Below are 144,179 nucleotides of genomic sequence, written 5' to 3'. Positions count from 1 at the left end.
CAACACCCCAACCAACTCCGATGCATACTACTGAACACCCGCTACGCACGCAAACACGCCGTCGAGCTCTGGGACCTGCTCAACACAACATCCCCGGATGTCGCCTTCCCGACAGAGACCTGGCTGAACGACTCCTCCCCACCGACATCGCCATAGCCATCCCAGACGGCTACAAGATCACCCGCAGAGACCGCACCAACGGAGACGGAGGAGGAATCGCCATCATCCACAAGAACAGCATCAGGGTCTCGACTAGCACCGATGACGCGCTCAGCACGGCCGAACACATGCACTTCCAGATCCACACAGACCCTAACTCTACCCTCAGAGGCACCCTCGTCTACCGACCACCCGGACCCCGTCCACAGTTCAGCGACTCCATCGCCGATTACATCAGCACGCACACCCTGACCTCCACCGACTACATCCTCCTCGGAGACCTGAACTTTCACCTTGAGAACAACAACGACAACAACTCCACAACCCTGATCGATAACATTGCCAACCTCAGACTGAAGCAACTCGTCACAATGCTCACCCACTCCACCGGCCACACGTTCGACCCCATCTTCTCCACAAACCCGCACGTCTCCGTCAGCCACACCACCGATCTCCTCTGGACCGACCACCGCTGCATCCACTTCGCCTTCCAGAAACACACCACCGCACCCAACAGATCCCCCGCCGTGGCTGGAACAAAATCACCGAAGACCAACTACATGCAAACCTCGCTCTCAGCCCACCCACCGAACCCTCCAATGCCGACGACACTGCCCACAGCCTCAGACGCTGAAACGAGGACTGCGCCAACACCCTCGCCCCGTTGAAGAAACCCCCCCACAGAGACACCAGCAAGAAGGCCAGCTGGTTCACCCCAGAACTCCTTGCCTCCAAGCAAGCCTGCCAGAAACTAGAGAAGGAATGGCACAGTGAACAAACTCCGGACAGTCACACAGCACACAAGGGCACCATCCGCAACCACCACCACCTCATCAGGGCGGCCAAGAGGACCTCCTTCAAAGACCGCCTCGACAACAACGCACACAATAGCAAGGAGCTCTTCAACATCGTGAAGGAACTCTCCAACCCCAGCTCCAACACCAACGACATCCCGCCGTCGCAAGCCCTGTGCGACTCCCTCGCCACTTTCTTCCACCACAAGATAGCAGACATCCACGACAGCTTCAACACCCAGACAGCCCCAACAGACAGCAACGCAACAGACCCTCCGCACACCATCGACCACAAACCCCTGCTAGCCTGGGCCAGCGTGAGCGTCGATGACACCATCAAGACCATGAGCACAATGCACTCTGGCTCTCCGTCCGACCCATTCCCGCACCACGTCTTCAACAAAGCAAGCAGCTCCATCGCACCCCACCTGCGCAACGTCATCAACCTCTCCCTCAAGACCACGACCTTCCCAGAGAGCTGGAAATATGCCGAGATAAACGCCCTACTCAAAAAACCTAAGGCAGACCCAAGAGACCTCAAGAACTTCCGGCCCATCTCTCTGCTCCCCTTCCTGGCCACGGTCATCGAGGAAATCGTCAACAGAGAGCTAACCCGATACCTCGAAGAAAACAAAATCATGGACCCTTCCCAGTCAGGGTTCCGCAGCAACCACAGCATCGAGACTGCCCCCATCGCCGCCACCGACGACATCAGGACCATGCTGGACAACGGTGAGACCGCAGCACTCATAATCCTAGACCTCTCCACCGCCTTCGACACCGTCTGCCACCGCACACTACGCGCACGCCTCCACGCCGCAGGGATCCGAGACAAGGCTCTGGAATGGACCACCTCCTTCCTCTCTGGCAGAACCCAGGACGTCCACCTCCCCCCATTCTGTTCCAAAGCCTCCGAGATCATCTGCGGTGTACCCCAGGGATCCTCCCTCAGCCTGACACTGTTCAACATTTACATGGCCCCGCTCGCACACGTCGCCCGACAGCACGACCTCAACATAATCTCCTACACAGATGACACTCAACTGATCCTCTCCCTCCCCAAGGACCCCATCACCGCCAAAGCTAACCTCCATGAAGGAATGAAGGCCATCGCCGACTGGATGAAGATCAGCCGCCTGAAGCTGAACTCGGACAAGACGGAGGTCCTCATCCTCGGCTCCAACCCCTTAGCCTGGGACGACTCCTGGTGGCCGACGGCGCAGGGTGCAGCCCCGACACCCACCGACCACGCACGCAACCTGGGAATCATCCTCGACTCAACGCTCTTAATGACCGAGCAAGTCAATGCCGTCTCCTCCTCCTGCTTCAACACCCTCCGCATGCTCCACAAGATCTACAGATGGATCCCGACAGATACAAGAAAGACAGTCACCCAGGCCCTCGTCAGCAGCAGACTCGACTACGGAAACTCCCTCTACGCAGGAGCCCCGACCAAGCTCATCAAATGACTACAACGCATCCAAAACGCCTCGGTGCGACTGATCCGCGATGTACCACGACATGGCCACATCACCCCCTACTTGAGAAACCTGCACTGGCTCCCCGTCAACAAGAGGATATCCTTCAAGCTCCTCATCCATGCACACAAAGCACTCCACAAGACCGGCCCAGGCTACCTCAACAGACAGCTCTCCTTCTACATCCCCAACTGCCAGCTACGCTCCGCCGACCTCTCACTCGCCACCGACCCACGCATCCGAAGAACAACCACTGGCGGGAGATCCTTCTCCCACCTCGCCGCCAAGACATGGAACACCCTCCCACTGAGCCTACGACAGACCCAAGACCTGCTGACCTTCAGAAGGATACTCAAGACCTGGCTGTCCGATTAGTAGCACCCCCCCCCCCCCCAGCGCCTTGAGACCCTCGCGGGTATGCAGTGCGCTTTACAAATGATTGATTGATTGATTGAGAAGATTAAGGTGATCAAGTGAGGGAAGGAAAGGAAGGGGACAGCAGGGAAGGAGATCTGAAACGAGAAACAATACCTTGAGCATAGATAACAATCACTAATCATATAAAATACGGAAATTAGCGTTCTCTTATTACCTGTAAAGAAAACAACACAGTCCTGCACAAGAGCACACAAGGAATGTCCTATTCCTGTTTAGTCAAATGATGATAAAAAGTTAGCTGAAAATAAAGAACTAATCAATGAATATCTGCGCTATTGTTAGGCACTTATATATAAGTTCATAACATTATCAAGGGCACACACACACAATACCCACCAACATAATAACGAAACCAAGCGTCACAGGGGATGAATCCTAGTAAGACCACATAACCCCCTGTTAGGAAACAATAATAAACAATTATACACCAAGTGCTGCGAGTGTAAGAAATCATAGGTTGTACTCTTGCACTTGCAGTGACCGATAATGATTCTTATCCGGTCAATCATTTCATAACGACATCAAGGCATAAATGTTTTCTCCTCAAAAGTTAATAGTCGCTAGATAACAATAAGTTTTCTTAGGTGGCAGTCCGTGAAATCTTTTGTGGTTAAAGGCAGCAAAATTCTCCATGAATATTCTATGCCCAAACTCTGATTCTGATACTCAAGGTAAGTAGAGCCCAAGGTAACTTGCAGGATTTTCACATAATATTCCACCAAAGGTACCCTCCGCCACCTTACCGCACCAGAAGACGCTGTTCCTTCACAGCGTGTAACTCCGATCCAGAAGCAAAATAATCTACTTCGTTTTCAACCCGGAAGCCTCTTTTGAGTGCTTCCGGGTTGACGTCCTCACGCACGCTCCCTCTGCTGCACCGTGGAAGAGCGTAGGAGCCGCTCGCTTCCTGGACACTGCGCCACACGTCACAGAGCCTCTCTCCATGTCGCAGGTAAGAGCAGAGGGGAGCCCGAGCCACACAGATGGCAGCGTTACTCGCGGCACCCCCCGCGATTCCAAAGGGAGCCGTGACAGCACATCCCTCCTCTGAGGAACGCTGACATGGGCGCGGCCTTGACGGGTTTAGTCTATGAAACTTACAAATGCACTGAGGAGCATGGATGCCTGAGGCTGGTTCCCATGAGTTCTCCTCAGCTCCATTTCCTTTCCAGGAAACTAGATACCACATCTTCGTTCCCCTTTTTCTTGAGTCTAGGATACTTTTCACCTCATATTCCAGTTTGTCGTTTACCCACATGGGAGGAGGCCTTTTCTGAGGTGAGGTGTATGAAGGTTTGAGTTAGGAGACATGGAATACTGGGTGTATGCATAGTGTTTTAGGTAGGTCTAACAGCATGGTAACTGGATTGATGCATCTCTGGATTCTATACGGACCTATGTACTTAGGATTAAAAAATGCTATATTTCCGGAACCAGAGGTTTTGGGTGGATAGCCAGACAAAAGAACCTGGTCTAGAGTCAGGACAGGGTCTACGGTGTTTGTCAGCTTGAGTCTTATATTGTGTCTTGGCTACCTTAAGGTGTTTCCTAGTGACCTTGATAGTTCTCTGTATGTGTGTTACTCTCTGATGGACATCTGGAATCTTGGTGTTTACCCTGGGATGTAGAAAGGGGATTATTCTAGGGTGAAACCAGTAGTTACTGTAAAAGGGAGTCATAGAGGTGGATTGGTGTTGAGCACTATTATACGCCATCTCAGCTATCCATAGTAAGTCCACCCATGAGTTGGTGCTTTCTTCCACATAACACCTCAAGTATTTTTTTAGTGTTTTTTTGAGGCGCTCAGTTTGACCGCCTGTCTGAGGATGGAAGCTGGTAGACCTTGCAGAGGCCATATGTAATGCCTTACACTAGGTTGTCCAGAACTGAGCGGTGAATTGAGACTCCCTATCTGAGACTATAATCCTTGGTAGTCCATGTATACGCACAATATGTACCAAAAGTAGATGGGCCAATTGTCCTGCGCTAGGAACGTTTATACAGGCTATAAAATGCCCCATTTTTGTTAGGCTGTCAAATACCACTAGGATAGCTGAGAACCCTTTGTCCTTGGGTAGACCAACAATGAAATCCACTGAAATGGTTTCCCAGGGTTCTTCAGGAGTGGGCCGTGGTCTGTCTTGGCTTGAATACAAGTCGTGCAGCTGTGAACGGCTTGTTGTACATCTTTGTGGACCGAGGGCCACCAGAAGTTCCTTAATACTCGGTTTAATGTTTTTTCCACCCCGTTGTGTCCTGCACTGGGTATATGGTGACACCATTGAATTACCTCCTGCTGTCTAACCTTTGTGGGGACCAATAACTGGTTATGACACATAGGTAGTCATTGTATGACCTTCCATTGTTTGTGTTCCCTTAGCCAGTTCCTCCAATAGGGTCATTGTATAGTGTCTTTTATTTTTTGGAGGAACGCTTCGGTTTGGAGGACTCCGATGACCTGAACAGGTTTTAAAATGGGGTGTACTTCTCTTCCCTTTTCGTTTTGTGCTGAATCCTGTCGGGAGTGTGCGTCTGCCTTTTTATTCTCTACGCCCGGTCTATAGGTAACCACAAAGTTATATTTCTCAAAGAATAGCATCCATCTCAGTTGTTGCGGAGATAACATGTGCGCGGACCTCATAAACTGAAGGTTACGGTGATCAGAATACACTGTGACCATGTGTTGAGCACCTAGCAAATAGTGCCTCCATACTTCAAACGCCCTCTTAATCGCCAATAACTCTTTTTCAGCAACTGTGTAGTTGTATTCTGCTCCATTCAGATTATGAGACATATATGCTACAGGGAGCATTTGTCCGGTGGTTTGATTCCTTTGAGATAGGATAGCCCCTAGGGCTACGTCAGAGGCGTCAGCTTCTACTATGAAAGGCCTTTTTGGGTCAGGGTGAGCCAGAATGGGAGCAGATGTAAAGGCTTCTTTGAGGCGTTCAAAGGCATGTTCGGCTTCAACCGACCAGTGGAAGGCCGTGTTTTTCCTCAAGAGTTTGGTGATGGGAGACACTACCTTGGAGAACTGGTGTATAAATCGCCTATAAAAATTGGCAAAGCCAAGGAAACACTGTACTTCTCACACCGAGGAAGGGGAATTCCACTCTTTCACGGCCTGGACCTTATGTTTAGCCATCTCTTGTCCATTAGGTGTTAACATAACACCCAAGGACTCCACTTCCTGCACATGAAACACGCATTTGCTGATTTTACAGTACAATCCATTGTTGCGTAATGCTTGGAATACAGACTTGACATGTTGGCGATGAATGTCTTCATCAGCAGAGAAGATTAAAATGTCATCTATATATACCACAGCAAAAACATCCAGAAATTCTCAGAGGACATTAGTGATAAGGAATTGAAATGCCGCAGGGGCATTACAGAGCCCAAAGGGCATCACATTATACTCAAAGAGACCATACCTTGTACGGAAGGCCGTCTTCCACTTGTCGCCCTTTCTCATGCGGACTAAGTGGTATGCCCCCTTAAGGTTCAGTCGGGTAAAGATCTTGGCTTCTCTCACCTAGTCGAGAAGAACAGGGATCAAAGGCAGCGGGTATCGATTTTTTATCGTTATAGAGTTGAGAGCACGAAAGTCGATTAGCGTTCTGAGTTCGCCGTTTGCCTTGGGTGTAAAAAATAAAGGCGACGCTGCAGGGGACATGGAAGGTTGGATAAAACCCTTTAATAATTACCTATCCAGGTATTGCCTGAGATGTTGGCTTTCAGGCTCAGTGAGGGCATAAATCCGCCCACATGGTATTTTCGTCCCTGGAACCAGGTCGATTTGGCAGTCATATGGTCTGTGAGGTGGCAGTACTTTTGCCTGGTTTTCACAAAAGACATCCAGAAACTCATGGTAACAAAAAGGAAGTGTGACATTTTGTTCTGCAGCTGTGGCTATGGTGTGCTTATTGGCTAAGGCAGTGACCGACAATGGCAGAGCGATTCCGCAATTCTCCTTACACCAGGAGGAATCGAAGGTCAGGGTTCTAGAAACCCAATCCACTTTAGGTTTGTGTTTGACTAACCAAGGCAACCCCAATATGATTCCGTACTTGGGGGCCTTGATAATGTTGAATCTAATCTCTTCCTTATGTAAACCATCACACACTACTTCTAAACTTTGTGTACAAAAACAAATGGGACCAGACACTAAGACCCTACCGTCAACTGTACACACCTTCTCAGGTTTCTTTTTTCTTTCTAGCGTAACCTGTAACTTTTGTGAGGTACCCTCGTCCATGAAAGACCTGTAGCCCCAGAGTCAACCATAGCCTTTGATTCTTTCCACCCTGTGTTAGTACGTATGGAAAGTGATAGGAAGAAGTGTTCGTGAATGGCTGGTGTTAGGTCACTTATAGAAGGGATAGTGGTTTTGCCCAAGAACTCCCCTTTTCCTATTCTTTTTTTTTTTAAACCTTTATTACAAATTTCAAAAAATATACAGACACGGGCCTACAACCTCCAGGCCGGCCGCCAACAAATGACATAATCATAACCACACCAATACAAGCAACAACAATAAATAACCAAGTTGCAGAGTAGTGTCACTGGCGGCGTTGAGAGGTCGCAAACATCACATATAGCGGTTTCATTTTAAGTGATAAAGAACAAACAAACAACAAACAAACCCACAAGGCAGCAAAATTCGAAGTGGCAAAAGGTGCTCATCACAGCAGGGAGGGATCCATAGAAGGACAGTAACAGGAGGGGGGAAGGAGGGCAGGTGGCAGAGACAAAATTATCACAGTAGAACAGGATCGCAGGAATGTGCAGACTAAGGGGACAAGGCATCATCCTGGTCCCTCGTGAGGGGTGGGGTGCAAATTCCTCCGCGATAGGAGTTCCAGGGACCCCACACCGTTTTCCATTTCCCAGGCTTGCCTCTCGCCACATACACCGTCTTCTCTCGAAACATGCACCAGTCCATATTTTCTTTCCAGGCCAAGACCGTGGGTGGCCTCTGGGAGCCCCACAACCGTGCAATGTCACGCTTGGCCACCATATATCCCAGTGTCACCCACCACATTTGCGCCACCGTATAATCATTTGGTTCCCATACATTCAACAGACACCTCCTCGCCCCCGGGAGCAACGCAACATGCGTGACTGCCTGCAGCACAGCATGCACACCACGCCAGAACCGAGTCACCTCCGGACACTCCCACAGAACATGGAGAAAAGTCCCCGCCATACCACACCCACGCTTACACATCCCATCCACCGCATAACCCATACGCATCAGGCCAGGTCCCGTGACATACACTCTATGAACTATCTTAAGCTGGACGAAGCGAAGTCGGGCCGGTATGGCCACCTCTTTCGGGGAGGCCACCGCCGACACCCAATCCTCGTCATCCAGCTCCAGTCCATCAGCAACCCAAGCATCCCGAAGGGCGGTTAACATCCCCGATCGGTCGTTAATTAGCTTCTTGTAGATCAAGGAGATAGTGCTATCCGGCACGTACCCGTCAAGCACTCTATCTTCCAACGGGGAACACACCGGGATAGACGCAACCTCCGGGAATACGGAACGCAACGCGTGTCGAATCTGTACATATCGGAAGTACTCCCTATCGTGCAAGTGATACTCAGCTTTCAGCGCATCAAACGTTTTAAATCCCTCTTTCGTCCAGAGATCACCCACTCTACTGATGCCGATCATGTCCCACTTCTCGAAGCCTTTCGTCGACCACAAACCACCCAACCGCTCGGAGGCATATAATGGCGTCGGCCGGGTCAGCCGATCCCTCCACCCCATCGCCGCGCTCGCCGCATGCCACACCCGGACCGCAACCCGAGTCGGGCCTGTCAAGCGCGCGTCAATCGACCTGGAATAGAGCGCCCGATTATAGTCGCCGCCCGGCAATAACAGTTTGTCCATCTCAAAGGCCGGGTTGAGGGCCGGCCCGTAAAGCCCGTGATTTATCGCCGCCAACTGGGAGGCCCAATAATACCGTTTGATGTCAGGGAGGGCAACCCCCCCATCATACCACGGGAGCGTTAGCTTGGCGAGAGCAATTCGCGGCCTCCCATCCCAGAACAATCGGCGCTGGAGACCCTCAACCTCCCGAAAAAAACTAGCAGGCACGACATCCATCGTGTTTTGTAAGGCATATAAAAACCGCGGTCCTTTTCCTATTCTTGAGCACTTCAGTTTCCCGCCGTCTTCTCAGGTACTTCTAACATAGGTCTATTAAGACCTGCTCTGAACTTACCATGCAGTCTTTCAGGAAATGTCCCTTACGCCCACAATATAGACACAGGCAATTCCTTCTTCTCTGTTCTCTCGCTTCTGTGGATAGTGGGGCTCGTACTGTACCTATATCCATGGGTTCAGGTGGAGTGATATTGCTATCCCCTGGTACTCGGCCTTTTTCTGTTCTGAGATACGTTTTTTCTGATCTACGTTTATCCCCTCTTCGCTCGATTAAACGGTGATCCAGTCGCAACGTAAGATTAATTAAATCCATGCAAGTAGAAGGTTGGGGTTCTATTTGGGCCAGGACGTCCTTTAATTCGTCCTTAAGTCCTTGATAAAAAAGAGCTGCTCTTTTCTGTTCAGGCCACTGTGTTTCCGTGAGTAATCTCTGAAAGGAGTTAATGTACACCACTAGGTCTTGTGACTCTTGTTTTAGTTCTAACAGCTCCCTATCAGCCGATAGGGTAGTGGCTCTTCGGACGAATACCTTTTCGAATTCAACCCGGAACTCATCCCAATCGTATAGCAGCGGGTCGTCCATTTTTACCAATGGTACTACCAAGTATGATATCATAAACGCAACCCTGGCCTGGTTTGTAGGGATGGCCTTGGATCGGCAAGAGAAGTGTAACAACACCTGTGTTAAAAAGACCTACACCTTGTTAACGTCCCCATAATAACATTCGAGGAGGGCTAATGCAATGGGTGTCGGAATCTCCATAGATATAGGAGGGATCACCTGTATCCTCCTCTGTTGGGCCATAACCCTCCCACACTAGTCTGGGTAGTGGGGGCGTCAAAAGGATTTCTTTGAAACCAATTGCACTGTTATTGCAGGGCTGCCGTTTCGGCTCTAGAAGCTACTACCTCCTGTTGTACGAAGGCTAAGGTTGCTAACACGTCTTCTAAGGTGGCCATCTTTATCCCCGAATCGACCAAGAGGAGGATAGGTACTTGGGCAGATTATTCTGTCACCTATCGGTTCTCTCCTGTCGAATCCTCAGGGTCGATTCGTGGCTCAAGTGGGTCCACCCCTTGATAGCCTCAATTCTGACTGCTATAATAGCACAGAAGATGAAGGTGATCAAGTGAGGGAAGGAAAGGAAGGGGACAGCAGGGAAGGAGATCTGAAATGAGAAACAATACCTTGAGCATAGATAACAATCACTAATCATATAAAATACGGAAACTAGCGTTCTCTTATTACCTGTAAAGAAAACAACACAGTCCTGCACAAGAGCACAGAAGGAATGTCCTATTCCTGTTTAGTCAAATGATGGTAAAAAGGTAGCTGAAAATAAAGAACTAATCAATGAATATCTGCGCTATTGTTAGGCACCTATATCTAAGTCCATAACGTTATCAAGATCACACACACACACAATACCCACCAACATAATAACAAAACCAAGCATTACAGGGGATGAATCCTAGTAAGACCTCATAACCCCCTGTTAGGAAACAATAATAAACAATTATGCACCAAGTGCTGGGAGTGTAAGGAATCATAGGTTGTACGCTTGCACTGGCAGTGACCGATAATGATTCTTATCTGGTCAATCAATTCATAACGACATCAAGGCATAAATATTTTCTCCTCAAAAGTTAATAGGCGCTAGATAACAATAAGTTTTCGTAGGTGGCAGTCCGTGAAATCTTTTGTGGTTAAAGGCAGCAAAATTCTCCGTGAATATTCTATGCCCAAACTCTGATTCTGATACTCAAGGTAAGTAGAGCCCAAGGTAACTTGCAGGGTTTTCACATAATATTCCAGCAAAGGTACCCTCCGCCACCTTACCGCACCAGAAGACGCTGTTCCTTCACAGCGTGTTACTCCGATCCAGAAGCAAAATAATCTGCTTCGTTTTCAACCCGGAAGCCTCTTTTGAGTGCTTCCGGGTTGATGTCCTCATGCACGCTCCCTCTGCTGCACCGTGGAATAGCGTAGGAGTCGCTCGCCTCCTGAACGCTGCGCCACACGTCACAGAGCCTCTCTCCATGTCGCAGGTAAGAGTGGAGGGTAGCCCGAGCCACGCAGATGGCAGCGTTACTCGCGGCAACCCCCACGATTCCAAAGGGAGCCGTGACACATACCTCCTGGAAACTTTTAAATGCCTTGATGAGAGGACAGAAGATGCAGATGGACAGACATGAAGAAACAACATTAGAACAGCGGGGATCCCTAAAGGGTCAGGATGCCTGCACATGGAGCAATTCCTTACCACCTGGCTCAAGTCTTGGATCCCGCCAAATGAACTCTTACAGTGCTTTGTTATTGAAATGGCACACAGAGCGCTGAAGCCTCAATTCCAATGATATTGATGCTATAATGATAACAACCTGCATTGCTGGCTCTGTTATGTTTGACAGTTGAAAGATAATATTGTATGTAGACTACACACACGTCATACAGCAACAACACTGCTCCTTCACAGCCATATAAAAATCTAATGGACATACAATTGGATTACATATTCATGTCTCCAGCCAAGCTTTGAGTCGTCATCCATTGTCTTCTTTGTCACCTCCAAAGCTGCTTGCGACTGGATGGAAGACCGGAAGGTCCCTCAAAAAGAGCAAGCCAAAGCTGTGACTAGGTGAGAATGTCTTCCAAGAACGCAAAGGAAAAGACTACGGAAATGTCAAGAAAGAGGGAAAGACAATGTTATCTGACACAATGAATGACTTCACAGACAGAGAGTAGAGAGATAAGGTAGACATCAGAAAACAGTTGCAAAGCATTGAGGGACAACGCTCCTTGTCAAGCTCACCAGAGACAGAGATGATTTTAGGGAAAAAACTGTTGTCTTGGTAAAGAACTCTAAAAATGTAAGATTTTGCCTTGATACCAAAATTATTAGGGAATAAAAGGGACCATACATGTGAGAAATCCCGACACGTAAAGCAACAAGGGCAGCAATTCACATGGGCGGTGTGGAAGAACTAATCTACTATCATATTCTACGCTCCAAGGCCTAAAGCACTAGCAGTTATCTGCTTATTGGGGCACAGATGCTTTTTGGGAGGAAGTATAAGTTGGAGGAAGTTGGGGGGAAGTGGAAGGTGGTTCTTTTGTAGAAGGTTTACTTGTTAATTGTTTACTTAAAACAGTGCTTTATTACTAGGAATATACTGCCACATTTTCAAACTGTAGCTCACTTTATACAACTGCATCACCAAGAATTCCTCATAAAGCATTACACATGCCACAAAAAATCCAACTGGCTCTGTGGGACTCACACCATGGGCACTGTACCAACTCAAGCATTGGACACTGCTCCTCGTGTATATGGTGACCTTGCCCAGATACCCATGATATAACCATGGGCCACTACCATATCATATCTTGGAACATGACTGGGCTAAAAAATAAGGTCAAAAGAGGAGCAGTTATCTTCTTTGCTAAGAAGCACACCCCAGATGCTCCCTTCCTTCAAGCTACACACTTCATATGCTCTAGATATGATTTTCTGGGTTGCTATGGGTACACAAGGATATTCCACTTAGACTTATTCCAGGGATCCAGGGGAGTCACCATGCTACTGCGGAAGAACCTTCCCTTTTATTTCAATGTCAACCCAGTCACAGACTGACTAGACAGATTCATGCGGTTTGGGGATAGCTTAGGGTGCATCTTTGGACCCTTTTAATTGTATAGGTGCCACTGGGCTACAAGAGAGTACTCTTAAATGGATATTTAATTGAATGTTGGATTTCCTCCTTGGAATGATGGTTATTGGAGGAGACTTCAACACAGTTATCAATCCAGCGTTAGATGTACACAGCTCAGCACACACAACTAGAGCATTGATTCTATATTCTTCATTAAGTTTAGTTCACACATGGCATAGGTGACATGGATTAACTAAGCAGTATATACATTACTCAAATGGCCATCATTCTATTTTTGTTACAATGGCAGAAGTCATAGCCATCTCAAAGGTACACATTTTACCATTGGGTAGCTCTGACCACACCTCAGTTGAGATTAGTATTAAAGAATCTGATAGGGGCCAAAAGAAGTATGAAGTTTGGATGTATGATGGTGTCAAGACAATCAACTTGTAGACCTTTAACAAGACGATATTGTTGAACACTTTAAATACAAGCCAGCTTGGTTTTATACACAGTCAACCCTTTGTGAAGCCGTTAAAACAGTAATCAAAATTGTGGCATTGCAAATTGCAGGGGCAAGGAGAAAGACAGTGAATAGAATACTGCAGACTTAGATGAACATATTAGAATTGTGGAGCCCCAATTGGGTGATACACAAACAGAAACCACCCCAAGGCAACTTGAAGTAGTGAAAGCCATTCTAAGGAAAAATGCTAGACTCTGCTGAGTATGCATCGCTTATTATGCAGCACAGAGTATATGACTAAGGGAATAAGGCTGGCAATTTGCTGTACTGGTTGGCTAACAGAGAGACAGGTACACAAATTGACCCAATGCTACTAGGTTCAAATGTGCGGTTGGTCATAGATGCAGCAGGAATAGCAAAAACCTTAGCTAGGTAGAACCGGAAACTTTACTTTAAATAGCACCTACCACAAATAGAACAAGCCCGTCCAATTGTAATTGCCCTTATTAATAATACCCTGTCCATTGCTGATAGAATAGAAGTAGACCTCCCCATTACCAAAAGTAAGATCCAGACATGTCCCTCCTGTAAAACCCCTGGTCCAAAGGGATGAAGTTTTTGAAAAATATGCCTCAATGCCAACACCATACCTACATGCACTGTTGGATGAGGTGCTGACCACAGATTTGCTCTGAAATAACTTAAGGGGAGCCACCATATCAGTGATTCTGAAAACAGGCAGACCCCCATAGAATGTGCTTTCTACCGACCATTATTATTGATAAATGCTGGGATCAAACTCCTAGCTAAGGTGCTGGCAACACGACTCACAAAAGTTATACTCACCCCAGCACTTACTAACAAAAATGGCTTTATAACCGACATTGTCTGAGACCATCACAGGTCACACTGGCACAGTGGATACTTACAGGACCCTGTACCCCTACTGTCAGTGGACTCTGAAAAGGCCTTTGACACCATCCACTGGCCTTTCATGCAGCAAGTACTTCAAAGGATGACATTTGGCCAGTGCTTTCTCAAATATATTAAGGTAATCTATGCAGCCGTGAAGTCTAGACGGAATGAACCAGGTATTATCCAAACCCTTTCATATTCGAGGCACCAGACAGGGTTGCCTGCTCTCATCACTCCTGTTTGCGATTGTGATAGAACCTCTGGTAGAGTGGTTTTGGCAGGATGCTCAACTGAAGGGCTTTTAATGGAAGAATAAGTTCAAAGACTAAGTCTCGCTTTATGGAGATGATCAACCAGCTGCTCTTCATGCAGCAATCGGACAGTTCTCTACCTAGAAACTTTCTTTTGTTACGGATCTAGGCTGAACTCTGGTTCTTAAGGTAAATTGGGAAAAATAAGCACACATGATAATAGTATGAACAGTATCAACGGGCAAAGAAACTACATGCTTACAAATAGTTGACACCCACCATAAATGCCTTGGACTGATGATAGCCACAGACGCCAAACAAAGTTGGGAATTGAATATTGCCCTTTGCTCAGGAAAACTAAACAGGAGATGGAGGGTTGGGAAGTCTTGCCACTTTCCATAATGGGGACGCTTTTTTAAAATGGTTGTTACCATGAATTCTGCACATCAAGCAAAGCTATCTGTACCCCGTCCCATCGATATTTTTCCAATTTCTACATTGACAACTTTTCAATTTACTTTGGGTAGGTGGCGTCCCCAGAGCCTCATTTCCCAAATTTTCACAGACTCAATTTGACGGCTGCTTAGGGATACCTGATGTCCAACTATATTATTGGGCATCACAACTAATTCTGCTCAATGACTCAGGTTGACAGAAATGATGCAACTGTGAGTCTCCTAGTTAGACCTTATTGAGTCACTGGACGTATACACCCTATTATGGGGAGCTCCGCTCCACAATTCTTTAGCAGCAATTATGAGAACTGCTTAAAGTTTTCTGGAGGACTGTGCTAAGACACATCAAATGGTAGGGTAATTGATAGGAGATCCCTCCCTATGGCCACAAAACAATGATAAAACATGTGACGTAACTGCAGGGGTTTTGCGCATGGGATTTAATTGGCATCTCAAAGCTAGGAGATGTTGTGGCATCAAGTCACATTAGAACCGGTGAGCAACTGGCAACGTACTTTGCTCATGACAAAAACCAATTCTTTTAATACCTAGAAATTGGCCAGACTCCGGAGCATCTTAAAGGTAAGCTCTTCTGAGTTCAGCCCCCTAGAAGCAATATAACTATGAAACAGTTAGATAAGAAGGACATTTCGAGGATTTATAGATCACTAATTGTTAGAACACTGACCCCCTTTAAGAAATTGATGGAGAAGTGGGAGCATACCATCACGAATTTGAAGATGGTGACTCGACAGGTGCAAACATGGCTCCACACACGATAACCATCTCAGTGTGCCTCAGGCTAATACAATTCAAGTACCTTCACAGGATCTATTTCCAACAAGCTGGACTGTGGCAAAAAGGCAGAGTACAGTCACCCAATCGCATACACTGTGAATGAGTGAGGCAACCTGTGATATGATCGCTAATTCCCAAACCCAAAATAGCCTTGTTGGGCATAATGGAGGGGTGGGGGAACGCTAGTCAAGATTGGGCTCCTGACAGCTAAACAAGATATTGTGAGGAAATGGGAAGAGTGCCGACCCTCCCACGGTGAGAGAGTGGCAGAGAAGAATGGACTGTTGTGTCTTGGTAGAAGAATCAATATACAAAGCAAGGGGCTGTCAGAAGAACTGAAGTAACAAAATATCTGGCCCAGTGAAGGAGGGAAGGAGGCATAGACAACTTATGAAATGATTTTGGTGTTATTATATTATGGTTGTCAACTGATACTGTAAGGTAAATAAGAATGGTAAAAAGAATGTATTGGGAGGTGTGCATATAAGAAAAGTGCTGTATTGGCATCTTGGAACTGTTAAAATAACAATAAAAATTATTATTTACAAAAATGCAACGTTTCTTCTGGAGGCAGAAAAATTATCTGATTGAGTGACATGGCTATAATTATGGCTTTATTACCTTGTTTTGGAAGGTTGGCATTGTGTTCTTCTTGTGTGGAGCTGGCTTCAGTGGATGTCTTATCTGTGTTAGACTTGATTACCTTTTTCATCCCCAAGGCTATGTGGCTGATAGCAGCTAGCTGCTTCTGTATGAGGAGGTGTTGGGAGACAGCATGTGGGAAGGGGGTGTTGGAATGGCTGGTGCATCAGCGCTGGTGATTGCTTGTCCAGGAGTGGAAGCCAAATGGTTGATCTATCAAACTCCCTGTTTGATGTCTGCAGAAGTAGCATTGCATGTTGAAAAGACAGTGCTAATATTGGATTGGGATAAAGTGTTGACTCAAACGTTAATGGCCAGCGACCCTTCCAGAGTAGGTGTTGCTTCAGCATGCAGTGTTCTAAAGGTTACTGTCGCGCACTCACCTGGCCCTAGTCACGGAGATGACACTGGAGATGATGCTGAACTACCTATGCCTCTCAGATAAGCATGAGGGATGACACTCCTAAATCACACACTGTTCCGAGGGGAAGGTGGGTAGGGATAAAATAAGAAAAGAGAGACATGTGATATTGGATCTGCTCTGTGGTGATGCACATTGCTTAGCAGGATGTGTCACTCCTGAGACCTTCTGTGTTTGCAAAGGTAGGAAAGTATGGTTTTGTGAAGATGCAATACACTGGAAACAACAGCAAGTACCATCAGTACACTAGCAGGTCTTCTAATACATTGTTATAGTATTGACTTTTGTAACATTTGCTTACATGCTTCTCCTACAAATACGGAATAAAGGCAGGATACCAGGTTCACAGATAGGAAACTCTGGGACCCTCGAGGAAGAGCTTAAATTCTTGTTTAGAGTCTCTGACACTCTCAAGGTAAATCTTGAAACACAAGTTGGATGTTCTGGCACTCCCAAAGTTACACTTGAAAACATGGATTGGAGTTTCTGGCACTCCCAAAGTTACAATCAAAACATGGGTTGAGGTTTTCGGGTACTCCCAAGGTTACACTCGAAAACATGAATTGTAGTTTCTGGCACTTTCAAGGTTATACTCGAAACATGGGTTGGAGTTACTGACACTTCCAAGGTATACTGGGAACACAGACTTGAGTATTGCACTCCCAAGGTTTACTAGGAACACCGACTTGAGCATTACACTCCCAAGGTAAGACTAGACACACGTTGTAGTATGGCACTCCTACGGTATACTAGGAACACAGATTGGAGTATAGCACTACCAAGGTATACTAGGAACACAGATTTGAGTATGACACTTCCGAGGTATACTAGGTACATTGATCTAAGTAAAAGGATCACACATGAATCAAACTCTCAAAGGAGAATTCTCAAGGCACTGCTGTTCATCAGGGAAACACAGAGCAAAGCATCAAGACTTTTTATAAATACAGTTCAAAGGCCAACATTGCAGGAAGGGTCTGGAGCAAGAACACTCCAGGTGAACTGGAGGGAAGTCACTGAGAGGAAACTTGAAGGCAAGTCTGAGTCATGAGGATGCCGACACTCTGGTCTGCTTTCTACTATAAAAGGCTAGTGCTCACTAACCTGATATCTGGTACTTAGCCTAGTACTTCAACTAGTCCTAAGTTTGAAGAAGGTCTCGAGGTCTTGACTCAGGAAGTCACCAAGAAATTAGAGTAGCTGAGGCAGAGGCAGAGACGAAGGGTGCGTTGAGGGAGCTGGAGCCAAGGGAATCACCGGAGGAGCTTGACCTACAGCCGAGAAGATTGCTGCTTTCAGAACCCAACTGAATACAGGAGTGTCGCAGAGTTTAAGAGTAAGCCTTATTCAGCACAAAAATAAGAGACTGGCTAAGAAAGGGGTCAGTTGGTTTAACAGTTGGAATTCCCCGAATTCCAAAATGTCCGCCTGAATTTTACTCTTGAGTCAGCGCTCTAGTTTTCCTGAGCGCCACACTAAGAGAGTGTGATTTGCGCGCTTGCCCTTATCTACTCACACTTCACCTTAGGTGTTAACGATTGAACAGCATTTTTCCACAGCTGCATCACGTTAGTTAGTCAGGGTAGTGGCGGCGCTTTTGAAATTCGACGTATAGTTACCGTCGCGTACCTCATCTCGGAAATACTCCTGGGTGGTGACGAGTCCTGACAGGCAATCTTTCTCGGAAGTGAATTCAGGGCGGAGTCACTCACATGACTGAAAAGAAGAAAGCTAGAGTAGCGACTAAGTCTGAAAATTGTTGGTGGAGTCAGCACTAGTCAAAAATCAACGTGTAATTTTCCAGTGAAATACTCTGTGTTGTTTCAGAAGTGTTCTTGACCCAAGTCGAGCAGTAAGCAACAATTTAATTAAAAACTTCTATGGAGAGTTTGCGGTTGGCATTTTTGAAGGAATTTTGAAGTACCTTGACTCTTACCTGAACTCTCACCTGAACTCTCAAGTTGCCAACTGTTCCTCACCTTCCATGGGTCACGCAAGTACCTGTTTAAAGAATACATTTTAAGACTGTATTATAAGTTTAAAGGGTGATCTGAAAAAAATAATTTAAAGATTGAAAGCATAGTTAAAGATACATTCTACACCACAACAGAAAATTTTAAAAGAGAAAACTAGAGTGCAATATAGAAAGTAGAGGGGAGCTCAGCCGGAAATAGGTAAAGGTTAGACAGATAACATTATAAAAGTGTGTTAGAAGAGAGTTGAAGTTGTTGTTGTTAAATAACCAATAAACGTATTTTTGCAGAAAGAATAAATCTCCTGAAGAGGTCTTCTAAGACAGAGCCCATATTACTACTGAAGTAGACGAGGTGACAGGAGAATTCGTCTGTCTCTTTTCTTTCAATTCCATTCCCCTTTCCACCCTTGGACACAAGCGTCTACCAAGTGTAACATCTGGAGGCGTTTGCTCTGAGGGTGGCGTTGGGAAAATATCGACATTCTACTCCCACGCTGAACTAGAGGCTGATCTCCTGACAGCTGCCCTGTTTCGGTCGATTCTTCAGGTGAGTGCGTAGGGAGGAAGCTTTTTCTGCTGGGAGCGTAGTCCAAGCAAGAGGTTCCGTTTTGGGTGTGGCAGGGTCCAATGGATACAGTGGGATCACGTGTGGCACATGATGCACGTAGCAATCTGGAAGGTTCTCCAAGACTTCTGAAGGAAACACGTGTTAGTACACTGGCTTAACCTTAGAGGAAGAGCAGGTGCAAACTAACAGATTGAACCTTTTAACAGGGAACATATGTTTTATTTTCTCAAAAAGTGCACAAGGGGAAACACTCCAAGTCTCATGTAATTCTTTTACTCTCAGAAAGGGATCAAACAGGACAAATGAAGATTTATTGTTTGCCTACTGTCTGGGTACTGAGGGTTCCTGTATTGTTTCACTAGACTTCTGTTTTCTGATTTATTGTGGGTCGAGGACCTGCTTCATACTGGATTTCTGTTCTGTGCTATACGTGGGAGGACACTAGTAATTTCCCTATGACATTCCCACACACACCCACAGCCCTCAGAGCCCAAGTGTGGTCTGTCCGAAGACTTTCACCATCTTAAAAATGGCCTGACACATGGCATTTTGGGCCTGTTTGTAGTAAGGCAAACAGGAACAACTGAAAATATGGGTAGGGTTGTCCCGCGACCTTTTACCCCATCGGTTAGGGAGTGTCCAGAAGTCACCCCCATCCAATAGCTGGTGCCAGCCATAAATGTGTCACCCCAAGGCACCCTCATCAGATCAGTCTCTGAACCTGTAGAAGAATAGAAGAGGACTGGACATACTGTCTGTGACGAGAGAAGAGCCCTGAATGACTGGACCTGCTCCACCTTGTACCCAGGACAAGGAGGTGGATTCAAGGGTCATTTGGCTAACCTCCTTTGCTCAACAAGATTAAAAAGGCCTATTTTGTGCTATTTTTACTTAAAATGCATATCTCCTGTTCTCCTTATTTGGTTTTTGATATTTTGATGTCATTTTGTTTATTACATTTTACTATACTTTTCTACTTTGGTATGGGATTAATACTGCTTGGTGTTTTAACTTTATAACAAAATGCTTGATACATTGCCCTAAGTTACGCATGTCTGCATTGTGCCATAGCTACCGGGGGTTGAGCTCAGTTTACTTTAGTGACTTTGATGGGTTTGCCCTGACAAGAGTTCGGAGCATTACTTATGGTGGGCAGTCGCCCACCCAAAATAATAATTTCTTTTCTTACAATAACAAATTTGCTATTTTCCTTATTGCCCCTTTTGTGACAGAGGAAGTTATACAGGACAGCCCTTGAATTATGTATGAAATGTCCTATTTAGTAAATAAATGAAATGGTCCATAATTTCGCTGATCACTTTCTGTTCAGACTGAAGGAAATTATTCACGCACATCTGATCTACGAATCAATTGCCGCTACTTAATCATCAATAAATTTATTATTTCGCATTTCAGCATCCACATTTAGGGCCCTAATACTAAGCTTTAGGGTCTCAACTGAAACTGAGAGAGGTAGAGATGACTTATTTTAAATTTTACTTTCAATTTTTCCCCAAATTGATTCTGTAGCCTGCAGTTAGCGCAGCTGTACCAGATAATACAATTGGGGATATTTTTTGCTGAACTGCATCATTTTGATTTTGCCAACGTTAGTTGTCAGCTTGTTATTTGCACAAAACTACAAGCTGGTTTCAGAGGTCAAACGGCAAGGGGTCCATTAGGACTAAATTGTCAGCATATAATGAAACAATGGCTGTATGCCTATCAATCCTAGACAGATTTCCCTCAGCACTAATAAATATAGATGATATAGCTAAAGGTCGGATAATACAGTGCAAATAATAGTGGCGCTAACTCTTTTTTTAGACTGTTTCTTATTTCCATTGTATTGGTTGTATTTCCCATAAGATGCAGCTGCGCCTTAGCCTGTGCTTTATTGTGTATACATTTAATAGTTAGCAATAGCTGTTCTGTGATCCCAAGTCCACCCAGCTTTGCCGGCAACAATGTACAATAAACGCCATCAAATGCTGCACTAAAATCCACAAAGTATACAAAACATCTCCCTTAGCAGAACCTTTCCAAGCAATATAATTCAGTAGAAATAGCTGGTGGTATGTACCAAGACCAGGTCTTAAACTTGCTTGCTATCAAGGTATAAGATTTACTGATTGTATCCGTTCTTCCAGGATAGCCTTTCAAATACCTGGAATGAGCAATTAAGTGATGAAATTACCTGATAATAAGATGATCGACCACCCCCACGATTGCCCTTTTGCTTGCAAGATGTTTCCCCTATAATCACCACATGTAAAAATATAGGACGCAGTATACTTTCCTTAAGCATAGGATTTACATAAAAAATAAAGTTGTGTGTATCATCCATGCATAGGGCTTTGCTCCAACTAAATATAGATATATTTTCAGAATCTGTATTTAACGTTATATTAGATATACTCTCATTACATTCTACTATTTTTTTTCTCTTGTAATTTTTGGTACAGAATAGAAGAGGTCCGCATTAGAGATATAATCTTATCACTGTTGCTCAGAAATATTATTTGGAGTTTCAGAGCCATTATGCAATAAACCAGTAGTTACAAGTTTCCAAAACCTCACAGTATTCTTTTCTTTTCTATTATTATAGTATACGTAACCTGCCAATCTTTGGTTGTCCCCTCCTTCTTCTTCTGCCTTATCAAAAAATCACATTTTGTTTTAGTGTCTGACTATATTGAATAAATGTTAAGGTACTGGCGATATTAACATATTTCCTTAATAGTTGTTTCACCTCTTCTTAGCATATTAACATTCACTGCGGAACCATAAAATTCACCTTAGACACGTGTCTGTATATCATAATGGAATGGAAGAACTGTGTTCTGCTTGAGCAATCTTTGTATGTCCTTATCATAAGCTTTGTAGGTTGCCACTTTGACCAGTTGCTGAACACCAGCATTTGGATTATTTCACAAAGGTTATCTTTGCAATTACTGAATGAATTAATGAATGTCATTCTTTGGCTGTCTCAATTTGACCCAATGTGTTTATGTTCTTCTCATGAATAAACACGTTTACATATTAAGTAGATGTTATGTGCAAGGCATTAAGCCTGTTTGCAGGTGCGGTCAGCAAGGCATTTAAAGAAAGAAAAAAATGAGAGAGCATGGAATATTGACAAATGGATTGAGACTAAAGATAGCATAGAGGCCAAACCTCAACTTCTATGGAGGAAAATAAAAGCGCTGGTCTAGGATGATCATTTTCACGCAAATGTGCCATTTTGGGGTCGGGCAGGCATACTAACCTGCATAGTGCAAGAAAGCTTCTTGACTTGATGGCGAGCTGCCCTCATGGGAAACTATGCTTTATATCATTAATCAGGATGTAGTGCCGGTACTGAAGCCAAGCATCAGATCACAATGCTAATGGTCGCCTTGGCCAGGTCACCCAACACCACTTATTCTTTCAGGGCTACATGCCAACAGCAATGAGGGCTCACACAAGCAAACCCCAGGTAATATCAACAACACATTTGGAGTCATCTGTTCATAAACAATCCTGAATGATAGCACTCCCTTTAAGCGTGACCTGAGAGCCCTAATTCGTGATATTGCAACTAATGTGGAGCCCATGCCTGAGCATGCTGTTGTAATCTGGACCATATACAGTGCCCCGCTGTTAGATCTCTGCTGTTAAATCCCTGGGCTCAGCTGCTCTCTGTGAGGAGTTTGTTTGTATATAATGACACTTTAATAATATGACTGGCTCCTCCTTTTATGTACAAGACATTAATACCCTTATTCTCTATGATTGTTAATTATCCCATCATAAGTACAAATTAAGTTAATTATTGGTAGTTAAATCCTTATTGGTAGCTAAGGCCAGTGCATCTTTTTTCCTCATCCTGTTAGGCCTTGATGTATCACAGACTTCTTGATGGCCATGCTCAATAACTGTAAGTGACTTTATTTTTATGTTCTGTGCAAAATGAGTAAGATGGATTCTAGATTGTACAATATACTATTTATGATAAGGCCTCGAAAGACAACTCACATTATTAGAGTTTGAGATAATACACATTCTCTCCGTTATGGAAAGTCAAGACCGGTTTTCCCTTTGTTGTTAAAGCTAATTCTGTGTCGGGACCAAAGCCCCGGATTATGCTTTTCTAACTTTACTACTCACAAACACAGCGGCCAATAAAAATTCCCATGAATACTCACAACCTTTTCAAGGTCCCCAGACACCAATAAGAGCACCTTTAGTCCTCTAAGAACTGAAGACATCATAGCCTTTACTTTATTAATTTATTTCGGCCAATGGCCATAAAAGTAAAGCAATATTAAAAACACAATACAGAGTTTTCCATAAATGGTACAGATATCATGCATAAAATAGAAGTGTCCACTATTGGCATAGGAACATGATGTAGCAGAAATTGCATTTAATTTGTATGGGTGCATTTTAATTACACGCGTAGAGTGCACCCACATATACTCCTTTGTTGTATTAACATGAAGTATTAGAATTTGAAATGTATTAACCTGAACGTAATGTGCTTAGGGCATTTGAAAGTAACATGGAGAAATAACGTGGAAAGTAAATGTAACTAGAAGAAAACATTAACATGAAGAACTTGTATTGTGGAACTGACAATTATTCATGTACTAAACGTGTTTCTAAATTGTGTCGTTTTATATGTAGGTAAACACACTAACTGAAAGTGTTTTTATATTTTATGCAAATTCATAAAGCTCATATGCTGTTTTCTTATGTTAGCTAAACTTTGTAGGCCTGAAATGCAGTTGCCCGGAAACTCTTGCTGTAGAATTAACAGTTGAATTTCATATGCTGTGGAATTTGTTCTTTGTCACGATTTGTGTTGCAGATGACAGAAGCATTCTCGCTAGTTAGAATAATGTCTTTGTTTGACTAGTCAGGCAAGAAGAGAAGAAGTTGCCATACTGTGGATTTAGTCGATAAAGGAAGGTCATTGTGTTTCACACAGGAGTTGGCCTGGGAAGCAAGGACAAATAGTTGCAAGGAAAGAACACAGTTGTCCCGTGGAAAACCACCTTTAGGATTGTACACAGAGCAGATGGCTTGATCTGCAATGAATCTTGGGAAAGCTGTCTACTAATAACGTGATGATGGGAGTAGGGAAAGTGCCCGCTTCTTTTTCTTCTGCCATTGGAGAGAGAGCATCTGAGAATAAGCTCTGTCTCTGTACCTTTATGCTACATGACCCATTAACAGTGGAGAGACTTCTTAGGGAGACTCCACATGCTGAAACCGTTTCCCTTCTTTCCTGAAAATGCTTAGGTAGGGATGTCACTTTACTGTTAGTGTAGGGATAGATTAATGTAAAGATTTATCCAACACAGAAGCAAAGGTTGATAAACTTTATTTGCAGTACCAGAGAGAAATACCTCCAGCTTGCTCTCCCAGCTCACAATCTTCTTCTCTGCTTTAAACATCAACATTCCACCCTAGCAACAAGCCTTCCATTCTACTGAGCTCTTACATGTACATTGAGCTCTACACATCTTTCCCCTTACATATATTACATTATTTGGTTAAATGAGAATCAATATTAATCATGCACAATGTGGTCAGGAGCTCGACACTTGGAAACATTCCCAGTACTCCAAGCAGAACCATCCCTCAGAATGAGAATGTTTTTTTTTTACTGTCTTAACTTGTATAGGTTGAGAAAACTTGCTTTCTCCTTTAATGACATTTCCCCCACGTCTAACAGCAACCCAATCTCCAACTCTTATATCATGATCTTTTACACCTTTCCTAATATTATAATGCCAAGCCGCAGCCTTCTGTTGTCCAACAACATCGTTCTTAATTGCATTACGGTCAACCCATACACACTCTTTATTCTTCAAACCATCCTGGAACCTCCTTCATTCCTGGTTCACGGCCCTTAAGAGATATGAAAGGGGAAACACCAGTTATCGAGTGCGGGGTAACTCTATATGACCATGCCAATTTTGTTAGTTCATCTGACCACGACAAACCATTGGAAATGGAAAGCTGAATGTTGTCCATTATCAATCTATTAACTCTCTCCACTAGACCGTTGGCTTGCGGTCTGAACAACGCAACCCTTTCATGCTTGATTCCCATATTTGAGAGAAATTCCCTCATTTTACTAGAGACCAATTGAACCCTGTTGTCTGACACAACAGTTTTCGGTATCCCTTCATTTAAGAACACCCTTTCCATAAAACCAATCACCTTTACTGTCTCAATGCTATCCGTACTTTCCACCACAAACCACTTTGAGTGATAGTCCACTAGAACCATTAAAAATTTGCTTCGAGAACCAAGCTTCATAATTGGTCCTAAAAAATCTATCGCCAACCTTTCCCACGGGCGATTGGGAAAATCTGGACATGCAAGCGGTGGTTGCCTCACAACTTTTGTCTTATCACTACTAGCACAGGCATAGCAATCCTTAACCAACTCCTCAACCTCACTGTCCATACTTGGCCACCAAAACGACTGTCGCACACGTCTCTTGGTCATGTTCCTGCCCAAATGACCCTCATGAGCAATATTTATTATTTTGCGTCTGAGACCCTCCGGCGGCACCAACTTATTTCTCCGCCACAACTTTCCTTCATCTACACTCAACTCTGTCCCCACATTCCAATAACCTCTGAAGTTTACGTCTTGACCACAAGTCTCTTTCCATCCTGCTGATACATACACCATCACCTCTTGTAACACCTTATCTTGCAACATCGCTTCTTCCCATTGTCCTTTATCAAATGCTTGCTCTTCACTATGCTTAATTACATTTACGCCATCATCCAAGTCCCCATCACTTGCGTCAATAGGCAAGTGATGGGGACTTGGATTCCAAGTGTCGAGCTCCTGACCACATTGTGCATGATTAATATTGATTCTCATTTAACCAAATAATATAATATATGTAAGGGGAAAGATGTGTAGAGCTCAATGTACATGTAAGAGCTCAGTAGAATGGAAGGCTTGTTGCTGCCTGGTGATCGAGTTTGAAGCAAGTTCGCGAGCAGCACTACGTAAGTTAAAAAATGCTGTTTTTAACGTTGTCTCACTACGCGTCACTTGAATCACCCAAAATCGAGTATATGTTCCAAAAATCACCAGCAATCTCTACCAACGAATAGACAAGGCACAGGTTCAGTCAGCCACGATCCGTTTACTCCAGTGGCAATAATAGAGCATCGAACTGTGAAATCCAAGCACAGCTTCGCAGTAGAGCCCAAATCTAGCACCGATCCACTTCCTCAGCAAAGAACTCGGTATAATCAATGCCACCAAGGCGATGCAACCTCAGACACGATGCCGGGAAGCTAGCGTAGCTAGTCGTCTTGTAGAAGCGCTACAGGCACAACTACACCATTTATACGATCCTCAGCAGACCACGAGAGCTTTGTTTAGCATACTCCAAATTAGTCTCCAGTCAAACGAAACTTGAAATGTGTAGACCTTCACAAGTACAGTACATACCAATGATGTATTTGCCAAAATCTTTTGAGTAGGTTCTTTATGGAATGAAACTCTGATGGTTTATCCAGGGATGGAGGTACTTGAAGACTGCTCCCTGCGCAGCTTGAATCGCTCGTCGCCAATGTAAAGATTTATCCAACACAGTAGCAAAGGTTGATAAACTTTATTTGCAGTACCAGAGAGAAATACCTCCAGCTTGCTCTCCCAGCTCACAATCTTCTTCTCTGCTTTAAACATCAACATTCCACCCTAGCAACAAGCCTTCCATTCTACTGAGCTCTTACATGTACATTGAGCTCTACAATTAATGCTCTTTATTCATAATCCTTCGCTACAGGGAAATTTGGACTCATGCTTTCTGATCCTCTGCATTCTGCTTCTTGAATACATTGTATTGTTTATGCTACATTGTCTCAATTGAATATGCAGATTTGGCTTTATGCTAATTCCGATGTATTTTACACTCTCGTTCTGAGGTGCCTGTATGTTCAGTTATTTTTGGCTTTGTAATAAACTAAACTAACATTACGTAGTTGTCTGTGGTTACTATGTATCCAAAATAACTCACAATTAATTGATTGGCTTATGAACGAAGAACCATCGGATTGTGTTCCTAGTGCAGTTCCAGAACTAATGGGTACGGCCCTTTCAAACACAAAGTAGTTATATAGAGGCCGACCATAGACAAAAACCTAATATGGTCGGTTGTGCCTAAAAGTACAGGTTATGCACATCATTATATAGTATTATATATTACAAATCATAGAATGTTGACCAACATGAAACAGAGGTGCAACAAGAACAACAATATAGCTAAATCTGGTTGTCCTGTCCTATTTTGCAGGACAGCTTAGCTAAATAAAGTGCAGGTGCTCCAACATACATTATGATAATAAAAACACCAACTCTAAAATCATTAAGAACATCATCCATAATAATAAAGGGAATTTCTTTAAAACTAGGCAAGGGTTGGTGTAAAAATAAAAGAGGCAATTTTTTGCCATATTGACCAAATGCTCTCCAGATATTTAGCAATGGAAAGGACGATACCAGGGGGCGTATCCGATTTACATAATCTTATCGCAACCCTGTACTGTGTAACACCTAGAAGACGGCATAAAGGAACAATCCAGTGCCTACCAAGCTTTAAATAGCTTGGACAAAAAAGAGGAAATTTAGTCAGTTTCTTCAGCACTTCTACAAGCAGGAGATTTTTTGCTACCACCTTGATAACCATTCCATTTAGCAGTAAAGGTGGCAAGAGTTTATGTACCCAACCTGAATCTTATATAAAGAGCTTTTGTGAAAGGGAGATCAATGTCATTCATATCAGTTTCAAAGCACAAGGTTTGCTAAAACCCTAAGAAACAATCAGTCATTTGGCCCATCTGATTGGAGAATTTGCCTTCCTCAAGCGCCTAATAGATGGACTTTGATTTCCTTATTGCAGTAGATGTAATAGTTTCAGGGGACAACCAATACTTAAGGAGGCTCGTGAAATGTTAGGACTGTTTTACATAATCCAGCCACGTAAGTGGAACTTCCCTCTGTTATCTTTCTAAAACATGTCTTAGTCCCACCCTGTATTCTGCCAGTTCAGGGGTGGACCAAATTCATAGCCAGTACAAAATAGATTTCAGGTGCGCTAAAGGGGCAATAGACTGAAAGCCTAATGCGTGATTAAAAATAGGTGGTGTGTTTGGGACAATTTAAGGGCTACTCCTATGTATTCTCGGCAACGTCCTCTACTTTTACATTGGCATAGCCTCAAAGGTCTGCTCCATATATTGTAGCTGCTACAGCTTTGGCCCTCCAAACCTCAAGGATGGGGGAAATTGCGTGGAACAAGGTCTTATTTAAAATGTTAATATTGGCTGCTGCTCTGTACTTTAGTATAAGCAAACTTTTGGTAACCTGGGATCCCCAAGTATTTGCACTAGAGAGGCGAATGCCAAGACAGTCAAATCTAGCACCCCCCTTCAAGAATTAAAGACCCTCTGAAACCTCTGTGAGGGTGGATAGCCATATATTTTGTCTTGTTCGCATTGATTACCAGGCTGTGAACTCAGCAGAATGCATTGAACTTACTCAAAAGAGTCTCTAGGCCTTTAGGGGTTTTTGATACTAATAAATTATCATCCGCGAATAATAAGGCTGGTATTTTAGTTCCCCCTAGAACCAGGAAACATTGTCACAGCCCATTAGGTAATCCATGCAGCCATATAAAAAAACAGCAGGAATAGTGTGGGGGCAAGGACGCACCCTTGCCGGACTCCTTTACGACCTTAAAAAATTATTTTCCCCATTTGTACACCATCTAACTTGTGCAAAGCTGTGATGGTGGAGTCGAATAAGTAGTTCAAGCAGTGGTCCGGGAAGCCCTAGATCACCAAGTGTGCACCATATCTTATCCCTGGGAACCATATCAAATGCCATCTTAAGATCAACAAAGGCGCCACATTTATAGCTATTGTGTTTGTCCATGGACTTTGGGACTCTCTTCCCCATTTCTCCCTTTGAAATTAGACACCTGGCGCTTGTGGACATTTCTACAGTGTTATATTATCAGTCCTTTGACAGTAAGGACTACATGGAATATGAGGAGGACCCTGTGGGGTCTAACTTTGAATAGCAACTGGAGTAGACCTTAGACAAACTAGGACAAGCATCTGACAACAAGGCCCTGAGTATGGCACACCAGCCTTTCACAAGGCCTTTAAAAAGAAACACCAGCAAAACACTCATACCAACCATTAAGGTGTTGATAATACTAGGTTATCCTCACCGAGACAGGAAGCGGCAAAATGGCTGCATGCTGACGCTCTAGAAAAAAATCAGAAATAATATTTTGCTAGACCATGTATCTGGGGTGCCGGAGATTCCTGGCCCCTTGGGGGTTAGACCCACTGAGCAAACCTGCTTATGAAGATTATTCTTCCCACTCTTCCCTCTCAGACTCATCTCAGGACAATCCTCAACTTACAGAGGTGAAACGTAAATGCAAGTTCCATTGTGAAGAGGTAAACCCCTTGCTAGAGGGTCTAGGGAGAGTGCTAGATTTTGACCCTGAACAAATTGTACATTGTAGATCAGCAGACTGGCTGTGTATTCCAGAAATGGCAGTAAACATACAAGCACAAATCTGCAAAGGTTTCCAAAGGAAAGTTAGCACTTGACTCGAAGTTTAGTGCCTTTGACATTCCCTCACTGATAAGGTGGCAGAGATGCCAGAGGCCAACCTCCATACAGCAGTTTTCTTAGGCACATTTTCCAACTATTCCCAAAAATGAATTGACCGTGCCTGGTGCGGATGTCAAGATAAAGTACTAGACATTTCTGGTCCCCTAACAAAAATGTTAGAATTAGCCTAAAAAGCCAAGAAACTGATGCCCCCATCAATCCTGTTGTTTTGATTGGAAGGGCCCAGCATGAAGTTTGCCAGTTGGCCCATGCCAAATGCGCTATTTTCTCAGCGAGACTCCGCACCATCTTAATGAGAATAGACGCAAAATTCATTGACCTGGCTTCGTCTAAAACTAATCCATTGGCTGATAGACTTTTGTTTGCCGTTGCATTGATCAAGGATTGGGAAAGTTTGTTTGGACTTTTTTTGCCTTGGATAATGCTCAAGTGTCAATCAGAAAAAATCTTTTAGGCTGGTCTTTTTCCCTGGGCGCTTTACAGACTGATCGCCAGGCTGAGATTATTACCAGGCCTTCAAAGAAGATTTATAATTCTAAGATAAGGAAGCTTGGCTGACAGAACTAGAGGGAACACCTTTTTCTCTCCAGATCTCGAGGGGGAAGAGGCAGTTTTGGCAGAGGTAGCTTCAGAAGCAGGGCCTCAGGAACTTCCAGCTCACGTTACCCATTTTGTCAGCTCACAGGAGGTTTCTCAGTGCCAGGGGAGTGTGAAGTAATACGAATTTACAATCCTAACATTCAATCTCTCACAGCTCCTTGGTGCTCCACCAAACTGATGAGATCAGTGTACGTGGCTCTCAGGGCAGAAGGAATGTGGCTGATTGTTTATATGGATTCCCTGATCATTATGGCTCAGGGTCAATCCACAGTGATGTTACATCTTTCTTAAATGATCCAATTACTCCAAGACTTAGGTTTCATAATAAATGTCCTAAAGTCGGTGCTAGCACTGACTCAGTTTATAGAGTTTCTGGGATTTCAAGTGGACTCAGTTCCAGCACAATTCAAGTTACCAATGCAGAAGGTGAACCCGATCAGGTAAGAGTTGAAACTGGCATTGTTCAAGCAGACGGTGTCTTTAGGTCCCTGGTCAGGATAGTGGAGTGTTGGCTATGTCCATCCACTCGATTTTTCTGGGCCGTCTACATTGTTAGGACCTGCAGCACTTGAAGTTTCTCCACCTACAGAAAGGGAGATTCTACTCAGAGCAGATTTTCCTGTGGTAGGAAGCGAGGAGGGAATTGCTCTTGTGGCTCAATCATATGGAGGTATGCAATGGCAAAGCTATCTTTGGCAGTGTTCCGGAAGTCATAACAGAATCAGATGCCAGCAGGTGGAGTTATGGGGGCAAGATGTGGGCCCATTTCCACAGGGACAGATGGAGTTGCAACTCCATATAAACTAACTGGAGCTTCTCGCCAGGTCATTTGCCATCAAAACCCTCTCTCCCCACAGACGAACAATTGCATCCTCCTGCGGATGGAAAATATTAGCATGACACGGTATATAAACAAGCTGGGGGAACACAGTCCTGTTTGCGGGCAGAGATAGCCAAGGATTTTTGGCACTCCTGCCTTCAGCATGAGATCTCCATGTTAGCGGCGTACATTCCTGGGTGGAGGAATGTGATCACGGAATGGAATCCTTGGAGATAACAGCGATTGGAGGTAGTATCCTCTGACATTTCAGACTCTCAATCAGATGTGGGGTCTGTGTGTAGAAGATCTCTTTGCCTCACCCCAGAACACATAGTTGCCATTTTTCTTCAGTTTGAGACTGGCCCCTTTGGCAGTGAGTTGTGATGTGTTCCTGCAGAGGGGGGGGGGGGGGGCAATCTTCATTATGCCTTTCTTCCATGTGTGATGATACTGAAAGTAGGCTCTCAAGTGTGGCATCAAAAGACTGACCTGGTTCTAGTGACACCAAGGTGGAAGGCGCATCCTTGGTACTGAGTTGTGTTGGAGCTATCTTGCGAGAGTCCGATGAGGATTCTGACATTCTAGGAACTTCTCATGGGCCCAATGGGTCATCCTCATGCGTTGATCAAGACAGATCAACTCCACTTGATGGCATGGAGGATTTTAGGAAACAATGACAAGTGCCAGGAATTTTGAAACAGGCTTCTTTCTATCTCCAACAATCTTGGTTTGCCAGTAATCTTCGGCCTGGTTATGGTGGGTTAGCTGGCAAAATGAACTGGGTGTGGAAAACCTATACAGCCAAGTTGTACCTGATTATAAATTTCGTATTCTAAGTAGCAGAAAGTGGTTTCGCGTATAGATCGGTAAACTGCTTCCAATCAACGATTTCAGCCGGTCATCATCGTATAAGTGGCAAACCACTGGAGGATCACCCTTTGATATGTAAATTGTTGAAAGGTATTTGACTACTTGAGCCTCACAAGCCTAAATGCACTGTTTTGTTAGATGTGCATCTAGTTTTAATTTTTTGTAAAAGATGGCCTGGCTAATGAGAATTTGTCTAGGAAACAGCTGTCAGCTAAACTCCCTATTTACTATGCCTCATTTCCTGTTGGAGATTCTCGGATGTGCGAGTTCTCAATTTAGCAGGTATAGATTTCAACCTTCTGAAAAAACAAAGCTGAATTCGTGTTGTGTGTCTTATCTGGTATTTTGGGACAATCCAAAGCTGCATGTGATAAAGTGTTTGAAGGCAAAGGAAGACAGTATGAGAGAGTTCTGACAGGATTCATGTGGACAGCTGTTGATTGCACTTCTGAAATACTTTAGACCAGTGATATTGGCTACATTAGGTAAATGGGTAAGATGGGTTCTTGAGGAAGCGGGCTTGATGTTTTAACCTTTGGGGCACATTTATTTAGGGGAGCTATGACTTCCAAAGCTTACTCTCTTCCTCTTGTCTAGAAGACATCATGTCAGAGACGGATTGGTCAACAGAATTGATTTTTTAATTTTCTTTATCATAACCAGTTGCGGATGTTGCTTCTGTTGTTGAATAGCTTTAAACAAGCATAACCTGAGCATCTGGTTCTTACATTCAATAAAACATTTTCTAGCTGACGTGTCAAGAATTTTCAATTTTATTAAGGACATGGAGGCGAGGATTGTGCCATCCTAAATTAAATTTATGTTCAAAATATTTACGTGATATATAGTTATGATGTAATAAGATTCATACTGATCATTCGAAATTGTATATCACGTGGAGCCCCTGCTAATGTTTAAATTTGATTATATGTTTTCCATAATTGGTGTTATGGTTTTAGGTATTTCTTTCTCAGAAATTGAACAGATCAAGACTGATAAAGAGGGCATACTATGATGTCTTCTCTTCTATTGGGTTAAAGGTGTTCTGATTGGCAGTTGGGGGCCATGATAAGGTTGTGAGTATTCGTGGGAAAATAAGTTTAATATTCATTGCCTGCTGTGTTTGGAAGCAGTAAAGTTACAGAAGCATAATCCTCGTCTTCTGTCCTTATTAGAATTTTAAATTCTTAAGCTAGAATTTTTTTTATTCTCTGTTCAATAATTGAGAGCCCCTAGCTGAGTAATTACACACAAAATGTAGTTGCAGTGGGGTATGATGGTCAGAGGTGTTACACACAATATTGCCTTTACACACCGGAACCATGTTAAATTACATCAACAATTTGCCATCCAAATGGGTTGATGGTGCTTGGTAGAAGTGTAGTGCTTCAATCTCATGTCCTCCGAGTCACTGCGAATGGTGGATCTGGCATTGATGCATCTTTATAGAGCTGTCTTGCATAAAGTGAAGCAGCGGGACTTTAAAAGCCGGTATAGCCCTGCTACGAAGGGCTATAAGGCTATTAGAACATTCTGCCACTAGAGGGCAGACTGTTCTAACAAATAAAGCCTTCAGGGAGCGCGAGGGGATTCAAATCCCCTCAGGCTCCCTGAAGTCTTTGTTCACAGCCAGAGCTGTGAACAAAGACACATTGGAATGTTGGAGCTCCGGGCTTATACCAGCCATTCTAAGCCCGGAGCACTCCATTGTTTTCAATAGAGCTTCCAACGTTCCAATGTTCTAAATTGTGTTAATATTCAAATATGCAATAATAGAATTTGTTAATGTTGCACTGAAAAGACTTTGATATGCAGTTATCATGACGGTAGGAAGAAACTATTCGCTCGGGTAGTGTAGACTCCCTGAACAACAATCACTGTAATAGCGTAAGGTATATGGCGGCAAGACCTGATTACCATGAAAAGCATCCCCAGACACTCACATGAGCTAGGTTTTAGGCTGCATGATACCCAACTGAGCCCTCTAGCAGGGAAACCCCTCATATAATTCTAAACCATGTCACTCACATTTGGGGGAGGATCACTAAGAAACCCCCAATACTACGGCAGAGCAGGCAAAATATCCAGTAAGTGGGGAACTGGTCATTTTTTCTGATCTGCATCATTCAAAAAGTGATCCAAATTATTTTAATGTATAATGAGAAATTTCCTAGCTGTCGTAACGGAAAGTTTAACTTCTATTTAGGACTCGGAAGGCGAGGATTATGCTATTTTTTCTCCACTTTATTGAATAGCAGCCATTTTAAGTTAACAGAACAAACTACTATTCCCATGAAACATAGGGAATACACAAGAAAATGATAGAACGTCTTCTAGATATTCTTTTTTGACCTCTCTGCCTTTACACGCCACTACCACCTCCTCGGTGTACTGTTTTGCCTATTCCAGACAAACACAACTGCATTTTTTTTTAAAACAATCAAAATTTGCTAGCAACGAACTGTCATCTTAATTATCTGAGTATTGTTGGTGAGAGGAACTTAGGCCAAAACTCACCAAATGGTGCACAAGGCAGTGTTGAAATCTCTGTTGTACGAATAACTAAAAATTGTGCCCTGCCATATTTAGGAAGCTTCACCCCTTATAAATGCCACTGTCTGTCCTAGTGAAAACAGCACATATTAGGGTAAAGCTGAGCGGTGTGCTATGGTCAAATGTGAGCGAGTGGTGTCTTGCATTAATTTTGATCTCCAGGAACATCCTCAAGTACAATTTCTTAGGTGGAGAAAAGCACCTCATGTAATATGTATAATTCTGTGGAAAATCCCTGCATCATACTTGGGAAAATCACGCGACTTTCCATTTGCTCATTGCTTGTGCATGCTTTCATTGGCATTAGGATTTCACTCAAAGCCAGGTTGCCTCTCTGTGCTCGATTAGCATAGATTTGCGTGCTGCCTGTGTGAGTCCACAGAGTTAGTAAATCTGGGCCTAGATGTCCTGCCAGTCTACATTTCGCAAGTTCTTTATAATTGTACAAATAATCATACATCTTGCCTGTAACATAGTACCTTCTGTGTATCAGAAAAGTTATTTGTTTTCAATTGAGAATTTTATTCTGATATTTTTCAAGAATATAAAAGTAAATTTATAACAGACATTTAATGTTTCTGATAACACCAATGTTTCAATATACTTCAGTAAAACAATGCAATACATTTATTTTTTCTAGCCGCGTTATCATACTCTAGTTGTTTCCAAAATTGCACACATTGTTTAAAAATATTCATAAGTAGCCCCTGTCATTTGCCTGAAGCCACAGCGCTTATCCGGGACTGCAGCAGTTGTATACTCAGGTGACAACTGAGTTATGGGCAGTCGTGTGTCTGCCTATTAGTGATCTTTAGGTCTCCGCCTGCTCCTCTGTTCTCCCATCCATTCTACTCCTCTGCATCCTTTTCCACTCCAGTCTCCTGGCTGGGCTGCTTCTTCCCCTCACTTCCGCTCCTCCTCTCTGCCTCGTTTCTTTCTCCCCTCTGGTCTACTTCTCTCTCTCCTCTTCCGCTCCTCTTTTTCTCTACTCCAGTGTCCTCCTCTACTTTGCTCCTTTACCTCACTTGCTCTCGCCTACCCCAACAACGGGCTGTTCCAGCTGTGTGTCTTAGTACTTTCTCGATACCATGGGCCCGATTCACAGAATTAACTTAAGACAAAATCCTAAACTTACTACTTTTGGTATTCACAGAATGCACTTACTACTTTTGGTATTCACAGAATGCACTTACTACTTTTGGTATTCACAGAATGGATTTACGACTACTAACTTTACGTCTGCACTCGGGCCGGAAATTCCGACCCGGAGGCGGAGCTTCTGGCCCGGAGGCGGAGCTTCCGGTCTGGAGGTGGGGATTCCGGGCGGTGGCGGAGATTTAGCCATGGCCGAAATCTCCACCTCCGGGACGGAAGCTCCGCCTCTGGGCCGGAAGCTCTGCCTCCGGGCCGGAAGCTCCGCCTCCTGGCTGGAAGCTCCGCCTCCGGGCCGGAATTTCTGGCCCGAGTGCGGACATAAAGTTAGTAGTCGTAAATCCATTCTGTGAATACCAAAAGTAGTAAGTGCATTCTGTGAATACCAAAAGTAGTAAGTGCATTCTGTGAATACCAAAAGTAGTAAGTTTAGGATTTTGTCTTAAGTTAATTCTGTGAATCGGGCCCCATATGTTTATGTAGAGTCCCTTCTTTTCATACAAGTTAGCGGTCTAGTGTTCACTGACTTTTGGTTTAGACCAGAAGTGACAAACATCAGCGACTTTCAGATTGTCTTTTATCTTCAGAAAAAAAAGTTAAGACTCTTTTGCCCATCATCATTACAAGAGCGTTATTGGGATTTGGGCTCCCGATCATAACCCTACCACAGTGTACGTTGGATTACTTTTAACCTGAAAACAGTACTGGATGCAAAAGGCAAATCTTTGTGCTATATCAATAAAACAGGTCCTGAAACTGCCAGCAACACAAAAGTCTTAAATGTCATGTCAGAAAATAAAATAGATCATTGTACTCCATTCAAATACATGTCACTGGAATAGCAAAATAATAACTCTAATTTACAAGTATGCTGAAACAAAATACTTGGGTACATCCAATTTATATCTCAGTGCCGCTTAAATGTTACTGACAGCTGTCAGTACTATTATAGAGTGCTGCTAATGTCATGACTATTTGGAGAGTCAGTCTGTTGCAGGTGTTGCTAAAAAATGTCAGGGCATTCCTCTAATATACTATAATTCTACTCAGTGTACCAGTCAGCTCTTTTTTGACACTTCCGTGACAAGTTTGTCAATGCCATGGAAGTTTAAAGATGCATGATAGTGTTCATCTTTCCTCAGTTGCCATGTTTTTTTTTTTTTATTATTTTATTTTCCTTTTTCATTTATACAATACAAAAGAAAAATCATATACACATGCAATATCTCTCAAGACTTTGCTTCTATACTAAATGCAGGCTGATGAGATAATAACAAGCAATGAAGACTGAATCCAAAAATTAGCGTATCGAGTCCCAATTGAATGGAACCTATAGAAATTTCAGAAGGAGAAAAAATTAAACAAACATTGAATAATGAGGACATATCATCCCAAATCCAGGCATGTAGCCTGCCACAGGAGCCCGATTCCAATAGGGGTCACTCTAACTGACCAGCCCCCCTCGTAGTGGCAGGTGGAGAAGGAGTCTCTCAAGCCTGAGATGTCACATAAGTGGTGTACAGGCTCCAAAAGTTTTTAGGGCGATTACTGGGAGGTAACAATTCACTATACACTTCAGTTTGGGTATTACAAAACAACATGTCTCTGGACCATTGTGCCAAGGTGGGAGGGGGACCGCGTGACCAGTGTATTGCTAGGACGCGCTTAGCAATTAATAAGGCCATATCGACCAAACGTCTGATTGGTTTTTGCAATTTTTTGGAATAGCCAAGCAGGGCTAGTAATGGGTCAGGGCTGAGGGATTTTTGTGTGACTGCACTTATTTCGGCAAAGACCTGTAGCCAAAAGGTCACTACAGTGGGGCACAACCAGGCATCCCGCATCTCTCACAGTCAGCTGTCTCACATAGCCGAACTCTGCGCAGACGTACTGCTATATGGTATATCCTATTAAGGAATTTAAATTGGATAAGACGATGCCGGCCTTTGAGAGAGATCCGCTTGGTGGCCTCACAACAGTATGTCCACATGGTGTCATCTATCATGATCTCTAGGTCAGCCTGCCATTCAAGCCTAGCTTTTGTGTACGTGTGACGCTGCGGCTCTATGGTTCTAGAATAAATCAGGGATACCAGTCACTTCGGAGACTTAGCTCGAACCAGAGTTGTGAAGGAGTGTACCTCTGGGGGTTCCTGCAGTTTCTCTCCGAGCAATGCTCGGAGTGCACTGCGGGCTCTAAAGTAATGGAAGGTAGTTAAGACAGACGGAGAGGGCTCGATCTGTAACAAACTGTCACCGTCTCTGCCGGCCCCGTCCTCAAAGAAATCCCCAATAGTGTCCAGACCCGGGGAATGTAATGCGCTTATGATTTCTGGTGCGGTGAGCATCGGAAGCCATTCGCACCAAGCAATAGGGGTAGCTGGGGAGTATAATTTTGAGAGCGCTTGTCGATTAAGAAGATTGTGCCAAGCATGCGTAGTAGCGTTGATTGAATCTAAGACACCTGTAGTGCGACGCGGAGCACGGAACAGTGCTATTGCCAAGGGGGCAGTAGATAATCGCTTTATGAGCAGATGCAGAGGGGGCGTCTGTTGGTGTAGCCAGTGATATGCATGTGAGGCCTGAGCTGCTCGATAGTATAAGTCAAGGTCAGGAGCACCAAGTCCTCCCATAGAGTATGGTAAAGTGAGAACGGCCCAGCTGGCCCGTGGTTGTTTGTCAGCCCAGGTCAATCTAATCAGTAGTGTTCGTAGAGTTTTAAAGAACTGTGCGGGTAATACCATCGGAATATTAAGAAACAGGAATACAAATCTGGGGAGGACCACCATTTTTATGAGGGACATTCTGCCCAAAAGGGAGACGGTGAGGCGGATCCACCTCGCAATGTCTTCCTCAAGCCTTTTAACAGCCCGACCGTAATTCTCTCGGAATACCTGGACCGGGTCTGTATGGACCTAAATACCCAAATAGCTTACTGGGTCCGTGATCCATTGCAGGGGAAATTCCAGTTCATCAGGAAGCATTGCGGGGGTGAGAGGGAATATAACTGATTTCTCCCAATTAACTTTCAGCCCAGAGCATGCACCAAAGCGCACCACCTTGCGGAGGACAGGAGAAACGTTTTGAGCAGGATCACGAATATAGAGCAAAATGTCATCCGCTTATGCCGATATAATGAGGTTATACCCCGGGTACCGAATCCCCCTGTGGCTGTGATATTCACGCATTGCACAAGCTAACGGCTCTGCCACCAACGCATACAATAATGGGGAGATTGGGCATCCCTGTCTGGTTCCCCGCGATATCTGCAGAGGGACCATGACTACATCTCCCACCCGCACACGTGCCCTTGGATCTGTGTATAATGTGGAGATCTGACGTATGAAGACACTACCCAGCCCCCTTCTCTCCAGGGTCAACAACATAAAGCTTCATTCCACAGAGTCAAATGCTTTTTCAGCATCGAGGAAAATCGCGCCAGCCTTGGTGTCCGGTTTGGTATGCTGGATGGCTCCGAAAACAGTGCGTAGATTGTGAGTAAGTGAACGACCTGGTATAAAGCCGGCCTATTCGGCACCCACAAGAGGCGGCATAAGGGGGCTCAGTCTATTAGCCAGAATTTTAGTGAAGATCTTTGTATCCACATTTAAAATGGAAAGTGGACGATAAGAGGAGCAGTGGTGTGGAGGCTTCCCAGGTTTCAGTAGAACGACCAGGAGAGCCTCCCTCATCGAGGGGGGCATAATGCCTTCCTCGCTCATTTCCTCGAACAGAGTGAGTAAGTGGGGGGTCAGGAGGTCCTTAAATTCCTTATAGAATCCCACAGTGAGCCTGTCTTGTCCCGGGCCGCTGCCTGAGCGCATGGTGGACAGAGCGGAATGTATCTCCCACGTTTCAAGGGGGCGCATCAGGTACTCTCTGTGTGAGTCCAACAGCCAGGGTATCTTTATATATTCTAGGTACTCAAGCGGGTCAGAGGGTGTGGAGTAAGGCTGAGCTTTGTAGAGATCAGCGTAAAACTGCCGAAATTGTTCTGCCACCCCATCTGCGTCTACAACACTATCTCCGTTCTCTGTGACCAGTTGTATGGGTTGAGTAGTGTCAAGGCGCCCTCTCATGAGATTTGCCAGTGTCGAACCCGGTCGCTCCCCTTCCCCACATACTCGCGCCACTGTGTATTTGCTCATCAACTTGACCTCTCTATCCGCCTCCATGTTATATTCTTCAAGTGTTTCCCTAAGTGCGGTCTGTAGAGAAGGATCTTCAGAGGAGCCCAAATTTCTCTCTATATCCGAAAGCTTTTGCTCCAAGAGCGTTAACCACCCCCTAATCGATTTCAGAACCCCCGAATATTTAGATATGGCTTCCACACAGACATAGACGTTAAAGGTCTCCCAAGTAATGGAAAAGTGCGGAACCGAGCCAGGGTTAGTTGCAAAAAAGGTCTCCATGGCTTCCAACATTTCCGCCTTGAAGGCTTCATCTAGTAACACGTATGGGGGAAGTGCCATGTAAAAGGGGGGGACGTCTGGCAGAAATAGCTAGTGACAATAACAAAGGAGAATGGTCTGAGTAGGTGCACAGGAAGACCTCGCAGCCGCGCATTTGTTGCCTAAGAGATCCTGCCAAGAACCAATAATCTATGCGAGTATGGAGATTATGAGGGGCTGAGTAATGTGTAAAGCCACCTGTCACACCCGACCGGGCATGCCAAACATCTATGAGGCGCAATTCTGTCAGGGCAGCCAGAATGGCCTCTGCCGCCTGCGAACGGCGACTTGCACGGCCCCCCGATCGATCTAGGTCAGGATTAAGTGTGCAGTTAAAGTCCCCTCCCCACAAATGTGGGACATCAGGCAGGCGTCGAGCAAGCGTGAACAAGTCGTGGTAGAACTGGGGGCAGTCGTGATTGGGACCGTACACATTAATTAACATGCAATCCAAGCCTCTCCCTTTACATCTAGACACCACATACCTGCCATTAGTGTCAGTGTGCAGCTCCTCGAGTGTTAGCCAAGATTTGGGGTTGATCCAAGTGAGGACCAGGTGTACATGTGAGGTGAAACCTGCAGCATGGATCGTGCCACGAATTTTGTTTCGGGTTTGCGGGAGATGTGTCATCGGGATATGTGTTTCCTGTAGAAGTGCGATATCAATAGTGTGCCTGGTGAGATACGACATAACTTTCCTAGTCTTACGTTGGTCATTGAGACCTCTAACGTTCCAGGACAGAAACCTCAATGTGGACTCCATCTTTTAGGGCGGTGATTGTGACTGCCAGAAAGCGCCCTAGGGGCATCTGGCCAATGAGCAAATCGTGCGATAGTGACGGCATGTGTTCCCTGGTGTATGTGTCTCTGAAAATAATACCAAAAATATAAAAACCCTACAAGGAAAACAAACAATAATTCACAACAAACCCTACCTCCCCCCACCCACACCATATCACCCCAATCGTGGCATGGCTTGGTCATACCCACCCTCCACCCCCCTCTGGGGAAAGATGGCGACTAGCCATGTAGTGTGTAACACACAGGGGCGGATGTTACCAAAGCACCACAGGCAGCCACAGGCGTCAAGCTATATAGCATTATACATATGTAGGTAATCAGTTATTAGTGAAGAGCCACTGAGTTGGGCCAGCTGAACGTATTCCTCGCTATAAACGACAATCCCAGTGGTGCATTATACCCATCCAGAAAATATCAGAATAGCATCAACGAGAAGGAAATCGCAAAGTGCAAGACTGTATAACTTCCTATCACACATAGCGAAACATGCAGGCAACCTCAACTTATTTGGAGTGTAAAGAGTAAGTCTAATGAGGGATCGGCACGGAAACCCATCTACGCAAGAGTAAAGACATTCCCACAATTTCAACAGGGCAACAGAGCAAAATATGCGGGCATTAGGGAAACAGGAAACAATACTTTACAGAGTGGAGGAAACTCAGTCCAAGTGTTCTAGTCATTGTCTTCAAGGGAGCCTTCCTGTGCGCCCTCCGCTGCCTCCAACGTGTGTTCTCGCACAGCCTCAGACGTAGATTTCTTGAGTATGTCCTTCATGGCTTTTGCAGTTTTCGGGTTTGTGAAGAAGCGGGAAGAGCCCTCTAGATTCACCTTTAATTTCGCCGGATACAGCCTAGCGTAGGAGATGTTATGGTCCTGGAGTTGTTGCTTAAGGGGATTAAAGAGACAACGAGCGTCCTGGACTTTGGCAGTGAAGTCTGGATAAAGTGAAATCGCTGAACCTACATATTGGAGGGCCCCCAGCTCCCTGGCCCGTCTCAGGGCCGAGTCGCGATCTTGATAATTCAAAAGTTTAGCTATCACTGGGTGTGGTGGAGCACCCCGAGGGGGACGCGGGCCCAGTGAACGATGCGCTCTCTCAATCACAAAGAGTCCCGAGAAGGTATCGCGGCCTAATAAGGAGATGAGCAGTTTTTCAGTAAATTGTTCAGCATTGCCCATTGGGGTGGACTCCGGAAGGCCCGTAATACGTATGTTAATGCAGCGAGACCGGGCCTCCAGGTCTTCCGCCTTATCCTTAAGCGTAGCGAGGGTTTTAGCCATTTGTTTTTAAACCAGGTCTGTCTCGGTCTGAGCCTCCTCGCCCTCGATGATCCTACGTTCGGCCATGTCCATGCGCTCCGCTTGTTTATCTAGGCCTTCTGACATCCTGTCAGTACGATACACCAGTGAGTCAATTTTCCCATCCATTGCCAGGAGACTTTTTTGTAAAAAAAAAAAAGATGTTGCCATGTTAGTTTCTGCATTACCTCCTGAAACTTGTCATGCCAGGTGTCTCATTGTTTAATCAATTTCACATTGCCAACAGAAATTTGGAATGCTGGTTTCTACATTACCACCTCCGTTCTATATTGCCCACAGAATATGACTGTGCTAGTTTCAACAATGCCACATTTTACATCCCAGTTTTGCATTCTACATACGAGATTGAAGTGTTCTTGTCAGGTGCCTGCCTCGCGGGTTTCAGAGGTAAAGACTACATTTCCCATGATGCTAATGCGGAAGTGAAGATAAAGGCGCGCTGCTTGCAGGAGCCGGCGCGCGTAATTCTACAGTCACTTCCGTCCTGGACTGTTCGGAAAGAAGGGCTGTTTCGGAAGCATTCTAACCTGGCCGCAAGAAGACGCTGTGACGACTTCAGGGGTCGGATCAAAGCCGCTTTGAAATCGTGAGTACCGCGGGAGAGTGTAGCTGTCACTCTCGCGGTTCCTGGACCTTGTTACTTTATTTGCTTCGTGGTGGGATCCGAAGGGCGGCGGCAGTCCGTTCCTAAGGGAGGACGAGGAGACGCCTAGACCATCGCTTCCCCATTTTCCTTATTTTCACAATTCTAGGCAGCGGAGCGCAGTGGTGATTAGGAACCGCACACGCTACCGTGTGCGCACTTGGCCGGACATATCTAAGTCACTCAGGTCTTTCTGGAGAGAGGAAGCGGGAAACCCAACCGCAGACTTTCCATTGGGGCACAGCACGTTCAGTGTTTTAAAGAACCCTCAAGGAACCCTTAACGGAGGGCAGCGGTGAAGGAACCGCGCTCGGCTGTAGGAGCCAAGGGGGAAGGAGATTTACAGTTGCAAGACATTTTGGACTGCAAACAATATTGGTATTGACACGAGGAGTTTATTCTTTGAGAACGCACCCCCATTGAATGCAGAGGAGATACTGTCTGGGGTACGTGTGGCAGAATAAGAGCTGGTGCAGAGTGCTTGGAGAGGGGGAGTACGACGCCATTAACGTTTGTGTATTTCATTGCAGAACTGAATTGCTTCAAAGGCTGTTGAAGGCATTCTGTGGGGAGGTTGACAGCATTCCCCATTCCCAGGTATAGCAGACGACTCATAGTGAGAATAATTGAGAGTAGCCTGTACTGCAAAGCTCTCACGCCATTGTTCCTTTTTTGTTACAGGTTCTAATTCCCCTGCTGTTCCCTTCCCTATCCTTTCCCTCGCCTGATCCCTCCAACACCCTGTGTAATTCACCGGGGTGTTGGTGATATCAGGAGGTGGACCCTTTTTCAACTGCCGCTGGATCCCGTGGAGCGTCTCCTGACAGAATTACGCGCCCACGTATCTAGCTCTGCCCGATCCAGAGGTGGTGGAGAATGGCTTCTATGGACGATGTCCTTCAGGCGTTGTTAGCTGTACAACAAGGGAAAATCGACGGGTGTATGGGTTGTGCATGTATTGCGGTAAAGGGGGACATTATGTGAGGGAATGCCCTTCCAAACCCAAAACTGCAGGGGCCTGGCCCAGGAACAAGAATGCGGCTGCGTCCATGACGCTTCCCACCGGACCAGCGGAAGACTCCCAGGGAGGTGGGGGAGCCGGAAAGGGTTGGAAGATCCCCTCCTTGGCTACCACGGGTTTAAAGGAGAGTGAGTCTCACATAGTACTCCATATGAGACTAGAGAGCAAGCAACAGAGTCACCCGGTGAAGGTGATGATAGACTCCGGGGCTACCGGGAACTTTATTCATGATGGTCTGGTAAAGACCCTTAATCTACAAAGAGTAGTGAAAGAGACGCCAGAGGAGGTTCTGGCGGTGGACGGCAAACCGTTAAATTCAGGTCTGATTATCGAGCAAACAGAACCTGTCTGTTTGGCTCTCCTAGTCCATAAGGAGAAACACCTAGACGAGGTGACCTTGAACATAAAGGACTATGTGGACATGTTTGTAGTCGTATATATAGACGACATCCTCATCTATTCTACGAAGGTGGAGGATCATGTTCATCATGTATGTAAGGTGTTGTCTCGTTTGCGAACGCATGGGCTTTTCTGTAAGTTGAGCAAATGTGAGTTCGGGGTGGAGAGAGTGGAATTCCTGGGAGTGATGTTGTGTCCGGAAGGTCTACACATGGCAGAGAGAAAAGTCCAGGCAGTACAGGAATGGCCCGCTCCCAAGAACATCCGGGAGGTGCAATGGTTCCTGGGCTTTGCTAACTACTATAGGAGATTCATCCTTCAGTTCTCCAAACTCGCTGCCCCCATCACCCGTCTCCTACGAAAGAATGTTTCATTCCGCTGGTCCAACGAAGCAGAGGTGGCTTTCCGCTCTCTGAAAAAGGCTTTTACCACAGCCCCCGTGCTTGCACACCCCAGACCAGAACATCCGTTTTTTGTAGAAGCAGATGCTTCGGAGGAAGCCATGGGGCAGTCCTGTCGCAAAGAAATCAACACACCGGACAGCTGCACCCTGTGGCCTATTCGTCAAAGAAACTGAACCCGGCAGAGAAAAACTATACTATAGCCGAGAAAGAGCTACTGGCTATCAAGAAAGCATTTCAGGAGTGGCGACACTATCTGTGGGGGGCTAGTCATCCCACCACAGTATACTCGGACCACAGGAACCTGCAATATATGAAGTCAGCCCAACATCTGCGCCAAATGAGATGGATGCTGTTTTTTGCAGGCTATGATTTCATTATCACGTTCAGACCAGGAGTGGAGAACCGCAAGGCTGATTCCTTGTCTCGGCAAGACTCGACGGTCAACTCAGCGCAACCTAAGACGCCGGACTCCATTATAGATCCGTCCAAAGTGTTTTGTGCTGTTACAATAAACAACTTCCTAGAACGCGTGCGAACACATGCCACCAGTGCTGCTTGGCATGACTGGGCCCAGAAGGAGGAGGGGCGGACGGTGCGTGATGGCTTGCCCTTTTGTAGGAATCGGCTCTACCTTCCCACCAAGGACCTCTGTCAGAAGGCCTTTTCTTGGTGTTATGATTCTCTGTTGGCAGGTCATCCCGGAATCCAGAAAACCTTACAGTTGATCCAACGCCGTTTCTAGTGGAGGTCCTGGAACCTCATGGGTGGCCGGTTGCGAGGACTGTGCCCGAGCAAAAACGGAAAACACCAAGAAGAGGGGGAAGCTCATGCCCTTGCCAACCCCCAGGCGACTGTGGCAAAACATCAGTCTCAACTTCATCACAGGACTGCCTCCAGAGAAGGGGCATTCCGCCATTATGGTCGTGGTAGATGGGCTCACTAAAATGGGACATTTTGTTTCTTGTGGAAATCTACCTACAGCGGGGCAGACCGCACAGCTGCTACTTAGCAATATCATCAGAGCTCACGGAATACCCGAAGTGATTGTATCTGACAGGGGTCCCCAGTTCGTCGCCCGGTTCTGGAGAATGTGGTGCAAGGCCTTGCACATTGAAACCGCGTTATCCACAAGCTTCCATCCACAGACCGACGGCCAGACGGAACGACTGAATCAAACGCTAAAGAAATATCTCAGATGTTATGCTAAGGAAGCACAGGATTCCTGGGTAGACCTGTTATGGATGGCGGAGCTGGCCCATAACAATACCAAACACAGCTCTATAGGTGATTCCCCGTTCCATGCCACCTTTGGATACGATGCCCGCATCCTGCCGATCTCGATCCCCGAAGAGGTGGCTAGCCAGCCATTGGTGGCGACTCAGGTGAGAAAACTGCATGCGTTACAACGCAAGATAACGGCCCATCTGGTGCGGGCCAATTTGACATATAAGAAATGGGAAGACAGACATCGGAGCGAGGGGCCATAATATCAGGTGGGGGATAGGGTATGGCTATTCACCAAGAACATCAGGTTCAAGCTAAGGAGTATATTCCATCCGCGATTCATCGGCCCATATACCATAGTCAAACAGATAAATCCTGTGGCCTACAAACTGAAGTTGCCCGGTTCCTTACGTATCCACCCAGTGTTCCACTGTCAGCTTCTAAAACCTGCCACAGGGGCACGCAGGTGAGCACCACCCCCAGTGGTGCGCGACGGGGGATTAGAGTACGAAGTCAAAGGCATCAAGGACTCCAAGAGGAGACGAGGAGCACTATGGTATTTGGTGTCGTGGAAGGGCTACACAGGGGAGGACGACTCTTGGGAGCCCTGTCACAACACCCATGCTCCTGCTGCCGTAAGGGCTTTCCATCGGCGTTTTCCGGGGAGGCCCGGACCTGGAGGGCGCTAGGAGGGGGGATCTACTGTCAGGAATCAGGCACAGCGGCGCCTACCTCGCGGGTTTCAGAGGTAAAGACTACATTTCCCATGATGCTAATGCGGAAGTGAAGATAAAGGCGCGCTGCTTGCAGGAGCCGGCACGCGTAATTCTACAGTCACTTCCGTCCTGGACTGTTCGGAATGAAGGGCTGTTTCAGAAGCATTCTAACCTGGCCGCAAGAAGATGCTGTGACGACTTCAGGGGCCGGATCAAAGCCGCTTTGAAACCGTGAGTACCGCGGGAGAGTGTAGCTGTCACTCTCGCGGTTTCTGGACCTTGTTACTTTATTTGCTTCGTGGTGGGATCCGAAGGGCGGCGGCAGTCCGTTCCTAAGGGAGGACGAGGAGACGCCTAGACCATCGCTTCCCCATTTTCCTTATTTTCACAATTCTAGGCAGCCAAGCGCAGCGGTGATTAGGAACCGCATGCTACCGTGTGCGCTCTTGGCCGGACATATCTAAGTCACTCAGGTCTTTCTGGAGAGAGGAAGCGGGAAACCCAACCGCAGACTTTCCATTGGGGCACAGCACGTTCAGTGTTTTAAAGAACCCTCAAGGAACCCCTAACGGAGGGCAGCGGTGAAGGAACCGCGCTCGGCCGTAGGAGCCAAGGGGGAGGGAGATTTTCAGTTGCAAGACATTTTGGACTGCAAACAATATTGGTATTGACACGAGAAGTTTATTCTTTGAGAACGCACCCCCATTGAATGCAGAGGAGATACTGTCTGGGGTACGTGTGGCAGAATAAGAGCTGGTGCAGAGTGCCTGGAGAGGGGGAGTACGATGCCATTAACGTTTGTGTATTTCATTGCAGAACTGAATTGCTTCAAAGGCTGTTGAAGGCATTCTGTGGGGAGGTTGACAGCATTCCCCATTCCCAGGTATAGCAGACGACTCATAGTGAGAATAATTGAGAGTAGCCTGTACTGCAAAGCTCTCACGCCATTGTTCCTTTTTTGTTACAGGTTCTAATTCCCCTGCTGTTCCCTTCCCTATCCTTTCCCTCGCCTGATCCCTCGAACACCCTGTGTAATTCACCGGGGTGTTGGTGATATCAGGAGGTGGACCCTTTTTCTACTGCCGCTGGATCCCGTGGAGCGTATCCTGACAGTTCTATTTCATCTCCCTAAAGCACCTTCTCTGTCCATGTTTATGCCCTGCCACAGTCTCCAGCTGATTTAAATTTATGTCAGGAGACGGAGGCTTCTGATTATGCTTCTCTTTCTTTACTGAAGTATTACAGCAGCCAAAAACTTTAAACTACATAATCCGGAACGCATAACCCCACTACTGTCTACCATTCACCCATCAGGTATATAACCTCATGATGCGGAAGTCCTTCCTCTTTCATTGCTGTTGCAGCAGCGAGTTAAGTACACTTTTTTCTTCTATATTATTAGAGGTGATAAGGTTATTTGTAAGGCACCGTGCTGCGATCGTGTGGTCCTTGAGGCTTGTTGAAGGACAATGCGCTAGGTAGTGTGTTCTCTACCACCTGTAATTGTTGTGGAGCGGGACAGTTGCGCTTCACGCGCTCCAGTGGGGAAGTCCCCTGTCTATTTCTGCACGGTATGCGCAAGCACGAGCAGCCAATAAGCTAATTACTGTATGACTGGCTCCTCACGCTGTGCTACACAGAGCAGACATCCCCAGTCCCTAGAACGCCCGATGGGGCGCAAAAACGATAAAGGGCTCTGCCATAGAAGAGTTTAGGGGGGGGTAACCTCCATGTGGATAATATTTGATTGTTTTCTTGCAAGTCTGGGGCTGAGATATTTATTTATTTATAATTAGCCAGACTTGCTGACTGGAGGCTTTAGGCGTGTGAAAGTACTTCACTGATTCCCCCCAGGCATACTCTCCCATTGAACCTCTTCCACCGCTCCAATTGCACAATGGCGTACTTTGCTGAGGAGGGAGATGCATATAGGGAATATGCAGAATATGAAGAGGTGCCTTACGAGCACCATATGGAAGAGAAGCTGGTAGACGCTCTTGATTCACACGTGCAAGATTATGTGAATAGGGTGCTGATTAAGGCCCCACAGCCTTTTACCCAACCTTTAAGGAATTATGGCAGATGGGTGTTGGAAGGTCCTTTAGGGAACCCCTCTGTCAAAGAGGTGCAGTTGGGGCATCAGGGCTTTGCCCGAGAGGTGCCTTCCTTGAATTCATCTGTAGAGGTGCTGTCCCAGGTGGCTTCCACAGTCCTACAAGATCATGGTTATGGGAGCTTCTATGGTTTGGGTATTCTGGGTACTTCCTACAGTTCCTCCCCAGGGGGGATCAGGAGTCTTCCCCTTTCTCCCCGGATACATTAGAGTCGGAGAAGGCACAGCAGAAAATACGCCCAGTGACCAAATGCAATAGGAGACAAACTTTTTGGGATCGGAGGTTCCGACCAGCAAAAACCTTCTGCTTGACCCCAAGAATATTGTGCACCTGAGATCTACCGAGTGGGTACCCTGTGTAGAGGTCAAACACTACGTGCAAGAAAATATGAAGCAAGGTTTAGAGCACAAGGTGCGCAACACCTTAAAATTAGAGTGCCCTCATCCTACCCTGCCTGGCACAGTAATGAAAAACGCCAGAGCTCGACCCAAACATGGTGACGTTTCTGAAGAAGTTTGCTAAAGACCCAAAGAAGGGGCTTGATAGAGCTTGGAGGGGATGCCAATACAAACTCCTGGATGTGTCAGGTCCCTTTACTAAGATTTTAGACCTGGCGGTTCGTGCTAAGGATTCCAATTCCCATCTCGACCCAACTGAAGTCTTGGAATGGGCACAGAGAGCGCTGTGTTTTCTATGGAATGCTAACTGTGCCTTATCGACAGAATGTAGGAAATCCTTTCTGATGAGGATCGATCCTCAATTGGCAGATTTGGCCTGTACAGAGGCGGGCTCTTTAGACAATGGTCTGTTGTTTAGCAACAAATTTGTAAAAGACCTAGGGAAATATGTCTCCACGATTTCAGCCCTAGGCAAGGCCCAGACCTCACAGAACGTTTTTTACAGTGGCCTTTTTGCCAGGGGTCGAGCGCCGGGCTGTGGATTTTACCAGGCCTCCAGAGGATATGAGCACAGAGGACGTGGGGGAGCACCCTGCTCCAATTTCTATCCCACCCACTGTCAGGATGGTAGAGGCAGACAGAACCCTGGATGACAATGAGGAAGAAACAACCCCGGTGATGCATCGTACACAGGTAAAAATTGTTCAGCCTTGGAAAGTGCTGGTGGGAGGAAGGATTGGTTTGTTTCATCACAATTGGGAGACTTTGACCAGGGATCCATGGGTTCTTCAGATTTTCCAAGGTTTTCGCTTGGAATTCTACTCCTCCCCAACACAAGGTCAGAGACCGGGTCCTCTCCATTTTTCCCTAACAGAGAGCACTTTCATAGACAACAAGGTTATGCTCCTGTTGCAGAAATGAGTGATTGTAGAGTCATGTCCTCATCCTCATGGTTTCATCAGCACAATCTTTCTGGTTCCAAAGAAGGATCAAGTGTTCCGTCTGGTGTTAAATCTCAAGAAATTCAATTACTGGATCGTGTTTGTGATTGTTGAGAGATCTATTATTAGAGGGAGATTAGATGGTTTGTCTCGACCTCAAGGACGCTTATCTGGCGGTTCAGCGTTTCCCGCCTCATCCGAATGTCCTACACTTTCAATTGCAAAATTGATGGTTTGAGTTTATTACCATGCCATTCGTCCTTTTCTCCGTCCCTTGGTATGTCACCAAGTTGCTCAGACTGGTTGTACAGTATTTGCGGTAAACAGGAGTTCTGATTAATTATCTAGATGATATTCTAGTCATGGTGCAGAGCGCAGCGACTGTCTTACTGCACTTATCTTGGACGACCTGGCTACTTCAAGAACTGGAGTTCGTCATCAATACGGACATCAGTCATGATTCCCTCCCAGACTATTGTGTTTCTAGGGTTCTAACTGGACTCATTGTTCACACAACTATTGCTGTCATTGAAGAAGCAGGTTTCGATCAAGCCGAGTTGAGGAGGGCGCTTGCCTCTCCGATTATTTCCTTGAGGATTCTGGCTCACCTAGTGGGTCTTTTGACCTCTTCGATTCAGGCGATATTCCCAGACCCTTTGCATTATCGGGCCATGCAGCGGTTGAAGATCTTGCATCTTCGCAAGGGTATAACTTACTTGGAACAGATAGGCCTGTCCACAGAAGCCAAGACGGAAATATCCTGTTGGTTGGATCATATGGATGCATGGAAAGGGAAGGCCATTTTCGAATCAGTTTCGGTTGTAGTGATAGAATCGGATGCCAGTCAATGGGGCTGGGGGACCCGTTGCGGATCGGTGGAGACCAGGGGCTGGTGGTCCCCGGAGGAATTACACCTACATATCAACTGTCTGGAACTCCTGGCGGGTTCCTTTGCTATTCGGACTCTATCTCTCCAAAAAACAAGTTGTTGTATCCTACTGCAAATGGACAATGTGTCGGTGGTATGGTACATCAATCGTTTGTTGGGCACGAGGCCATGTCTCCTGGCAGAAATAGCTAAGGACTCTGGCATTATTGCCTTCAACACCATCTCTCAGTGACGGCGTACCACATTCCGGGCAGCTCCAATGCGATAGCGAACTGGAATTCCCGTTTTCTTCGGGATTCCAGCAATCGGAGACTTCACCCCAAGGTGTTTCACCAATTGAACTTGAAGTGGGTTCCATGCATGATAGACCTTTTTGCGTCATGACTAAACACTCAACTCCCCTTGTTTTACAGTTGGCGACCGGATCCCCAGACTCTCGACTCGAATGCATTATTTCATTCTTGGACAATAGGCATTCTTTATGCATTTCCACTGTTTGCCATGATTCAGCTAGTACTGGTGCAGATTCGTCGACAAGGAGCAGAGGTGCTCTTGATCACTTCTTACTGGAAGGTGCAGTCATGGTCTCCGGTGGCACTAAACCTGTCCTGTGCCCCTCTGATTTGACTTCTCTTGTTCCCGGAATTTCAGCGAGATCCGATGGACATCCCTCTTCTGCTTGTGGTTCAGGGTCAGTTGTCCCTCATGACCTGGAGACTTTCCGGCGACGATGGCAAGTGCCAAGAGTTTCACAGGATGCAGTGTTTTTTCTGTCACAATCTTGGGCTCCCTCTACGCGCAAATGTTATGAATAAGCTTGGCGTAGATGGGTTTGTTGGTGTGGTGAACTAGAGCTGGATTCTTTGGGATCTGGTATTCCTATGATTGTTAATTTTCTATCAGATGTGGCCAGTAAGGGACTGGCGTATAGGACAGTTAATAATTTTCGTACAGCGATTTCAGCTGGCCATCCGCATGTAGATAGCAAGCCTGTGGGGAAACGTCCTCTGGTTTGTAAACTCTTGAGGGGCATTAGGTTGGTTCAACCACCAAAACCTAGGTACTCCACAGTGTGGGATGTAGATGTGGTACATCGTTTAATCAGGAATTGGCCCGGGAAGGAGGGGCTTTCACACAAACAGTTATCAGCAAAACTTACTCTGTTGTTGTGCCTTATTTCCTCCAAAAGGGTCTCTGATGTAAGAGGCTTGGATTTGGCAGGTTGAGTATTTACTCCTTTGGGAGTATCTTTTGCAATTTCTCAACGGACTAAGACTAATTCCAGATGTGCGAGTTATTCTGCATTTCCACATCACAAGAAATTATGTGTTGTCCAATGTTTAAAATGCTGCGGGGACTGTACTTGTGAATTGCGAAGTGATGTGACAGATTAAGTGTGGATCTCCTTGCAGAAACCTTTCCGCCCAGTCTCTTCAGCGAGTTTAGCCAGATGGGTTAAATGGTTGCTGTCTGAAGCCGGTATTGATGTCTCCATCTTTGGGGCTCATTCAATGAGGGGGGGCTATGGCCTCAAAAGCTTCCTTGACTGGTTCTCGTTTAGAGGACCTAATGGCTGCGGCGGATTGGTCTTCTGATTCAACATTCAAAGTCTTTTATCATAAACCAATACTTGATGCAGCATCTAATGTGGTCACACAACTTTAAACTAGCATAATCAGAAGCCTCCATTTCCTGACATAGAATAAAACAAATTCTAGCTGACACGTCAAGAATTTTGAATTCACGTAGGTGAGGATTATCCCACCCTAGAATTTGTTGTGTCGTACTATTCACTGTTGTTTTTGAGATAGGGATTACTAGTTGAAATACATTAACATATGTTTATGGTTTTGTTATGATTCTCCCCCCCCAATGCTGATGATGTATGTTGTGATATTGGGATAATATGGCCTGTATTTCTTTTCAGGAGCTGAGATCAAGACAACCTGAAGTGTCTTGAGAGACAGTTGCCACTATTTTGGTTGATGACGGAGGAGTTTCATCTTCGTTCGTGGGGGCTGGTTTCTGGATGGCGTCTGATGGCCAGCAGATTTCTGGTTCTATGAGTTCAATGTTATGAACTTAATTGGTTGTTTGCAAAGAAAGAGGAAGGACTTCTGCTTCACAATGTTATATACCTGATGGGTGAATCCGGGTTATGTAGTTTAAAGTTTATTGGCTGCTGTAATACTTCAGCAAAGAAAGAGAAGCATAATCCTCGCCTCCTTGTCCTTAATAGAATTGAAAATTCTTGATGCGTCAGCTAGAAGATGTTTTACTCCTCACTTAGAAGGTGGGTGGTTCATGTAGATGGGATGGGGCTGCTGATGTCTTGGTGGGACCTGGTAATCAGACAGAGTGCATGGTGTAATGTAGGTGGCATTCACTCCGTGCTGTCATACATTTCCCTTGCCCCACAGAACTTGGGTAATACATTGGTGTGTCCTCATATTTTTAGAAGCACACCCAGTGAGGAAAATCCAATGATTGTAAATTTCAGGTATGATTTCAAGCCTTGGCCCCTTTCTCAGACTTCAGAGGGTCAAAGATATTCCACAGCAGTGTGCTGTTCATGTGGCAGGTTGCAGTGGAAAGCCCTCGGACTCACTGAGGTGTGGGGAGGGAAAATCGGAGCAAAAACCAGCTCCTAAAAAGGGCCACCGCCACCACCCTCCTCCATGTCTTTCTGGCCACCAAAATCAGGGCACAATTACTTCCATGCCCTTCTAATATTATTGTCCTTGCCTGGCAGGTATAAGGCAAGTGAATATTCTGCCAAGAGTATGTATGGGAGAATTCTTGTCTTGAGACAACCTTTAAATTGATTGGATGGTAGCACTTGTTGGTAGGCTAGTTTAACATGGGAAAGGGATCATCAAAAGTCCTCGTTGGGACTGACACAATACTGCTTTGAGAGTTAGTGATCAAACCTTTTTTTCCTCAACAGTAGGGTCTTAAGGATCTTCTTGAAATTGCCCTGTTTCATGAATGCCACACTGCATCTAGGCAATTTCTCTACCAATTTTCTCATTCCATGACTGTTTTACATAGCCCCATTTAAGCAAACATTGCCATAGCAATAGGTGTACATGAGGATATGATAGTAATGCAGTGGGAGTCTCCCACCACAAGACCTACATTGCCATCACTTACCTATTTACTGTCAAAACATTAACACACACACACATCCATGCACAAGCAAGTGCAAACACACGCACACTTAATTTGCCCCAATGGATCAGCTGCCACTGTATAACCTAGTGCTGTATTGCTCATGATCTCGGTTCAATGTATGAGTCTGTAGAGTGGCTTTAAATTTCTCTTATTATAGAAAAGTAAGCAGAAAATATTAGTGTATGTTTATAAAAAGAAGGGCTATTAGAAAACATATACAAATCTTGGTGTTCGATGCATGGGGAGTTCACATTATAGTCAGTCTAATAATCTGATTTATTCGATCATGTAAGTAGTTAAGATATTTACTTTTTCAGACCTAGGGGTTGGCTGTTGTGCCATTGTGAAATTTACCAGCTGACACAATTACAAACCTAGAAATATGAGCACACTAAATGTACAGCTATAATGTTCTCCAGCAGCCAAACCTAATAGCAGAGCTCATTTTTGTAAGTATAGGTGGTGCTTTTGTGGGACAAAGGGAATGTGTTCCATCGCTAGGGTCCTGTCAACGTTACCTACGGGACGTCATTTAATCAGTCTGACTTTACACTAGTATTGAAAGGCAAAGCCTCCTTTTTTTCTAAAAAAACGTTTACTTAAAGAAAAAGGTAGGAGCTGAACGAACGATATATGAGCAACGGCTTGTTTAATGAGGACAAATACACCGGTTTTTACTTAGAAGCAAAAAACATCTAATGAGTTTCAGAAGCTTCAAGAAAAAAGCTTTAAGAAAATCAAGTGCCTTCTCACATACTACTCTTAATTATCACTATTTGAATCTTGCAAGATGTGGTTGCCAAGCCTCCTTGTTAGTAGCTGGATGCTCTTCGCCTTCCAGGTAAAGAACCTCCTTTTGCTTAGAATCAAGGAATTGTTCTATACCTTATATGAAAACCTGACTGCTTAGACAGACTCTGTAACCCACAATGCCTAGCCACGTACAATAACGTAGAGTGCACTTAGGCCGGAGGTGTATTGCTTCATTAGAAAGTTATGCAGAAGCAAATCTGCGTTTGCATTCTGTGGAGGAGCCATTCATCTATAGGGCCATAATATATGTTTTTTTTCTCAACATTACCAACTTGAAAACAGGTTTACTCGTGCTTTTGACAGGAGTAAATTTGCAAGAATTTATTGTGTGGTAAACTACCTGCAAGGTACATGTGAGTATCCATAACGTACAATTTTGGAAGTTTCCACCTATATCTGCAGGCATGTACAATTGCAGAAATGTCATCCCATTGGTGAACTTTCCACAGTCAGAATTGCCATTTGTTGGGATATAATTCTAGACATCCTAACATAATGTGGTGAATCACTATTGGGTATGTGGCCTCACAATTTGTTTTACACTCCTACATTGAACTTTGGTATAAAACTAAATTAACAAGCATTGGTTAAGCCAAGAGATCTGGTGTTAGCTGCCAACATTTTGGATTTGTCACTGCTTGCTATGTCATGGTATTTGTAAAAACAATTTGCTGTGGGAGCTGCCGGGCCCTCGCCAATATAAAAAAAGTACATTGTCTAAAAGAAATGCTGTATTTTGGTTACAGAAAACAAACAATGCTGTAGGAGTCTCTGGCACTTAAGGGAACAACTTAGTGTGTGACTGTTCTCATTGTGAAAGAAAAGAATGCCATCGTTCACAGTGACGTTAGCCAATTGCTGCAATTTGCCTACCCTCTGTCCCATGCCATATGATGTAGTAGGTGGAATTAGAATTTTCCATCTTGACAGACAGATTGATGATTAATTTAATGATCGTATAATTGAATCATTCAAGTGCTATATTGATATTAAGTAGTGCTCGCTGCATTGTTGAGTAAGGCCCTGAACCTATGCTCGTAGGATTGGGTGGGATCCGGCGGTCTGTGGATCTTCAGTGCTGAGCAATTTTCCAATGACAAATCACATGGCCTAAATGCAATAAAGACTTACTGGCACATGCATCAAGGAAGGCTTTTGCGATTCCTTAATTGCGATTATTAAGGAATCGCAATTAAGGAATCGCAAAAGCCTATGCATGTAGGAATCGCTATAAAAATAGCGATTCCTAAACATTCCTTAATTGCGACTCGCAAATTGCGAGTCACAATAAAGGAATGCCTTCCTATTCATTCCTATGGGCCTACAGGCCCATAGGAATGAATGGGAGATTGCATGCACAATTTGCGAGTACCAGTAGGTACTCGCAAATTGCTCATGCAATTTCAAGTGTGCAAGGGTGTCAAAATGAAATTGTGATGTGCACCCATGTTGCGCACACACATGCCCCAAGGGCATATGTGTGTGTAACCTAAAACTTAAAAAAATGCATTTTAGTGCATTTTTCAAAGTTTTTGCAGATTACAGACAAGTTTGATTTGTCTGTCATTTGCGGTCTCAAATAGCGAAATCGCTATTTGAAAGTGCTTCTAGCATTCCAATTAAGGAATCGCAAATTGCGATTTCTTAAATGCAATCGCAATTTAGGAATTCACAAATAATTGCGAATTCTTAAATTGCGCATAGGAAACACTTTCATGCATCTCCAAAGGCTAATTTGCGATCGCAAACGGCCGATTTTTGCGAATCGCACCGTTTGCGATCGCAAAAACCTTTGATGCATGTGCCCCTTAGCATAATGATTTGTATCAATATGTTCAACTATGTGGAGGAGAGTAAAGCCTAGTGGTGGATGGGGTTGTCTTTTCCAGAACCCTGACCACTGTGTTGAGGACTGCCTTCCAGAAAGTCTTGACAACTGGACATTCCCCGAGGGTTGTAAAGAAAGATTACTGTTGCACCACGGTAAAGCACATATATTTAAGAAAAATCGATCTATGTATGTATTTAAATTGAATAAGTTGAAAAGTGGCAGATAATGAGTCACAATTTTAATGTTTTTTTTCATTCAACAATTAGCTCAATATAGCCAATAATAAACACAAGTAGTATAATTTTATGCCGAAAAAGTATTTACCTGATTTTAAAAGAGGTTCCCATCATACTTGTACATCCCTGTAGTCACATATGACTTGCAGTCCATGTTATTTGTCTCAGAGATTGTAAACCATAATATGGGGGTATAAAATATTTTCCTGCATTAACTTCGATTATAGAACGTCAACTACCACTCTATTGTCAATATAGGTAAGTATAAAATTACTTTTCCTAAGTTGAAATATATGTACCTTAAAGATACTATATCATAAAATCACATTGTTGAGGCAATAAGAACAGTAAATTTCCAATTCCCTATATGTATTTATCTTGATTATACAATGGCAAATCTCAGATACCAATTTCATTTTTGCATTCAACTTGGCTTACAAATGCTCATAGCAATAAAATGAGTCATCCAGGGTATATTAAATTCCATTCTGCTTCCTAGTGCAGAGCTGGAAACCCTAACTGTTTTATTTATTTATTCGTGCATTTTTATTCTGCATGAACGTTGTCCAGAGGAGTTAGAACACTTTACAAGTGCAAAGACAGAAAGTTTTAAAATTACACACTAAAGCCAACACTGCAGTATAAATGAAAAGAGGCATATAACCATAAATTAAATACTAATTGGTCAATCAGACAGGGATACATACAAATTATGGAACACTTGGACAAGTTATAGTTCACATAAGAACGTGAAAGAGTGGAATATGAACAAAATGGAAGGTGTAATTGGTAGGGAAAATATAAGGAGGAGATATTGACGATATTAGAGGAAAGTGGAAGAGAAACATTGAGAAAATGAGGTGTAGGATACATCTGGGGAGGATATTAACTATTTCACACACAAAATGAAGGGGAGAGAGGTACGACTTCTTCTCATCCTCCCTGGAGGGATTACATATCAACACATCTGGGGGAAAGGAGGGAGAGAATGGTGGTACAATACGTACTCCCGACTCTTCACAGCATCATTGCGAAAACAAATGCTTCTTATAAAACTGTCCTCACCCACTAGATAGTGGCATGCTTCATCATAGCACTGCTACAACATCCCTGCGCTCACCAATGCCTGGGATGGAGCAAAGGGAGGGGAAGACAAGAAAAACATAAAAGTGTTAGGATCTAGTGCAGTAGAACGTGAGACAGTGTGGTGTGAATTCTTAAAACTAACTCCGAGATGCCTACTATCCAATTGGCGGAGAAGGTATTGGGGAAGAAAATTAGGACCCCTTCTTCTCCCATACTGCTTGTTGGTGAAGGGCTGCATGCTAGGATATACCATGCTCATGGTCAATGTCTACGCGCCGAATGTAGATGACCCGAGATTCTACCTAGACTTTCTGATCCAAAAAGATCTGATGGAGGCAGAACACATCTGTATGGTCTGTGACCTTTACATGCTGCTTGATTCCAAGCATGATAGCACAGCTTCCACCCCAGATGCTAAGGCTAGGGCCAGATGTACACTGACAACGCTCATGGATGCATACATGCTAACAGACGACTGGCAGCATAAATACAATGTGCAAGTGGCATACACTCATTACTCTGCGCCACACACATTGGACTCTTTTAGATTACTGGCTTCATGGGTCCATGCTGTCAATGATGCACATGCCTCACACATTGTCCGATCATGCTCCAGTTCTCCTGAAGCTGAGAGTTTCCCAGGGTGGGCGGGTGGAGAGAACATGGAGATTCCCTGAGCTAGCCCTTCGGGACGAACTATTCAAGTCCGATCTACGTAAGGCAATAGTGGAATATTTTGAACTCAATACGGAGATGGTGCAGACCAAAGCCACGTTATGGGAGGCTTTTAAAGCATGCATATCCAAAAGCACTGGGATACTTAGAGATTTATGGCATACGTTGGCACAAATGGAAGCACAATTAACAGCATTAGACCAAAGTCAAATATCTTGCCACCAACCTGCTAATTTAAAACGCCGAGCTGCACTGCTATCGGAGCACAGTGAAGTGGCAGAGCATGAAGCACACTACTAGGGTAAATATGCAGAAGCCAGACGCTATGGGGAGAACGAGTGACCTGGTCACACGCTAGCGTGACTGTGCAACCCCCAAGAGGTCAGACATACATTACCGTTCTCCAGGACCAGCGAATACATATCTGACACTGTTGGCATACAGAAAACTGCACATGCCTATTACACAGACCGATATACATCAAGAGCTACTGCAGACAGTGTAGACATCACCCAATATTTGGACTAAATAGCCATGGTATGGCTAAGTTCTGCTCATCAGGAATCCTTGCTGAGCCATTCACGTAAGAAGAGGTCGTTCAACGATTGAGGCCATGAAAGGCTCAAAAGCGCCGGGGCCAGATTGGTTCTCAGGTTGCTTTTACAAAGCATACAAACATCTACTGGCTCCACGCCTGTTTGAGGTGAATCAAGAAGCTTTGGAAAATGGGGTACCCCCACCCACGCTACGTGAGATGGTCATAATATTACTTCCCAAGCCCAGTAAAAACCTGCTAGATTGCGGCTTGTACTAGCCGCTTTCACTTCTAAACTTTGACAATAAAATATTGGCTAAGTTATTGGCCACACAGCTCTAGCTCCTTCTTGATCAGATAGTCTCACTCACCTAATCTGGGTTTATCCCACATAAATCCACTGCTGTAAGCTTACGCACACTATTTGCGACACTCCATAGTATCACACCAAGTGTTTCCGCTGTTGCGGTTCTATTGGATGCTAAAAAAGCTTTTGATACTTTGGAGTGGCCATTTTAGCATTCCGTGCTTGGCAGAATAGTAATGCTGCGGGGGTTCATCTCACTCATCAGACTGTTATACACACAACCCACAGCGTGAATACGGATTAATGATACATTGACCTCCACATTCGAACTTACGCGAGAGACGAGGCAAGGCTGCCCGCCCTCTCCACTGCTGTTCGTGCAAAAAGAAAAAAAAACTAAACATAAAGAGGATAAGGCAGGACATGTAGTTGAGTGGAGAGCATCTAGATGGAGATCAATTAGGGTAGGAGTGTGAAGCACAAGTAGGAATCTAATGGAAGGATTATGGGATACGATACGGGAGGGGTTGAAATAAACATCAAAGAGAATGGTTTGGTTGTTACACATGCCTATTACACAGACCTATATACATCAAGAGCTACTGCAAACAGTGTAGGCATCACGCAATATTTGGACTAAATTTCTGCTTATCAGGAATCCCTGCTGAGCCATTCACATAAGAAGAGGTCGTTCAAGCGATTGAGGCCATGAAAGGCTCAAAAGCGCCGGGCCAGATTGGTTCTCAGGTTGCTTCTACAAAGCATACAAACATCCACTGGCTCCACACCTGTTTCAGGTGTATCAAGAAGCTTTGGAAAATGGGGTACCCCCACCCACGCTACATAAGATGATCATAATATTACTCCCCAAGCCCAGTAAAAACCTGGTAGATTGCAACTTGTCCTAGCCGCTTTCACTTCTAAACTTTGACAATAAAATATTGGTTAAGTTATTGGCTACACAGATCTAGCTCCTTCTTGATCTGATAGTCTCACTCGCCTTATCTGGGTTTATCCCGCATAAGTCCACTGCTATGAACTTACAAACACTATTTGCGACACTCCATAGTATCACACCAAGTGTTTCCGCTGTTGCGGTTCTATTGGATGCTAAAAAAGCTTTTGATACTTTGGAGGGGCCATTTTAGCATTCCGTGCTTGGCAGAATAGTAATGCTGCGGGGGTTCATCTCACTCATCAGACTGTTATACACACAACCCACAGCGTGAATACGGATTAATGATACATTGACCTCCACATTCGAACATACGCGAGAGACGAGGCAAGGCTGCCCGCCCTCTCCACTGCTGCTCGTGCAAAAAAAAAAAAAGCAAAAAAAACTAAACATAAAGAGGATAAGGCAGGACATGTAGTTGAGTGGAGAGCATCTGGATGGAGATCAATTAGGGTAGGAGTGTGAAGCACAAGTAGGAATCTAATGGAAGGATTATGGGATACGATACGGGAGGGGTTGAAATAAACATCAAAGAGAATGGTTTGGTTGTTACACATGCCTATTACACAGACCTATATACATCAAGAGCTACTGCAAACAGTGTAGGCATCACGCAATATTTGGACTAAATTTCTGCTTATCAGGAATCCCTGCTGAGCCATTCATGTAAGAAGAGGTCGTTCAAGCGATTGAGGCCATGAAAGGCTCAAAAGCGCCGGGCCAGATTGGTTCTCAGGTTGCTTCTACAAAGCATACAAACATCCACTGGCTCCACACCTGTTTCAGGTGTATCAAGAAGCTTTGGAAAATGGGGTACCCCCACCCACGCTACGTAAGATGATCATAATATTACTCCCCAAGCCCAGTAAAAACCTGGTAGATTGCAACTTGTCCTAGCCGCTTTCACTTCTAAACTTTGACAATAAAATATTGGTTAAGTTATTGGCTACACAGATCTAGCTCCTTCTTGATCTGATAGTCTCACTCGCCTTATCTGGGTTTATCCCGCATAAGTCCACTGCTATGAACTTACAAACACTATTTGCGACACTCCGTAGTATCACACCAAGTGTTTCCACTGTTGCAGTTCTATTGGATGCTGAAAAAGCTTTTGATACTTTGGAGTGGCCATTTTAGCATTCCGTGCTTGGCAGAATGGGAATGCCGTGGGGATTCATCTCACTCATTAGACTGTTATACACACAACCCACAGCGCGTATTCGGATTAATGATACATTGACCTCCACATTTGAACTTACGCGTGAGACGAGGCAAGGCTGCCCGCCCTCTCCACTGCTGTTCGTGCTAAAAAAAATAATTAAAAAAACTAAACATAAAGAGGATAAGGGAGGATATGTAGTCGAGTGGAGAGCATCTAGATGGAGATCAATTAGGGTAGGAGTGTGAAGCACAAGAAGGAATCTAATGGAAGGACTATGGGATACGATACAGGAGGGGTTGAAATAAACATCAAAGAGAATGGTTTAGTTGTGGCTGGACAAACCATTTTTTGAAGGTGTTTCAACTCAGTCTTTTTTTATGACACATTTTATTGTCAGTCAATACTTTATTTCGGCTATATAGCCATAAAAGCCAATATACATAAACAACAAATACATACAGGCCGTAATATGCAATTTTCATACAATAGATAAAGGGTGATTATTTCTCCATGATTTAGCAATACCAGGAAAAATATAAATAAGAATATTAAGTTAATTAAAAGAGCCAGAATTCTTAAAATGAATAGTACAAAAAACCTGAGGTAGACTTAATAGAATAAACTTTAAGCAAGGGTAATCCATAATTTCCTCCCTCTGCCACTACAGCTTATAACCAAAGCGTGTCCTAATGATATACACATTGAATAAAAATCTACTTATACCATATACCATGACTTGAGAGGAGTTAGATTTTAAAATGCGCAGCGCTATTTTATATGACTCGACCCCCATATTTTTACAAAGGGGTTTAATCCAACAGGTCCTCGGTTTCTTATAAGCCGGGCAAAAGAAAAGTATGTGGCTAATATCTTCCCTAGCCCCAAGAGAACACATAGTACATGCATCCAAACCATTTTCCCCAGCCCACCTGCATGTGTAGGTATTTATCAGTAAGACCCCATACCTGAATTGTAAGTAAAGTGATTTTGCTAAAGGAGGAGCAATCTCGTCCATAAATTCCTCAAAGTTAGGTGAATCTTTTACATTTAGGAAATTCTGGGACAGAGTGCCAATAGAGGATCCCAGAATTATTTCACCATTAACAAAGGACCAAAAGGTATCCTTAAGGAGTTTTTTGGAAAACTGGGTCAAAATGTGGGGCTCCTCCCAAAAGTTTGAGAGCCCTAGTCTCTTAAACCACGTATATGTATACTTCAGCCATGGGGTTTTCAGGTGCACATCCAACTTGATTAATTCAATCAATCCAGCCTTGTAATCTTGTGGTAAATATTTCGTTACCGGTACTATTTTTATGCGGTAAAGTCTTAGTGAGAATAACTCAGTAAAAATAAGAGGGAGAATCCGTGGTATTAGAGGTTTTAAAAGGCTTTATTCCTATACAAAGGAATACAATTCGAATTGTAGGCATTCTATTCCATCACCACGAAAGTTCAGGAAGGAAGGGCATATATTATTGACAGATAAGCAGTTTTATAGAAAATACATTACAGTGAAACAGATGCAAGAGGCGTAACAGCTGATAGTATAGATAAAAGGTACATACGTAGCTAATAGAGGCGTATTCATGGGTGTAACTAAAATACGTCATTAAACATGATGTCACAAGTGGGTGGATCCATAAAAGAATCCTGCAATGTCAGCAGAAATATTTGGCAGAGATGCGCGCGCAGCCGCATGACGTGTGATTGACGTGCAACTAGAGGGTGAAGGGGACTTGACATTTAGCTCTACATGTGGAGACAGAAGTCTGGGGGTTATGTCAACCTAATCCCAAATCATATCTAATATCCTATGTTTAAAGAACTGGGTTATCCAAAAGGAGAGGTCTCTAGGATAGAATCTATTCTATACTGACTGTTAGTGCGTGTACAAGCGTCTAAGTGTCTACATGAGATGCGAGGGGGTAGGAATATTCCATGGTAACTGAGCTATGAATTACTTGCATGAGGACAGCGAGGCCTGGCCCCTTTGCACGGTAGCTGGAGGAATGTTTACCTAAACTGCTAGACAGGAATGCATCGGATGAGGAGCGGAGGAGATAATCTTGAAGGTGAAATACAGTTTTTGGCAGGCAATATGCTGGATCAGGCACCGTTAGCCGCGCAGGGAGTAGGACAAAGTTCATGGATACAGATGCAGGCTCAGACTGGAGCTTTCAGAGGCAGAAGGCAGGAAAAGGCTTGATGACAGAATTCAGGGCCTACTCGCCTGAATCTGTAAAATGTGGAAAGTGAACCACATAAAGTCGGTGGCCTTTCATACTTAGGAATGGAATATCTGACCCATTCATGGCGGATCTGAAAGAGGACATGTTGACGGTGGACGCACATATATTTGCGTCTTCAAAACTGGAGTAGGAGGGAACATACATGTACTTATAGCATGTACATGGAGCCGTTGGGGTCTACGATAGGGGACATAACTGATCACAAAATTCATATTTCCTCATTCCCTCCTTGTCCCCTACGGACCCTCAGGAGATATCGATCTTCATCAATCCATCGATCTGTTCATATAGCATCATTTGTTCTTCTTTCTTCTTCCGGGATCTTGAATGAAAACGTGGATGTGGGATACACGATGTGGCACACAGACCACAAATCGCTGGCCCGCATTGTAGACATAAGCAGCAACTGAATAGTATGAGAAAGCCAATACCTAGGAAGGATAGGATTCTCCATCCCCAGGCTGACAACACGCCCCAGAACCAACCGGACCAAGTCCAGGTGCCTGGACTCTGGTGTATCTGGCTTATAATCTTATGAAGGCGGGTTATGGCTTTATATACTGACGGCGAATTTTCTGGTATGAAAATGCAACAACTTGATCCGATGACCCTACAAGCTCCGCCCCTATCGGCCAGGATGACGTCAAGGACAAGACGATTTTGAAGCACAACAATCCGCATAGCAGACTGCTCTTCTGTTAAATTGCCTAAAGCGGAAATAGTCTCGTTCACTACTGCTTCAAGGGTTCTGGTTAATCTACGTATCAGCTTACTATTAGTGACTGAACCTATATAGGGAAAGAATCCTTTATTGAAATCTGTGTATTTTTCCCATGCTGTTTCAGTGTAATCGACAATTGGGAGATCTCTCTGTTGTCTATTGTGTACTAAATGGGTATTTCTATGATAATCAGGAGGAGCTAGGAAAACAGGTGGCAGAAGGAATGCTATGTAACAGGTACCATCCCAATCTAGAGGTAGACATATATATGCGGTCTGGCCACATATGAAGTAGGAATGATGGGAAGCTCTAAATGTAGACTTGCCTTGATCACTGAATTTTATTACAGTGGTGCATTTACTATGGCCCATGTGTATGGAACCATTCTTTCTTATACATAATTCCCCTTTTACTGGGAATACTGACATGGCGGGCAAGATTGGTGTAGCTTCAGATTCAACGTTCAGGATCATGAGGTTAAGTGTAAAATTACCTAATCCATATACTTCATTTTCTAGATCAGTTCCTGTTCTTTTGGGGAGTCCCTCCTTGTTAGGGTAGCAGACTCTAAGTAAAACTAGGTTCAGGTTTCCCCAAACCCAGTTGTCTTGATAAACTGCGGAATTTGAATCTAGGGAATTAATCAAACTAAACCATGCTCCACAGGAGCCATTGTGTGTGAACGGATATGGAAAGAGGGGCAAAACTCCCTTATAGTTTTGATAGGGAGGGAGTCGGCCACATATCCAACAATTAGTGGCATTGCTGGTCTGATGGGAATGATGTAACATACTAATGAATGTGTTGTTGCGCAGCGCAAATCTATATGACAACTCATGCGGAGGTAATTCGCTAAAAGAATGTTCTGCAGTTACATTGTAAGCACGCTTAAGAATAGGGTAATACATATGCAATAGTATGCTAAAAATAATGATCAGAAGACTTAGAAAAAACAAAATTAATAATGTTACTGTGCAGTGACTACGAAGTGATTTACAATACGCGTGTTTTTTGAGCTGCATCTGATGATTTCTTTCTCTATTCCGGTCTAGAGGATACATGTCAGAAACAAATTCAACCGATTCACCTTGGAGAGGACTTAAACAATCAAATTGTCTGACTTGCTAGACCTCAATTTTAGTTTATAAAGTTCTGGTTTTGATTTCTCAACCAAGGGGAGCTTTGAGTCTGTCTGTGAGGGAATACAGTGTTGAGTATTTACACTGGATGGTAGTCCATAAAATTTCTTGATATGACTCGAGTGCAACCACCCTTTGCGACCCTCAATCTTCACGGCAGTCCTTGTAGTCAGTAGAACCAACTTAGGCGACTTCCACCTAGGATCCAGTTGGGTCTTCCGGTCGAAATTCCTGACCAAAACCAGGTCACCAGGAACTACGTCATGGGGCTTCACCTCAGTATTATCGGGAAAAGCTGCGGTTACCTGTGAACGACAAGATTGTAGTGCAGACATCAAGGAAGCCAGGTAATCTGTCAGCATATTACAGTCAACATCAGTTATTTTGCGAGGTATAGGCGTCCCCCACATATTTGGTGGTCTACCGAAGATCACCTCGTACGGGGATAGCCCAGTTCGAGAATGTGCTACCATTCTCATGTAAAAGAGCGCAACTGGTAAGGCTACTATCCAGTCGACACCTTTTTCCCTACATATTTTGGACAATCTAATTTTCAGAGTTTGATTATGGCGTTCCACGAGACCTGCTGCCTCAGGATGTCGGACACAGTGGAATTTCCATTGGTAGCCTAGCAAAAGGGAAACGTGTTTCATTAGTTCGGATGAGAACGGCTGGCCGTTATCTGAGTAGACAACACGTGGTAAACCGTACCGTGGGAAGAATTCTCGAACTAACTGTTTGGCAGTAGTCGGAGCAGTGTAATCTGAAACCGGGTATGCTTCTGTCCAACGGGAAAGAGCACAGACAACTACGAGAACATATTTGAATCCTCGACATCGTTCCATCTGGATATAATCCATCTGGAGGACTTCAAAAGCATGATTAGGAGGTTGAAATCCACCCTTCTCTACGGGGATGCTTTTACCTGGATTAAACTGACAACATATCATACAGGTACGAACTTTTTGTTTAGCTGCTGCTCGCAAGTGTTTGTTGAACCAAATGTGTTGAATGCTGTCTAGCATAGCTTTTTCTCCTAGGTGCGCTGGACTATGTATTGTGTTAATGATGACTTGAACCATAGAGTCGGGAAGAAACCATATAGATTTTTCCTTCGTCATCCATCCTTGATCCGTTTGGATCCCTCCTAATTCAGTCCATTTCTTTATTTCTTCTGGTGTAGCATGTGTCTGTATGTCAATTACATCAAGGGCGGGATCCTTAACTGTCATGCAATGTGTTAGTGTCGGAACTATTGTCTTTGTCATGTCAGTTGTGAGAGTCTGATTCTGAGCAGTCTGTTTAGCTGTTCTGTCAGCTAGGTCATTACCCTGAGAAATGATATCGGTAACTTTTGTATGGGCTTTGCATTTCATAATCGATATTGCAGTAGGTAGATGAATCGCGTCTAATAGGGCTTGAATGAGGGGTCCGTGCTGGATGTGGGCACCGTGAGAAGTTAAATAACCTCTCTCTCGCCACAGTACGCCGAAGTCATGGACGACTCCGAATGCATAACGTGAATCTGTGTATATGTTGACTTTCTTATTTTTGGCTTGAATACAGGCTTGTGTCAGAGCGATGAGCTCTGCTGCTTGAGCTGACAAAGTGTTAATACGATTTGTTTCAATGACTTCAGTGTCTGTTGTGACTGCGTAAGCAGCCACTAACTCTCCTGTACTTGTTCTCATACATGACCCATCTACATACAATGTCAAGTCTGGATCCGACAAAGGGATATCTGTCAAGTCTTGTCTGGGTTTCGTCGTGATAGTAATAATTTCGACACAATCATGTGCCAATGGATCTGTTCCGCCCACTGGTAACAGTGTGGCAGGATTTAACGTATTACAACGTCTGATTTCTATGTGTGGCTGAAATAATGTCAATTCGTAACCGGTGAGTCTCGCTATAGTCAAGTGTTGTGTTTGTGTGCGGTTCAAAAGAACCTCTACTGCATGTGGTACTTGTACTGTCAATTGATGTCCTAACACTATGGCATCGCTTTGTCTGATTGCTAAAGCTGTTGCTGCCACCGATTTCAGGCACGCAGGAAGAGCCTGAGCTACTGGATCTAATGTACTAGAGAAATAAGCACATGGTTTGTGTGATCCTGCTTGTTCCTGAGTGAGTACTGACAAAGCAGTACCTTTGCGTTCTGTAACAAAGAGTGTAAACTGTTTGCTGTAACATGGTGTTGCTAAAACAGGTGCTTGGCATAAAGCTTTCTTTAAGCTTTCAAAGGCGTGTGTATGTTCTTGAGTCCAAGGGAGGACAGTCGATGTGGCTGCTTCCTGTGTTGTCAACTGGATGAGTGGTTTTGCTAGAAATGCATATTGAGGGATCCACTGCCTACAGTATGAAGTGAGGCCTATGAAAGCCCGCACCTCCTTTTGTGTCTTGGGTGGTGGCATGTTAGCGATTAACTGGATGCGGTCGAGTGTAAGCTGCCTTCCCTCCTTGGACAGCGAGTGCCCAAGGTAAACAACTCGCTGGACACAGAATTGCAGCTTAGAAGGGGACACCTTGTGCCCCTTGTCGGCCAGAAATTTCAAAACCGTCAGTGACGCTTTTTCACATTCAGGTTCGCTTCGAGCGGTGATCAGCAGATCATCGACATATTGAAGCAAGGCAGTGTTAACTGGCATGTGGATACTGTCAAGTTCTCGTTTCAGTGCTTGGCTATAGATGCTGGGGCTTTCTGTAAATCCTTGAGGTGCGCGTGTGAATTTAAAACTTCGTCCATTTAAACTGAATCCGAACAAATATTGACTTTCCGGATCGATTGGGACACTAAAGAAAGCATTCTTGAGATCAATTACAGTGAAGAACGTTGCTTCTGAGTCAATAGCTGTTAGTAATGAAGAGATATCTGGGACCACAGGGTATTGTGGTACAATACATTTATTTAATTCGCGCAGATCAATAACTAATCGATATACTGGTGGTGCTTTTGGATCCGTTCTTTTAAGAATCGGAATTATCGGGGAATTACATACATTGGAGTCTGTTTCGACAACCACTCCTTGTGCAATGAGCTCGTCAATGATTTGCAGTAAAGCCACAACAGCATCGGGTGGTAACTTGTATTGTCGCATTCGTGGTAGTATTACTCCTGTTTTTAGTGTGACACGATATGGTGTAATATTCATGCAACCAACATCAGTGGGGCCTTGTGCCCATAAATGTGTAGGTAAATTCTGCAGTCGGTGATCCATGTCTCTGGACACATAGTGACCTTTAAAGTCACGTAAAAATAGTCGTACTCCTTCCGGGGAACAACATATTATAGCTCCTAGAGCTTTCAATGTTTTTATACCTAACAAGTTTTCTGGACATGATTTAGTAAGCAATAAATCTGTAGTACGTGTCAATGGACCAATCGTAAGTGGAAGAGGTTGTGTCACGTCATTTATTATAGGTTTTCCTGAGAATCCAAGGGAAATATTCTGTGAGCCTGAGAGGGGTGCCCCTGGAACTTCACTGCGTCTTATAGTTGTTCTGCTTGCCCCTGTATCAAGTAAAAACTTTCTGTCTTCCCCTAATAGTTCACTATGTACATAAGGTCCCTCTTGGTCTACCGGAACCTCAATAAGGGGTAAGCCAACTTCCCTCTCTAGGCTGTCTCATGAGTATCGCTGATAATCGGGATAATCTGCTTGTGCATACTGATACATCTGTTGTGTTGTCGCTTGTGTTGCAGCAATAGGCTGCGCTTGTGGTGGTGCTACAATCTGTTGTGGAGCTGCCTGTTGCGGAGTTAGTTGTTGCGGAGCTAACCTAGGTTGTGCATGCTGAGGGATTTGTTGTTGATTCTGATCCTGTCTAGGTGGACGTGGTCTCTCCTGGGTTCTACCTGTAGCAATATTATGTTTAAGGACTGGACAATCGTGTATATAATGACCTTGTTGTTTACAATAGTTACATGTCCCTTTCGTAGGACCTGCGGAATTACCCTTATGATGACCATCAGTTGGAACTGACTGTGCAACAAGCATTTTCATTTTTGTATCTTTCATACGTCTTTGTTCGTGTTCTTGTTCTTCTCTAATTCTATTGTGATGATATTGTAACATCTGTAACATCTGTGATGGGGTATTACCTTGCCAGGTACTTTCGAATTTCAATACTCTATTCTTAACTTGTAGCAGAGAATTTTCAACTAATTTTGTCACAAACAGATGTGGATATGACTCACTACTGGCTTTTATACCACTATTTATACCAAAACATTTTTCAAATCGGGAATAGAAATCACTAGTGTCTTCATCTGGTTTTTGTTTACAAGCTGATATTGCACCCCAGTCTTCCTTTTTCGTAGTTAATAAACGTGGCAGTACCTGCACTAGTAGTCCTGCTAGTGCTGTAGTCTTTTCCCCAAGTCCTGATCCTGCAGCTCGGGCCTTCTCTTCGTTTTCTAATGCCGTCCAATCTATCTTTTGGTCTCCCACCTCCCATTCCTTTTCTCTGAGTTTCTCATAAACACCGGCGGGTAATAGGACTTTTAATATTTTCATAATGTCGGGGTAGGTATACTCTCCCATGAGTAACATGTCTTTTATCTCGCGGTGGAAACCTGCTGGGTCCTTGTCATGGCTGGGTACTACTTTCTTCATTTCTAATAATTCCAGTTTAGTTATAGGCGTGTACACAAACACGCGTGTAAAGTTATTACCGTCACCTCTGATTGGGTGTACTTCGCGTAACGGGTTCTGTCTATCTATATGATACATTTTTCTTCCCATGATGGGAACTGGAACGTGTTCTGGGCATACGAAATTTAAATATTGGTTTCGGAATTCTAGAATTTCCCTAATCAAATCAGTACCTGACCCTCTCCATATGTTCGTGAGTAGTTCTGTCAATATGTCAGGTAAGGGTCCTGGATCGGAGTGTTGGCTTTTATATAATATAAGGAGGTGTTGAATCATGTATATACTAGCTAAACGCTGTTCGTATGGGTCAAGATTCAGAAACGTGTGTGCAAGTACATCATCATTGTAGTCGCTGGGACTGTCAGCCCATTGTACTGCTGACCTAGCTAATTCTTGTTCGTCCATGGAATCGAGCATATGGTACCCTCTTCGATCTCGGAGTAATTTATCAACGGCTTGGAATAGGTGTTCGGGGGATTTTGTATTTAACATAGGGTTTGGAAAATGTCTATTATATTCTGGACGTATTGGACGTATCGGGTCGTTAAAGTCTCTAGTATTATTATGGGGTCTTCCTCTACCTACATAAGCTATTGTTTCGACTTGTTCTGATTCTTGCTCCTCCTCCTCTTCTGATTCTACCCTGTCTGTTTCTCGTCTTTCTTTATGTATTCGTTCTACTTCCTTGCGGATCTTTCGACTCATGGCGATTATACACGCCTGTCTATTGTGTTTCTCTTCTGATATGTTCTGACCCCATTTGACAAGTCTTTGCATGGTATCGTGATCTGCCCCGGGCCTGTCTTGATTCCTAATTACACAATTTATGAAAAAACGTAGTAGTTGTCTTTGGACATCCACTTCCATAGCTTCGTTAATACTTTCTGGACCTCGCCCTGTTTGGACAAAGCGATATATTTCGTCTAGGTGTTCACCCATTCCTGGTATTGTCATTAAATATAATGTAGCTCGTCTTATACGTAGTGATGATATGAGCAATTTATCCTGTCTACCTGGTACTGGGTCGTATCTACAATCCACAAGCTGTTCTTTAAACATGTCGGATGTCGCTAATTGGGGTGTACGTTGGAGTGCTAAATCTCTAAGGGTCTGTTTATTTCGCGGCGGGGTGGCAAACATGTCTGTCGTACCTCCTGTAGCACCATCTGAGGTGCTAGGCACGAAAGGATTCGTTGGACGTAGGATAGAGATTGTAGATGCGGGAAAAACTGTAGAAACGGACGGACCTGTGGGAACTTGTGTAGGAGTTTGTAGTTGCGGGGATACAGACGGATGCTCTTGGTGTAGAACACCATCGGCAAGCGGTATGTGTGGTATGGCATTAGCATACTCGGGAGCTACGTCGTCTAAATAGGAAGAGAGGAAAACGTCCTTTGCTGTTTTGGGATGTGTTTTGGGATGTGCTTTTATCGGGAGTAATGGAGGAGTTAAATCTTTTGGTATTTCCGGGGTAGCCTTAGGTAACCCTTCGGCCAGAAGAGGATACATACCATTCATAAGAGTGTTTCTTTGTCTATCTATTTGTTCTGAGTTTACTCGGGTACCTTCCTCAAGTAATAGATTTTCTCGAGTTTTATTTGAATTCTCTCTACCTTTCTCTTCCTGTCTGTGTGCTTTTTCTGTACGTCTGTATGATTCTTTACGCCATAATTCAATGGCATCTTTCTGTGACTGTCTGGCTTTCTTTTTCCATAATTCTTCTTCTACTCTCATGATGCAATCTGCATCCCAGGTCCCCGTTGCGGGCCATCTCTGACTCTCTGGTAATTCTTTGGTGTAGTCCACCCATAAATCAAGAAATAATACGGCATCTAGACCATGCTTATGATACATAAAGTATCCTGGAGTATCCCTAGGTGGAATGGGAACAGCTTCTTCAAGTACACCTTTTCTAGTTTTGATCTGTCTTAGTTTCGAAAAGAGCGGCATTTTTAGATCTTGTTTCTAGAACACACTTTATACGATGAACACAATAATGAACAGTCATTCACACCACAATGTATAGAACGTATTAAAACATTTAACATTTAACAGTTTTAACGAACAATGATAACTAATAGAAAACTAGTTACTGACATAATACTGACACTAGATAATATTTATTTATATGCAAGACATACTATATGTACTGCTAAACAGTACAGATACACTGCTGAAACAGTGCAGACCGGACTTGTGTACCCAAACCCGTCTTGACCGGCACAGACTATGTGCACGTTAAATGCCTCCCCGGTAATGGTACTCACCGGGTAGCTCGGAACGGAAGGCCTCGGAACGGAACTGAAACTGGACCGGACTGGACTCGACTCGACTGGACTCGGAACTTCGGAACCTGGTGGGCCTCTGTATACCTCGGATCTTGCTCTCTCAGCTAGGCTCTGGTCGGGATACTGGGTGTTGATCGCAGCCTCAGTCACCCCCGCTCGGCCGGAGGGAGATACAGGAAATCCTGCAGGTACGCGTTTTTTTGTCCGTTCAGCTGTGGCAGGAGACCGGGCCTGCAACGCACCGCCGGCGCGTGAGATGAGAAAGTGTCCCTGTTCGGGCGCCAATTTATGTGGTAAATATTTTGTTACCGGTACTATTTTTATGCGGTAAAGTCTTAGTGAGAATAACTCAGTAAAAATAAGAGGCAGAATCCGTGGTATTAGAGGTTTTAAAAGGCTTTATTCCTATACAAAGGAATACAATTCGAATTGTAGGCATTCTATTCCATCACCACGAAAGTTCAGGAAGGAAGGGCATATATTATTGACAGATAAGCAGTTTTATAGAAAATACATTACAGTGAAACAGATGCAAGAGGCGTAACAGCTGATAGTATAGATAAAAGGTACATACGTAGCTAATAGAGGCGTATTCATGGGTGTAACTAAAATACGTCATTAAACATGATGTCACAAGTGGGTGGATCCATAAAAGAATCCTGCAATGTCAGCAGAAATATTTGGCAGAGATGCGCGCGCAGCCGCATGACGTGTGATTGACGTGCAACTAGAGGGTGAAGGGGACTTGACATTTAGCTCTACATGTGGAGACAGAAGTCTGGGGGTTATGTCAACCTAATCCCAAATCATATCTAATATCCTATGTTTAAAGAACTGGGTTATCCAAAAGGAGAGGTCTCTAGGATAGAATCTATTCTATACTGACTGTTAGTGCGTGTACAAGCGTCTAAGTGTCTACATGAGATGCGAGGGGGTAGGAATATTCCATGGTAACTGAGCTATGAATTACTTGCATGAGGACAGCGAGGCCTGGCCCCTTTGCACGGTAGCTGGAGGAATGTTTACCTAAACTGCTAGACAGGAATGCATCGGATGAGGAGCGGAGGAGATAATCTTGAAGGTGAAATACAGTTTTTGGCAGGCAATATGCTGGATCAGGCACCGTTAGCCGCGCAGGGAGTAGGACAAAGTTCATGGATACAGATGCAGGCTCAGACTGGAGCTTTCAGAGGCAGAAGGCAGGAAAAGGCTTGATGACAGAATTCAGGGCCTACTCGCCTGAATCTGTAAAATGTGGAAAGTGAACCACATAAAGTCGGTGGCCTTTCATACTTAGGAATGGAATATCTGACCCATTCATGGCGGATCTGAAAGAGGACATGTTGACGGTGGACGCACATATATTTGCGTCTTCAAAACTGGAGTAGGAGGGAACATACATGTACTTATAGCATGTACATGGAGCCGTTGGGGTCTACGATAGGGGACATAACTGATCACAAAATTCATATTTCCTCAATCTCTCAGCTCAGGGGTTGACCATACCCTGATCCAATACAATAGTGGTTTTAATAGGGCTAAGTGCTCTGTTCTTTTGAGATTGATGTCCAAAACAAAGGGACAACGGGAGTGCGAGTCAGTATTTTAAGTAGACTACGCACAAAGTTGTTTTCAATCAACCCGAATTTGGTGAGATTACAATATCCCCATATTACGGCACCGTAAAGGGCTGCAGATTGAGCCTTAGCTTTAAAAACCTCCAATGCTGGTGAAATAGCTTTGGAATAACTTGCTCCATGTACCTTTAAGATAGGAAGTGAGTTTTGTTTGAGGGATAACAAACTTTTATTCTGCTGGCCTGCCAGGTCAATCTATTATCCAACATCAAACCCAAATAATTAAAACTTTCTACCTGTTCCAGTGTACGATTCTCTAAAAGCAAGTTTTTCCTAAAGGTTTTTGTTGGATTTATGGCCATATATTTGGTTTTCGTTGGGTTAATTTCTAACCCTTTTTCCACACAATAATTATGGAATGAATTAACCAGATTTTGCAAACCTCTCGGAGTCTGGGAGATAAGAATAGTATCGTCTGCAAAAAGTAAGGAGGTGATTATTTCGCCATCTAATTTCGGGGAGTCATGGGCACAGTTCCTCAAGTATGTTGGAATATCATTAACATACAGTGAGAACAATGTGGGTGCTAGTACGCAACCTTGGCGCACCCCTCTATCTACAGGGATCGCTTTGGATAATTCTCCAGCCTTTCCCCATCTAATTTTAGCATAGTTCCCTGTATGTAGTCTAATAAGTTCATTAAGTAGCTCACCCGGAACAGTTAACTTCTTTAATGTGGACCACAACAACTTACGGGGAACGAGGTCAAAGGCGGCCCTTAAGTCCATAAATGCCACATAGAGACTACCCCGCCTAATCTTTATGTATTTCCAGCAGATGCACATAAATCTAAACACCTGATCAACTGTACTAATTTTTGATCTAAAACCTGATTGATATTTAGACAATATCTTTGTCTCCTCAGTCCAATCTAAAATCCTGTTTAAAATGTGTCTGGCAAAGATTTTTGTAAAACATCTATTAAACTAATAGGGCGGTAATTGCTAGGATCATGGCGGTCACCCTTTTTAAAAATTGTTATGATTTCTGCCCCTTTCCATGATTCTGGGATAGGTGTACCGGCCACAATTGAGTTAATTAAAAAATTAATGTATGGCCCCCACACTTTAACATCATGTTTTAGTAAGTCACCCGGAATTTTATCGGGGCCGGGGGCTTTACCTATTTTAACAGCTAGTAATGCCTGGTCTGTTTCTACTAGACTAAAATGTAATGGTGAAGTACTATTGTCTAAATTAATATCTACATTGTCAAGGGACAAATCATCCTTACTAATCGAGTAGAGTTTGGAGAAATGATCACACCAGGTCGATTCATCCAAAAAAATATCCTTTGGTGATCTGCCTTTCTTATTTCCCTTGGCAATTAGATTCCAAAACGTACTTTGATCATGTGACTTAGCTGCACTCAGTAAGTCCTCCCATAGGTTATTATCCCAAACTTTTTTAGCTTGATTCACGGTATTTTTATAGGCCAGTCTTGCATTTTTTATTTCACTTTGGCTCCCACTTTTTACTATACGTATCAACTGTGATTTTGCAACCCTACAATCTTGGTTATACCACTGATTTTCTAGCTCTACATAATCCGTATTTTTGTTTCCTTCTTTTTTATAGACTTTACTCAAAAGAGGGGATAATGCGTCAACCAACTTCAAATGTAAATCAAGGACTCCCCAGGTGCCTAATAGTGGCATTTGTGGTGTCCCTATAATTTCACTGAATTTCTTATAAATGTTGGACAGAGCTTCTTTTTTACCCGCAATATAAAACCATTTTATAGCACGCCTATTATTAGATATCTGTATCTCTCCAACCGGGGAGTTTAATGGACCTTCTAGAGATAATCTAAGAAGGAAAAGAGCAGGGTCTAACCATAATTGGAGGGGAAAGTGATCACTCTCTATTCTGGAGTCGATCTTAAAATCAATTAATGATCTCCATAAATTTCGAGAGACCATTACGAAATCAAGGTGTGACCTATGACTTCCTTTAAAGTAAGTGGGAGCTGATGGACTATCTGAGGGGAAGCGACCGTTACATGATCTTAAATCATGTGACACAGTCATCTGTAGGATCTGTGTGGCAGCTATTGTGCTTTTAGCAAAGCTTAAAGCCTCCAGGGGCATGATGTTGCTAGCAGCGTCTTGTTCGTCAAACAATCCTTCTAAATCCTGTATGGGTTCGTATTTACAATTAAAATCTCCACAGATTAAAAGCTATGCATTGTCTCCATAACCATCTAAAGTGGTATCCAGAATTTCTATCATCTTTGATTCTCTATTAGATGGATGTGGTCTATTATATGTGTTTATTAAATAAATTACACCTTTCTTTCTGGTCACAATTTTTATTCCTAACAGGTCAGGACAGAGGATAGGTAGCTGGCTGGCCTCTATTTCTAAGGTAACTTTAACCCAGATGACCAACCCCCGGATGCCCTTCCTCTATTTGATGGAGTTGCTTTAGAGCTGAAGGTTTTATATCCTACTCTGTGGGGGGTTCTACCATCCAGGTTTCCTGAAGGACGATAATATCATGTTTTTCAATAAATGAACATAATGCCACGTCCTTCAGGTTCCTAGATAGGCCAGCAATATTCCAGGACAGTAAACTAATATTATCAATTATCTTTAAAGGAGATTCCCTTAACCTAATATCTTCACTAGCGGTGTCATCCAGTGAAGAACTATCTATTACCACTTTATGATCAGCAATATCAATTTTATTGCCTAGTGACTCTAGCCGTGCTACAGTTAGCTTCGATGATATATCTAAACCAGCTACAGCTTGCACTTCCCCCCCGAACTCCGAAGGTCCCAGCTATATGTGACTGCCCATCCAATGGCTTAATTGAGAGCCACGGTACTACCTTAACTTCTGGACCAAGGATTTCACTACATTTAGAAGTCTCCATTGGGTGGGTGACCAGTAATGGAACTACGGTTTTATTTTTAGCAACCTCTAGGAGTCAGTCATTTTCGTCTAGTTCACTCAGTACTGTATATCTATTCTCCATAGGGATTTCAAATTTTGGTAGGTTATTAGTACAAGTGAGTCTTTCCCTAGTTGTTATTTGTATTGGTCTATCTAGATGTCTATAGAAATAGCCCAAAGAGTGTACACGCACAGTATTCTCTCCTAATACAAGGTTGCGGGGCAGTATGAACGGATTGTGGTAGTGCCTTAGGCAAGATATTAGGCCGTTTCAGTTCGTCTAGAAGACCACCCAGCCTCGATACCTCGGTTGACAACGTTTCGATTTTATCTATAAGAGGCTTAAACATAAGCACTAGTTTTTCCTCGAGAATTTTGGCTATAACCCCCGAGAGGGCAGAATTCTCGACCTCATTAAGGGTCTGTGTTTTGACGTGAGCCACAGCGATTCTCTGAGGTTGGGTTTGTGGTGGCTTACGGTGCACACTACCCTTCTTAAGTTGGGACTTTCTGCATTTTCTAACTGCTCTTTTCGGGGGGGATAAAAGGGGTTCAGAGTCTCTTGGGGACTCCAATAAATCTTGACTTAGGGTATCAGCCTCGATGTCCGTAGTAGGATGAATTGGATTTTCCCCTAAAAGAGCTTCAGTTAAGGGATCCCCTATGGCAGGCGTATGGGGACTAACGTCTATACATAGCTCTAGATTGTCTACAAGAGTCTCCTTCCCTAACGATTTCCGTCTTTCACTATTAATCATATTGACCCTTTTGACCAAGTAATTATCCATTGTTATTTTAGCTTTTGCCATAACGAACACTTAATCACATTTAAAGGCAATTAATGGCAATTACAAATATAATCAGCAGCACAGGGAGATCACTAAAGGAGCAGTATGAATGATAATACGATGTGAATAGATACTACAGTGAGTTAAATGTCTTATGCATAACGAATAAATACTACATTGCAATGCAAATGTAACCTGTGACCTGTGAATAAAAACTCATTAAACAATCAATCAATAGAGGAGGAGCCTAGCGCGCAACCAAGATGGCCGCGTAGGTGCGAGGCTCCCGAGGACCTCCGCAACCTCCTACATTTATCCTGAATTCATCCTGCCTCGATTGAGGGGACTGTGTTGGTGAGCCTGAGCTGAGGTGGAACCCGTTTTCCGTTCTCGAATCGGACCTCGGGTGCCGGAGTGAGCACCGATTGAAGTTTGCGGCCTTCTTCTCGCCGAACCCCGGATTTGCGTTGGGGGGTGGCCCAGTGGCAAAGTGAACAACAACGGCGGGCCGGGCCTGGCGAGTCGCGTACCCCGCACTTTCGCTTTCGCTTTCTCGCCGTCTTTGCAAGTGAGATCGCGGAGCCTTTTGTGTTGGTGTGGCCTCGCTGGGGGACCCTGCCTGCCTGCCTGCTGTAGCCCACCCTGCCGATCTGGGGTAGCCCCCCCGGAGCTCGTGGCCCTGATTGCCTGCCCTCTACGGCGTTGCTGGTGCGCTTGTGGGACCAGCGGCGATGGCCACGAAACAAGATGGGGATCGGTCAAAGACCAAGTCGACCCGACGTGGCACCGTCCATCCGGCCAACAGCATGGACCGCTATACCCTCCAGAGGGGATCTCCCGGCGGACCGCACAAGTCCCCTGAGGGCCCATCTGATGCCCCGGACTTGCCCACGGATCTGACTCTCCACGACGTCATGGGCGCCATTTCCGAGATGAAGGCCTCGGTGGGCCAGCGGTTCGACACCCTGGCACAGAAGATCGACGCGGTCCTTGTGGACGTTGGCCTGGTGAGGGCCGATCTTTCCAAGACCAACGATCGAGTTGATTCTTTGGCCCACACCGCATCGGGCCTTACAACTGAGGTGGCGGCACTACAACTGGAGGTACGCCGGCTAAGTCAGGCGAGCGCACTTATGGATCGGCGCCTCGAGGATTCCGAGAGTCGGGCCCGGAGGAATAACATCCGCATCATCGGAGTACCCGAGGGACGGGAGGAGGCGGCGGCGGATCTATTTGTGGAGGACCTGATCGCTACCCATCTCCAGCCTCGGGGACTGAGTAAATTTTTTGCTGTGGAGAGGGCCCACAGGGTTCCCGGGGGAAGGCCGAAGGTCGGAGCCCCTCCGCGACCTCTCATTGCCCGGATGTTTAACTTTCGGGACAGAGACGCTATCCTGCAAGCTTCCAGACTACATGGGCCGGTTAAGCTGGAAAATATGGAAGTGAACTTTTACCCTGATTTCACCCAAGCGGTCCAGAAGCAAAGACTGAGTTTCCTGGGCGTTAAGCGCCGACTCCGGGACCTGAACTTAAAGTACGCCATGCTCTTCCCGGCCAAGCTGCGAGTGGAGGTGGATGGTCGCACGCACTTTTTTGATCGTCCCGAAGCGGCCGGGGACTGGCTGGACACTCTGTCTGGGGATCGCGATCGAGATGGCGGGGGGGGGGCGGCGGGAGGAGACGGCCCACTGGATCGGGACTGAGGGGTCAATATTGGGCCTCACTCTGGACGAATACGATGCTACTTTCGATCAAGCGTCTGTCTTTGTACATTCCCCTCCCATGGAGGTTGTGTGGGGTCTAGAAGGGGTACTCTTTCCTCTTCTAGGGGGTCTAGCTAGTTTCTTTCTATAGGGGCGACAGGCACACTGCAAGTTGGGGGGGCTGTCCGGGCTCATGCAGGGGTGCAGGGAGGGGGGAGTTTTGTTGGAGTGGGTGGGTTGGGGTGGGGTGTTGTTCGTTTACACCACAACGCAAACGTGTTATTGTGTTATCTCTACAGTGCTCTCTGGGGGACGAGTGATGACTTCTGTTTATGATGGGGGGTAGGGGACTGAGTTTGTTGTCCTGGAATGTCAATGGACTGGGGGACAGGATAAAACGAGGTGTGGTCCTGCAGTTCTTGAAGCGAACCTCGCCCGATATAGTTTTTCTGCAGGAGACGCACCTCATTGGCAACTCCTTTTGCGCCATGAATCGACGGGGCTACCGCCTTGTGGCCCATTCGGGCTTCACGTCTGGTTCAAGGGGTGTGGGCATTATGGTTAAAAACTCGCTCCCGTTGGAGATTGATGAGGTGCGCCATGACGATAGGGGACGTTACACGGTTTTGGTGGGTTGACTGGAGGGCAGAGTGGTCGTTTTTGTGTCAGTATATGTCCCACCGGGGCTGCAGACGACCACCTTTGCGGACCTGGGGCGCCTCCTCCTTGGCCTTCCGGAGGGGATTCTAGTGGTGGGGGGGGATTTTAATGCTGTAGTTTCCGGAACTGTGGATCGTCACCCCCCCTAGGGATCTCCCCCGGGCCCAAGCGTGGTTATCTGGCCTCTTGGATACCCTGGGGCTGGTGGATTGTTGGCGTTTAAAACATCCCACGCAGCTACAGTACACCTTCCATTCAGGGGCTCATGGTAGTCTCTCACGGCTAGATTATGTCCTGGTCCCAGCGGCTTATGTGGGGAGGGTGGGAGAAGTGCGCCATTTGGCACGGGGTATTTCGGACCACTCCCCGCTCTTGTTGCACTTTGATATTTTGTCGAGGGGAGAGGGTAGAGTGGCCCCGATCAATCCCTGGTACCTGCGTGACCCCACCATTCGCGCAGAGCTGATTAAATCCCTTAAGCGCTATTTTGATGAGAATGTGGGGTCTGTGTCATCGGCGGTCTCACTGTGGGAGGCGTTCAAGACAGTACTCCGAGGAGAGGCCCTGTCCCTTATTTCCCACTCCCGGAGGCGCGAGCGGGAGGAGGTGACCCGTGTTGAAGCTGAGATAACCGAGTTGGAGGGTGATCTAGAATGTGGGGTGACGGATGATAAATTACATGTTCTCCAACTCAAGCAAGCGGCCTATAAGGCCCTCGTCACGGAGGCGGCCAGGGGCCTCAGTAGAGAGCAACAGGGGAGACTGTATGATGTGGGTGATAAGGCTGGTAAATTGATTGCGTGGCTGGATAAAAAAGAGAGAGCGAGTCGAGTTGTCCCGTTGATTGAGAAAACGAATGGTGTGTGTGTCACTGAACCGGAGGAAATTGTCTCCTGCTTCGCGGACTTTTTCCGTGGGGTGTATTCCCCAGTGTCTTCCCGCTCTGAAGAGGATTCCCATGCCCTGCTCAGAGATATCGCGCTGCCTTCCCTTTCGGAGGAGGACAGGGTGTTGTTGGACGCCGCTCCAACCTCCGAAGAAATTGCCCTCGCCATACGCTCGGTCGCTTCCGGCAAGGCCATGGGTCCTAATGGTCTTCCCATCGAGTTGTATAAGCTGCGACCGGATACGCTGGCACCGCATCTCCGTGCTATGTTCCTTGCGGCCCACTCGGTGGGTTCCCTCCCGCTAGACCAGCGTCTGGCTACCATCGTGGTTATCCACAAGGAGGGGAGGCCACGGGACCGGGTCACATCCTATCGACCCATTTCGTTATTGAATGCGGAGCCCAAAATTCTCGCCAAGGTTTTGGCCAATCGGCTGGTCGGCGTGGTGTGTGACTTGGTCCACCAGGACTAGTCCGGCTTTATTCCCCATCGTAACACAGCGCTTAACCTGCGGCGGTTGCATGGGGTGCTCGCACGTGTCCCGTTCATACGGGAGCCGGCCATCTTGGCATCCTTGGACGCCACTATGGCGTTTGACACACTTGAATGGCCATATATTTGGGCGACGCTCGCGAAATTTGGGTTTGGCCCAGGGTTTATCAGCTGGGTTAAATTGTTGTACTCTGGCCCACTGGCGCAGGTGGTTGTGAACGGTAGAGTGTCGGCGCCGTTTGAGTTGGGCAGGGGCACGCGGCAGGGCTGCCCGTTATCGCCGCTCCTTTTTGCGCTTGCCTTGGAGCCCCTGGCGGAGTGGCTGCGGTGGGAACCTTCTATTCGTGGTCTCCGCTGGACCCCCGAGTATGAGGACCGCGTGTCTCTATATGCTGACGATATTCTCCTGTACCTGGCTTCCCCACGTAAATCACTGATAGTACTGGTTGATGTATTGCAATCATTTGGTCGTAACTCCGGCCTTGTCATCAACTGGGCTAAATCGTGCGTGTATGTTCTCTCTGGGGAGGCTCCTATCCTTCCGCGGGGCTGTCCTATCCAGATCGCCCCGCAGGGATTTAGGTACCTGGGTATCTTCATCACCCTAGACGCGGAGGCCCGGTATGATCGAAACCTGCTGCCCCCCCTCCAGCGCCTGAAGGAGGATGTCGCGCGTTGGCGGCGTTTGCCGCTCTCGCCGCTCGGCCGGGCGGCATTGTTTAAGATGATGTCGCTGCCGCGTTTCCTGTACGCTTTGCAGAATACAATGGACCTCGTCCCGGCGCGCTACTTCCGCGAGGTGGAGAGTTTGCAACGCCGCCTGTTCTGGGACGGAAGACCGCGTATCGCCCTGGCGAAGCTGACGCTCCCGTGGTATGACGGGGGGATAGCCCTCCCGGATATTAAACGGTATTATTGGGCCTCAGCAGCTGGCTGCGATTAATCACGGCCTATACGGGCCCGCCCTAAACCCGGCCTTTGAAATGGATAAGATGCTACTGCCGGGTGGTGACTATAATCGAGCGCTCTACTCCCGCTCGCTCGACGCACGTCTGACGGGCCCCACGCGTGTCATGGTACGAGTGTGGCACGCGGCTAATGTAGCGATGGGGTGGAAGGATCGTTTGACCCGGGCGTCACCACTGTACGCATCTGAGCAGTTGGGCTCCCTGTGGACCTCGAAGGGCTTCGAGAAGTGGGACATGATAGGCATTAGCAGGGTGGGGGATCTCTGGACGAGGGGGGGATTCAAAACGTTCGAGATGCTGCAGACGGAATTCCAGTTGCAAGACAGGGAGTACTTTCGGTATATGCAGATCCGTCATGCACTATGCTCCGTCTTCCCGGACGTCGCCTCCATCCCGGAGTACTCCCCTCTGGAAGATAGAGTGCTGGATGGACATGTACCGGAAAGCACGATCTCGTTAATCTATAAAAAACTGATCAATGACCGCGCGGGATTGCTGCTTGATCTTCGCGAGGCTTGGGTTGCCGATGGATTGGAGCTGGACGACGAGGACTGGGTCTCTGCGGTGGCCTCCCCGAAAGAGGTGGCCATACCGGCCCGCCTTTGCTTCGTCCAGCTCAAGATACTCCATAGGGTCTACATAACGGGGCCAAGGCTACTGCGTATGGGCTATGCTGTGGACGGGTTGTGTAAGCGTGAGTGTGGTTCTTTGGGGACCTTTCTTCATATTTTGTGGGAATGCCCAGAGGTGGAGCGATTCTGGCGTGGTGTGCATGAGGTCCTGCGGGTGGTTACGCGTGTGCCGCTGCTGCCCGAAGCGAGGAGATGCCTGTTGAACGTGTGGGAACCAACCGACTATTCGGCGCCACAGACGTGGTGGGTGACTCTGGGATATATGGTGGCTAAGCGCGATATTGCTCAGCTGTGGGGTTCCCAGAGGCCCCCGACTGTTTCGGCCTGGAAGGACAATATGGACTGGTGCATGTTTCGGGAAAAGGTGGTGTATGTAGCGAGAGGTAAGCCTGGGACATGGGTGAAAGTATGGGGCCCCTGGAACGCCTACCGTGGGGGAATCTGTGCCCCGCCGTTATTGCCCGATCCATCGCCTGCCCCGTCCCCTTAGCCGGTTTAGCTCTCCGGTACCGGGCACTGAGTCCACCCAGTCCCTGTTCTGACCTTCCCCCCCCCCCCTTGATACTCCTATGGATTGGTAGGGTCCCCCTTCTAGGGGAGCACATGCTGCTGTTTTTGATAGTGGGTTGCCTTGTGGTTTGATTTTGTTTGTTGTTATTTATGTTTAAAAGAAACCGTCATGTGGGGTCCGGATGGTGTGGCCATCAACGCGGCTAACTCCTGTACGTTTCCCTTTGCCGCAGCCTGTGTTCTACTGTGTGTATCTTATGCTCCTCTTGTTTGCTAGCGGCCGGCCTGAAGGTTGTAGGCCCATCTTTGTATATTCTTTGAACTTTGTAATAAACGGTTTCAAAAAAAAAAAAAAAACAATCAATCAATAGAAGCTCATGTCTGACTGACTATGTTCGTTTGAAATTACTTGCAATTTCAGCGTCCTCCGAATACTCAAGGGGGGTGGCCCAACCCGACCTCCTCCGGCCTCCTAACGGCCACACAACGGCCCGCCCTTTGCCCGGGCTTAGCCCGGCGCCGCCCGCGCGCGGTCCCGCGATGCGGAGGGCGGGGTGTTTTTTAAAGCGCCTTCGGGCGCGAAATGTCTGGTGTCCGGTTCCGGGTGCAGTGGCTAAGGAGCCTGGTAGTTGTGGTCCTCCACACAGCGGTCGCCTACACCACCACAGCGACGGCGACGGCGGAAGGAAAGCTCCTACTGGGCAGCCAGCAACAAGAGTTTATCGCCAGGTAAGAACAGCCAGGTCCGGTGACGGCAACGAGCAAAAGCCCACTCAACCCGCTCAGCCGAGGGCGGGGTGTTTTTTAAAGCGCCTTCGGGCGCGAATGTCTGGTGTCTGGTTCCGGGTGCAGTGGCTAAGGAGCCTGGTAGTTGTGGTCCTCCACACAGCGGTCGCCTACACCACCACAGCGACGGCGACGGCGGAAGGGAAGCTCCTACTGGGCAGCCAGCAACGAGAGTTTATCGCCAGGTAAGAACAGCCAGGTCCGGTGACAGCAACGAGCAAAAGCCCACTCAAGTTATTGGCTACACAGATCTAGCTCCTTCTTGATCTGATAGTCTCACTCGCCTTATCTGGGTTTATCCCGCATAAGTCCACTGCTATGAACTTACAAACACTATTTGCGACACTCCGTAGTATCACACCAAGTGTTTCCACTGTTGCAGTTCTATTGGATGCTGAAAAAGCTTTTGATACTTTGGAGTGGCCATTTTAGCATTCCGTGCTTGGCAGAATGGGAATGCCGTGGGGATTCATCTCACTCATTAGACTGTTATACACACAACCCACAGCGCGTATTCGGATTAATGATACATTGACCTCCACATTTGAACTTACGCGTGAGACGAGGCAAGGCTGCCCGCCCTCTCCACTGCTGTTCGTGCTAAAAAAAAAAATTTAAAAAACTAAACATAAAGAGGATAAGGGAGGATATGTAGTCGAGTGGAGAGCATCTAGATGGAGATCAATTAGGGTAGGAGTGTGAAGCACAAGAAGGAATCTAATGGAAGGACTATGGGATACGATACAGGAGGGGTTGAAATAAAAATCAAAGAGAATGGTTTAGTTGTGGCTGGACAAACCATTTTTTGAAGGTGTTTCAACTCAGTCTTTTTTTATGACACATTTTATTGATTTTTGTATGACAAATTACATGTGAATAGCATTTTATAGCAATATTTAAACAAATAAGGGGAAAGAAAGAACTAAGGCTCCCCCACACTCCACCCCCTCACAAATCCTATCTCTCCCTCCTGTGAACAGAATCTGCTGACAGTCAGCCAACTCAGGGCTACAAGTGGTTATCCTTCGTAGGTACGTATTTCAGTCTCCAACATAGTAGACCGAGTCTCCTCCGGAGTGGTGATGATACAATGATAGCGTGCCCACTTCCCCCATATTCTCCTATATTTATGGAAGCATCTCCTAGCTTTGTACACTGGTTTTTCCATTCTCATGCAAAAGTCTAATTCATGCCCTCATTCCTCCATCAGGGGGAGTTTCCACCTTTCCGACTGCGAGTGATATTTAGTTTTTATACAGTTTGTTCCAACCAAAGCAAAGCAGCGCCAACTCATACTGATTACCATCAAGATCAGAGTTAACATGTAGGAGGACCAACCTGGGATCGAACTACACGGTCCACCCCAGCACCAAGTCTAAGCAGGAGAGCACTTGGAGCCAGTACCGCACTAGCCCAGTACAGCTCCTGATCATGTGAAGAAGGTCACCCTCCTCTACTAAGCAGTGGGGGCAGGTGAGGGAGGCAACCATACCCACCTTCCCCAATTCCTGTCGTAAAAGGTAAACCCTATGTAGATATTTCAGTTGTACTAGGCGGACCTGTCTGTTATTGCAGCATGATGCCTTAGTTTAACCCACTCCTCGTCCTTGAGGGTAGCTAAATCGCACCCAGGAAGAGTGTAGAACCTCAAAAGAGTCTGATGTATGGTGTATCAAGATCCGGTACACCTGCCTCACTTTGTGGTCTCCCAGTTCACCCATAAGAATATTTTCACCTCTAGGGGATTACATTTGGAGAAGTCCTTTAAGTCTGAAGTGTATGGTGTCAGGACATACCTGAGTTTTAAATGACAATAGAAGTGGTTGGGGTGTACTTCAAATTTCCTTTATTTATCTTGGTAGGATTTAAGTTTCGTGTCCTCTATTAAGTCGCCCATGTTGGAGATGCCTATATCACCCCATTTCTGGAATCCATTCAGCTGGGCCACCTGTCTGATAACGGTGCCCAACCACAGCATGGTCTGTTCTGTCAGTTTATTTTGCCGTCCCTTGAGCCTCAGGGTGGCCCTCCATGTTTGAATTACTACTTTAGTCACTGGAGAGATTGGCAGACACATTCCACCTCCATAGAGCAAATGACAGATTGTTGTGCCTTGAAGTGTCTGTTTTTCAGAGACATACTAGGGTAATAAGAAGATTCAGTGTTGGCTGCTGCAATTCCGCCTTTAATTTATAAATTTGAAACACTTAGGGCAATGCTTGGGAAGTCCTGACTCCAAAAGATGTTTCGGAGTATGGAGTCAATCTAAAGGAAGAGGGATCGTTGGATATCATATGGATAGTTCTGTAACTGCTACAGAAATCGGCGAAGCAATACCATTTTGAAAATGGCTGATTTGCCCTGGAGTGACATGGTGAGTGTCAACCAAGTTTTAATGTCAGATGTGAGTTTGTCCATCAACGGTTAAATATTCAATTCCCACACCACATTGATGTTTGGGGTAAAGTGGGCTCCCAATTAGTGGACACCATGCATTGCAACTTGCAGGTCAGCCACCTAGCCCAGGCCTTAAGGATAGGCAGTATCGAGGAAGATTGATTATTTGGCTGTGTTAAACAAGAGGCCTGACATTTCCCCCAAAAATATTTAGTATTTTGAGTGTCTGCGGGCTGTACATTTTGGGGGACTGTCAGGAATATCAGCTCATCCTCCACATATAGGGTCACTCTAGCCAAGATCCCATCTCCCCACTCAAATCCTCCCACTTGGGCATCTATAAGGAGCCATTCTGCCAAAGGCTCTATGGCAACAGCAAAATGCAGTGGTGACAGTGGGCAGTCCGGTCTTGTTCTTCCACATAATGGAAAGGGTTCAGACAATTTCTTGCCCACTCGAGTGCAGGTGGTCATGTCTGTATATAGGAGCCTGACGTAGGTAATATATCTGGGTTCGAAATTAAGATGCTGGAGGGGGCAAACAAGTAATTCCACTGGACGGAAAGGAATGCTTTTTCAGTGCCTGCCAACAGTACCATAGCCACCGTTTCAATCTCTCCACTAGGGCCTGGACATTGTATAATCGTTGGATGTTGTGCCTTGTGGCTCAGTGCAGCATGAATTCCGCCTGGTCTGGATGTATCAAAAAGCGTATAACTCCCAACAACCAGTCACCCACCACCTTGTCGACGACCTTCACTTCGGTGCTAAGGAGATGGGGCGATAAGAGGAACACATGTTCGGGGGGATTACCTGGTTTGGGAATTATCACAATCTCAGCCATGAAGAAATTGAGGGTCAGCTGTGTATCTTTCATTGCCTCCAGCAGCACCCTCTCAAGGGGTTTGCCTAATTTGTGCATAAATAAAACTTGAAGAATTCTGTCTGGAGGCCTTGGGGCTGTGCGTCTTCCCTGAATTCAGGTGGCTCAGAGCAGCCAAAAGTTCCCTGACGGTGAGGTCCCCTTTTAGAGATTGCTAGAGTCGGAGAGGACCTTCAGGGGCAGATCAAGCATGACGGTATCAATCATGATTTGGGGTATTATATCGCACTGTGCGTATAGAGCGGAATATTATTGCACAAACTGTCAGGCCATCTCTTTGGCACCAGTAATTTTTGAACCATCTGGGGCATCTAGATATAGGAGTGAAGTGCGATTCTGTATATTGTAGTAATATCGGTGAAGCACCTTCCTCGATTTGTCTCCCCATTGAAATAGGTGCATCTGTGAGGCCAGAAATATTTTCTTTGCTTCATCAAGGAGCATTTGCTGGAGTAATGATTGAGTGTGCGCTGGGTTCCGGCCCTGGATCCACAACACATTGTGTTTGTAAATGCCCAAAACCACAATTCCAGGTCAACAATCCATTAGTTTTCTCGACCGTTGAGTAACTTATGATATCTCCCCTGAAGGTCTTTTTAAAGGCTTCCTAGAGGACTCCTGGGAAATGCACAGGCCCTTGATTTAAGGGAGAAATACTGGTCTAGTGCCTCCTCTATGTGGGCTTAACTTCTCTTGATTTGAAGAGACCAAGTGGCCAACCTTCATCTCATTTAGTACCTGGCTTGCCCTGCTGGGTGGATTTCCACTGGGTAATGGTCTGAAAGCCTTATGTCAAGTATGTGAATCACCGCTACTCTATGGACCGCTGCTTTGGGAAGCAGAAAATCGTGTAGTCAAGAGAAAGTGTTGTGTGCTTAGGAGTGAAATGCAAGTGGAATAAACGCCATACATGAGAGAGTCCCTTAGCTTTTAAGAAAGGTGAAAATTAAGGATCGTTTTTTGGCCATCCCACCCCCTATTCAAAGTCTGCCCTCAGTGCTGTCAACCAATCCATTCCAATCACCCCATCATAGGAAAACCCTCTGGTAGGTTTCCCAGCAGGGCCTGGAGTACCTCTAGGAAGGAAGCGCTCAATGGTAATGGCGTGTAGATTTTGCACAATAACTATGTGTTAAGAAGTACATGACGTCCAGGAGTGTACAAAAGCAGGACTTTTTTATTAAAGATGTTTCCACTACACAGAAGCGTCCCATCCACAGGACACACCACCAGTAACTGACACAGTGGAGTTCTGGGGCTAAGACACTAGCAACACCAACATTCTTAGAATACATTAGACTCTAAAATAGAACAAGCTTAAGACTAAGGCCATGCAGTAGTAGGTTACATACCAAATACCGCACACCTTCTCCCCAACGCATTTTGAGAAAATATAAAAGAAAGAAAAAACAAAGACTATAACAAAGTCACGCAATGCTTCAGGAACTTTACAGACACGCGAGCTCCTGCGCAAAGGTGGCTGAACCTCAGGGCGCACCACAGGGACGTCTGGTCTGAACATCAGGAAGCACGACAGCAATCCTTCCAAGATTCCATATACGGCCACATTCTGGAACAACATTTTCACCTTGAAAGGCAGACCATTTCTAGAGGCACCAGACCTCTGCAGATATCGCACTCTCACACTGTCATCCACACGCACGTCAGTGTGCAAAACAGCATGCCTTACATCAAAGTTCTCCTTCCTTTTGATGATCTTGAGATCTTGTGTCACACACCAGGGGACTACCTTAGAATCCTCAACACCATCTCCTTTATACCTCATCCAAGATTGAAACATGTAAGTGTTAGGAATTCTTCCCCTAATTAGTTCAAAAGGTACTCTACCTGTAGTAGAGTGGGGAGTTAGGCGGTACACAATCACAAAAACCAGAATCTCTGCCTTCCAGTCCTTGCCCTGGGCTTTGGCAAGTTGGATAGACTCCTTTAGCACCCTATTAAACCTCTCTATCATGCTGTTGTTTTCGGGATGATAGAGGGTACAACGCTTGTGCTTTATACTCCTCTTTACCAAAAATTCCTCCTTTTCTTTCTTGACTAATTGGACACCATTGTCTGTTAAGAGGCATTCAGGGAGCCCTTATCTGCTGAAGACGCGTGTAAAAGTTTTAGGATATCTCTCGTCTTAATGCCTTGTTTGACTTGGACTTCAGGCCATCTCGAATACATGCCCATAAGAACGAGAAGATATGACTGGCCAGATTTGCTGGTCACTGGCCCCAAGATGTCCAAGGCCACTTCTTGCCCACTGCGCGTGGGATTATTGCGTATGACCATGGGTTGGACTCTTGTCTTGTACACATTGTCACACACATTACACTCCATGCAATCCCTCATCACACGTTCCACATGAACGTCAATCCCCGGCCACCAAAAGTGCACACGGATCCTTTCCTTAGTTTTTGATATACCTTGGTGCCCCCTGATGAGCTAATTGGATTATTTTTATCCTAACCTGTGACAGGAAAGCAAGTTTGGTGCCTTTCCAAAGTAAACCACCACTCACAGATAGTTCATCCCGTACATTCCAGAACTTGTGGATTTCTTCACCTAAATTTCTCATGCTGGCCCATCCCTCGGTCACCATTCTGCACACCTCACAGATCACCGTATCGGTCATCATCACTATCCTCCATTCCTCCTCTCCAACAGCTTCCTCCGCAACCTCACATATTTTGTAGTCATCGTCCTCCTACAACTCTTCTGGGTTGTCAGATAGACAACCAGTTTGACAGGTAACCAGACGAGGAAGGCAGTCAGCGACTTTGTTTTCAGCACCGGGTATATATTCTACAACAAAGTCGTAATCCTGTAGGGCAACCACCCACCTACAAATTCTGGAGGAGACAGCATCCAAAACAAGTCTTTTAAAGGCTTGTGGTCAGATCGAACCACAAAGGAATTTCCCCAGAGAAACTTCGTTAACTTTCTGATGGCCCGAAAAATGCACAAAGTCTCTTTCTCAATCACAGAATATTGTTCCTCGGGACCTACAAGCCCTCTAGACAAAAACATGATGGTCATCTCCTTGCCATCCTTCACTTGTTTGAGCACCGCACCCAACCCCTTAGAACTAGCGTCCGTAATCAATATGGAATGGGCAGCGGTATCAAAACTGTGAAGAAAGGGCGTGCAACGAAGGGCCTTCTTTTTTTAAATTCTTTTAAAATTCTTTTTATTGAAACATCAGCAGTGTTAGCAGACAACATTTCCACAGTACATTTTTGACAGTACATGTAGAGCAGCATGTTATACATTCTGGAAAATATTATCTTTTCCGACTGGACTGGGATCCAGGCGAGCTGTCCCATATCTATCGTGATCTTCCACCCCCTCCGGCCATTGCATCCTGACTTCCTTAACATACCCCGGTACAGTTCCCACTGATTCCATACCTTTTCCCATTTCTTCGGGCAGCCACGACTCTCATATATTGTTTTCTCTGCTGCGCAGCACCTGTCCATGTCCATTTTCCAACGCGCCACTGTCGGTGGTTGGCTGGCACCCCAAGCCCCTGCAATATTTCTCTTGGCCACCATTGTAGCCACTAGTAGCCAGATTTTTTGATACTTGGGCCATGTTTGTTCCCCGGATACACATAGAACGTGCCACCAGAGGTATTACAGTTCCTAGGACTTCTGGCGTTACTCGCGTCACTCTCACCCAAAATTGTTGTATAATCGGGCAGTCCCACAATATATGGAAGAAGGTGCCCTTCTTTTTACAGCCCCTCTGGCATTCCTCTGTGGGGGTGCGACCCAGTCTATACATGAGTGTGCTGGTGGAATAGGACCTATGTAGGATTCTCAACTGGACCAGTCGAAATCGCGCCCTGTTTGCCACCTCCCTGGGGCTTTGCACCGCCTCCACCCAGTCGTCATCTTCAAGCAAGCCCACGTTTGTTTCCCATGCCTCTCTTAACTTCACAAGGGGGTCAGGCAAATTGTTAATGATTTTCTTGTATGTACAAGACAGTGCCTTTTCGGGTATCGGGTTCAATAATAGTCTATCTTCTAGTGGGCTGTATTCAGGTAGATGTACCCCTTCCTTGATATGTCTATGTATCGCATGCCCCAATTGTAGATATCTATACCACTCTGGTTCTGTTAGTTGAAACTCTTTTTGTAGTGTAGCAAACAGAGATAGGGCCTGTCCCCGCCATATATCTCCCAGACACATTATATCAATCATTTTCCACTTACTAAACCCCTGTAACCTACCTACTTCCTTGAGCATATCGCTATCCCACAAGGGGGTTTGCTCCTTCAGCTTGTTATCCCACCCAAGATATCTAGTGGCTATTGCCCACACGTTGATCACAGTATTTGTATGTGATGGCATATGTTTGTTTACAGCACGGGAGTATAACGCCCTCATGTACCCTCTTGCACTCATCGCCCAATGGTCCACTCTGTATGCTGGGTCGTTTCTGTCCATGAACACCCAGTCATTGATAACCATCAACTGCGAGGACCAATAGTATTTTCGAACGTCTGGTTTGGCCAAACCACCATCATATACGTCTCTCTGTAGCTTAGCTAATGCAATCCTTTCCCCCTCACCATCCCATAGTAGTGTCTGTAATTCACTCTCAACCTCCTTTAAGAATTTATCTTGAACTGGATACGGCGTATTCTGTAGAATATATAATAGTCTGGGGAGGGACATCATTTTAAAAAGAACCGCTCTACCCTTAAGGGAGATCGGCAGGGTTCGCCAGTGGGAAACGTCACTTTTTCACCTGTCTAGTTGCGGTTGTAGGCTCTTTGCGAGAAAGTCGGTATCTGTTTTTGTAATTTGTATGCCCAAATATTTAAAGTTATCCTTAACCTGCTGTTGGGTTCCCGCCCTAATAGTGGTGGGGGGATCATGTGACAGTATACACAACAAGGATTTGTCCCAATTAATCTGGTATCCCGAGTAGCTAACGAATAGTTTACAAATCTGTAGGAGCCGGCTCACTGGGAATCTTGGCCGTGTCACGTACAGGAGGATATCATCGGCATACAGCGAGATTTTCTCCTCCCATTGGTCCCCCCCATAAATACCGGATATCACAGGGTCCCCTCTCACCCAGGCTGCCAACGGTTCCAGCACTAGTGCGAATAATATCGGGGAAAGAGGGCACCCTTGTTCGGTACCCTTGTAGAGTGCAAAAGAGCGAGACACCGAACCGTTCACTCTGACCCTGGCCAAGGTGACTGTGTATAGTAATTTAAACTAAGGGCCTTCTTAATATCCACAAATTCAGTAAACATTGAGGGGACCATAAGAACTTTGGCCCTTTCTTCAGGAGGGTCCTCAATGCAAAGTGTGACAAGTGAACTGAGATACAAACTTGTTGTGGTACTCAGCCATCCTCAAAAAGGTGACCGAATCATCTCTAGACTTTGAGACTGGGAGATCTTCAATGGTTTTTACAAGGTGGTCCCTAGGCTTAACCCCTTCTCTTGGCAACCTGTGGCCTAACTACTCAATTTCCGAAAAGTTAAACTTGCATTTATTTTCCCGCAAAGTTAAACCTCAGGCTTTAAACCCCTCCAGGACCTACCTAAGCCTATCATCATGTTCCTGCTGGGATGACCCGCAGACTAAAACATCCCCTTGGTATATCATAACCCCCGACAGCCCATTCAATACGTTCTCCATGGCCTGCTGGAACACAGAGGCCGCAGAATTCAAGCAAAAGGAGAGCCAGGTAAACTTATAAGTTCCGAACGGGGTTATGGAGGCCATTGAGTTTCTGGAACCATCATCAATTTTGATCTGGCTATATGTGGCCTTAAGATTTAACGTGGGAAAACCACGGCACCTTCCAACTGCGTCAGCATTTCAATGATATTTGGGAGAGGATACCTGTCGGCGACAGCTACCCGGTTAAGGGCTCGAAGGTCCAAACAAAATCTCACCTCTCCAGTAGCCTTACATGCAAAAAACCACCGGAGCTAACCAATCACTCGCTTCCGTCTCCACATTCTTTAACTTCTCGAGTTCAGTTCACATGGACTGCCTCAAAGCTAAGGGCACACTGCGCACCTTGCTGGTTACAGGGGTGGCATCAGCTGTAAGAGTGATTCTATGGGTATACACCAAGAGACACCCCAACCTTTCGCTGAACACTTGATCAAATTCACCATGCAAGTCACACTTCTGATCAAACTTAATGAGGTCTCCTGAGACAACATCCACAGCGGCCTTACATGGGTAAATATCTCTGAGGACTGTGCAGTGATCCCCGCCGGAAATCAAAAATACACCAACGTCACCATGATAGACCCAGCTGATGATACTATCACCTCTGCATGAGATGTATACCTTCCCTGCTGTCAGCCTCCCTTTGTAATCGATGTCACCCACAAAGTAGCCAAACACCTTTAGGGGCTGGCCACCATAGGCCAGAGGCTTGAAATCAGGTTCGAAAATCTTCACTTTCCCTTTATAAAGTAAAACTTTGGGGATCAGTGAAATCTTCGCACCTGAATCAAAAAGCATATTAATGTTATTACCATTCACCTTGACTTCGTACCACCTACCCGCAATGTAACTCATCGTGCTCACAATAACTCTCACTTTCTGGGGAAACTTCTTTCACACATATCTCTTTTTTGTTTTTCTGAGTTCTGCAAGCCTTGGCTAAATGGACTCTCTTCCCACAATTGTGACATTTGGACCTTAGAGCAGGGCAGGTCTTATCATTTGTTAAGTGACCGAACATATCACAACGGAAACACTTGCCCTTAAAGCTCTTTTTGGAGTTGAGAGCCGAAGAACCATGGTTTAAAGGGTCCGGATGCTTCAGGGAGGTTCTATTCACACTCTGCACATTTTCACTCAAAGAACCATTCTCTTTCTTTATAACCTCAAAGCAGGCGAGGGAATGTTCAATTCTCTTTGCAATTAATACAACCTCATCCAATTTCGGGTCATCTTTTTGCCACAATTCATCCTTAATTTTCTCTGTGTTGCAACCCAACATGAATTGGTCGCATATTCGTTCTTCCAGGGATCCTTCAAGCTTGCACATAACCCCTAACTTATGAAGATCAGTCACATACGCCTCGACTGATTCCTGAGGCTTTTGAAACCACATCCCGAAGTGATAACTCTCAAAAATGGTATTCACCTTCGGTAGGTAATGCTTGTCAAGTTTTTTCAAAGAGATATCAAATTCATTCAGACTATCTGACACACTCACACTAAGGGCAGGGAGATGTTCATATACCTCTTGCTCCTCAGACCCCAAACAGTGCAAGAGCAGCGCAGATCTGCTTTCTGCGTTTAAAGAAACTCAAGCATAATTGAGGAAGACTTTCCTCCACTTGGACCAGTGAATGCCTGGTTCCCCAGGATTCGTGCAGAAAAACTGAGGAGGGGTGACGTTTTGCATGATGGCACACAACTCCTATTGACAATGAAAACAAATAACGTTCGAAGAGGTGATAGTTAGCTGGCAGGGGCGTTTGAAGCATGACCCAGTAGGGAATGTTTGAACAATGGCCCACTAGGGAACATGCACAAATGTACCATGCAAAACTATCACACCCAAATAGAATGTGGAGCATGTAAGTTTGGTATGGATCTCACCGGTGCGCGAAATCCGCACCCGATATATCCCTGAAAGTGTGGTCCTCAAGACAACAAAGTAAACATAGTGGAAGAAAACATTGCCCCAGAGCCCGTCGCTAAGCAGGCTCTAGATCACAGCGGTAGGTGTGCCTGTCATCGAGTTTGTGAGTACATCCAGGCATAACAGGCAGTGTGTGCCTATGATCGTTAAAGGTAATGAAGACAAAGAGATACCACCCTGTTCTTCCAGTTATGACAGGCAAGGTTTGCCTATCACCGTTAAAAAGGAAAATGTGACAGGCAGGGTGTGCCTATCACACTTGAAAGTAATGAAAGTAATGAAGACAACGAAAAATCACTCAATCGCACCTCACTCTATTTTTCCCAGCTGAGCAGAGACGTGACCTGCAGCGCGGAGAAAGCAATATGTCTCCGGTTCCCAAGGAGACACAGGGGAAGCGTCAGGGGGGACGTCACAGTGTAAGGTAATGTAGAGAAAGGCAAAGCAGCAGGCTCTCAAAAAAGCCCCACCTCGATCCCGCTGACCTGTCTAACTTTAGACCTATCTCACTCCTCCCGGCCATCAGCAAAGTGGCTGAGAAAATTGCCAATCAGCAATTATCCCTCTTCTTAGAATCCAACAACCTTCTCAGTTAACTCCAGAGCTCTCCCCCTCCAGTGTGGGGTCCCCCAGGGCTCCTCCCTGAGCCCCACACTCTTTAACGTATACATGTCTCCCCTCGAAGACATCGTAACCCCATTCGGAATAAAAACTGTTATGTACGCCGACGATACCCAGCTGGTCGTCTCTCTAAACCAGTCGACCAAATGTCTGGACAACTTGTCATCTTGCCTCCAGAATATATCCCAATGGATGTGCGACTTGAAGTACTGGGTATTTTAGACCCAGCGGTGCAGGGGCACACACCCTATGACTTCGGGGTTTCACCCTGTTCCGGACCTACAGAAACACAGAGTCTTCTGGGTGAAGTCAAAGAATCGTTTATTGGCTGCAGACCAATGACAGATATCCTAGAAGTACAACAGCGTGTATGTTCTCAGGAGACTGCTGCAAATCATAGGAACGAACTTCTCCTTAAGTACAAAATATCATGCTCCAGGCATACATTCCTTGGTTTACGATATGGTCATATAAAGGCATACATTACAAATGAAAAAGCAGAGTCATGATGACCATCCCACATTCCAGTTCGGCCAGCCCACAATGATTTACACAGGAAGGTTCAGATCCCATGTTTGAAGTAAATAGACCCCCCAATAAATATGAGCATCTCCTGTTTTGGGAAACAAGTCATAAAGCAAGAACAAGCAGGTGTGGAAGAGATTAGCCGGGGGATTGTGTAGAATGAAAGGGTTTTATGACGGGTCAAGCCCTGATACGAATCACAGGTGGAAGGAGGAAGGGGAGCTCGTGAAACCGGTTTGACCCGGGGCAGCAGAGCCAGCTGCCCAGGTCACAGAGAAGTCAGAGGGAAAGCCTGTGTGCTGTAAGGCCCGTATTAACTCCATCATAGCCTATGTGAGGGCAATGACAAGATGGCCACTGCTTCCAAAATGGAACCCGCGTAGTTGAGCAGAATACGTGTACACAGTGCATTCGTAGCTGGAACGGCACATAAAGCATTCGTACGTGCCGCATTTACCATTTGCGGTTCGCTAATACCAAAATAGACAGAGGTAGGGCCCTGTCCCTTACGCGGTTCCGAATACCAAAGTACGACAGACCCTCCTTTTGCCCTTACATAGGCAATCACTATACTCATCTTAATCCGAGTCTAGGTCAATGTTCACGAAGTCATGGAGATGTTGCTGTAGCATCATCCTATTACTTAGCTCGTCCCTCGATACAGGTTTCCTTACACATAAGGTAGCACAGAGGCCACATATCGCAGGAGCACACTGTATGCATAGACAGAACAGGAAAAGAATGGCTAAGATCATTCCAATGACCATTAGAACTTTCCAACCCCAGGCAGATATCAATTCCCAGAACCATCCCATCAGTGACCAATCTCCCTTATCCACGTGTATGGCTTCAGATATTTTATGGAGTTTGGAGATGGCTTGATACACTGTTGGAGCATTATCTGGTATGAAAATGCAGCAACTGGATTGGATGACCTTGCATACCCCACCGCGGTCTGCAAGAATAACGTCTAGGACCATGCGGTTCTGCAAAGTCATAAGGCGATCCGCTTGGAGCTCAGCTGTCAAATTACTAAGGGCACCAGCCGTTACATTGACGGTGGATTCAACCACACGAGTCAGCTGTCTCAGGTTCCTACTATTGACCATAGGTCCCCAAAACGGCAGGAAACCCAGGAAAAAGTCTCCTGCTTCCTGACCGGCAGTGTCCTCCTTACTAATCACACCTCTCACAACTCTGGTCTTGTGATAGTCAGAGGCGGCAGTAAATGTCGGCGGTAGCAAGTTCGCAATATAACATGTGCCCGAGAAATCAGGGGGCAACCACGTATATGCTCGGTCATGACAGATGAAATATGTGCCCTTAGCAGCCAAAAATGCAGGGGAAAACTGTGACGGGAAGGTGTACGTTTCAGTACAGTCACTTCTTCCCAGTTGAGCCCTAGGGTTCTGACCATTACCCTGTAAGCAGAACCGACCCAGGTGGGGTACGACCCAGATTGGAGATGAGATTTTTCGCTGTCTTTCACCCAGACTAATACTATACCCCGTCGCGTTCCATCCTACATAAGGTCTCAGCTCTTCTTTGGGAATGGACGAGTATGCATTAATATCCCTACTCATATCGGCAACTCCTTTCATCAAAGCCTTATTATTGGTGATGGGTCTGATGGAACGCGGTGGGCGAGGGGAGTATGTATCTAGGGCGTAGAGAAACATGGTTTGGAATGCCCATGACGATCCATTGTAACTGTACGGTAGCACCAGGTAGGGAATACCCTTGTTAGTGGTATGGGGCATTAACCCACAGACCCAGCAATTGGTCGTATTCATTACCAGTTGGTGCTGGTGCAAGAGTTGGATAAACGAGTTATTTACGAACTCTGATCGTCGGGTCTGTTCGTGCTCAGGCAAAGGGTGAAAAGAGTGAGAGGAGGCAGTAGAAAGAGATATAGGCTGTTGAGTGGGTGCAATGGGTTTTGGAGCAGAGAAAAACACACATCCTACAGTAAACATCATGATACTACACAGTGTAACAAAGCACAAAAAGACAAAACATTTACTTTTTACAATTCTACACATCCTTGTTTGAGAGTTCATTTCCTCAATCGGTCTCTCCATCCTACAAAACTCCATCCTCTACTCGGGCCGCTCGCGGTGGATGAGTTTCTTCTGCTAAGGAGTACGCCTGTCAGTCAAGGGAAACGCCCTAGACCAACCAGAACCGTTGACCTAGCGTCTTCGGCCTGTACCCCAAAGTCTTGGCACCGCGACCCTGCGGCAGAACCCGGATGGTGGTTCGAAAAACAAAAATCAAGAAAGTCCTTCAGATGGGAGAGCAAAAAATGTCAAAAGGGAAATAATGAGGAAATCTTTATTTGTCCATGGGCCTAGGTCTCAAGTTATAGCGGAGATGGCCAGGTGCTGTTTGGTCTTGAAACAAAAGTTCAGGCTCAGTGGTGTCCAGTCGATTTGATGGCGGCACAGCTTCCTGCAGAATATTGTCACTCTCTTGATCTGAAACTGTGTCTTTTAGGCGTGCGTCACTGAATGGTACAAAGCGAGGTACAATGTCTGTCTCTGAGTCGGCGATACCCTCGTTGACCCACTGGTCATATGGCAGAGGCAAGGGAACTACCTTGCAGTGAGTACCATGAATCCAGTGCTTCTTCCCTTTCACTCGCACTGCTGATCTTGTCGAAAGAAGAACAAGATGGGGGCCGATCCAGCGAGGTTCGTCGTTGCCCTTACGCTGGAAATTCCGGACCAGGACCCACGAGCCAGGGTTGATGGGGTGTCCAGGAGGTTCAGAGGCTTGGGGAAGAGTATCATGTACCTGTTGGTGCAAAACACGCAGTTTAACAGTCAAATCATACAGGTAATCGAGCAGTACTGGATGCTCTATTTCACTGAACTTCGTAGGCCTTGGCACACCCCATACGTTGGCCGGGCGGCCAAAGACTACTTCATAAGGACTGAGTCCCACTCGTGAGTGTATCGTCATTCTGGTGGACAAGAGTGCTAGAGGCAGAGCATCAGGCCATTTAAGACCAGTGCTCGCCTGGATTTTGGCCAACTTGAGCTTTAAGGCTCCATTGTAGCGTTCAACTAGTCCAGCTGATTGGGGGTGATTTGCAGCGTGGAATTTCTGCCTTATGCCTAAACCTTCACATACATTCTTCATCACTTTACCCACAAACTCACTTCCATTATCACACCATACCATTCTCGGCATCCCAAACCTGGGGAAAAACTCCTTCACAAGGGCTTTGGCTGTGGATAGGGCAGTGTTATCTTTCAGAGGATAAGCCTCTACCCATTTTGAGAAAGCACAAACAACCACTAGTACATATTTCAGGTTGTTGCATCTTTCCATGTGAATAAAGTCCAGCTGCAAAACTTCGAATGGACATGATGGGGGTGCAAAGTGACCGGCTGGAGTTGGGGTTCCCCTACCAGGGTTGTACTTCAAGCATACTATGCAATTCTTGACCACATTCTCTGCACACTTGGGAATCCCAACATTCTGCCATACTGGAGCCAACAACTTACAAATACCTTTCGTACTGATATGCGCCATTCCATGTGCCATAGTAACCACTGGAAGCACATATGCATCAGGCAACAACCATCGCCTATGTTCTGTCAGGTCAATCCAACAACCATTCTCATCCAACTTACCCATACTCTCTCTCCACTTGCTTAACTCTTCTTCTGTAGCTTCAGCCTGAAGCGACTTCACACTCTCTATTGTGTTCTCACACATTCCCACATCATTAACCCATCTTGCGGGGCCTGCAACATACATTCTAGTCTTCACATTCTGTGCTGTCTCTCTCGCGGTCTCATCAGCAAACGCATTCCCACGTCCAACATCATCTGTGACTTTCCTATGCGCACTGCATTTCATGATCGCAACTTGCAAAGGTAGGGTCAGTGACTCAAGGAGATCATTCACCAACTTGCCATTCTGAATTTTAGCTCCATGCGACGTCAGGAACCCACGCTCTTTCCACAAACGCCCAAAATTATGAGCCACGCCAAAGGCGTACTGGCTATCTGTGTATATGTTCACTCTCATTCCTTCAGACAACACACATGCTCTCGTGAGGGCGATCAATTCTGCTGCTTGGGCCGAATTATGTGGCACTCGTGCAGTTTCCACGACCGTATGTAAAGTCGTGATAGCATATGCAGCAGTCGTGTCACCATTAGGGAGCTTGAAACATGACCCATCTACCCATAAAGTGCCATCACATTCAGTCAGGGGAGTATCTTTGAGATCTACTCTCCCTTTCGTCTCTTCTTCTGTCCTGAACAGACAGTCATGTTGCTCAATCTCATCTGAGTCTGCTGGAATCGGCAATAATGTGGCTGGATTCAGCGTATTGCATCTTTTTATGTGTATGTGATTCGCTAACAGTGTGAGTTCATACCCTGATAATCGCGCACTAGTCAAGTGTTGTGTCTTGGTTCTATTTAATAATGTGTCTACAGCGTGTGGAACCATGACAATCAATGTGTTGTCCATTACCAGACCAGCAGATTGTCGGATAGACATCGCTGCAGCAGCTGTCGCTCTCAGACAGCTTGGCAATGCCCTCGCTACAGGGTCCAAGGTGGATGAAAAATACGCGCATGGGCGCGGTCTGTCGCCAAAAGGCTGTGTTAACACTGACAACGCACATCCATCTTTCTCGTGAACATACAATGTAAAAGGCTTGTTATAGTCAGGGGTACCCAACACAGGAGCTGAACATAACGCATTGCGTAATTCCACAAAACTTTTCTGACACTCTTCAGACCATGGGATAGGATTCGGTGTGTCTTTGCATGTTAATGCTAATAAAGGTTTTGCCAACAAAGAAAAACTAGGGATCCAATGCCTACAGTATGAGGTAATGCCCAAGAAAGCACGCACTTCTCTCTGTGTCTTTGGCACACTCAACTGTGCAATGGCTTGAATTCTTTCTGGGGTCAGTCTCCTTCCCTCCTTCGATAAGAGATGACCTAAGTAGGTCACTTCTTGTCGACAATATTGCAGCTTAGAGAGAGACACTTTGTGATGGTAAGCGGATAAATGGCGCAACAGTGACAATGTGGCTTCTTTACAGATCTTCTCAGTATCCGCAGCGATCAGTAAATCGTCCACGTACTGGATCAGGATAGCGCCACTAGGTAAAACAAGTGCATCAAGCTGCGCTTTCAAAGCTTGACTGTATATGGATGGACTCTCGCAGTAGCCTTGGGGAGCGCGTTTGAAGCGGAAGCTTCGGCCTCCCAGACTAAAACCAAAAATGTCTCTGCTCTCTTCTGCAATTGGGATACTAAAGAAAGCATTCTTTAAATCGATCACTGAAAACCATGCAGCAGAGGCTGGAATCATCGTTAACAAGGCAGTTATATCGGGGACAACCGGAAACTGAGGCACAACAATCTTATTAACCTCTCTAAGATCAATCACAAATCTGTAAACAGGTGGCTGTGAAGGGTCCGTTCGTTTTAAGACAGGTAAAATCGGACTATTGCAAACGTTGCCTCTTGTCTCTTCAATCACACCCTTATTAATCAAGTCGCTGACAATGTCTAACAATGCTTTCTGGCCTTCATTAGAGATCTTGTACTGGGGAATACGTGGCAGTCTGACATTAGCCTTTAGAGTCACCACATATGGTGGTATTTCCAAGAGGCCCACATCATTGGGACCAGTAGCCCAAAGGGCATCCGGAAGGGATGACAATTCAGGCGGCATCGTGTTTTTAGACAAATACATTGGAGAAATCACTTTCTTGCCTAATGTAAGTTGTACTCCTGAAGGAGAACAATACAGTGTAGCGTGCAATCTTTTCAACAAATCTAATCCCAGCAAATTCTCACCACAACCTGTTGTCAGGATCAGGGGCGCTCTCAGCTCGCAAGGTCCAACGGAAAGTGACATGGGACTGGAAATCGGGTTCCTAACTGGGGCGCCAGAAAAACCTACTGAAACATTTATATCGCCAGACAAAGGTGCGCCAGGGAGTTTGGAATGCATAATTGAACTCTTTGCAGCACCAGTGTCTAGCAGAAAAGGCTCCGTTACATTTGCTGTAGTCACCTCAACATACGGTCCACTCTGATCCACTGGCACTGAAACAACTCCCTCTCTCTGTCTATGGCTGTCCTAGTAATCATTATTCTCTGCATCACCATCTTCTGCATAATAATCATTATTGTAATACTGAGCCGTATTACTAGTCGCATTAGCTTGCTGATCAAAGCTATTAATGGCGCTTTGGGGCGGAAGAGGACGCGCGTTTTGTGGAACACTTCCACGCCCTCTGCCTCTAGGAGCTTGCTGACCACCTCTACCTTTTGCGCCATACGTATTACCGTTCCGTTGCATTAATTTAGGGCAACTATATTTATAATGACCTTCCTCTTTGCAGTATGAACATTGGTTGGGACCTACAGGGACACGTGGTTGATAATACCCATTCATTTGCTGATTAGTCTGAAATTGTTGGGGTTGGTGATAGACACCTTGGGGTTGTCTATAATTATTACCGCCGCCACGTGGTGGATAGGCCTGCTGTAAAAGGACCTTTGTCTTTAGTTCCTTCATTTTCTTCTCCGTTCTATCTTTCTCGTCTTTATCTCTGTTTTCATAATACTGTGCAGTAGCCAGTATTTGCGCTGAAGAAGAAACGGCCCAAGAACTCTCTGAATCTTTCAACTTTTTACACAGGTCAGGGAGTAAATTCTGCACAAACTTATCCACAAACAACCGTTGGCCACCCGCAGTACTCATATCTTGCCCACTGTGGTCAATAAACGTTTCCTCAAACCTAGTAAAGAAGTCTGACACTGTCTCATCTTTCTTTTGCTTACATGCAGATAACTTGTCCCAATTTACGCGCATCGCAGGCATTATTGTCTTCATATACGTGATGATTCTACCAGGGAGTTCAGCTACTAAAGGTTCTGGTTTCGCACCACCCGTTTGTCTAGCATCAGCAGCAACAATGTTAGCCCATGTATCCCCTAGTTCTGCATCGTGATCTGCATTACGAATTGACCCCCATAGAGGCTGTGGAACAACATTGCCAAACAACATGTCTATGTCGGCCAGATTCATAATGCATGACCCTGCCGTCTGTGACAACTCTTTATAATAACCTGCTGGGTTTTTACGGGGATCAGGCAATGTCTGCTTAAGTGCTAACACCTCAGAGCGCTTCCATGGAACATGCACCCAAACACGCTGGAAATGCGCTGCCACAGCGGGGTTACCACCGACAGCTGCAACCGCTTCCTTCCATACCGGGGGAACTTCTCTCATAGGGTATTGTCGCGCTTTTGCTTTTTTCCCCACAAGGACCTCGTGTTCAAACAATGACTGTTGGCAATCGTCATTCCTTAAGGACAATACAACCGCAACTGCTTTATCTACTTCGCGGTCCACAATTATACCAGTTCCAAAATCGAACCTCACTCTACACAATTCCTGCGGGTTCGGATTTCTACCACTATCCTCCAATTCTTCACAGAGAATTTCGCACATTTTCTCGAATACATATCTCTGTTTCGGGGCATCCCATTGATGGAAAGTGTTAACAACCGATTCCACATCATACAGTGAAGGAAAAACGATCCATCTACGCGCCATGTGATCTATTACCTTTTTCTCATCGGGGTTAGGCAATTGGCTGCGCAACTGCTTACGCTGTACACCAGGAGTTGCACCAGATGACCCAAAGAGAGGCGACATTAATGTAGTAACCACATTGGCTAAACGCTGTTGCGCTGAAGGAGAAGCTGAGGCGAGAACAGGGGGAAAAACAGAGGGAAGAAAAGAGGATGTAGAGACAGGTACTGGAGTGGTAGAAGGAAGAGTGTTAGGGGAGGCAGTTACTGGATTAAGCAAAGTCGCAGGAAGTGCGGGGGTAGTTGGAAGCACTACTGGAGGCGCTTGGGAAGACTGCGCTACAGGAATAGGAACTGGTTGCAGAGCAACTGGCGGTTGCGGCAAGGCTTGCAGTATATGCACTGGAGGTGGCATATTTACAAGCTGGGGAGGCGCCGTGGCAGTTTGAGCATACGGGGGTGGCGAACTCAACAAATGCGACATTAAGGGATCTTTCTCCTTTTCTTCTGACTCATCCTGCTTAGAATGTGGCAAAGCTGGATAACATTTGTCAATCCCTAACTTACGCTGCCTGTGCAATTGCTCATTCATTTGCTCCTCTTCATTATCTTTAAATTGTACAGCTGCTTGCATTACTGACATACCTCTCTCTCTTTTATTCTTTTTCGCTAGCTTAATTTCCTTCTGTTTGGCTTCCTTTCGCCATAAGCGGAAAGAGTCAAACATCGCCGGCCGGGCTTTCTTCTTAAACAATTTAATTTCCAGGTTATCTAAAATATCGGTATCAAAACTACCATTTTGGGGCCATTTTAAAACACCATCTTTCCTGGTGTAGTGGATCCACACTTCGTTATATGCAATGGGGCCTACGCCATGTTTCACATAGAGCTCATAAGTTGGAGTTCCAACCGGAGGAACCGGACATGATTCTTCCAGCTGGAAATTTTTTCCACAACCCAAACAGAATAATCTACCAAATAGTCCAGAACCAGGCATCTTCGCTCACTAGTCTAGATCCAAACGTCAAAGGATTATCGATTACGATATTCTCGTGAATGCACGAGTCCTCTGGCTTTGGGGTTTGCAAACACCAAATCACCAATCAAATCAAACGATCCCGAGGGATACCAAAACAAATGGGAGACGCTCCACTTATACTTAACTGAATATTGCTGATCGATGACGTCACCAGAAGACTCTCTCGATTGTTTCGCTCTCTCAAACTCGTCAAGGGTCCAAAACAGGTCGATTAATCAGGGCAGCAGTCCTTCGTAGCCGTCGGGACGCGGAGAACCTCGCAGAAAAGACTTTCGGACCACGTCGACATGCAGGGGTCGATGAAGTGGCGGCCTTCCTCCGGAATTTCCACACGAAGCTCCTCACGAACCTCTGGCTTGGACTGGTACCGCTGAAATCGGCCCGAGTTGGGCGCCAAACTGAAGTACTGGGTATTTTAGACCCAGCGGTGCAGGGGCACACACCCTATGACTTCGGGGTTTCACCCTGTTCCGGACCTACAGAAACACAGAGTCTTCTGGGTGAAGTCAAAGAATCGTTTATTGGCTGCAGACCAATGACAGATATCCTAGAAGTACAACAGCGTGTATGTTCTCAGGAGACTGCTGCAAATCATAGGAACGAACTTCTCCTTAAGTACAAAATATCATGCTCCAGGCATACATTCCTTGGTTTACGATATGGTCATATAAAGGCATACATTACAAATGAAAAAGCAGAGTCATGATGACCATCCCACATTCCAGTTCGGCCAGCCCACAATGATTTACACAGGAAGGTTCAGATCCCATGTTTGAAGTAAATAGACCCCCCAATAAATATGAGCATCTCCTGTTTTGGGAAACAAGTCATAAAGCAAGAACAAGCAGGTGTGGAAGAGATTAGCCGGGGGATTGTGTAGAATGAAAGGGTTTTATGACGGGTCAAGCCCTGATACGAATCACAGGTGGAAGGAGGAAGGGGAGCTCGTGAAACCGGTTTGACCCGGGGCAGCAGAGCCAGCTGCCCAGGTCACAGAGAAGTCAGAGGGAAAGCCCGTGTGCTGTAAGGCCCGTATTAACTCCATCATAGCCTATGTGAGGGCAATGACAAGATGGCCACTGCTTCCAAAATGGAACCCGCGTAGTTGAGCAGAATACGTGTACACAGTGCATTCGTAGCTGGAACGGCACATAAAGCATTCGTACGTGCCGCATTTACCATTTGCGGTTCGCTAATACCAAAATAGACAGAGGTAGGGCCCTGTCCCTTACGCGGTTCCGAATACCAAAGTACGACAGACTCTCGTTTGAAACTAAACGGAGAGAAATCTGAGATCCTTCTGCTGGGGGACCCACGCAGATTCCCCCCATCCCTCTATTGGCCACCCTGCATGGGAGCACCCCCCTCCCCTAAGACCGAAGTCAAGAGCCTGGGTATCTGGTTGGACCAGGACCTCAACTTTAAAGTCCAGGCCAGAAAAACAGCCGGCACGTGCTTTGGCCTCATTCAGATAGCTCGAAAAATCCTCCACCTAATCCCCTTTCAGTCCAGGAAACTGTTAATACAGGGGCTAGTTAACTCTAGACTGGACTACGGAAATGCCCTATATTTAGGTGCTCCCTCATCAGTCATCATCAGACTGCAATGTGCCCAAAACGCCGCGGCCAGACTCCTGACCGGGACCAAATCTAGATGCTCTGCCAAAACGGCCCTCAGATCACTACACTGGCTCCACCTTTAAGACCCTCTGCATCTCACACAAAATACTTCAAGGCAGAGGCCCTCCCATTCTGAGATCTCTCGTCAAACCACATCACTCCAACAGACAGCTCAGATCAGACTTCCTTTCCTTGGCCAGTGTCCCCAGAATAAGAAAGGCTCGCTCAGGGGGGCGACTGTTCTCATATAATGCTCCAAAGCTGTGGAATTCCCTCCCACTTCCCATTCGAAGAGAACACAACCTACTGGCCTTCCGTAGGCAATTAAACACCTGGCTCTTCGCATAAAACCCTCCATACAGCTCCCCCTCTCTGAATGCTACAGGTTGACCGACAGCGCTGGGATGCCCCAGGGTAGCTGCGTGCTTTACAAATCTGAAATCAAATCAAAATCCTGTTGCCAGGGAGACGCAGGGTAGCTTCCGTGGAGTGTTGCCAGGGGTGCTTGACTGACTCGTGATGTGAGCAGACGTCACTGCGAAAAGAACGAGGCAACGAAGAGCAAGGCAACACGGCAGAACCAAGAAATGCGACCGTGTCAGCGGCAGCCAGTCGGCATGAGCAAGTGAGGAACAAGCGCTTATTTTAAAGAATGCAAGGTGTCGCAAGGAAGTGCCGAGACATGAGGCTTGCAAGCTTGTGGGGCGCCTTATTTTAAAATGGAGAAATCCAAGGGTTTAAAGTAAGCTTAAGCAAGCGTCCCAGGGTCAGCGCAGACAATACCTTGTAAGCAGGAGGGTCCAAAAACATGTTAGGACATTTCTGGGGTAGGATGCAAAGTTGGTTTCCATCGTGGTGATTGTAAGGGTCCAATGTTCTCCAGCTCGTCGCCAGTGTGAAGAAGTACACAAGGTCCAGGGGTGTACAAAAGCAGGACTCTTTATTAAAGATGCTTCCAGTCCACAGAAACGTCCCATCCACAGGGCACCCCACCAGTAACTAACACAGTGAAGTTCTGGGGCTAAGACACTCTAGCAACACCAACTTTCTTACAATACATGAAACTCTAAAATAGAACAAGCTTAAGACTAAGACCGTGCAGCAGCAGGTTACATACCAAATACCACACTATGGTTCCCCATAAAGGAGACTGTTGACCGCCACATAACTGCCCCATTTGCAGCTGATTCCTATTTGGCTACAAACGGCAGGGGCCTTCAACGAGGATAGCTGGTCCACTGGACTCCTTTATGAATCCAGAGTAGAAGGCCTGAGTGAACTCATAGTGTACCAGGAAGGGGACTTTATTTCCCAATAAGTGGGTCTCCTACAGGAACAGCATGTCTGTCTGAAGTCTCTTAGTGGCCAAAGGACTGCTGTCCTTTTAATCTTATCTAATAGGCTGTTTACATTCCAAGTCATCATGTGAATAAATTACCTGCGAGCCCCACCAACGTGATCAGCTATCAGGGAGGAGGGTAAGGTCCACAACAGGGAGGGGTGCCCATGACCATGGGTGAACATGCCAACGCCATCAACAGCGCTTAAACAACAACAGCACCAACATCCCAATCCCTCCCACCCTATACTTCTAAAAACCCCAGGCATCTGCTCCGGGATCGACTGGAAGCCAGTGCCAATGCGACTTTGGTGCGGCCATCTCTTAACTGTAACACTTCCCAACAAGTTAACTCTAGTGTTCGTGACCCAGCTTGTGAGTCTTACCCTTAGAAGTCTACAGAGGGTCGAGCGGCGCCTAGTGGGTGGGCTAGCTGCCATTCCCACACTAGCTGCCTGCCTGTCATCAAAAGCAATGCCTCCAGAGTGCAGAAAATCATTGTTTCATGATTGAAAAATTCTGAATATAAACCTCCAGGGTACACTGAGCCCAAGGATCCAGGAGGTATTCAATGCCTTCCATTCGCAAAAAGCACCCTCCTGTCCTTCATTAATCTAGGGAGGTAGAACCACCATGTGCCCCCTCTACCTCTGCATCAAGGTTGTGAGACATTTCTCCAGGGCACTCCTGTGACCGATCTGATGTAGGTAGTCTATTCCGTTGATTGGGAGCAATTCTTGTTGTGCCCATGGTGTTGAGATCTACGTATGTAGGCCTGGGACTCATCAACCGTGGGGATATCAGTTCTGAATGGGAGAAGGATATGCAGACAGAGGCGGACTCTCTAATATGACAAGTGAAAGACTTCTTCTGAGTATTGAAAGAAGAGGGTATGTGATTGGTTAATAACTTTAAGTTTGGCACAGAATAAAAGCACATATTTGATGTTGAGGGTATGCAAATTCTTTTTAGGTTCTACAAAGGATTTTTACTGTTGATGGACCAATTTGGTTTAGTCTGAGAAGACCATGATTTTGTATTACTGGAACAGCCTAAAGTCTTGGGAACATTGCAAAGGATGGTGCCTTCATCCAAGTAATTCAGAAAGTGAGCAATAATGTGCCTGGCAGAAGCCCCCAGCGATGGCAGTGGAGTCAAGGTCCTGTGTGCCCGTTCAATGTTGAAGCAGGAGAACAGTGAATAAGCCTGGAGAGGAAGGAGAGCAGCCAGCAGTCCAAGAACATCTCAAGGGAGGTGTCCTTGCAGGCCTCTGGGAATCCAACTAACCAAATGTTCTGCCCAGGCTCTTCGCTCTGTATCTTCTACCCTCACATGCAGTTCTTTGGAGATCGCAGTTACTAATGTTATTGTCTTTCTCATCTGTGTCACAGTATCATCCACTCTGGACACCAACCCTCCATCTCCGTTAGTCTTTCCCCTCCTTGCCGGATGTCCTGGCACAGCTGTATAACGTCTGTCCAAAAAGCTTCAATTTTAGCTCCTAGCACATTGCAGGATTGGTCAGTGGGTGCAAGTATCCTGGTTGTGTCTGATGCAGCACCTCTTGTTTCACTACCCTCCCCTGGATGGTCAGCTGGTGATGTCTTGGTGTGGTGAGGTGGCTGCATCGATCTACAAACTTGTCTATTGTACTTTGTTTTCCAGTGTGAGGGGGTTTATCTTTAGCGATAATGGATGCCTCTGCTATTCTTTTGGGCTACCAGTAATAAGGAAAATATCTCACCAACATGCCCTCGAGCCCAGCAAACCATCAAATGAGGCGGCATGAGCGGTCAGCAGCTGAGGTAATGAGTGGCCCTCAGAGACTCTGTGGTCGCAGTCAGCTCTCTTTAAGCAGGTCCGCACTGGCAATGGGGGGAGCAGGTTATTGAACCTCCCAGGGAAGGTAGAGGGAAGGCCAGACAGCAGCCCATGGGTTGGCACAACAGGGTGATTTAGGAGTAGCCGAAGGCCTGAAACCTCCCAATAGAGGAGGGTGTCAACCCCGCACTGGTAACGCAGAGCAGTTCAGCGGGACCTTGCCCAGGCCTTAGGACCCAACTCCCCCCTGCTGACACCCCCCCATGAGGGCACCTCCTCAACCCCTATCCGTGGCACCCAGCAGCACAAATGCAGGGTGGACCCGACCGCTCAGGCAGGCCACGGTTGATCAACGGGGTCCAACACTGACCCGGTCCCCAGTTAGGTCCGTACGCCTTCTGTGGCCTGCCTGTGGTCGAATTAGCATCATCAGATTCATAGTAGCCCTGTGGAGTGTGGCTGGGGGGCCCACACCGATCTGCATTCGCCAGGCCTCTTCTCTATCAGCAGCTGCTTGTACCCAGGCATTCTCACAGCATCCTGGGCCTGGCGTGGCCTGCATGTTTCCAGCCCTTCAGCAGTGGGAAGGTGTCTCCGCGGCCCCTCTCTTTGTGCCTGTGATGTGCCAGTCTCTCCACACCTGAACAACTGCAAGGACAGGCCTTTTGTCTCAGGGAGGCATGATGGTGAAGGATATCGAGCCAATTTAGGTTGCTGCCATCATCCTCTGCAGTTAAAACACGACCCTCAACTCACTCTGGAAGCTAACCATTGAGGGGGTAGTTCATAGACCTGGAAGTGATGGAGCAGAGTACAGAAGATTTTGTGTGTACCCCGTTCAAACCAATCACCCCCCATAACAAAGTAATATATTAATTTTGTTTGCTGTGTATTAACCAAACACACATTACATGTGGGAAATGCTCTGCATTAACAGGTTTGATTAACATATTAATTAATGGTGTAAAACGCACGTTTAATCTATTTTGTGCATTTAAATAGTGGAATAGTGCATGTCTATGTTGTAGTGTACATTGTGCATTGCATGCTGCTTTTGCTTCATTTAAATGGCTTGCAGAGTGATGCTTTTCCGCTAGGTAACAGTTTTTAGGGGATAAATATTAGCCCTGGTGGGTGGGGGGACAGAAAACCCTTATTTTCTGTGTATTCACATTTTCTTTGTGTGTGTTTATCGTAGTTTGGCTGGTGGCCAGTTTCAAGATGGCTTCGTTTTTCCCGGTTCTGCGCAGTAGAGAATGCTTGCATCATCTGGCTGGAGGAACCTCGTGCATGCACGGTGCTCCACTGAACTTTGCAACCCCAGCTGACTATGTTCGAGGCCATGCGGTAGTGGCTGAGAGCCAGAATGATAGCACGAGAACAGCTGAATGCCTGCTAAAGAAAAACAGTTGATTGCCTGCCAAAGAATGACCACGTGGAAACAGCTGAATCCCTGACACTGAACAGTTGAATCCCTGCCAATGGACCTTTGAATGCCTGCTACTGAACTGTGGACAGTCAAATTTGTATCTATCAGCTTGTCAAACATGAAGTTATTCACGGACATCCTGGGAGCAGAGAACTACATTGTTATTAATGGACATCCTGGGAGCTGAGAAATACATTGTTATGAACGGACATCCTGAGAGCTGAGAAGTGCATTGTCATGACCAATCAGAGCAAGGGAAACGACAAGAGTTGAAACATTTGAGGGTAGAGAGCCAGCAAACACAGTATAAATATCAGACCAAAATTGGGGTTTAGTATCAGAGAAGGCAGAGGAGAAAAAGCTGCTTTGGAGAGATGCTGGGAGCTTGGAATTATGCCAGACTGTGCACTGATGACCCCTGTAGGTTCGAGATCGTTGCGGGACACTAGCCTGGGTGAGAGTCGCCGAGGAGGTCAAGAGTTTATCAAGTAAGCTGGGGTTTTAGTGCTGGGTAGGAAGGTTTTAGTGTAGGAAATCTTTAGAATTAAATGCATGTTTTTAACTATGGTTCACTGATCCTTCATTTTGGAACCCTCTGCCAGTTACATGACTAAGGATTGATTTTTTACCATCTTGAGAATAATGAAATGAATGCAAACCTACATTTTCTCTTCATGATTTCATTAAACAGTTTCTTGATTTATGTCCTGAGAAAATGGCAATGCTCAAGTGAAAATTAATAGTGAGAGAATAAATGATCATTTCCTTTATGCAAATTAATTACATAAAATCTTTTAAATTATTTCAGGTGTTCGTGATTCTTTTAGAGTCAATTAATTATGCAATTCAATATATTGTTGTAGTGAGGTTAAGCTGGTCTTGACAATCACCAATCCAACTAATTGGTCCATCGACCAAGTGGGTGGAGTGCCTTGATGTTAAAGCTAGGATTCTACAGATGCAGATGTACATAATGTATTTAATGTAAATATCTTCCTATAGGTAATAAGGTACCCCCTCCCCCACATGTCCAGCGCTTGAATTTCTCATCCCTCCTGTGTGTGCAGACTCGTGAATGGTGACGTGTGTGAGTTGGTGTTATGGGCCCCACCAATGAATGCGTGTATGAATGAGTGTGCGTGACAGCGGGTCTGCGGCGCAGGGAGGATATTGGTGTTGGAGTTGGTCTTGCGCTGCACTAGACAACTCCATATCAGACTTAGATCACCATGGACAAGGTCATGGTTCAGAGTAAACATTCAAGGTGTTGCAATGGAACAGTGAAGCTTTTTGAAGTCCATGTCTTTGTCAAGAAGATGGAGGTGACCTTCACAAACTGAACCCCAGGGAGAGCAGGGTATCTGTACCCTGCCCTCTATATCTTTTTTTACTTTAATCTCGGACAGGTGGCTGAGTCCCAGAGTCCTAAGATGGTTTCTGCCACATATTTCTTTATGTGGTGGCAGCAAATCAGATCTCAACTTGAGATCTGTTGGCGTCGTGAATCCTCTGCGACATGAAATATACAATGTTTTTGAACCTTTATTCCTCCAAAACTACTGAACAGATTTACACCAGATCACAAAAAGCACACTTTCTGGACCAAGATCTAGCTTTCTGTCAAATTTGCTATAATTCTGTTCACTGGTTTTGGCTGTAGATGTGTTCAATTTTACTTATGGAAAACTGAATGGGGCTAAGGCGTTTTGGGACCCTGCTTTTTCTTGGCCCCTGTTTGACGGATCAGCCCAAAACTTTCCAAGAAGTAACTGAGGTGGAAGAGATTTTTTAAAATAATTTTGTGACGATTCGTCAAATGGTACCAAAGTTGTTATCAAACCAAAAAATAGCTTTTTCTATGGAAACGTGGTCTTAACCATAACTGACCAGTGGCGGCCGCCGAATTGACAAAACAAAGGTAACTGAGATATGAAGTCAAACACACTGATCATTCATGAATTTGAACATAGCGATAAAATGAACAAAAATGTTTACCCTCCTATATCATGTATGTTGATAGGCCACTCACTTCAGGGTGAACAATACATCTGGACAGAGTAGACTTTTTTTTGGTGATGATGAAACACCATGCCCTGCATCTTTTCCACAATCAGTCCTTGTATTTTTCATGGGTGATGTGTTTCCCTCTGAGTCTCTCTGTCTTTCATCACAACTAGGAGATGAAGTGCCCATGCCTAGGTTGTCCACTGCCATTCACCTCTGACATTTTCAACTTCTGACTCACTGTTTCATCTACTATCTAACTGTGTCAAAACACATATGCTACCTGTCTGCCCATCTGATTATCCCCCACACTGCCTGTCTCTCAACATCTTCCACCCACAGGCATTACCTGCCCTCTGTGATCTGTCTTGTCTTCTCAGTCTTCATTGTAATGCCTTCCTTTGCACCCCTTCATAATATCACATGCTTTTCTGCCTAAAATACATTTCTGAAGAGAGCAGCACCTCGCTTAATGAATACTTGCAGCAGCAACTATGCATCTGTTCCCCTCCCCCACTGCAGCCTTGGCCATAAGTTAAAGTAAGCATGGCCAACATTAAGGAGTCATCTGGCTCATACAAAACTTTAAAACACAAATCTTTTTTTGCAGCAGTTTAGATTTTTGTGCACAAAATATTTTCAGAATGATATACTACTTTAACTGACATCATTGACTATTAGAAACAGTATGGGTAATAGGACCTAAGTGCTGTATTAGAGCATCAAGTACTTTCAGTGCAGTGTTAATCCCTCCTTTTATCACAGTAACTAGTCAATTCTGATAATTCAGCAGGATTTCTGATTCAGAACAAGTGAGGTCGAACTGAAAAAGAAGAAGTCGCTTGACACTAGTGGCCAATGTTCTTAAACAATACTGTGACATGAATAGCAAGAGAATATAGATGTGCAGCACATTGTAACATGTAGAAACCACCCGTAAACCTTCAAAAACACTACAATTAAGTTACATTAACCCTTTGTGGACAGACCCTCCTGTTCCTACTCAGCCAGAAGGAGATGGTGTCAATTTGCTAGCTTCTATCATGACCTAGGCGCCCTCCCTATGCGCATCTTGAATGGCATCATAATTTAATAATAACTGGAAAGTCTGACAGCTAGCGGTAATAGTTATCAATATTTTTGTACATTTTGATGGTGACTGTATCTGCAGCCAATGACCAACTGATTTTATTTCCAACAATCATGCATTCAGAAAAACAAATACATTCCACATTGTATTTACCTACAAACCTTCTGTTGTAATTGTTAAATCTTAATTGGTATTTCCCATGTTCCACTTCTCCCCCTCCCTCCCTCTCCAATTGTTCTCTCCCATGGAATGTTGGTAACGTTCTAAGGTGAGCGCCTCTCAACTGTCACTGAGGCTATGGAATTCGACATTGACAGATTAAACTTATTTACCTGGTGATCCGTCTGTCTTTATTACACTGGCGACGAGTTGTTGCGGGAAGGGCAACGGTCGTTTTCCCCTTCATCGGTGGCCTGCAGTCAGTGCAGCAAGATTAAGAATCCTTTGGATGTCGTTTCGGAGAAGTCCGTGACGGAAGGTGCAGGAGGAAGGACACCGCGCCGTGTCAGGCATCCGCATTGAAGATTTTGAAGGAGGAGCTTCTCATCATGTGATTTAGTTTTCTAATCACGTGTGGTGAAAGGCGGAACCTGTTCTCACGAAGTAGGAGGAGCGTCCGACCGGAGTGCTTTGCATTTGCCTCAGCTTTGGGAATCTTCGCGTCCCTCTGGCAGATTGATTCTACGGAGCAGGTATCATCGTCGATCAGGTGATCACAGGAATTGTGCTGGACGTGGAGGTAGCCTGGTGCGAACAGGTATTTGGGTGCTTATGGCTCTGAGGAGGCTCCGGTGAGTCTTGCGTAAGAGTTATAAGTACACTGAGGCATTGGGATATTTGTGTTCAACTCTCTGAGGAGGCTCCGGTGAGTCTTGTGTAGGAGTGGAATATACTCTGAGGCACTCGTTTTATTTCTGTGACACAGGTGAAAAATGGAAGGTGTTCGCGTCTGACTTTGACTTTTGTGAAGTTTTCAGCTACAGTGGACCTTTTCCTCCGTTGAGGTGTCCTCTCAGGCAGTAACTGGAACTGAGGTGCAACTTTGATTGGTTAAGAGGATTCTGACCTAGGGATTTCTAAGTCATCATATTTATATACCGCATCCAGTGGCACCCACTTTGAGTTCAGTAGCTTTATATATTATTCCATTTATCATAATGGCAGCGGCAAGTATGAGTCAACCGCTTCCGTTTTTATCGGAAGCAGGGGAACCAACCATGACCTGGAAAAATTGGAGGAAGGGATTTGAAACTTATTTGATAGCTATAGGTGCTAATGGGTTTTCAGCATTACGCAAACAACATATTTTATTACATAATTTGGGGGCGGAAGGGAGAAAAGTGTTTGACAGCTTACCTGAGGTAGAAGAGGATGATGAAGAATTAGAAGAAAGAGATGTGTATACAGTGACCCTCAGGAAATTAGAATTACAATTTGCAGATGACATTAATGTGGTCCTGGAAAGACATACATTTTATGGTAGAATCCAAGGAAAAAATGAAAGTGTAAGCAACTACATTGCCATTTTGAGAGGTATGGCCAATACTTGTGAATTCAACGAGCTAACAGATTCTCTTATCAGGGACCAGCTTGTTAGGTGTACAAATAATAAGAAAATACAGGAGAAGTTACTAGTGGGAAATCCCGATTTGAAAAAAGCTATAGAAATCGCTAAAAGCATAGAGCATACTGCTGTATGCATTAAAGAAATGTCAGTTCAGAGTGATAAAGAAGTGAAAGAAGTGGGAGAAGAACTCAATAGCGTATGTGCTGTAAGCAGTAAAAAAAAGTATGATAGTATCAATGAGCAACAGAGGAAGAATATGGCTCAGGAGAATAGAATGAGATGTTTCAGGTGTGGGAGCTCAGGACATTTAGCTAATAATATGGGATGCTGGGCAAGAACAGCGTTGTGTAGAAAATGTAACCGTAAGGGGCATTTTGCACGCATGTGCAAGGACATGGCAGAGAAAAATGTTAATTATATCGGCAGCTATGAGGAAAGCAACAGTAAATTTGTTTTACAGGTTGATGTGGTTGGGGAAAATGGTGTTCATGCGATTGATTTACCCAAATGTGAAATTGAACTTGAAGGACAAAGGGTAGAAGTTTTTGCAGATTCTTGTTCCCCGTTTACCTTCATAAATAAGGAAACTTTTCAATCTAAGTTTGAGGAAAATACTGTAACACTGGAGGAACCCGATATAGTGCCTGTGGGGTATAACAAAGACCCCATACCATTAATGGGTATGACAGTTATGAAGATAATGTTCAAAGGAAGAAGCACGGTGGGTAAAGTATATGTAGCGAAGTCTGGTTCTAACCTATTGGGGTGGGCCCATCAGAAAGATTTAGGCATCAAACTTGATCCCAGTGCTGAATGTCCTGTCATGTTAGTGGATAGATCGGTGTGTGGCATGGATGTAGTTAAGGAATTCCCTGAAGTGTTTACGGAGAAAATTGGATGTCTTAAGGATTTCCAACACAAAATAATTTTGAAGGAAAATGCTAAACCTGTGGCACACAAGTGTAGAAATGTTCCCATATTGCTAAAAGAACCTTTAAAATTAGAATTGGAGAAATTAGTTAAACAAAAGATTATTGAGCCCATTGAAAGTGCTGAATGGGTGGCACCCATTGTCATCACCTCCAAACCTGATAAGAAAGCTATCAGGTTATGCATTGACTTGAGGGAGTTAAACAATAACATATGGATTGACAGACATCCATTACCCAATATCAATGAAATGCTGAGTCAGGTTGGGGATGCTGAGATTTTCTCTGTGATTGATTTGTCATCAGCATATCACCAAATAGAATTACACCCCACCAGTAAACATTTAACGTCTTTTATCACTCCATTTGTGGCTTTCAGATTTTGCAGGATGCCATTTGGGTTGGCATCTGCAGCTGCAGTTTTTCAGAGGGCCATGCAGAAAATTCTAGAGGGTGTTAAATGTGTATTATGTTTCCAGGATGATTTACTTATTTTTGGGAAAAATGAAGAAGACCATAATCAGAATTTTAGAAATGTGTTGGAAAGATTGAGAATTGCAGGATTAACATTAAGGAAAGAAAAATGCCAAATTGGAGTGAAATCTGTTACATACTTAGGTCATGTAATCTCTAAGGAGGGTATTAAACCTAAAATCAATTTGGTAAATGCTATCAAATCTGCACCAGAACCTACAAACAAAGATGAAGTCAAGTCCTTTCTAGGATTGTTGGAATATTATTCCAAATTTGTAAAAAATTTTGCGGAAGTTACTTACCCTTTAAGAGTATTGCTAAAGAAGAATGTAAGATTTACATGGGATAGAGAGTGTGAAAAGGCTTTTAATGAATTAAAAGAATGTATAAGCAATGCACCTTTTTTAGGAAACTTTGACACATGCAAATCCACCATACTTACTACCGATGCTAGTATCAAAGGCTTGGGAGCCACACTAAGTCAAGTCATAAATGGAGAAGAGAGAATGAAAAATTTCCTAGCTAGCGTAACGGAAAGTTTCAATTCTATTAAGGACTCGGAGGCGAGGATTATGCTTTAGCTTTCTTCACTTTAATTGCAGCTCTTAAAAGTCAATAACAACAACCATTCCCATGTAACACAGGGAATAAACAAAATCAATCATAGACTGTCTCAGGCTAGAGTGTCCTTCCTATGCACCAATCAGCAGTCCCCATGGGTTGATAGTCCTTTGTTTATGACCGTCCCTCTTCCTCTTTCGTCGCTCGGTCAGCCAGGTAAAACCCTTCAGGAATCCTGTTTGTGGGAGTCTCCTGGAAAAAATAAGAAGCCGTAAGCGACAGTCATGTCTAAGGATTAGACCTGTGGAGGAAACAACATTGCATGCAAATCAGTAGTCCTCTTGAAAAGTACATAAACACTTTACTCACCCTAGTACGAGGGAGGGAGGACAACGAAGATGTACCCTGGGTGGGATAATCCTCGCCTCCGAGTCCTTAATAGAATTGAAACTTTCCGTTACGCTAGCTAGGAAATTTTTCATTCTATGTCAGGACCGGAGGCGAGGATTATGCTCGTTTAAAGCTTGCTCACAACCAAATGAGCCATGTCTATAATCGGTTTAAAATAAAACCGCTTAAAGGTTGAGTCCGAGGACCAATCTGCTGCATTGAGGATGTCCTCTAGACGAGCTCCCAGGGTAAAAGCCTTAGAGGCCATAGCTCCTCTTGTGGAGTGCGCACCAAAGATACCCAGGTCTATACCTGCTTCACGCATGACCCAACGAATCCAACGTGCAATCGTGGGGGAAGAAACCGCTTTATGAGGTTTCTTAAGCGCGATAAGCAATTATCGTTCACCAGGAGGTCTCAGTTCCTCCGTCATGTCTTCATACGCCTTGAGGCAGGCCACGACACAGAGCTTAGGAGAATCCGGGAAAGCAGGATATGAGACCGTAGACGTTCCACACTTGGTGCGCCTGCGAATGGTGAACGTGACCCCCGTGGGGGAAAATATCCTCCCGGAAACATCCAAGGCTCTGACATCAGAGACGCGTCTGCAGGAAATTAAGCACAGGAGCATAGCCATCTTGGCTGACAGCTCTTTCCTAGATAGAAACCTATTAGGCTGCCAGGACAAAAACAGATTCAGGACTCTATTAACATCCCATAACTGGGAATATCGAGGTTCCGGGGGAAGCGACAGCCTTATACCCCTTAGGAGTCTACAAACCAACGGGTGTTCACCAACAGGTGTACCATCAATCATGACGTGACCGGCGGAAATAGCGGACCGAAAGGTATTAATGGTCCTATATGCCAGTCCCTCCTCAGCAAGAGAGGCCAAAAAATTCAAGATGGCGGTAACATCCGCTGCCACAGGATTGAAACTCCGTCGCAGACACCAACGACACCATCGTCGCCAGGAGGATCGATATCTTTTGAGTGTGCTATCCGCCCATGCCTTGGACAGGAAAGACTCAGCCGCTCCCGAAAGCCCTGGGACCGACCATCGTCCCCTGTAATCCGCCACGCCATCAGCGCTAGGGATCCCTGCTCGATTAATGGGTGAGGAAACCCTTCCGGACTCAGAAGAAGAGCGGGAAACAGGGGGAGTAGGATTGGAGAATCCCAGGAAAGTTCCAGTAGAACCGGAAACCAGACTTGAGATCTCCAAATCGGCGAGATCAGAACAATGGACGCTGCCTGCCGGCGAATCTGGGCTGAGACCCGGGTTATCATTGCAAATGGAGGAAACGCGTAGCCCTGCTCGTTCCTCCAATCCTGAAGGAAGGCATCTGTCCGTTCCGCCAGGGGGTCCGGTCTCCAACTGAAAAAACGGGGAAGTTGGAAGTCTAGCCGTGAGGCAAAAAGATCCACCGAAAAAGGACCCCAACGGGCTTGCAGATCCGCGAATACTCCGGGATGGAGCTTCCAGAGACTGAGATCGTGGAAGTGGCGTGATTGAAAATCCGCCACCTGGTTGTCCTGTCCTGGCAGATACTCCGCTGTGACCGAGATCTGACGGTCCAGGCAGTACTGCCAGAGGCTCACCGCTAAGTCCGAAAGCGCTCTGGAGCGAGTGCCTCCAAGGTGATTTATATAGCGGACCGCGGAAATGTTGTCCATTTTGAGAAGGACACACGAATGAACTGAGTCTCTGGTCCAGCACTTGATGGCAAACGAACCAGCCAAAAGTTCCAGGCAGTTGATGTGCAACTGCTGTTCCGACGGAGACCAAACTCCTCCGGTGGTGAAGTCGCCACAACGCGCGCCTCAACCGGACCTGCTCGCGTCTGACTCGATTACCACATCGGGTGCTGAACCGAAGATGGCACGCCCATTCCAGGCTTCCATGTGTGTCAACCACCATTGAAGTTCCTCTCTGGTCTCCGCTGTTAAGGCCACTTTGAACGAATAAGGGCGACCCTTGCGAAGGTGAACCGCCTTCAGGCGTTGTAAGGCCCTGTAATGTAGGGGTCCCGGGAAGATTGCCTGGATGGATGCCGATAGGAGCCCCACTATCCGGGCCAGCTGTCTGAGAGAGATTCGAGACAGAGCTAAGGCTCTCCGCAGCTCGTGGCGAATTTTCGTCATCTTGCGTGCCGGCAGGCTGAGGGTAGACGCCACCGAGTCTATCTGAAAACCTAGGAACACCACTGTTTGCGAAGGCACTAGGGTGGATTTGCGCTCGTTTATGACGAACCCCAGGTTCTGCAGGAGGTCTACCACTGTTTGCAGCTGTCGTGTCAAAGTGTTCGGATCTTGCGCCATCAGCAGTATATCGTCTAAGTAGACAATGAGTCTGATACCTGACGCCCGTAGGCGTTCCACTGCCGGTCTCAGAACCTTGGTGAAACACCAAGGGGCGGATGAGAGACCGAAGGGGAGGGTGGTGAACTCGAAGGTGCTGTCGCGCCACTGAAACTGAAGGAACCTCCGATGAGGTGGAAAAACTGGCACCGCCAAATAAGCGTCCTTGAGATCGAGGCGTGCCAGCCAATCCCCTGGGCGCAAGAGGTCTCGCAAGAGATGGATTCCCTCCATCTTGAAGTGGCGGTAGACTAGCCACTCGTTGAACTCCCGTAAATTGATAACAGGGCGTTGACCTCCATCCACCTTGTCCACCAGAAAGAGGTTGCTGACAAAACCTCGGGGGTGCAACACTGTTCGTTCTATAGCACCTTTGGCCAACAGGGCCGCGACCTCCTGGTCGATGAGCTCCGCATCTACCTCTGAAAAATAAAGACGTCTGGGGGGCGCCGATTGTACCGGCGAGCCGAGAAACTCTATGTGAAAACCCCTGACTGTCTGAAGCACCCAAGCATCCCCCGTGATGGAAGTCCACATTGGGAAAAAATGCGCCAGACGGCCCCCCACTTTTAGATGGGAAGAAGGGAGAACACTCACCGGAAGTATTGGAGCCGCCGCCACCTCTGCCGCCTCTGTTCTTTCCTCGTCTACCCCTGGTGGGGTAGAAGTTTCCGAAACGTGCTTGATCTTGGTACTGCCCCTGATTAGAGCCTTGTCCTCTGTTCTGATTTGGACGGCCGGACGAGCGGCCCCTGCCTCGTCCGGCCCCTCTGAAAACCCGGGGGCGGAAGACCTTCTTAATAGTAAACTGGGCTCTGTCCAGGGATGTGAAAGTATTGACAAACTTCCCGAGCTCTTTGATGAAGGGTTCTCCAAAGAGCCGGCCTTGAGCCACAGGACCTGCCTCCGTGTCTGCCAGGTCTCCCAGCTTTGGATCCACCTTGATTAGAAGGGACCTGCGTCGCTCAGTGGACAGCGCACAGTTGGCGTTGCCTAGAAAAACTACCACTCTCTGGGCCCAAGAAGAGAGATGGTCTGGAGAGATGAGCGAGCCCGAAACCTTGGCTTCCTCCGCCATATCTAAAATTTTGGTAATGGGCCCTAAAATATCTAACAATTTATCCTGGCAAGCACGCCATGAGCGATCTATCCCCTTTTTGGGGTCTTTAACAAATTTCTGAAGAAATGTTGCCATTCTGGGGTCAATTTCAGGCGTTGCCGCCACTTTGCCCTGTAGGGTGGGACGTGGACACTCTGCCCTAAGGCAATTACGAGTGGCTGGCTCCAAAGGTCGGCGAATTCTGTTCGCCACATATTGGGCGACCTTTTCTGACGGAGCCCAATCGGAAGACCTCGGATGTAAAACATCATCTGGGTCCAACATATCGGCACACAAACTAGTATCAGTAACGGGGGGTTTGGCAGGGAGCCATGGGCGGGACTGCTCCGGGGAGGCATCCCCATCACCCTGATCATCCGGGTCTCCTGGGGGGGAAGAAGGAACCGGTGGCGGGTTCGAAACAGAATCTAACGGGGGGTTGCAACTAGAAAGGAACGCCTGTTTAAGGCGAGCAAAGGGGTCAGAATCTGTTGTCGCAAGTTTGGCCCGCTTGGGAGGAGGTGACTGGGCACCTGAAGCAGAAGCCATGGCAGCTGATCTAGAAGTGGAGGCCTGTGCGGCCCTAGACAATTTCTCACAGGCTTTATCAATTTTTTGTGAAAGTCGCTCCTCTAAGGGAGTCATGGCCAATTCCACTGCTTTATAAATGGACTCATCCACCGCATCGTAGAAATCGTCGCCCCAGGGCATTGCCCCTAAGGGGTCCTCTTCCCACTGCTCGTCGTAACCAGCGTCGTGGGAGGCGTCCATAGCAAGCGCAGAAAGAAAAGGAAGGCCAAGCCGGAAAGGTTGGTCACCTAGGTAAGGGCGGCTGGTCAGCAGCCTGGATATGGGCGGGCAAAGCTCGCACTTGTAGAGGCTCGAAGCCTGGGACCTTAAGCGCCCTGGTGCGATATTTGTAAAAAGGGCAGTCTGCCAAATATAGGTCCCTGCAGTAAAACTGCGCCACTGACCCTTAGGAAATAGGGTGTTTAAGGCCTACAAGTACCGACCCCACAGCAGGAATCACCACCTGCAACTCTGCCTAACAGCAGTACAGACCCAGTACACTGGGCGTTCACGGGGCGTAAAAGCTTCCAAAGAAGGAATTATTATACATTACAGGCCCTTGTCAGGGGCGTCAGGCAGACAGAAGACAAGGCTCGCTGCGCGGCGGGTCAGCGCTGGAATCCGATGCTGTGAAGAACGCTCGGAGATCCCAGCGCGCCCGCCGCGTCACAGGATGCACAATGCGCCCTCTAGTGGCGTCGGAAGGCCACCGCGAGCAGCACCATCATCGCCGCTAGGGAGGGAGAACCTCCCGCGGCTGAAGCAGACGCCGAGTAGCGGCGGACTGCTTAATCGGAATCCCCGTCCAAAACGCTGAAAAGGAATACCAAAATAAACATAGCAATATCTCGAGGGGTGGAAAACGCGCAACGGAAACAGCGCGCGTAACAGAAAATTGCTCCCTGAGGGAAACAACAGCCGTAGAACAACACACGCTGAAAAACCACAACCGGGTCACGGTAACTTAATCATAACACTGTACCAACAATATTGGCAGTATCAAGTAACAGCGCAAGCTTAACAGGTAAGAATCATGAGAGCATTATAAAAAGGTGACTTAACTCGGCTGCAGCAGCGAAGAAAGAGGAAGAGGGACGGTCATAAACAAAGGACTATCAACCCATGGGGACTGCTGATTGGTGCATAGGAAGGACACTCTAGCCTGAGACAGTCTATGATTGATTTTGTTTATTCCCTGTGTTACATGGGAATGGTTGTTGTTATTGACTTTTAAGAGCTGCAATTAAAGTGAAGAAAGCTAAAGCATAATCCTCGCCTCCGGTCCTGACATAGAATTGTGGCTTTTGCGTCACGATCTTTGACGGATGCAGAGGCAAGATACTCTGTCATTGAAAGGGAAGCGTTGGCATGTTTTTGGGCAGCGAGGCATTTTAGGGTGTTCTTATGGGGAATTCCTTTCGTCATAAAAACTGATCATAAACCTTTGACAAATGTTTTTTCTGTAAAAAACATAGAAAGAACCACTCCCAGAATTTCTAAGTGGTTTTTGGGGTTAGAAGCATACAATTTTAGAATTGTATACATTCCAGGCCCCAGCAACCATGCAGCAGATTTTTTATCTAGATTACCTTTAAAGGAAAAAGGAGAAGAGTTTTGTGAACCGGATGAATTTGTGGTGGCTAACATCACGGAGGGAATACAAGAAGATGAGTGGAAAATTTGTGTAGAGAATGATGCTGTGTTAAAAAATGTAAAAGAACTCATAACCAAAGGGTGGCCAAATGAGTGTTCTAAATTGGAGAGTAACATTAGAGGCTATTGGGATGTGAGAGATGAACTTTCCTTACAAGATGAAAAGGTTGTTAGGGGAAGTAAACTAGTGCCTCCAGAGAATCTTCGCGAGAAAATAGTGCTATTAGCACATGAAGGACATTTAGGCCGCAGCTTAACAAAAAATAAGATTAGGTTACATTATTGGTGGCCAGGAATGGACTCAATGATTGAAAAGAACCTAAGTCAATGCATAAGTTGCGCACTAAGCGACAAGAGTAAACAGGTACAGAAAGGGAAGATAGCAGCAGTGGAGGTACCAAATTCCCCTTGGAATAAACTGGCACTTGATATCATAGGTCCCATAGATGTCAAAGGTTTGAGAGGTAAATTTATCCTAACGTTAGTGGATTATCACTCTAAATGGGTTGTGATCAGGACAGTTGATAGTGTGGTTACCAGTACTGTGATCGCATTTCTACAGGATGTTTTTAGAAGTGAGGGTGTACCCCAAACTTTAATAACAGACAATGGGGTACAATTTAAGTCTTCTTTAATGAAGGAGTTTTTACATACTTTTTCTGTAAAACATCTATATTCTGCGCTTTACTGTCCCAGAGCCAATGGCCTGGTAGAACGGGTGAACAGAATGATCAAGGATTGCATTCAACTCAACAGTTTAAGAGGCACAGACATAAACAAAGAATTAGATAACATGATTTGGTCATATCTTATAACACCCCATTCTGTTACAAAGATAACACCGTTCCGAGCCCTTAAAGGTAGGGAACCTGGCACCAAATTGAGTCCGTTATGGTTGGTAGGAAACCATGCGGAAGTAGTAAAGCGTAAAGAGATGATGGAAAGAATAAAAAGTCATCAAGGTCGCTATGTAGAGAGATACAATGCTAAGGTATCTGAGAGAGGAACTAACTGGAAAGAGGGTGATTGGGTAAGGGTAAAGTTACCCACCCATACACCTTCAGGATCCTCGAAGTTTTCAGAAAGAAAGAGGATCGGCAAAGTTTTCAAAAATGTAGTGTGTTTGGATGATGGTCAAAGGTGGAGCCAGGACAGAATCGCCAAGGATGACATCATTGGTAGTTCCAACGCAGGTGGCACACCTTCAGTAAAAGTCTATGGTACAGAGAATGCTATACACGATGACAGATGTTTAAGAACTCATTGTAAAAGACCTGTTTGGCACAGGGACTATAAAATGACATAGTTGCTTGAGGAACATGTTAAATTTCTCTGTATGGGAGGAAGATGTGTTGTAATTGTTAAATCTTAATTGGTATTTCCCATGTTCCACTTCTCCCCCTCCCTCCCTCTCCAATTGTTCTCTCCCATGGAATGTTGGTAACGTTCTAAGGTGAGCGCCTCTCAACTGTCACTGAGGCTATGGAATTCGACATTGACAGATTAAACTTATTTACCTGGTGATTCGTCTGTCTTTATTACACCTTCTCATATTAATTCCCTGCCAGTTTCTTAATTGTATACTTGTGATCATAAAGGTTGCTGTTAGAAGAATGACTGTATGGCTTGAAATTGGGTCAGCCAACTTAAGTGTGTTTTGTCCCTGGTCATTATAATTTAGTCTCTAGCTGATCACAGTGTGCATTTCATAGCCACTGTTCCTCCCCTGTCCCCCAGGGTAACACAACAGTCCATCGTGCTGTGTATGTTTTAAAGAAAAATTCGAATTCAAACCCAACAATATTCAGTGGGACAAAAATAATGAAAATTAGTAATTAAATTAACGGGCTTCATATCACAAAATGTCTGTATTTCTAAGAAGGAAGAAGAAGCAGAAACCTTGTGGCAGTGTTTTTATTTTTTTATTTTTTGTCCTCATTTATAGATAAATGAGAGGTTTATAGGCAAACCAAAGGTTTATTTTCAGACCCTCTAGATGGCATAACGGAGCTGTCTTAGTTAATCAAGGCGATCCGACGAAACCGGCTGCCATGCTACTATAGGAAAGTGAGCACACAATACCATATCTCTTCCCAAGACTCACTTATAACAATCATTGGACCTTATAGGTATATATTACAGGATATTCAATAGTCTAGTTATTTGCCCAATTATCCCAGATGTCCCACATTCTAATCCTCTTCCTTGAAGAACTTGCAAGATCCAGTCTATGGATGCGTTTCACCAAGGAAACCCAGTCTAGTAATGTTGGAGGTTGGGGGGAAATCCATTTTATACAGATTTCCCTCCTTGCACGTGAAATTAACAAGAATAAAAGTGAAGGTTGTGAATTGGAAAAATTATAATTTAAACTCTCCTCCCGGAAAACCCCACAGATAACCAAAATCAGGCTTACCTTAATTTCTTGCCCCAACACCTCAGTAAGAGTCTTACCAATATTATACCAGAAGCCCTGGATAGAAGGACACTGCCAGAACATATGTACATCATCTGCATCATCAGAGGCGCACTTCGGGCAGACTTTCAGCCGATCTCCGCCCAATTTCGGAAGTTTCTTCAGAGTCCAATATGCCCTATGAAGTGTGAACATATGGTTTCTCTTAAGATTGGCAGCTTTAACCACATTCCATAAAGTGTGCATCGATACTTGTCATAGATATGTTACGTTGGTCAGAGGCAGTTCTTTTCTACAGTGTTCTTCCATTGGTAATGGCGGTAGCTACCCCTTAACTAAGAGCCAATACCATTTTGAGACTTCTTTACGTTGATGAGGGGGTCCCCGTAGAATAATTTCATGATCTTCATTTATTTCTCCCTCTTTATCTAGTTTGGCTGCCCAACTCGATTGCTGATAGAACTTAAATCTTGAGAGTCGCGAGGCGTGGCTTGAGGCGTCAAGATGGCGGTCACACTCTAAGAGTGCTGCGGACCCCTCTGTCATCCGCCTCGCATCCTCCTGCCAGCGGCAGCCATCCTTTCTTCCTACCTGCCTGTGGTGGTTCCCTATGCCGAGGGTGTCACTCCGGTCCGCTTGGCTGGCGATTGTGGGCCCCTGGTGCCCGGTTCTGGACCCTCCCCTCTCGATGCTCCGAGGCTGCAAGATGGCGGCAGCTGCCACAGCCCAGCAGTAATTGCGGCGTCATTGGCCCGTGAAGCCACTGGTGCTGCACCGCTCTCTGCCTGCGACCCTCTGCGGCGGCTGGCCTGACTCCCGTGTGTGACACTGCCCGCCTGGCGTTGCTCTGAGGTCGAGCCTTTGCCCACGCGCCCTCTACACCAGCAGCGCCGACATTGTGAACAAAGATTGGGAGATCCAGACGCATGCCCGACACCCGCAGGAGGACGGCATTCAGGGAGCGCCTTCCAAGGCCAGAGCACCCTAGCTGAGGCGGTCCCGCTGATCCTCCCGACGGCGACGATCTACGACTTGTGGTGAAGTGCCGGTGAGTGGGAACAACCCAGAGTTCGGCTACCTAATCGGGTAGCGGTGCGGGGGGGCCGACATCGGTGCTCCTGCCCCCCCCTCGCTGGCTCGCGCTACTCTCATCCGCACTGCCACCCCGGTGCGACCCTGCTGGCCGCCTCCTGCGTTCAAGGGGGCGAGCGCGGGAGGCGTGCTTCACCATCCCCCGCGGAGGCGGCCTCTCTGGTACACCGGGGCCGCAAGGTGGAGGCCTTCGTTGCGGCCTATCAGCAGGAGTGACGCCTTTGTCCTGGGTGGCCCGCCGGCACTGAATTCCCCTCCTCTGACATGTTGACTTTGCAGCGCCTGGCCCGGCTCCTCTGGCTGCCCCTGAGGTCACGATCCAACCCCCCACACTTTCGGTGTACAGAGGGTCAGCCTTGGGGGCCACACCTGGCGAACTTGAGACCTCCGTAGCCTGTGTCTCCTGGTCTGCCTGCACAGGAATGGCGAGGCTGCGTGAGGTGGGTCCTTTGGAGAGCTTCCCCGGGGCCAGGATCTGAAAGAATACCGATGTAAACTGCATGGACCCCCGGTGGAGGAGGACCTGGGGTCCCCGTGGATGGGGATGAGCCTGGGGACCAGCTGCTGTATCGACTAAACCCCCTGCTCCTCTTATTCTTCTCACCTCCATCAATGCTGCACAGACAGGCGTGGTGACACCGCCGGGTGGGCGATGTAACTGGGGGTTCCAGCCCCCGGCCCGCCGGACCGGCCTGACTATATCGGGACCCTCACCCCGTGCCTTGGCCCAGATACATACACAGACAAGGAGCTCCTATCCTGCATCGGCTGTGCGGATCGGGCAGTGTGGAGTGCCTCAGGGATTGTGATCTCCCCACCGGCATTGGACAACGAGACCTCCTCTATCGTCCTCTCATTGCTGCCACCTGGTTGCTCCCTGGGTCTGTCCCCGTTCCTGTTCCTCCGGCGGACTGCAGAGATGAGATTGCCTGGCCACACTCATTGACCGGTGAATGACCTGCGACGTGGGCCCCGCTTCTCTCCACCTCGCTCCGTCCAGGCGCTGATGACTCCCAGCAGTTCCGGGGCCCTCCACGTGGGTTCAGCCGCCGATTCGTGTGGCAGGGATGGGAGCCACGTCCCTGAACGCCGCCGTCCCCTGAGGCCTGTGCTCCCGACCGAGGTGGATTCCGTGCCCGAGCCTGAGAATTGACGGCGCTTGTCCGCCCCCCCGGGGTAAGAATTGGCTGACTGAGATCCTTCCATCTATCTGATAAGCTATCCAGGCCCAGCCCTCGCGACGAAGATGGGTAGGGACCGTGCCCCGAAAACACTGGCACCCCAAACTCAAACCAAGATGGACCAATACACTACTGCCGACTGCAGCCCGGCGAGGTGAGCGTCCGGTGGCCCCCCTGGTGGGGGGTAATCTCTCAACCATCCTCCAGGCGATTGGCACCTCTCAAGCCTCCGTGGAGAGCAAAATCGGCGAGGTGCGGGTTGATGTGGCCCTTATTCGCCAGGACCTCCGCCACGCAATGGCGAGGTTTACAGAAGCGGAGTCGCGCATCTCCACCGCAAAGGACGGCTTGAGCCAGTAGAAAACACAGGTGGCCCGCCTGCAGACTCAGACCTCGGAGCTGCACTGCCGGGCAGAGGACACAGAAAATCGCTCGAGGTGGAACAACCTGCGCCTCATAGGCTTCCCTGAAAATGTGGAACAGGGCCATGCGGACATCTTCATTGAGACATGGATTAAGTCCTGAATACCTGCAGAAGCCCTCTCGCGGTGGTTTGCCATTGAGTTTGCGCACCGCTCTTTGGCGGCTAAACCTCACACTGGGGCACCCCCTCATCCTATTATCATCTGGATCCTCAATTTCCATGACAGAGACGCAGTCCTGAGAGAAGCCAGACTCCATGGTCCCTTGAAAGGTCATAACAGTGCCATAATGATCCTTCCGGACTACACAAGGGACATTCAGGCCCAGCGTCGTACTTACGTTTAAGTTAAGCAGAAACTCCGTAACTTGGGCTTGCGTTATGGGCTCCTCTTCCCGGCATGCCTCAGAGTCATTAAGGATAAGGCAATCTTCTTTGATACACCTCAGGCGGCCTGGACAGGGCTCACGGAAGAGCGGCCTCTGAGTGTCCATTCTGCCTCTCCCCCTCCCATGTCGGGCCCCTCCCGACCACCTCCTTCTCTATCCAAGCAGCAGTGGAGGCACAACCGCTCCCGTAGAAGGGGAGAACGATGAGGAGACCACTCACGATCGCCTGGGAATGGCCCTTAGCAGTTGATTTCCACGGTTGTCCCTTCGACCCTGGGCGACCACAGACGGGCCAGCTCCCTGCAAAGCCTAGCACAAGACCGAGATCCCACCTCGACGCTGCGCCCAGCTCTCTTTGACTCAGATCTATCTCGAAGCCCGGCGCTCCGGGAGTCCGGAGACGATGCTGGTCTCTGACCGGGAGGTCCCATGGCAGCAACTTTGACTTGCAACTCACAGGGCTTGTGGCAGTGTTATTTAACTGCTGACAGTGTATTATCCGACTAAATGGAGGGGTCCACTGCCGTTGCCACAACTCGCCCTGCTAGCCATTTTAAGGTAGCTTCTTGTTTCTAGTTTGAGGCGACAGATGCTTCGGGTTTGGAAGTATAGGGTGGGGGTGTTGGGGAGTTTCAAGGGGGGGGCGTTGACCTCCATTTTTTGTTTACTTTGTATCCGTTCGAGTTATTGTATGCAGCCTTATTTTTGTTGTTCTTAATTTTTCACGACAGCCCATTTCACACTTACACCATCGTCTTCGGCAGGCGCTACACAGCCAGGCGTCAGCCTCGTCCCTTTCATATGGCCATGCTACGTCCTACTATTTGGGGCCTAGATCCTCTCCGGCCCTTTGCACCTTCCACCAGCCACTCCCTAGATGCACTTGTGCGGTAGGTCCCTCCAGGTCCAGTCCTGGAACGTCAATTGATTGCTAGACCGCATTAAACGCACTGCCGTCCTTTGGCGCACTCAGTGTCAGTCCCCCGATGCCCTCCTCCTGCAAGAGACACACCTCCTGGGAACCCAGTGCTCCTTCCTTGCCCGATATGGGTTTGATAGGGTTTGGCACTCGGGCTTCGCGCGGGGCTCCTGAGGGGTAGCTATATTGATCCGGTGCGGGCTCCCCTTCTCACCTCTCTATGTCTCGACTGATACACAGGGACGCTACATATCCCTCTCCTGCAGGCTCGAGGGAAAGGTCTTTAATTTCCTCTCAATATACCTTCCCCCTGCCACGCTTTCCTCTACCCTCCACTGCCTAACGGAAGTGATCACCGCCCTGCCCCATGGCCTTACCATAATCGGCGGGGACTTTAACGCGGTACTGTAGCCAGCCCTGGATGACACAGGGACCTCCTCCTCCTCATGCCTCACCTGTTCAAAACGACTCTCGGACTAGTCATCTGCACTTGGGCTCTGCAAAGCCTGGAGGCTATGGCATCCCCGGGAGTCACAATACACTCATACCGCCGCAGCTCACCATACCCACTCTCGTATTGATTAGCTTTTTCTTCCTGCCACCGACTGCCAACTGATCTCCGGTGTTTCTATCCTTCCACAAGGCATTTCAGACCACTCTGCTATTTCTCTCTGCTTTGGTACCTCCTCCGGGGGGGACACGCTCGGTCTGGCGGCTTAATGCCTGGTTTCTGCAGGACACAGAGACTAAGGATGCTCTCGAGATAGAGTTGAGAAACTATTTCTTGGCTAACACAGGTACAGTCCCCTCCGTTGGTACACTGTGGGAAGCCGGCAAGGCCACCATAAGTGGGGTGGCCAGAGGTCTAGCCCATTCGAAGTGGGCCGAACAGACTGCCTGCCTGACTCAGCTCGAAGCACAGGCAGCGTGACTGGAGGCCACATCTGGCGCTGCGGCGGATGCCCACTCAGACAGACAACTTGCACTGCTTCGCGAGGAGATCCGTCAAATCTCCCTCGACCAAGACGCTGTGGCACTCTTCTGTGGCCCTGGTCTTTGAGTGGGGAGACAAGAACGGTAAACTGCTTCATAATTTGGTATCCTTTGCTAGAGCTAACAGGATTGTCCCTGAAGTCTGGGATGCCGCCGGTACCCACCACTGTACCTGTGCAGCCATAGCCCAGACCTTTGCGGGGTATTATGCCCAGCTCTACTCGACTCGACCCCCGTGATATCTTTGGCCGCGGTACTGGTTCGTGCGGACGTCCGACTTCCCTGCCTTTCCCAGTCTGACTCGGCAGACCTTGACCATCCGTTCACTCCGGAGGAGATCCAGGATGCTATTTCCTTATTACACTCCGGGAAGACGCCAGGGCTTGATGGTTTCCCACAGGGATACTATGCGGCGTATCGAGACCTACTGGTCCCTCATCTCACTGATCTCTTCCAACACTTGGTCAAGGCAGGGTCCTTTCCTTTCGAGACTGACATGGCCACCATCGTGGTCATTCCAAAGACTCAACCACCCTCCCTCTTCTGTATAGATTATCACCCAATCACCCTTATTAACACCAAAATGAAAATTTTCGCTACAGTCCTAGCCCCACGTCTTCGACCCTTATTACACGACTTGATCCACCCCGACCAATGCGGCTTTATGCCTGCCCGTGGCACCCGACACTGCATACGCCACCTCCATTTGGCCTTAGCCCAACGCCACCGACTCACCCCGTACTTAGCCCTACTGCTAATAGACTTTGAGAAGGCCTTCGATACAGTAGACTGGTCCTACTTAGGAGATGTTCTGACCGAGATGGGCTTTGGTTCCCACTTTCAAAGCTTCATTCAGGTCCTGTACTCAAACCCTCAGGCACGGGACCTGATTAATGGTGCCCTTTCTGAGGCATTCCCCATCCAACGAGGTACCCGCCAAGGCTGACCCCTTTCGCCACTTTTATTCGCACTGGCGATGGAGCCGTTGGCATGCCTCATATGCACTGATCCCCAGATTGAAGGGTGGTCTTAGGGTTCCCAGCAGACCGACAAAATTGCCTTGTATACAGATGACGTTCTGCTTTTCTTGGCTGATCCGGAGAACTCTGGCCCACGCTGTCTGGAGGTGCTCCAGTCCTTCGAAGACGTCTCGGGCCTGCGACTCAACCCTGCAAAATCCACTTTGGTCCCCCTTCACCCCTCGAGGTCCTGCTTTGATTGGCAGTCTACAATACCTCTGCGGAGACAGTCATTTAAATACTTGGGGATTTGGATAACCCTGCTCCCTGAATTGGAATGGGCTCTCAATCTTACCCCCCTGGTTACAAAAGCCAAATCCGATTTCAAACGTTGGCAGTCCCTCCCGCTTAACCCTCTTGGTAGAGGAGCACTTTTTAAAATGTTGGTCCTTCCCTGTTTTTTATACATTTTACAGAACATTACTTTTCATCTCCCAGGTAGTTGGTTTTGTGAGTTTGATGGGGTGATTACAAATTTTCTGTGGGGTAATGGCAGACCACGCATGGCTCTGGCCCGTTGTCGGATACCTCCCTTTGGTGGAGGTATGGGAATGACCAACCTCCACCTCTACTACATTGCTACCCAGCTTATTGTCATTCATGATTGGGTTGCTGGGGGCTGGTCCGACCCGGCTTACCGGATCGAGCTTGGGACCATGGACTTCCCGCAACTGCAGGCCTACCTGTATGGCTCCCCTATCCCACAGACTATTCCAACCATCACCAGGGCGGTCCTAACGGCATGGCACGCGGCCCTGCGCTACACACACTGGGACAAGAAACTCACCCAACATACCCCCCTGTGGCACGGGACCTGGCTGTCGGAGGTATCGACCCTCAGTGGGTTTCGCCAGTGGGACCGGATTGGGATTACACTTCTTGGGGACATCTGGGTTAGGGACCACATCCGAGCCTTCTCAGATTTGCAGCAACGCCAGTCCCTCTACCCGACACAGTTTTACAAATACTTGCAACTCCACCATGCCCTCCTGGCACAGGTTTCCCCCAGTACCTCACTTCCCGAATTCAACCCGCTTGAGGCGCAGGTCATGATGGGCGACTTGGGGAAGGGGGGAGTGTCTCGGATCTATCGTTTGCTGGTGAACAACAGCCCGGCCACCTTAAATGAGCTGCGAGCATGATGGAAGGGATGGGTGGGCCCCCTAGAGGAAGCAGATTGGCGGGACACCCTCATGGCACCCAAAACTCTAAATACCTCCTCTAAATTGCGCCTTATCCAACTCTATTACCTCCACACAGCATATCTGACTCCGGTACGCTTACACAAGGCGGGCTTGCATCCTCTACCCGACTGTACCCACTGTGGCCATGTCCCGGCAGATTTCTATCACATGGTCTGGCAATGTCCCGGTCTTACCTCCTTCTGGGCGGGTGTAGAATCTGAACTTACCCAAACACTAGGTTGGCAGGTCCTCCATGACCCCCTACACCTCCTCCTAGGAGTCTTTGATGGATTGGATGGCTCTCGAGCCGACAAACACTTCTTGGGTACAGCGGTGGCGGTTGCCAAGCGGGATATCGATGCTGCTTGGTCCCAAGCTGGGCCTCCTACTGTTCGTAAATGGCGCAGAGGGGTGGATTGGTGTGCGGCCCAGGAGGAACCCCTCTTTGAGACCAGGGGATGCCCTGAAAAGTTTGAGAAGATATGGGGCAAGTGGTTACATTTATTGTTTTGAAGTCTGAGTCAGCTCTTCCTTCATATGACTGCCCTTTCCCTCTACAGGACACATTGTGCTTACGGACGATATCCTTGGCTTGTGCCTTGTATTGTCTGAAGGTGATGATTTTTGCTGTACTGTGTAGTCCTTGGCTGCCCTTCTTTGTTCTAGGTTTTGAAAATGTCAATAAAATTATCCCCAAAAATCTTGAGAGTCTTTGGTTGATAGAGTTGGAAAGTACTTCCCATGGAAGAAGTTTATTTGCATATAAAAGTTGGCCCCAGTTCAGAATATCTTCTTCCAATAGTGGGATTGACAAGCTATCTTTCAGACAGGTTGGAGTCCCTGGAGAATTCCAAATAGGGGACCCTGAACTATAATATAGGATTTTTAAGGTCTTCCTTATATAATACCAGACTTTGCAGGCAGTTCTTAACACCTTGAGTTAAATTGTTTTAAAGTATTTGGGGTTCCCAAATTTAAACAAAAAACCATCACCACCCAGGGGAATATTTTTGGCCATTGCTTGAAACATTGGGGAGAAACAAGAGGCATTAAATAAAAGAGGCCTAACATTCTTTAGATGAAAGGCATAACAATAAAATCAAAAATCGGGGCTGGCAATACCTCCATCAAACTTCGCGCATTGCAGCTTCCTCCATGCTATCCTAACCCCTTTGTTAGCCCAAAAAAAGCTGTTTGTAAGGCCTTGAAGGTCTTTCAAAGAAGACAGATCAAAATGTAAAGGAATCGAGTCAAAGAGAAAAGTAAACTTTGGCAAAATAGACATTTTAATCAAATTAGAATGGCCTAAAATAGTCAATCGAAGACCACTCCGAGATCTTAATAAAGTGGTCATCTCTTTTTTTTTTTTTTTAAGAGTAGAAGTTTACTTGTGCTAGCTCAGAGATCTTATGTGGGATTTATATACCTAGATAGCGGATTTGCTGTTTAGTTGTCACATTACTAGGTAGTGTATTCCATGTCATAACTTCTGTTTTTTGAGTGTTAATTAGATAACCAGAGACCTACCCAAAATGTATTAGGAGTTCCTCTAAACAAGATAGAATAGTGGGGGAGTCCCTGGAAAATACCATTAAATCATCTGCATATAAGGCGATTTTCTTTTCCCACCCTTCCCACTCGAAAAGGGCGAAAGTATGGCTAGCCCTGATACTACAGGCTAAAGGCTCAATATAAAGATCGAACAACAGGGGGGAGAAGGGGCATCCCTGTCTCATCCCCCTCTCCAACTTAATTGATCTCGAGAGATTGCCATTAACTATGAGTCTAGCAGTAGGGGTTTTGTAGATGTCACTAATTGGTCTGACAAAGCGATCCCCTAATCCAAACTTACAAATCATATATGAAAGGCCAATTTACCCTATCGAATGCCCTTGCGGCATCGAAAGCAAAGATCGTAAGAGGTAAATTATTGGTGGAAGCAACATCTATCGCACCGATCAATTCATGCGTAAGGTCATGAAGTTGGCGACCCTTAATTAACCTTTTCTGATCAGGGTGGATCAGAGAACTCATTACCGGGTTCAACTTCCCTGCTAAAATTTGCGCAAAGATATTATAGTCGCAAATCAGCATGGAGATTGGCCTATATGATTCACATTTCCTTGGGTCTTTATTTGGTTTTAAGACAGCAGCCTCATCCCAGGACTTGGGATTTACATAACTATTTGAAAAAATCCCATCCAATAGAGTGACAAGAACAGGGGCGATCTCTTCTACCAAAGCTATATAAAATTCATTAGAGATACCATCAATGCCCGCTGCGCGACCGCTTTTCAAATGTTTCATTACAGACTTGAGTTCTATCAGAGAGATATTCTGATTTAGCAGGCTGGTCTGATTTTTTGCAAGAGATGGTAGTGACATTTCCTCAATATATCTTTTAATTTGGGATTCAGAAACTGCTAGGTCTTCTGTATATAATTCCTGAAAGAAAACTTCAAAAGCTTGTTCTATTTTAGTGTTATCTGAAGAGATCTCCCCCGAATCAGGCAGAATTACTTCTTTTTTTTTTTTAAATTTTATTGCACATAAAAACTGAATACAAACATGGGCCTACAACCACCAGGGCCGGCCGCTAATATATACATGTTCGACATCATCAAGGAAAAAATAGGCCCCCTGGGGCTCAGCCGAATTAACAAATTACTGAGTGCACCTCAGAGGTTGTCAGGATACATAACTTTTAGAAATACAAACAAAGAAAGAAAAATAAAAGAACACCAAAAAGCAAGGCGGAAACCATCGAAAAAAGGGCGTCTAACCACGGCCGGGGGATCACACAGTACCTACTCCACCCTCGGGTGGTCAATGAGGAGGATCAAGGGGGGAGGTGGGGGCGACGGGAGAGCCACAACCATCTACAGGTGAAATGCAATAGTCCGGGAACCTCAGGAGCAGGGGGACAAGGCATCATCAGATGTGTCCACGAGGGGGGGTGTGCAGATGTTCCCTCGGTATGCGTTCCACTGGCCCCAAATTCTACCCCACGCCCCCGGCTTACCCCGAGCCACATACACAGTCTTCTCTCTGCACATGCACCAATCCATGTTCTCCTTCCATACTGACACGGTGGGAGGCCGCCGGGAACCCCAAAGCTGTGCAATGTCCCTCTTAGCAACCATGTTCCCAAGGGCCGCCCACCGAGTCTGAGCCGCATTATAGTCATTAGGCTCCCACACGTTCAGCAAACATCGGCGAACCTCAGGCAACAGAGCGACCCCAGTGACACATTCCATGACAGCATGCACCCGGCGCCAATACTCTGCCACCTCACAGCACTCCCAGAGAACATGGAGAAAAGTGGCGCTGAGCCCACAGCCGCGCCTACAGAGCCCGTCTTCAGAAAAACCCATCAGAACTAAACGAGGGCCCGTCACGTAAACACGGTGGAGAATTTTAAGCTGGACAAGACGGAGACGCGCGGGTATGGCCACCTCCTTAGGGGAGGACAGCGCAGACTGCCAATCCTCATCGTCCAGTTCCACCCCATCCCGGATCCACGCCTCCCGAAGACGCACGAGGAGATCCGCCCGAACGTTTATTAGTTTTTTATAGATAAGGGAAATAGTACTGTCGGGCAAGTGACCGTCGAGTATGCGGTCCTCGAGTGGCGAAGACACAGGGACTGCAGTCTCAGCCCCGATGGCCGAGAGCAAAGCGTGCCGAACCTGAACGTACCGAAAGAACTCCCTCTCACTCAATTCGTACTCACTCTGCAGCGCAGTGAAGGATTTGACCGCACCCTTCAACCAAAGGTCACCTACTCTGCTGATGCCAATCGTGTCCCAACGCTCGAATCCCTTCGTCGTCCAAAGGCTTCCCAATCTTTCAGACGCAAACAAGGGGGTCGCACCCGTCAAACGATCATTCCAGCCCAAGGCCACATTAGCAGCCTCCCACAAGCGTACTGCAATCTTAGTGGGACCGGTTAAGTTCCTCCCAGCCGATCGAGAGTAAAGTGCTCTGTTAAAGTTGCCGCCAGGCAACAAAAATCTATCCATTTCGAAAGCCGGATTAGGACCAGGTGCGTACGTTGCATGGTTAATAGCAGATAGCTGGGAAGCCCAATAGTACCTCCTGATGTCCGGGAGCACGATGCCCCCGTCGAACCAGGGGAGAGTCAGTTTTGCAAGAGCAATACATGCACGACCGTCCCAAACAAGTCTCCTTTGTAAGCTCTCCACTTCCTGGAAGTAGGCCGCCGGAATAATATCAAAGGAGTTCTGAAGTGCGTAAAGGAATCGGGGAAGAGACATCATTTTAAAAAGTGCCGCACGACCGAGGGGAGACAAGGGAAGCTGACGCCAACGGGCCACGTCTAACCTCAATCTCCGAAGTGGAGAGAGGAGATTATGCTCGTAGCGGACCGCCGGGTCCAATGAGACGTACACCCCCAGGTACGTAAAGCCGGAGTGGGACGCCTTAATGGGAAAACGAGAAGGCAAGAGAGGAAAGCCATCGGATATAGCATAGACACAAGATTTGGACCAGTTAATGATCCAACCAGAGTTCTTGCCGAAGGAAGTGAGGATGTCAAAGAGCACATTGAGTGACTTACGTGGTGAGGTGAGGTACAAGAGAATGTCGTCCGCGTACAACGAAACACGATCCTCGAAGCCAGGGGCCCACTGGATCCCTCTTATCGACGGTTCCCAACGAAGCCAAGCAGCGAGCGGTTCCAAAGCCAACGCGAAGAGCAGGGGAGACAACGGACACCCCTGCCTAGTGCCCCTCCCAAGAACGAAAGGCCGGGAAACCCTCCCATTAACGACAACCTGTGCCAGCGGAGCAGCGTATAAGAGTTTAACCCAATTAATAAATCCCGCCCCGAAGCCAAACTTTGCCAGGGTGGCCCAAAGATACGGCCATTCTATCGTATCAAAGGCCATCGTGGCGTCCAAGGAAACCAAGATGGCCGGCTCTGAAAGATATTCCGCCCTTGCAAGTACGCCATGTAGGCGCCGCAAGTTAAGGGCCGTATTCCGGTGCGGGATAAAATCGGATTGGTCCGGATGCACCAGATCGCAAATAACAGTAAGCAGGCGGTTCGCAAGAACCTTGGCAAGGATTTTCGGCTCGGCGTTCAACAGAGAAATAGGCCTGTACGAGGCGCAACGGTCCCGAGGCTTACCGTCCTTGGGAATCACGACTATAGTGGCCAGACGTTGGTCATCAGGGAGAGAACCAAGTTCAAGCGACTCCGAGAACATACGACGGAGAAATGGCGCAATTTTATCCGGTTGCAGTTTATAGAGTTCAATCGGAAGTCCGTTGGGGCCCATAGCCTTGCCTGAGCGAAGGGAGCGAATCGCGGTAGCAATCTCGTCGACCGATAGTGGTGCATCCATCTGCTCACGCTCATCCACCGACAAGCAGGGCAAAGCAATATCCTTCAACAAGTGACGAGAGTCAGCCTCATCTCTAGCCGACACCGGGGAGTACACAGCACAGAAGTAGTCCGCAAAACACTCCACAATCTCACCAGGGTCAGTCACACTTACTCCCTCCGACGTCTGAAGCACGGGGACCACTCGATTCACTCTCTCCTTCTTATCAAGCCAAGCAATCAATTTACCCGCCTTATCCCCAGCATCATACAGTCTACCCTGCTGTTCCCTATACATTGTCCGAGCAGCATCCGTAACAAGGGACTTATATTCGAACTGCTTCAGGCTGAGGGCGTGGAGCCCGTCCTGAGTGACACCCGTCTCCAAGGCAGCCTCCAACCCCGATATCTCAGCCTCCAACGCAACCACCTCCCCGTTCTTAGCTTTCTTGGCCTCCACGATCAGGGATAGGGCGTGTCCACGAAGAACCGTTTTGAAAGCCTCCCACAGGGACACTGAGGACAAGACGTACCCCTCATTCTCAAGAAAATACTGATCAAGCGACTTAATGAGACCCTTGCGAATCTTGGGGTCACGCAAGTACCATGGGTTAATGGGGGCGATCCGCCCAGCGGATCGCATCCCGGTATCGAAGAGGAGCCACAATGGGGAATGATCGAAAATGCCCCGGGCCAGGTGCTTAACCTTCCGGACCCGGGTGGTCTGGGCCGCGGGCATAAGAAAATAATGTAGTCTGGAGAGACTCCCGTGGGCCCCGGAGTGGAATGTGTACTGACTCTGTGTCGGATGTATCAACCTCCAGCAGTCCACTAGACCGAAAGTGTCCAAGAACCCGCCGAGCCACGCCTGGGCGGCAGAGAGGGCTCTGGGAGGGTAATGATCCAACTCGCCAGAAATCACGAAATTTAAAATCCCCACCCACAAGCAAGAGACTATCAGGAAGTTCAAGTAACATACGACCCACATCAGAGAAAGTGGAGGTCTGGAGGCCCGGGGGAACATAGACCGAAACCAATGAAAGAGTCTGCCCCTCCCACCGTCCAGTCAAGGACGCATAGCGCCCTCTATCATCAAGAGTGACTTTGTCGATCTCAAGCGGGAGGGAAGATCGCAGCAAGATGCCCACCCCTCTGGATCCAGTGGTGAAGCCAGAGTGTGCAACCAGTCGGTAGCCCCCCCTGTTCATAGCATGACATACATTGCCCACCAAGTGCGTCTCTTGAAGAAATACCACATCAGGGGCCAATCGATGCAAATATTGCAACACAACCCCACGTTTGATACGGTCCCCCAATCCGTTGACGTTCCAAGACATCAGTTTCAACCCGTCCCCCCCCATCCCAACACAAGAAGTTGGAGTCCCCGGGCACGCAGCCAGACACCTGAAACTAAATGGAAACAAACACACCGCCTTGAAAAGAAAAAACACACAGCCCAACAACCACTGCCACCCTCCCACCCCCATACCATTGCAACTCCCCCCACCCTGCACCCCTGTGGACTATACAGCCCCCCCAACTTGCAGTGTGCCTGTCGCCCTAACAATCCCATGCTACAAAAAGACCCTAGAGGAGGAAAGGGACCCGTCCCCACCCAGACGAAACGTTAATATACAATTGAAGTAGAACCTGGCTGAGCGCAGAAGGAAATGTCAAAGTTGAGGACCAAGAATCATTCCTGCAGAGGCCCACCGCCCTCGGCACCGCCAGTACGCCCGGGCCGTTCGCCCCGGTCCGGCAGGGAATCCAACCAGTCACTCACGGTGTCAGGGCGTTCAAAAAAGATAGTCCGATCTTCATATTCCACACGAAGCCTGGCAGGGAAAAGCATAGAGTATTTGATTTCCAGATCTCGAAGACGGCGATTCACCCCCTGAAAGCCCATTCTCTGTTTCTGAACGAGTTGGGTGAAGTCCGGGAAGAAGTTAACGGAGGAATTCTCATATTTAACTGGGCCGTGCACCCTCGAGGCCTGCAGGATCGCATCCCGGTCTCTGTAATGAAAAAGTTTTGCAATGATAGGCCTCGGGGGAGCTCCTGGTCGAGGCCTACCGCCCGGGACACGATGGGCACGCTCCACGGCAAAGAACTTGCTCAGGCCTGAAGGAGCAAGATGATTAAGGATGAGATCTTCGACCATAATGTCCTCCGGACGATTGTCGGAAGTCTCCGGTACACCTATGACACGGATATTGTTGCGTCGTGCCCGACCTTCTAAATCCTCCAGCCGCTGGGACATCGTGTCGTTTGCAGACTTTAGATCGCCAAGAGTTGCCTGGAGGTCTGATACATCCGTAACAAGAGTGGATGTCCTCAAGTCCAGCGATTGAACCCTCTCGTTAGTCTTAGAGAGATCCGCCCGAATTAATGTAACATCAATGGCAACCGTGTCGATTTTACGGGCCAGAGCCTCGTACTGTTGGGCGATGGTCTCCCTTATGCCGTTGATGGCGCCCATGCAGCGACAATTCCGTGGGGACGGACGGGCCCCCACCGGAGTCCTCCGTGACGGCAGTTGCTGGCCCGGGGGATCATTTACCCTGGGTATAACGATCCATGATGTTACTCTGGACTGGTCCCCCACGCTGGGATGTCTTGGTCCTCCGTTTCTCGGGATCCCCCTTGCCCGCCATCTTGAGCGATGCTCACCGGTGGGGTCCGCCCGGACCGATAGCAAAGGGGCACCAGCAGATCAGACACAGACTGTCCGAGAGCCCACTCGGAAGAGTTCGAGAAAAAGGGCACAAATCAGTCCAGAGCAAAGGCCGGAGGACGCCCCAGCCGAGCGAAGTAGCTCCTCGATCAGGCCATGCAAAAGTGAAACTGAAAGTGGGGGCGCGGTCATTGGCAAGGCTCCGATGCCGTTGTTGTTCAACTACTCCCCGGCCCCACAGTTCACCAAAGCACCGGGCACAGCTTCCAGGTGGGCCTCCAAAGTGCAAGACGCTGTATTTCAGGGCTCCCAGGTCCGATTTACGTTTTGAAAAGAGTTATGGATTCAGCCAAGGTTCATCTTCCAGAATCCGTCCAAAAAACCAGGATAATGTCAGGATAAGTTGCGAGGAGCGGCAAGGGTCCGGGGAGCCCTGTGCTCACGCGACATCTTGGATGCACACGAAGCTCCTCCTCCCAGAATTACTTCTTTGAATAAATTCCTTGTCTGATTTATTTGGGACTTCCAGGCAAGGAGTTTCCCACACCCTTCCCCACATTCGTAATTGGATAAATTGCTCGCTTCCCACTTTTTCCTAGTGATGTCATCTTTTAGCTTAGACCTGTCTACTCTCCTCACTATCTGAGTTCGTATCTATATTAGTTTTACTTTCATTCCATGCTCTGGAAATATCGTCTTCCAGTTTCTGGATCATCCTTCTACCCTCCTTAAATTTCTTGGCTGCCAGGCTAGTTACACACCCTCTTATAAAGGCCTTGTAGGTGTTCCAGATTACATCCAATGTGGCAGAATCTTTATTAGATTCGAAGAAAGAAAATGTTTCTTCCTTCAACTGTGATATTATTAGGGGGCCTAAAAGTAGAGTTCTATCAAAGGTCCACCTTTTAGTTAACGCACCTCTAGGCATTTGCATCTCTAAAACTACAGACGAATGGTCAGAAAGGTATTCCGGGACATGAGTAACAGATATTGTGCGGTTCAAAAATCTTATATCTGCCAGGAAGAAATCTATCCGAGAAAAGTGCCCATGTTTTTTGTTGTGGAATGTAAAGTCCAAAGGGCCACCTGCTCCCTTATACTTCTTCCTCCAGATATCAATCAGACCCAAGTCCTTCATCGGAACTTTAACAAAGGACCCCATCTTTGTAGAAACCACCACACACTTATTAGATCTATCCACAACAGGATTTAAGAGAATATTAAAATTGCCCCCTATAATTATGGGAAAATTAGATTGAATCAAATGGCTGTACGTAGTATTCAGAAGTCCCTCATCATCTATGTTCAGACCATAGTAGCCAACAAGGGTAGACCATTCATTTTGTATTTTAATATCGCCAATGATCCAATGATCCATCGCCCCTTGGGATCAACCTTAATATCTCCTAAACTTGCTTTGGCTGACTGTTTAATAATCAAAGCCACCCCTTTAGTATAGCAAGATTGTGGGGTATGGATAGAAAATTCTATCCATCTCTGCTTGACTCGAATCATTTCCCATTCATCGAGGGTTGAGTGGGTTTCATGGAGATTTACTATGTCATACTGCGATTGACTTAGAAATAGCAAAATTCTCCTCTGGCTACTCAAAACCCTAAGGCCATTAACATTCCATGTTAATATTTTAACAGAGGCTAAAGAAGAGATTTAGGTTATACCTTAGCCACCATACAAAAATTGTCACAGCCAGCCAGCAAAATAGTTGCTCTAAAACCACTTGATATTTATTTACAATATCCTGTACGTTATACCAATGAGGACTTTCTTTCTCGTTTTTTCCCCCTATTATGCTCCCCACCCAATGAGACTCAAAAGTAAATTCCTCTAACTGTGCCCCCCCCTCCCCCAAGGGAACCCTCCCAAAAACTAAACTGGGCCTGATAACAATGACCCAGTAAAGCTTACTCTCTTCCCCTCCGGAAATACATGCTCAGAAAAGACAAAGGAACAAT

This window comes from Triturus cristatus, chromosome 5_1, assembly GCF_964204655.1.
Source record: "Triturus cristatus chromosome 5_1, aTriCri1.1, whole genome shotgun sequence".
NCBI classification, from domain to species: domain Eukaryota; kingdom Metazoa; phylum Chordata; class Amphibia; order Caudata; family Salamandridae; genus Triturus; species Triturus cristatus.
Note: the sequence above shows the minus strand (reverse complement) of the source record.